The sequence below is a fragment of the Nesoenas mayeri genome, assembly GCF_963082525.1.
Source record: "Nesoenas mayeri genome assembly, chromosome: 26".
Classification (NCBI taxonomy): domain Eukaryota; kingdom Metazoa; phylum Chordata; class Aves; order Columbiformes; family Columbidae; genus Nesoenas; species Nesoenas mayeri.
In genome coordinates, this window is record NC_137552.1 from 825,749 (window position 1) to 969,540 (window position 143,792).

The following is a 143,792-nucleotide window of genomic DNA, read 5'->3' on the forward strand; positions in this document are numbered from 1 at the left end:
TTTTCTCCACACCTTATCATCCTCTCACTGAACCCATTCATCTCATACTTGGTCATGAAAGAAGTAAGAGAGAAAGTGCCAAAGGTCTTGCTAAGCTCCAGGTACAGATATCCCTGCCCTTTCCGTGTTCACAGTGCCTGCTACCTCATGAGAAAGCAATGGGTTTGGCCCATTGTCTTCAGCTCAAAGCAGCTTCATGGAGAGGGCAAATCAGCCCTGTCTGAGCTCTCCCAGCAGAGCTCCCTGGCATTGATCTCACTGAGGTCACTGAAGGGAAGGCAGAAAGCCCTCAACTGAGCTGCAGCTGACAGACAGTCAGGAGTGGAGGCTTCAGTAAAGTGCTTGCTGGGAACAGTCCTTGTTAGAAAGAGGGACAACAGCTGGGTTTTGGGGACGTTTTCTTGAATTTCATGTTCCTTCCTTCCCATGGGCAGTTCATAGAATCACAGAATCACAGAAAGTCAGGGATTGAAAGGGACCTCCAAAGCTCATCCAGTGCAATCCCCCTGCTGGAGCAGGAACACTTAGATGAGGTTACACAGGAATGTGTCCAGGCAGGTTGTGAATGTCTCCAGAGTAGGAGGCTCCACAACTCCCCCTGGATAGCCTCTTCCAGTGTTCTGTTACCCTCACTGGGAAGAAGTCTCTTCTCAAATTTAAGTGGAACCTCTTGTGTTCCAGTTTGAATCCATTACCCCTTGTCCTACTGTTGGCTGTCATCGAGAAGAGCCTGGCTCCATCATCCTGATACTCATCCTTTATATATTTGTAAACATATATAAGGTCACCCTTCAGTCTCCTCCAAGCAAAAGAGCCCCAGCTCCCTCAGACTTTCCTCATAAGGGAGGTGCTCCACCTCCTTACTTAATCATCTTTGTGGCTGTGCGCTGGACTCTCTCCAGCAGTTCCCTGTCCTTCTTGAACTGGGGGGCCCAGAACTGGACACAATATTCCAGGTGTGGTGTCACCAGGGCAGAGTAGAGGGGAAGGACAACCTCTCTCGACCTACTAACCACCCCCCTTCTAATCCACCCCAGGATGCTAATGGCCTTCTGGGCCACAAGGGCACAGTGCTGGCTCATGGTCATCCTGCTGTCCATCAGGACCCCCAGGTTCCTTTCCCCTACGCTGCTCTCTAATAGGTCATTCCCCAACTTACACTGGAACCTGGGGTTGTTCCTACCTGGATGCAAGACTCTAAACTTGCCCTTGTTATATTTCATTAAATTTTTCCCTGCCCACCTCTCCAGCCTGTCCAGGTCTCTGGATGGCAGCACAGCTTCCAGTGTCAGCCACTCCTCCTAGCTTGATGTCATCAGCAAACTTGCTGACAGTCACTCTATTCCCTCGTCCAAATCATTGAGGAATATATTGAATAATACAGGCCCCAGTACTGACCCTTGAGGCACTGCACTGGATACAGGCCTCCAACTGGACTCTATCCCTCAGCCTTCCTGATTGCCCACAAAGCAAACCCCTCCTTTTGAACTTTCTAATACTGGGGAGAGCAGCTTTTTCCTGGCCTGGAGATGCAGGGAGGGGAGAATGCCAGCCATGCTGAGACACATCCAATGTTGTTACACTGAATGAAACTAAGGATTCAAACTGGACTGAAATCGTCCTTGTTGTGAGCTGAAATGAACAGCAGGGAAGCAAGAGCTTTGGAAGGGCAGGAGAAGGAGGGCTCAGGAGACAGGGGCTGCATTTCTCTTCCCTGGGCAGATCTCTGGCAGACTGGTGCCAACATCACTCAGCTGCACGTCGGCTCCTTCAGGTCCTGGGAACCTGCTGCTCTGTGGTGCTCATGGACAGAGCAGTAGAGAGTGTCTCTGCAATGAACTGCACATTTTGTTGTGATCATTAACAGACAAGGACATACATACTTAGACTCATGCACACGAGTGTGTAATTATACACAAACTAGTAATCTCATGTCCATCTGCACAAACATGGCTGCTTCCAAGCTCACACAGGAAAAGAACACGTATAGCAGCACCATGAACCATCATGTTAAGAGAAGTTCATGGACTCTGCTGATGATTCCTGAGGACTGGGCAGTGTTAGGCAGGATGGTGTCAAATTCAAGCAACACAACACTCACAAAAACCATCAGGGTGAGCTGAGAAGTTAAGGAAAGATGAGGACTTGTCACATCCTCATGCATGAGAGCCCATGGGCATGCAGTCAATTATGGTTGCAGCTTCTTCCTGAGACTGGTATATCAAAGAACAGAGAGTGACCCAGATTGACATCATTTGCCTTCTCTTAGACTCATCCAACACCTGAACTGAGTCTTCTGTCTGCACTGCTGCATTCCTGTCTGAGAAATCCAGGGGCCTTTAATCCCAGAGATTAGTCAAAGCCTTCATTGGAGGATGAGCATGGCACAAACCTGGAAATGAAAAGGCAGCAGTGTTGGAAGCTAAAGCATAGCCCATGTGTTTGCATTCAAGATGAGCTTGTCCAAAAATTGTTACCTCTGCCAAGGGTGCCTCTGATCCTACGGCAATGAAGGGCAGGTATAAAAGGCAGCCCAAGTCCCTGCTCTCTCATCCACTTCTCTTGCCTCCTTCTTTCTGGGAACCAGGTAAGTCTGAAGTTCCTTCTGACTCTCTTCCAACTTGACATCTGTTATTGATGGACATCTCTGCTCATATGGGCTATGTCCTTTCCTCAGCTTTGCATCTCCTTATCATGGGAGATGGAAGGGGTGAGAAGTTCTGCTTAGAGAGAGGATGGGAGGCTGCAGAGGGGGGGTTTGGTTTTTCACTGAGAGAGCCACCCTGTGCTGTGAGGCTCCTTGTAGGGCAGTGAAGGTTGTGCGCCTCCTGGCATATCTTCAAGCTTCCCACTCAGTAATGGCTTTGGCTGCTTTTTGAGAGGGTAACCAGGCTTCTTCTTATCTGTTTTTATGCCCTGCCTTCTCCCTGCCCTCTCTCACAGGTTCTCCTTCACTCTCAAGACATGTCCTGCTACGACCAGTGCCTGCCCTGCCAGCCCTGCGGCCCAACCCCACTGGCCAACAGCTGCAATGAGCCCTGTGTCAGGCAGTGCCAGGACTCCAGAGTTGTCATTGAGCCCTCACCTGTTGTGGTGACCCTGCCTGGCCCCATCCTCAGCTCCTTCCCACAGAACACTGTTGTGGGCTCCTCCACCTCTGCTGCTGTTGGCAGAATCCTCAGCTGTGATGGAGTGCCCATCAACTCTGGCTGCTGTGACCTGTCTGGCATTTCCGGCCGCTACTTTGGCAGAAGGTACCTGCGCTGATAAAGACTCTGGGAAAGGCCCAGGGAGACACCTTGAGGAACTTAAAACATGATGCTGGGCAAAGGATAAAGATGTTGGATGTGTTTTCAATAGAGCTGAATGGCTTTGTGTTTCTTTCCTTTATTTCTTTGTTTGCTTTGTTCCCCTTGGCCACAATGTTCCCCCAGGTCCAGCCTGGTGGGGATGAGCTGTCTTCTCTCCCTCTATGGGAAAGGCAGATGAACATCATGCACAAACTTCTTCATGACCAAGGACAGCAGACTTTTGGATTCCTCTTTGGATTCCTGCACTGCTGTCCTCCACTTGCAGTGACTTTGTTTCCCTCTTTTGACTCATTAAAGTTCTACTGCATTCAAGCCTGGTCTCCATGTGGTCCTTCCCTCTGTGGAAAATCCCCAAGCTACTGAAGGAGAAGGGTGTTACTCTGGGGTTGAAGGGAGTGAGGGCACAAGAGGATCCTTCTCCATTGACAGAGGAATGGGAGGTTGCAACACTCTCCAGTGGCTCCTCTTTTGGGCACCATCCCTTAGAGCTGAGGAAGTCTTTTCTGACTGCTCTGCTACCAGTGACCATCAGGCCTTGCCTTGCTGTGTCTCTGCCCACATATGCCCAGAAAGGCAGGAGACCTGAGGGGTCAATAGCCCCCTTATATCTTGAGAAAGGATGTTCCTCTTGCCATGGAAAGAGGTGCACTTGAGTGACAGGGTGTGGATGTGTGGCTCTGGAAGATGATTTGCTTTGCAGAATGGGAAGAGCAGTAAAGCTGCTGGAAAGGAAAGCAGAGGCTGGAAATTGCAGATAAGGATGTGGGAGCTGATGGCATCCAGCACAGAAATGTGGACAATGAAATGGTGCATTTCTGAGGGAGATCAAATTGCTCTGACACGGAGTATGAAGGAGAACATGAAGATGAGCAGACACGAGGATAGTGGGGTCACATGGTGATACAGGGAATTGACAATTAAATAATTAACACTTAAAGAACTAACACTTGACACTTAAAGAACTAACCCTACCCCATATCACTAAAGAGCCAACAGAGAGCTAACCCCTTAACCCACATAGCCTTGCTTAGCTTTGTGTAACTTATTGTATGAGAAACAGGACTTCACTGATGCCTTGCAAAGATAATAATCCTTGGGTGCATCCTTGGGGAATCCTTGGGTGAACTAGATAACAAACTTGGGCACAGGACAGGAGATACACCAGTTTTAACCAACTCAGCAGTCTGAGTCTCAACCAACTCATCGCACTGGACCAAAGGTCCCGTGTACAGAGAAGAGTACTCAGGTTCACGATCACTGCGCAGCTGCAACCAGGAGGAGCTGGAGGTGTAGACTATGGAAATAGTCTCCCAGAAATCATTGCAATAAGAACCGCCTTCTCGGAGACAGTTTATTAATATGTATAGGCGTTCCTAAAAACTTTCATGAATATGTAACACTTTACTGTATTTAATCAAGCTCACAGCTACTGTAATACACACACATCTTGGGTGAAGCTATTCCCTGTGTGTGTCTGACATCGTAAATACATACCGTCCTTACAATCTCAAGGGCTGTAAGGTCATTTCCGTGCCTCAATCACAAGAGAGCTGCAGGTAGGCTCAGAGCTCTTGGTCATTTCATTACTCCCTCCAGAGGTTTTGTGCTCAGGATCTGGCTGCCATTCTGGTTGGAGAGGGTGCTTTTACATTTAAATCTCAGCCTCTTTGTTTGGTGGAAATGTCGCTTGGCAGCCACTACAGTCTCATATATATATATATATATTTTTTTTTTTTTTTTCTTTTTCTACTGTACAGGTGGAAAGATGGAAATCTGTACACTCATGTCCTTCATGCAAAGGGAATTAAGGTTCATGAAGTATATCTCAGAATGACTGAAAGCCAAAAGCTTCACAAAGGCATTTCACTTGCATGTCTGAAATCTTTCCTCCCTAGTTGTGCTCTTAATATCTATCTTTAAAAGCAGAATAGTTGCACTTCCTAACCTTACTGCACTAAATCTTGCAACAACTGCAAGGTACTTCAGGTCCACATTGATGCTACCATTTCTAATTTTCCTTGAAGAAGAGGGAGGAATGACATTATTCCTGACAGACGAGCAAGCCCTTCTGCAAAGCACTGCTAGAGGGCTGCCACTGGCTCTTAGCATGACTCCCAGCTTGGCTGTACAACTGGGGAGACATTGGATTGGTAGGAAAGGGACACAGGATCCATGTAGATTTTACACTTCAAACTGTCGGCATTGTTGCCTGAAGCTGTTTTATTTAATGGTGATTTAAATTACACTGTGGCTCTGCTTTTCAGAATTTAGGCACTGACCTGTCTTACCCTGTACTTTTAATATCATTGTTGTGACCTGTTTCTATGGCCCATATTTCTTCACCTACATGGGAGCTGCCTTGAACCAGGCAGAGCAGTGGCTGTTCTTTACATTGTTCTTAGTCCCCCGGCCAACCCCTTGATGTAGACCCCCAAAAACAAGGATGTGAAAGCTGCTCAGAGCAGGTCCAGGAGCTGGTATTTGTCCTCATGATATAAACAACTGGCAGGGTGCCATCACCCTCAGCCAAAGATCCCCGTACATCAAGGAGTTAATGATCCATGTGACAGATTACTGAGGAGGCTTTCTCCTCTGCTGTGCTGTGCTATATGCAGAGTTTGCCCTTCAGGGCAATGTTGCACTGCACAGATCCCTTGGCCAGAGGCAAAATTGATCCAGTCGATTGTAACTGATGAGCCTGGAGGCAGCTCCTGCTTGGTGCCTGTGGTTACACTCTCTGGGTGTCCTTGCCTGTGTCTCAAATGCAGTAAGAAGTTCTCATGTGAACACTTTTCCTTTTTCATAGCAGAAATTATGAATAGAGATATTTTATTTTATAAAAATCTTCTAAAATCTTGATGGACCAAAAATCACACTTCCATGAGCAGGATCCATGTGTTGTGGTGTGCCCCGATTAGAGCTGTCTGTTTGACAGCACATATTATAGCTTAGGACTCCTGGCATCTGAAGGATATAGGATCATCTCTACTGCCTTCTCTTTCTTCATAGTTGTGCTGATTTGACTGAAAATAAGTTAATTTTCTCCATGCAGTTTTTCTTTTTCATAGTTAGTTAGTGACCTTAGTTAGTGACCTTTCTTTTTCATAGTTAGTACAGTCATAATTTGGACTTAGTTTGAGAACAAGAGATTACTCCCCAGAACAGAGTTAATGTTTTTAATTGCTCTGGTCTGAGAGCCAAGGACATTGTGAGTGCTCTGCCCACAGGTGTGAGGCATCAAGGAAGGCGGGCATAGATGGGGCAGAGCTTGACTGACATCCAAACTCATCAATAAGAGTATTCCATCCCATTAACGTCATACTTCACATTTAAGGAGAGTCAGGTTCTACCTGTCTCTGAGATGCTCTTGGTCTCTCTCTTGGGTATTTGCTTTCTTGCATTCTTCTTTGCTCTTTTATCAGCGCTAGGGGAGTTTAGTTTGGCACATTTAGTTTGGCCTTCTGCCATTTTGCAGAGGCCTCTGGGATTTTCTGCCTTTTTCCTCTTTTATCTCTTCAGGATCTGCTGTTTGTGATCAGGTGCTGCTTCCTGGGATTGGCTGCTTGGTGTGGACAGAGTTTGTGGGGAATTGCCCAGAATATGTTTTATTTCTATTTGATATGTATATTAATAGTAGTCTGTTAATATATTTTTATTTATATTTTTATTAAACTGTGTTCATCTCAATCCAAGTTTCTCCCTTCCCTTTTGATTTGCTCCCCTGTTTGGAGTGGGGTTGAGGAAGAGTGCAAATGAGCTGCTATTGTGATTGTATTGCTAGCTCAGGTTAAACCACAGCAAGAGTCTTAGTTGAAAAAATGGCCTTTTAAACAATAATTAGCAGAGTCTGTGTGCCTTTCTTATAGAAATCAAAAAAAGCAGTAGCTCCTGGTGCAAAACACTTGGTGTAGTCAGCAGGTCCCAGTGGGAAATGCCTTTGCAGAGAAAGGATAGTGAAGAAGAGAGAGACCAAATGCAGCTGGTCCCACACACACAGACATATGGTGGCTGTCATAGGACACTTGGCCAGGTGGTTTTCCTGGTGAATTGAAAGTGAGGAGGAATTAGCTGAATGTCCCAGCCCACTTGAAGAATTAACTTATTTCAGGAAAGACAGGGTAGAATAAAGAAAAAGTAAGGAAAACTCATGCTATGTTTGGCTGTTACTATTATGTTTATAGTAAACATGGGGATGTTTGGAGCTGAAGCAGCAGCCCTGTGTGAGATGCAGACTCAGCATCTCAAAGGGATCTGGACACAAAATGGTGAGGTGGAGCCATGGGGCAGGGGGTGCACAGAGTGGCATCGTCCCTTTCCTGCAAACAAGTCCAGGGAAGGGTTGTCCCCTCTTCAGCATGGGGAGAGGGACAGATACAGGCACAAGCATGGGTGGAAATAAACATGATCCTTATTTTCTGCTTATAACCCTGTGGGCCCAGCACAATAAGCAACAGTTTATGGCTCTGCTGGATACCAGGGCAGAAATCTGCCCCATTACCCCAAGAATAAAATGATGAATGTCTACGAAGTCAGGGTGAAAAAATTGTCCCAGAAAGTCTTTCTAACCTTGCAGCCAGGAAGGTACCAGCTGCTTACAGCTTGGGATGGGCTCCAAGAACACCCTGATATGTCACAGGCCATGATCCATTGGCAGGAAAGACTTAATATCCAGTTGGGGAAAATATTCCTTTCATATCTGCTCAGCTTGCAGTAGGGAGGATTCTGCCGCCCATATTGTGCAGGCCCCTCCCTCCAGGACTGTACCCTCAGGGTAGGACATGCTGACACTTCCTCAACCAGTGAAGGATTGTTATAAGCTGAGGTTGTCCAGCAGACACATTTGCCTTTCAAGAAATCTGCTTGGCCTATAAAGAAAGTAGCTGGGTCCTGGCATCAGACCACAGGTTATTGGGTTTGGGGGTTGCCTGTCCTTGTGGGGCTGTGGTTGCATCCCACAGTGTCACCCTGCCAGAGCAGCCAGAGGCCACTATTATGTATTTGCTGCACTGCCTCAGGGCTGTGGGCATAGCCTCTGCCTTCCCAGGGAAGTATGACCCAGCAATAGGAAGAGTGCAGCCTGTCCCCAAGGTGTGACCTGTCCTGTCACACTGGCAACAACCTGCAGACTGCACCTGCCCAGCAGGATGTTGAGGAGACATTGGGAAAACATTGTGGACACTGCAAAATGGCAGAGCTGGGAAATGAGTCTGTGAAAAACACAACAGTCCAGCACTGCAGAATGGGAGTGCTCTATTTCTATGAAGGCAAAGCTATGTCCCCAGTCAGTGCAGGAGAAACCAGCCTCAATAGGACTGACAGACAGGACAAACCCTCACCTGGAGCTGTTAAGCATGGCCTGGGTTCAGAAAGCCCCAGAATACAAACATCCTAGCCCTGAGCAGCCACACTGTCCCTAGTTCACAGACCTGGATGAGCCAGATATGTAAAGGCAGGGAGGTGTTGGAAGGCTGCAGACTTTCATCCAGTTTAGCAAGATGGGTGAGGAGAGCAGTCAGCTAATGGCTGTATTCAGGGTAGAGGAGACACCTCACTTGAAGCTGTCCAGGAAAATAATTCCTTTGTTTTATCTCATGCGGAACCATTATGTGGAGCCTTACATGACTGCTTCCCTTTGCTGCATGCCACACAGAACCAAGCATGAAGTGCTGGACATTCCTGCCCTCCAGCCACACACACCAAAGCTCCTCCTTGTCTTCTGCAGCACACAAGAAACAGAACAGTTCAGTGATCTCTGCACCATCATTCTCTTATAGGGCATGGGACAAGGGAGACAGGACATATCTGGTACTTCCAGCCATCACACAACCATTATTCTATGCTTACTCTCTTTGCTCTGTTTGTGGTGGGTTGACCTTGACTGGCTGCCATATGCCCACCAAGCTGCTCTCTCACTCCCTCTCTGTCAGGAGGATGGGGGGAGAAAATTATGATGAAAAGCTCACGGGTCAAGATAAGTACAAGAAGATTACTTATCAATTACTGGCATGGATAATACAGGCTTAACATGAGGAAATAAATTAGATTTATTGTCAAGAATAAACCAAAAATATAACCACTTCCTTCAGCCTCTCCCTTCTTCCCAGGCTCAACTTCACTCCTAAATCTTCTACTTCCTCCCTTCCAATAGTGCAGGGGAATGGGGAGTGGGAGTTGGAGTCAGTTCATAATGCTTCATCTCTGTCCTGGTTTTGTTAAAAACAAGTTTCTCTTTCAGTGAATTTTGCCTGTCAGCTAAAGCCTTCATATTAACTGCATTTTCCTGGAGAACCAGACACATGTTTTGGTAAACCTAGCAATGGAATGCAAACTTATTGATAAGCATGGATGGACATCTCGCGAGAGGGGCAATGAGAAACAAGTGACCAAGAAACTGACCAACTGTGTATAACATTCCATTCACGTGAATACTTCATATAAAATGGGAGATCACGAGAATCTCGCTCTCTTGTTCTTATGGCCGACATTAGGTGAGGACCTTGCTAGTCGTCCCTGCAAACTGAGGCCTAGGGAGAGACTGAATCCAGCTCTGGTTGGCTGTAGAGTCTAATCCAGGACTTTGGGTGCTGGCTCTGCAGTTGCTGAGACTTACAAGATTGGTTTTGTATATTTTGTATTATTTTCTCTATTCTTATTAGTAGCATTAGTAAAACATCTTTAATTTTTTCCAACTCTCTTCTCTCTGTTCTTCTTTTCCTCCCAATCGCCTGTCCTTAGTGGAAAGGGGGGAGAGGGAGGGGTAAAAGGGGGAAGTGGGGGGGAAGAGGGGGTTAACAATACACCTGCCAGGGTTTTATTGTCACCCCGCAATCTTAACACTTGACAATCTCTATTGCTCCTTCCTCCTCATGCTTTTCCCGTGCACCAGAGTGGGTGCCACCTGCAGGAGGCAGTCCTTTCCACACTCATCCAATGTAGATCCTTCCAGTGGGCTGCTGTTCTTCATGAGCTGCTCCCCCATGGATCCTTTAAACAGGCTGCAGTCCTTCAGAAACAGGTTGTTCCAGTGTGGTCCCCAGGGAGGACACAGGTCCTGCTAGAAAACCTGCTGCTGTCTGGGCTCCTGTCCAGGGACCAGAGTTTCTGTCAGGAGCCTGCTCCAGGTCTGGTTCTCCACGAGCTGCAACTTCCTTCCAAGTATCTCCACAGGTTGCAGCATGAGGTTCTCCATGGGCTGTAGTGTGGATACCCACTCTATTGTGGTCATCCATGGATTGCAAGGGGTCAGACTGTGTCACCATTGTCTTCTCCATGGCTGCATGGGAGTCTCTGCTCTAGTGCCTGGACCACTTTCTGTTCCTCCTTCTTCACAGACCTGGGTGTCTGCATTGTTGTTTCACGTTTTCTCACTCTTCTCTCCTGGCTGCTGCACACTGAGTTTTACCCCTTTCTTACATGTGTTATCAAAAGCACTACCAGTGTCATTGATCTGGCCAGCAGAGGAGCTGGCTGTTACTGGTTCTGTCTGACATTGGGAGCAGTTTCTGGCATCTTCTCACAGAAGACGTCCCTGTAGCCCCTTCACTACCAAAGCATTGCCAGGTTAACCAAATACATCTTTATTACTCTTGTATTATTATGTGCAGAAACTGTTTTGCATACAGGAGCCTGGGCTGCAAGATAAACTCAGCCAGCTCAAGGTTAACAGAAGAGGCTGCAGGCAGCTCCCTCGTGCTGCAGGCAATTGTGCCGCATGCACCTACATGCAAAACACAAGAAGAAAAAAGGGCAGCACATCTATTACAATGTGGGAAAAAAGGAAAAGAATGTGTGTACGTTCATAGGACAATCAAACCATTTCTTTAGCTGCTCTGTAAATTAATGTGATTCCCACATTTCTCTGCTTTTTGAAGAGAGGGTATTTACCTTGAAGTGAGTGTAGAGACAGGTTCACTACTACCGCCCTTCTGATGTCCCAGCCTCAGTGTCTGTAGCCTCAGGGGAGTCTGGCTTGTCCCAGACACACACCTTTCTACTGCCGCATGAGGCTATGTCCTGGTTTTGTTAAAACAAGTTTCTCTTTCAGTGAATTTTGCCTGTCAGCTAAAGCCTTCATATTAACTGCATTTTCCTGGAGAACCAGACACATGTTTTGGTAAGCCTAGCAATGGAATGCAAACTTATTGATAAGCATGGATGGACATCTCGCGAGAGGGGCAATGAGAAACAAGTGACCAAGAAACTGACCAACTGTGTATAACATTCCATTCATGTGAATACTTCATATAAAATGAGAGATCACGAGAATCTCGTCCCTTTTTCTTCCCTTTTCCCTATGGCCGACATTAGGAGAGGACCTTGCTAGTCGTCTCTGCGAACTGAGGCCTAGGGAGAGACTGAATCCAGCTCTGATTGGCTGTATAGTCTAATCCAGGACTTTGGGTGCTGGCCCTGCAGTTGCTGAGAATTTCAAGATTGGTTTTGTATATTTTGTATTATTTTCTCTATTCTTATTAGTAGCATTAGTAAAACATCTTTAATTTTTTCCAACTCTCTTCTCTCTGTCCTTCTTTTCCTCCCAATCGCCTCTCCTTAGTGGAAAGGGGGGAAAGGGAGGGGCAAAAAAAGGGGGAAGTGGGGGGGAGAGGGGGTTAACAATACACCTGCCAGGGTTTTATTGTCACCCCGCAATCTTAACCCTCGACAGGCTGTCACTGTGGCATCGCTCCCTGTGCAAGGACAGGGGCTGGTTCCAGACCCTTGAGGAGATCAACAAGGTCAGGCAGGAACCTCTAATACTGCAGAATTTTATCTTCTTTGTAATATGGAAATTCTTTGTGGGGCTGCAGCAGTGGGGATGTTCTCTAGTTTTTGTATTATCCATCACACACCTACTTGGGACATGAAGAAGCTCAATGTCTAGAGAGGCCATGACAGCTTTGACTCTGCTCTGGTTTGTCTCTGTCTTACAGTGAGAAAGCAGCTGACTGAACCACTGCCAAACCCTGGAGCTCAGTAAATCTGATGGGGCTGGCCAGTGACTGATTCGTTGCCTTAACTGTAGGCTCTGAAGTACTTGCCTAGATTCATCTAGAGGGGCTGAGAGGTGGTGTTATAAGTCTTAGTTCTCTGTGGTGTGTGTGCATGATGGTGCTCAGGTATGTGCTCCTCTGGCTATGGTCATGTGTGCATTCACATATACATGTATGTGCCTGTGGTAATACACACGCAAACATGGATGTGCACAATTGTTCTGTGTGTGTGTGTGTTTGGGTGTGTCCATGAGAGTATATATGTTTTAGCACACACATGTACCTTCATGCAGGAGAACATGACTGTGTGGCATGACTGTGTGTGACTGGTCCGCATATGGGTAATTGTGTGGACATAGGTGTCTGTAGATGTTTCCTTTTGTGTGTGTACATCTGTGTACAGGAACATGTGTGCAGGAACATATAAATGTGTAAGAAAGTGTGTTTGAATATCTGTGCCTACTTGGTGTGGGAGGTGCCTGTGCATGTATGGACATGGGCTCCTTTGGAAACGCATGTGCATACAAGTCTGTATAAGTACAGATGTATGAGTTGCTCTTTGGATGTGTCTAAGCTCATGTGTGTGGTTGTGCCCCTGTGTGTGAATTTGTGTGTGCACAGAAAGGGAAATTCCAATTGGAACTGCTCAGTAGTGGTAATTCATGACCAAGGAATGCCAGAAATCGGAAGATCCTTGTAAGGGAGTGCAGTTTCCCTTGGAGAGGAGATCAGGGACAGCTGCAACATTGTCTTGCAGCAATCCTGGAATGTGAATGTTCAGTGGCCACCTATGGGGAGCAGAGCTGGTGCTGGGGGATAGACACAATGCCAGGCAGAGCTGCCTCATCCCAGCACTCACAGGGTTGGTGCTGGTGCCAGTGTACATAAGGAACTGGCTTGTGATGTATCTTTGCAGACAGCTTGTAGAACTGCTTATGATGGTAGGTCACTGTCTAATACATTGATAATTTGGTGGGTCTTTTTTTCATACCTAAGCAAAAGCACGTGTTTAATTTGCCTCAGAGTGTACTATAACAATTGTCCAACAGCACACATATTTGTGTGTGTGCATGCTGTGAGTGTGCACAACTCTACGTGCATGTGTGTGCACCCATCAGGGTATGTCAAATGTCTTGCTAAAGTCAAGGTACACCGCAGGCAGTGCCTCTCCCTTTTCCCACAGTGCCAGTCACCTGCTCACAGAAAGCAATGAGGATGGTGAGGCATGATTTGCCCTTAGCAAACCCATGGGAGCTGCTCTCAACTTCCTTCTGGCCTTTCGTGAGTTTAGAAAAGGTTTCTGGAGGTATTTGCTTCATTTTCCTTCCAGGACTGAGTAGAGACTGTCCAGTCAGCTCCTTGAACACACTTGGGTGCATTCCAAGTGACCCCATGAACATGTGTATGTCCAAATAGTAGTAAGAGTTTCTGAGTTATTTCTTCTTCTGCTGTGGGTGCCGCTTCCTTTCCATAGGATCTGCAGGAACTTTCAGGGGTGTTGTAGGCCTGAGGTGAAGCCAGATGAGTAAAACCTGAGGAGAAATAGGCATTGAGTCTTTCAGTCTTTTCCCTATAATTTCTCAGGAGGTTTCCATCTATTCAACCTTCCAAGCAACTCCATCCCATGGCTAAAGCCTATATCCACGTCCAAGGTACTCAAGAACAGACGGACAGCAGATAGAAAGCTTTAATGTGGGTGAATGGGCTCAACCTGGGCATGTTACTCTCATTAATGACACCTCCTCCTCACACCAATTGCAGATCAGTCTCCCCTCAACCACATTGACACAGGACTTGCAGAAGATGACTGTCAAGTCCAACACCTGTGTGCTGGCCCTGGGCAGTGTAAACAACCTTTCTTTCGGTGTGAGTCTTCTCAGCTAACTTTAGATGACTAGACATCAAGACTTGTGTGTGTGTCGCCTAAGTCAGCTGTCTATTCTATCTTGAGTGTCAACAGAAGAGAAATTGGTGATTATAAGGGATGGATTGCCTGATCTATATGAGACAGGATGAACTTAGTCTTGACAGTACCTCTTTCTTTCCACTGATGATCAATGGATCAAAGATGAGTGACTTGCTTGGAGACACCTGTTCTGGAGGCAGAGGAGATCAATGTGCCCCCACTCATGTCTTGTCTGACTTTGCACTTAGATCTTTACTTAGATCTTCACTCCAAGAAAGACTGAAGACTTTGACCTGAACTGCAGTTAGAAGCTTGGAAATGAGGCAGGTGCCTCCCTTACCTTAATCTCTCTGTGTTCATGTGTCCATATTTGCCTTCAGTTACGTTCCACCCTGGAGGTTTCTAAGATCATATTAATAAACAGAACCAATTACTTGACATTACCAGTCTCTTGGGACGTGACTTTTTCAGACACCGCCTGGGTGTCAGCAAGTGGCCACACTTCAGAGAATTGTGTTGCTGTTCTTTAATTGGCCTGTGTGAAGAGAGAACATTATGCACCTTTGAGAAGCCCATGAGATGCCTCAGAGATCAAGCTCCCTAGGGGACACAGAGGGAAAACAAAACCCTCCCTCCTCGATGTGGCCAGTTGGAGCTTCAGTGTGTTAATGAGGTGGGTGTGGGAATGTTCTTATGCTAATGCTAACGACACTGGTGACTCTGATGTATGCTCTCCCTATATGGAGCTAAACTGCAGAGACTGTATCCAGTCTGTGTGTTCACAAGGTCCCCCTTTGTGGGAGTACAGTGGTGGTTGTGAGGGGGGAAGAAAATTGGGAGCAGAGGCTGTCAATACGTACCGGGTGGATGGAGAGGAAACAACGTCAGGTAGTTGCATACAGCTTGATGTTAGTCAGCAAGGTGAGAGCTGTTCATCCACACTTCTTCTGACATCACTGCATCCAGAACTCCTCTGATAAATCAACATCTTTCCAGTATTCTTCCTCAGCCAAGGGGACCACGTCTTCATCTGGAGGATGGTGCATGAAGGACGTCATTTGGGTCATTTCCATTGGCTGAGCTGATGAATGAACCTGCCCAAGACACATAGTATAGACCTTCCATGCTTTTCATGTTTAGGAAGAGCCACATTACAAGGAATTTTTCTACTCTTTAGCCACATGTGATTTCTGGTATATAAATTTGTAAGGAGGAAGAAAGGAGAGAAAGGGATCCTTCAGATGATATTTCAGCTCCATCTGTCTTAGAGACCCAGTTGAGGATGAGAAAACTGAACAAAAATCATTCCCTGTCTACAGGGATGGCATAGATGAAACCCCTTTGTTCACCTGGTTTCTCAACAGAGCAGTCTTGAGGGGGTTTTGCCTTCAATCACTGAGAAAGGGATATTTGTTCCCAAGCTGAGATGTGCAACTTACCCATCCAAGCTGCTTGCGAGACTCCTGCCTTAGTCCTCAAAGACAACCTGGCACATGAGGCAAAATAAACCATGCCTCTCTCTCTTTCAGATTTGTCAGCAGAAATCCTTCCCCTGACTTCAAGATGGCAAAATTACAGAGAGATGGGTCTTACCTCTAGTAGCTGTGCTGAGAAGCAGGTGTCAGTGGGGGTAATGCAGGTATTTGCAAAAGCTTTCTCTGCTGAGGCTGGGAAGAAAGTAAATATACAAGATCATGAGTCCTTGAGTAATGACTGTCATACTAACCTGCTGCCCTGTGCCAGTGACATCTCAGCAGGAAACTGTGGGAAAATAACAGAAGATTGGTGAGAAGGCTTGTAAGCACACACAGGTGACTTGCAGCTGGGGTGCAGAAAAACACAGATATCATACTAATGGTTGTTTAACGTTGTGTGTTGGATAAGTAGAAGCTCTGTGTTTTGATAACATTGTCCTGTAATAGACTTAGAGACATCATATCGAACATGGTTGAGATTCCTACCCTGCTGTGGGCAAGATCAAAGCACAGTGGTAAACCACACCTGTGTGAATCCCTGATAAACAGGCAAAACCAGCAGGTTCATGGATCCTCCAGCAAAGACTGAGTTCCAAGGTGTCTGTCTCCCTGGTTGTTTGCCTCTCCCTGGATGCTGCTTTGGGGAAACAGTGACTGGTGTGGTAATGAAAATGAAATTTCTCTCTGCCTTTCATATGTGGTTTTGTTGGTTGTTCCTGCATCCTGCCTGTGCTGACTCACACAGGAACCCTTGTGATCAGCTGAAGAGTTGAGAAAATTTCTTCCAGTTTCACATTGTCTTGACAGTTTTCAGTTCCCTCAGTGTCATGCGCTGAGATTGCATCTCAGTATTTCCTGCCTTGAAGAGTGCAGGTATGTTATTCCCTTCCTCTGCAACAGACTTTCATTTAACTGGAGACCCCTAGCCCGCCCTCCACGGTTTCCTAAGTGAGATTTTCATTTAATGGAAGCAACTGCATTAACCACGTTTTGAAGGAGATTCTTGTGCTTGATCTCATATAATTTTATATGTCTACTTGATGGTGTAGGTCTAACTTTCAGGGACAGATCTAATTGTCCAAATCTTTTTCTAAAGCAAGTGATTTCCCTGACAAATTAAATTAAGACAGATGCTGTTTCCCTATGCTATGCACCAAACACTTTGTCAGGGATTATGGTTTTGTTTCACTACTAGTAGATTCTGAAGGACCAGCACAGGCATGCAAATGCTCACAGAAATGTTCCTGTCTTTGTGGATAAATATCAACACTTGTGGACACACTGCAAATGGGACAAGTGTGGAAGAATTCATCCTTCTTACCTTCCCAGGCACTTGGCATTTCTGGGTGTCACTAAGTATTTGCACCGATGTACTCCCCGGCAGTAATAGGCAATGGATCCATCATAGCCCTCGTGTGGATGAACAGCAACCTCCATACCCCAATGTACCTTTTCCTCTGTAATTTCTGGAGATCTGGTACACTACAGTTGTCATTCCCAAAGTCATAGAAGTCATGCTTGGGACTAGCCAGACCTATTCCTTCAGTATCTGCATCCTCAAGTTGTTCTTTCTTCTCTCCCTATTTTTTCCTGTTTGCATGGTCTGTGACAGCTACTTAGCCATATGCTACCCCTTGAGATATAGCTCCCTCATGAACAGTGTCCTCTGCTTGGCTGGTGGTCAGCTCCTGGCTGGGAAGTTTTCTGGCCATGTCTCTGCTGGCCTTTTTGATACCCAGGCTGACATTGTGTGGGTCAGATGTCACCAAACATTTCTTCTGTGATATAGATTCTTGTATCCAGATTATGAATGTACTTTTTTTATTTTTAATTAAAAATATACAAATCACTATGCTTCACCAGGCTAGCTGGTAGCAAGTGTCTCTTTATGGTCACTGGCAGGACATTAGCACTTCCAAAGGGCACTTTGATTTTCATTTCAGAACAGCTGAATTGTGTTTTCAAAGCTCTTCTTTCTGCACAGTGAAGATGGAGTCCATGTCACCACTTCATAAGGAGGAGGCATCAACATGGCAGATACACCTTTATCAGCAGTGTGGGACTGATATCACCTGAGTGTAGAGCTCTACAAGTGAGAAGATTGAGTCTGGACTGAATGTCTGCTCCTCCCTTCTGGAAGCAGTGGTGCTTCTGGAGGTGATTCTTCTGTGTCCATCAGTCCTGGGCACTTGGCTCTTAGTCCTGCAGCCAGGCCCAGAAACCAGTGCCCAAGGACAGATTGATACCCACCCTTGTCAGCTGTGCTCTCTTTCTCAGTGACATTTGGGAAAATTCCTGGGACAGCCCAGTGAGGCTGAAGAAAGAGCCTGAGCCTGGATCTGTCCTGCTTGTCCTTCCTTGCTTTTGGGACCTGAGACACAGTGGAGTGCAGGACACTGAGGGCTGTCATCAATGCTGTCTAGGGCCCTCTGAGATAAATAGAGGCACATGAAGCCTTCAACAGGTCTGATAGAGCAGACCCATATCACTTGGGAGAGGTGGGACACACTGTATCAGCAGTAGGACAACAACCAACTATCCTAGTGTTTCTCAGGTGAAGGAGATGGTGCTTCATGAACAACAGATTACAGTTTACTACATGGGATCCCATTTGAAAGTCACCACTCTCTGGATGAGCTTCCACGTGCAGTGCTAGGATGGGATTGTCTGAGCATAGGTTTCCAGAACCAGTCCTGTTGCCTGTGGGAGGAAATAGGACTACAGAGATGTGGTTACCAGCTGTGGGACAGAGAAACCAGCATGGACTCAGGGACAGAGGGGTTCCTTCCAGCCAAGCACTTGTGATTTTCCTTAAAAAGATACATGAAAAAGAGTGGGACCACTCCCCAGCAGTGGATGAGTGTGAGGAGGGTTTCAGCAGAGAATCTTGTATAGCATCTGGCTGAAGGGTCACCACATGATATGCCATTGTACTGTCCTTTTATGGCATTTCAGCTCTTCTTATTTCTTGTTAAATTTCTTGGTTTGTCCTCCAAGGTTTATGACCATCGCTACAGAGATTGGTAGCATTGTATCCAGTACATCTAGGACAGAAGCTCTCGCATGCAACATTGCTCCATTTCTTTGCATCTTTCCACCTTTCAGGCTTTGTATCTATTAGCAGCACATTCAGGAATGCTCAGTACCTGAAAATTTAATGTGACTTCTTATGGCTTCTCTTCTGTCCATTACTCCTGGCAGCTCACAGATTATTTGTCACACTCACCTGCAGCCTCTACTCTCCCTACAGAAACACTCTCAGATGCCCCAGGGAGTTGGGACTCACATCTCACTGCCACCATCAGCAACACAAACTCTTGTTTCATTCTACCCAGGTTGAAAGCTGCATCTCACCAAAGTCTGCCAGTTCCACCAGGGCTGCCAGGAAAATCAGGACCATGTCATGTACTTTCTTCATGGGATGCCCAGGGACCTGCCAGCATGAGGGACCAGATTGTTGCAACTTGAGCTCTTCTGCCTCTGCCAGATCAAAGAGGCTCCCAAACCCCAGTCCAGAGGGGGGAACAAAACTCTCTCCCTGCTGCTTCAGGCAGCTTCTTTGGGTCTGTCCCCCTATCTCTACCACAAGAAGACTCCCCAGAGTGATAACAGACTCATGGATGAGGTACCATCTATCAGAGGGACAGGCATCCCTGGTGAACTTCTCCTGACATCAACCACCTAGGTAGTTGCACAGGCCTGCACCCAGCTCTGCAGGAGATGCAGAAGGCACCTCTGCACCCACCCATGCCCACCCTGTCTCTAGGACTATCTGGATGGAGGAAGGACCAGACACACACTGAAACGCCTAGACCCAGGTCTCACACACTCTCTCCCTTCTCCTCTGGACACAGAAGAAGCAGCTAAAGAGAAACATATCTGTAAAGAGCATCTGCTGCAGAAACCAGACACACAGGGACAGACACAATTCCACACCCTGGCAGGGGGAGGACAGGGAAACACACAAACAGTCCTTCTGTGATCCTTCACCTCTCCACCTTACTCACAACCTTGAGCTCCTGGTCCCACCCTGGGTCCCTGAACCACAATACTCAGATGAGAAAAAGGGCTGCTTGATTTTAATGTGCTCCTATGTCTGGTGCCTGGAGCAGGGCTCCTCTGCCACTTCTCATCCAGGGCTCTTTGCTCACACAGTTGGCAGGGACTGCAGAAAACTGGTTGTTAGCACAAAAGCTCCCATTCACAACCCTGCTCCCACAAGGCCTTCAGGGTCCTGTTGTTCAGTCAAGGCCATGGCAGAAGGATGGTAAGCTGCCCTATGCTCTCCAATGACTTGCAAAGTGCCAGGGGCCCCCCTGTAATACAATAGCTGCCACAACAGTCCTCAGCTGAGGCAGGGGGCAGGGCTGAACCTTCCCTCTCTGCCTCTGAAGCCTGTGGACATGGACTTTCAGAGCTGTGTCAGTTTCTACAGCCACACGGGCTTCCCTGGGGACTGGCTGGGCCCAGAACCCCAGGCTCAGAGGCCTCTTCCCAGCTCTTCCTCACCTCAGACCTTCAGCCCCATAGGGCAACTTAGCAGGTCTTTTTGTGGCTCACTCCTGAGGTCTCAACTTGGGTCTCAGATGTGTCTTTCAACAAGTGCCCAGCTCAAGCTTCTCTCCTATCTCCTGGGTTTCACTTCAACACCAAAGGCTCTCAATCTGAGGTTGAGGGGAATCCTGTGCAACAAGCTTTATATCTCAAACACCAATGTGGGATACACTTGCAGGTGTCTGTGACAATCAGTATCTCCTTCTCATGTTGGTGCCGAGGTAGAATTACTAGCTCTACAGCAGGGGTGTCAAACTCATTTTTACCAGGGGCCACATCCACCCTCTCCTTGTCTTCAAAGGGCCTAATGTAATTTTAGGAGTATATAAACAGGATGATTTTCCAACACCCAAAGGAGCACCTCTAAAGTGGGCTGTTGAGCTGGAGGATTCAATTTGTAACTGTGTATCTGAGCCTATTTACAAAGTTACCAGCAAGAAAGCAGTTCTGGGTGTGGTGTCAAAGCAAAGGCTTGCTTGAGCACTGAATCAGTTGAGTTCTGGAAGCGGTTCTCAGGCCCCACCCGTTGAGCAGCAGCAATGGGCAGTTGGTGCCGCAGGAGCGAGGGCTGTGCGACTGCCCGTGGGCAGTAGGATCTCTGCTGCTCGCCTCCCTCTGCAGAGCAGAAAGTCGCTGCTCTTCGCCGGGAGCCAGCGGCTGCAATCGCTTCTTCCCGGGCACCGCCAGACACTGGCACCGCTCCGCTCGCGATTCCTCCCCTCTGTCGCGGGGTATTTCTGTCTGCGACCCGCTGAGACTGAGGATGGTGCCGATGTCGATGCCGGTGCTGGTGCCGCTCGGGAGGGGGAACCTCCCCGGGGCCAGACAGGGCCGGACGAATCCAGGCCAACCCAGAGAGCGGAGCGGCAGCGCCCTCTGGCGGACTCATCAGGGACTGTCCCCCTGCCCCCGCCACAGCCGCCCGGCCCCGCCCGCGGCGGTTCGTGTCAGGCCGCAGCCCCGGCTCCTCTCCCCGTGTCTCTCACGGCGCAGTAATACACCGCCGCGTCCCCGCGCTGGGGCCGTTCGAGCCACAGGGCGCTGGACCGGCGGTCTGCCGCCACCGACAGCCAACCCGGCGGGTCCTGCACTGTTTTTGTGCCTCGGACACCAGTTGCAACCAGCTCGGGTCGTTGGTCCCTGATCTGACGATACCAATGCGTAAAGTCTGCATCAATTTTAGGGTGCGAGCAGTTGATGCTGATGCCGATGCCCTCGGTGGTCTCTGCTGAGGGCTTCTGCTGTACCTGGGCTCTGCCCAAAGTTACTGCCAAGAAGAAAAAGAACAAATCAAGTTCTCAAAACCTGATTTCTGACCAGCTCTGCCTGCTGTTTCCCAGGACAAATCCCACAGAAGCAGTCAGGAAGAAATAAAGATGGTGAGGAGAAGAGTTTCCAGGCGATGTCAAGATGTGCACTAATGGGAGGGCCCATTCATACTTGGAAAGACAAATGCATGAATGATAGGTGGAAGGGTGAAAACACTGAAGAAAAACGTGAGGGGGGAAAAAAAAAAAGAAAGAAAAAGAAAGAAAGAAAGAAAGAAAGAAAGAAAGAAAGAAAGAAAGAAAGAGAGAAAGAAAGAAAGAGAGAAAGAAAGAAAGAAAGAAAGAAAGAAAGAAAGAAAGAAAGAAAGAAAGAAAGAAAAAAGGAAGGAAGGAAGGAAAGAGAAAAGGTAAGTTACGACTACGTAAGTTATAAGGAAAGACATGGAGAAAAGGAAGGACACATAGATGGTTTTACAAAGAATTTAGTGAAGAGTTTTATGAGAGAACGTGGGATGGAGCAGATGGAGGGATGGATGGGAGGATGTTTCAGGACCAGAGATCCATGAGGAAGCCAGAGGGGATGACAGCATCGAGGGAACTGCGGGGGACACCCCAGGCTTAGCCCCGTCCCCCACTCAGCCCCGCCAGTCCCGCGCACCCAGGAGCACCGCGGCCAGTCCCGCCAGCCCTGCGTCCCGGCACCGCCGCATCCTGCGCCTCAATGACCCCGCCAGCCCCAGCTCTCTGCGCTAGCCGTGCCTCCGCTCCCCTCTCCCCTCTCCCTCGCCAGCTCCGCCCCGGGACTGAGTCGTGCGTCGGCGCCGCTAGGGGTCTCACCAGCTCTCACAGGGCTCCGGGACTCTGTACGGCCACAAGTTTGTCCCCTGGGAAATGGACTCTTCCTCTGCTCCAACAAGGACTCCCCAACAGGAATAAGCCCGCACAGCGCCAGCTGCAGCCTTCGGCAGCTGCAGAACTCTGACCCAGGAGACAGACCAGCTTCCCAGAGCTGTCTCCAAGCTCAGGGCCTGGAAACAGCAGCCACTGGCTTCCTGCTGTTGACAGTGAGGAGGTTGAGAGCCTCCTTTCAGCTGCCTCTGTGTAGTCCCAACGCAATGCCTGAAAGCTGTGTTGTGGCAGAGGGGATGTGAGTATTATTGTGTCCATGGGTGGGAAAGAGTCATAGAGGGTGGGGTGGAGGGAATTACAGAGTCAGAATGTAGGTTAGAAGGGACCTCCAGAGGTCATCTAGAGGTCATCCCCTCTGCTCAGAACATATCCCATTAGGTCATGTTGCTCAAAGTCACATTCAGTCTGCTCTTGAATACCTCTCAGGATGGAAAATGCACAACCTTCTGGGCATTTTTGTTCTGTCTTCTGGGAACTTCATCTTCTTCTATTGCACTGGAAGAGTGTTCATAGAAACCAAGAATGTGTCCTGTGACACTTCCAAGGTGAACAGACCTAGTACTCTCAGTCTCTCTTTGCATGACATGCTCATCAGCCCCCTAATTTACATGGTGGCCTTTCTTGAACTCAGTCCAATGTGTCCACACCCTCTTGGACCAGGGAGCCCCAGCCTGGAGGCAGTACTCCAGATGTGATGTCAGATGTGCCAGAAGGGCAGAATCATTTTCCTGGACCTGCTCTCAACAATTTGAGTAACACAGCTCAGGATGCAATTGGTCCTGTTTGCTACAAGGGCACACTGCTGGTTCATCTTCAGCTGGGTCTCTCTTAAAACCTCACATCATGTTCTGTGAATTTGTGTCGCAGGCAGCCAGCCCCAGTCTGTATGACTGCATCGATTCTTTCTCCCTCATATGCAAAACCTTGCCTTTGCTCTTTTTGGCATTCATGAAGTTCCAGTTAGCCAGTGCCTCTAGCCTGTTCTGGTCCTTTGAACAGGTGTCATGTCTGATAGTTACAACCCATTTTCCTTGCTGGGTGTTTTCCACAGACTTGCTGGGAGTTCCTCACTTCCCACAACTCATGGCATTCATTAAATATTAAACAGCATTGGTCTTACTACTGATCCCTACTATTAGACACCACTAATGTGTTTCAGCCAGTCGGGCTTTGCACCAAGATCACATCTCTCGGAGCCTCGTAGTCGAGCCAAGTTTCCACTCAACATGTCATCCACTTACTAAACCTATTAATCTCACATTTAGTCATGAAGGAAGTACAAGACGGGCTATCAAATGTCTTGCTAAGTTCTAGGTGCATACATGTCCTGTCCTTCCCTTCTCCACAGTGTTTGGAACCTCATGAAAAAGCAGTAACATTGGCTGCCCTCAGATACGCTAGAGCCTTAGCTCAGAAGCAGATTCATGGAGAAGGGAATCAGCCCTGGCTGAGCTCTTCCAGCAGAGCGCCCTGGCATTGATCTCACTGAGGTCACTAAAGGGAATGGAGAAAACCTTCAATTGCACTGCCTGCAAGTGAGATCTGTACTCCAGCTGACAGACATTCAGGAGGGGAGGCTTAGAAAATGTAGCCACTGAGCAGAAACCTTATTAGAAAGAGGGACAGTGGCTGACTTATGAGGATTCATTCCCAAATCCAATGTTGTGGTTTGTGTTCCATCTCAGACACATTCAAAAGTGCATTGGAAGCAGGTCCACTCAGGCATGGCGAGCACATGGTTGGTTCTCCTTGCCCATAGAGCAAACCCCAAGGAAACCATCCTTGTCGTAGCCTGAAATAGGTAGTAGAAGAGCGAGAACTTTGGAGTGGCAGGAAAAGCAGGGCTCAGGAGACAGGGGCTGCATTTCACGGCCTCTCCCCTGGACAGATCTCCACGAGGCTGGTACCATCAGCACTCGGCTGCACTCAGCCTCCTTCTGACCCTGGGAACCTGCTGCTCTGTGGTCACTGAGATAGCAGTAAAGAGTGTCTCTGCCATGAGCAGCACATTCCCTCGTGATGTGTAAAACACAAGAACACACACACACACACACAGACTCATGTACACCAGTTTGCAATTATAGACGAATTTGTGCTTCCACACACATCTGCACAAACCTGGCTGCTTACAAGTACACACAGGAAAAGAACACCCATAGCAACATCATGAACCATGGCCTGGGAGAAGTTCATGAACTCTGCTGAGGACCCTTGGGGACTAGGCAGTGTTGGGCAGGATGGCATCAAAACCAAACAGTACAGCACACACACCTGGGAAGGAAAACCAAGGGAATGTAAGGGGGAGCTGAGGAGGGCAGGAAAGACAAAAACATGGCACATTGTCATGCTTGGGAATTCATGGACACCCAGTTGAGAGCAATCAGAGCTTCTTCCTGACAATGGCATTTCAAAGACCTCCAAGAGAGTGTCCCAGGCTGACTTCATATGCCTGCTCTAGACCCATCCAGCACTTGAGTTGAGTCTTCTGCCTGCACTGCTGCATTCCTGCCTTAGAAATCCTGGGGCCTTTCATCCCAGGGATCAGAAGAAGCTTTCATTGGGGAATGGGAATGGCACAAACCTGGAAATGAAAAGGCAGCAGTGTTGGAAAGTAAAGCACAGCCCATATCATTAGCTGTAGTGATTTGCACTCAAGATGAGCTTGTCCAAAAATTGTTACCTCTGCTAAGGGTGCCTCTGTTCCTGCGGCAGGGAAGGGCAGGTATAAAAGGCAGCTCAAGTCCCTGCTCTCTCATCCACTTCTCTTGCCTCTTTCTGCTTGGGAACCAGGTGAGTCTTCTCCTTTTCCAACTTGACATGTCTTGTTGATGGACACCTCTGCTCATATGGCTATGTTCTGTCCTGGGGTTTAAATCTTCTTCTCATGACAGAAGGGAATGTGGGGAACATCTGCTTAGAGACAGGCTGCGACATGATAGAGGGGGTTTTTGGTTTACACACTAGCAGAGGGACTATTTGTGCCAGGTTGCTCTTTGTGGGGTGATAAAGATGATATGGCTCCTGGGACTTCTTCCAGCTCCCAACTCCCTTGTTGCCTTGGCTGCTTTGTGACAGGGTAACCAGGCTGCTCCTCACCTACCTTCATGCTCTGCTTCCTCTCTGATTCTCTCCCAGGTCCTCCTCCACTCTCAAGACATGTCCTGTTATGACCAGTGTCTGCCCTGCCGGCCCTGCGGCCCAACCCCACTGGCCAACAGCTGCAATGAGCCCTGTGTCAGGCAGTGCCAGGACTCCAGAGTTGTCATCGAACCTCCTGCTGTGGTGGTGACCCTGCCCGGCCCCATCCTCAGCTCTTTCCCACAGAACACCGTTGTGGGCTCCTCCACCTCTGCTGCTGTTGGCAGAATCCTCAGCTGTGATGGAGTGCCCATCAACTCTGGCTGCTGTGACCTGTCTGGCATTTCTGGCCGTTACTTTGGCAGAAGGTACCTGCGCTGATGAAGATACTGAGAAAGGCTCAGGGAGACACCTCGAGGAACTCAAAACATGATGTTAGGTAAAGGATCAAGATGCTGGATATGTTTTCAAGTATAGTTGAATGGCTTTGCCTATCTTTCCTTTTTCTTTGATTGCTTTGGTTCTTCTTGGCAACGAGGTTCCCCCAGGGCCATTCTGCTGGGGACCACCTGTCTCTTTTGGACAGACAGATGAACATTTTACATTAACTTCTTCACAACCATGGATGGCAGACTTTGGGATTCCTCTTTGGATTCCTGCACTGCTGTCCTCCACTTGCAGTGACTTTGTTTCCCTCTTTTGACTCATTAAAGTTCTGCTGCATTCAAGCTTGGCCTCATGTGGTCCTTCCCTCTGTGGATACTCCCCAATTTACCAAAGGAGAATGGTGTTACTCTAGGGTTGAAGGGAGTGAGGGCACAAGAGGATCCTTCTCCATTGACGGAGGAATGGGAGGTTGGGACACTCAACAGTGACTCCTCTTTTGGGCACCATGCTTTGACAACAGCTCTGAGGGTGGACCGAGTGAGCTTGTGTGGAGTAACAGGAAGGTAGAGCATTTATCAGTATGACGTTTGGGTAGTCAGCTAAGAAGAACAGAGTGAATGGTCTTGCAGCGGAGGAGAAGATGAGGTATAATCACTCTTGGGTAATGGTGAAGGTGTTTAGGGTGCAGGTTTTGCTACACTTTGGATGGGCAGATGGTTTCTTTAATAAATAGTTTTACTCTGTCTGCTACTGGTTGTAGTAGCCCAAAGGGTTCTGCAATGTGTGGACCTTTTTGGATTTGCCCATAGATTAAGATCTTCCATTTCACTACTGTATAAGAAGGCTACAGAGATTAGGATTGGTATAGTGTATGATTGGGATATGGTAAGCTAAATTAGGGCAGGAGATTGAGTCATAGACAAGTGAGGAAAGTGAAGGAGAGGACTTGAACCTCTGAGTAAAGGGCTTAAACATGCTTGTAGTATTGGCCTTGCATTTCCAGTCCTTTTGTGAACCCTTAATAACGGCTGCACCATTATGATGTCCTGATCCAAAACTGATGTTGCAAACCCCCTCATCAATAAGGGCTCTTGGAGAGGATTGCATTGTTCTTCCTGGGGAAGCTTAGTCCATTGATCAATTATATTTGGTTTAGTTGCTATTAGAGCACTGAGGCATTGCTCTTGGTTAAGAGGTGTGGTCTTATGTTTGGAGGGTCTGTTTTTCTTCCAGGTCATCCCAACCAAAAAATGCAGGCCGGTGTATTGGTGGGCAGTGAGCCTGGTAGGTTTAACTTCATTGTACAGTGGCCACTGATTTTTAAGTTCTACAGTGTCTTCTCATCCTCTGTGTTTATTCCTGCTTTTGCACAGGAAGACCAATTTCACCGATTATCTCTAAGAGACAATTGAGAGCAATTCATACAAGTCTTGATTTATGGGACAATTGATTGCATAACCCTCACACGGTTAGGATACCATGGCCATTAAACATGATGTCACTGAGCAGGCATCACTTTCAATACTTGGTTTAGCTGAAGGCTATGTTTTTGGTAAACAGTTGAGCCTTGGGCTTACCTAGTCTCTTTCAGGGATTTTAATATTTCTAGCAGGTACTCTAGCAGGTTTAATATCTAATCTTGTTAGAGCTGAAAATTGGCTGGAGTCCACCGTCTTCTCCCAGAGGCCTCCTGACAGCTCTCACTCAAATCAGATCTCCAGCCTCTTAGGGCAACTTAGTCAATCTCTTTCTGACTCACTCTCTGTAATCTGGCATCCCTTTGGGCTGTGGTCAGCGTGACCAGTCCAAATTTTACTCTCTCTCCTTGGCCTCAACTCCAAAGCTTACGACTCCTGTCAAACAAGCTCATGGTCTCAACACTGAGCCACTGTGGAGAGTGCTTGTAGTGCCTGTGATCTCGACATTCCCTTCTGCTGTCGGTGTGGAGCTTGAACTCCTGAACTCCATGTGTGAGGCAGATCCCAGTAAGAATGAGACACTGGCTCCACAGTGTTGATTAAAATGATATTAATTGAAGATAAGAAGGTAAAAGGGAATGGCACAGGTGATGTTATGCACATTTTGATGCTGGGAACCCTGAGTTATGGAGCATGAGGTCAATCTTGAGCTGGGGTTTAGGGCACAGTGCAAATCCTGCCCATGCTGAGACTTGCTGGCATTGCTATATTTTGCATTGCTGTATTTTATGTTTTTATGAGATATTCCTGGAAATAACAGTTGTCCTCACTCCTGATTTCTACTCTTGAGCAGAAGGACATTTATATGCACAGTGCTCACTCCCAGATCAACACAAGGATGTGTTTGCAGCAACTTTGCCAAGTTTGCCAAGTGATCTACACAGCTCAGCACAAAATGGGTCTGTGCCTGCTCAGGTCAGATTAACTTAACGGTAATGAACAGTTTGTTAACTCTGCCATGACTGGTGCACTGGATCACTCTGGAGATCATCTGGAAAGAGGGTGGGAGTAGAGGTCATCATCTGCAGTACCCCACCCCTTCACATGCCCTTTCCGCTCTGGGGTGCATGGCTACCTATCCCCACCCCTCTCAGTGCAGCACTCCAATGGGTGCCCCATGTGCTCCACGGGGGTAGGGGAAGACCCACTGGTCCCTCATCCTGTTCCCTGATGATCGCTCCCCCTTTACCCTAGACTGGGAGTATGTTGTCCTTGTCATCTCTGGGTTTGTGGCACCCAGCAACCCCACTAGAGCCAGGTTCCTCTCTCACACTGTGGGTTATCCCAGCAGAAAAGGACACAGCCAGAACTCCTGGGCAGATCCACAGCAAATTCATGTCCTGTTTGGGGGGATTTGAGGGAGAGGTGTTGTCCCCAGGCAGCTGAGGAAATAAAGGGGAGAAGAGACAAAACCAGAAGAGATTTCTTTTCCTAAAATAACAGAGTCCCCAGAGAGCTGAGGCTCCCAGGGAAAGATGTGAAGCCTCAGTGGGGAAAGAAACCTCTGACCTCCCAAATGGCCCAGCAGTGTTTGTGCAGAAGAGCAGGCTGTGAGGACAACATGCACATCCCAGACCCCCACCTTTCAAGGTTTGTTCTGACACCAGCAGAGGAAAGGCCAAGCTCCCCAGCTGGTCTCATGTCACGCATGATCTGGCCTCAAGCATGACAGTCATCTCAGCACATCACTGAACACCACGGGGAAATACAGCGTCCTGCAGGTGGAGGAAGTTGAGGTGTCTGACAGTGTCTTGTACCTCCGTGCTGTGCAAGACGCCCTGGTGCAGGGAGCTTCCTTGGCTGTGCAAGAACCATGGGGAGGGAGGGGATGTGTCTGTGCAAGGCTGAGCTTGTGGGAAGGGGCCCTGAGCTGTGTCCTGGCTGTGCTGCTTCCCCTGTGCCCCCAGGGATCTGCAGAACAGGATCCTCTTTCTGGAAGGGACCAGTGTTAGTGGCTCTGAAGGTGGCTGACCCTGACTGTAGGGCAGAGCCTGCTGGGAACCAGGATGCCAGGGGCTTAGTCTCAGACCCCCAGACTCAGTAAATTCCTGCAAGCTCATGACCAATTTGATACATCAAGCACCAACCAGGCCCACCCAGACTCCGCAAGGGCATTTTGACAGAGATCTTTGGACTTGTTTGCTCTCTTTAATAAGAATGCAGGTGGATTAGAGTCAATTAATCAGATTATTTCCAGATGTTCAGCCACTCCAAGTGCAAAGCCTTTGCTGAGGGGAAAAGCAAACCACACAGAATTGCCCCAATTGCCAAAGCTCTCCATGTTCATAACCATTAAGCAAAGAGAACAACATACAAATGAAGCCTTACAGCCCCCTGGGCTCCTTAAAATCTCCTCAGAGGAGTTAGAGGGATCTATGATCATCCACAGCTCCTGCACAGGGAATGGTGTCATAGTGATGACCTCCCACAGCAGCGGGGGACTCCACGTCTGGGAGAAGCCAGACTTGCAGCAGGCAAGCAGTAGGGGAATATTTACGTTACCCCTTGAGGCAAATCAATCACATTTGTGCTTAAAGCATAAAAATTAGAAAAAAAAAATGCAAAAAGAACAATGTATTGGGCAGAGTCCTACTACCAAAAGTGGTTCTACAAGGGGTATGCAAAAATGCATCACAACAGGTTCCTTATTTATATTTCTATTATCACCAATCCTATGAGCTGTTGCATGGGGCACTTAGCCCACCCATGTGCCCATCCCTCAATCCATTTCTCCTGCTCAGAGGTGTGTCCTCAGCACTCCCATTCTAGGATGGCTACAAGACTATGCTTTGGGTGTTTCTTATCTCCTCAACCAGGGAAGCTGTACTTCTGTACAGGAGTCTTTCTGCATCTGACATCCCTCCTTCCAGCCGGTTTAACCCTTTCTGAAGTTGGGCCTTCTTGCCCTCCATGGTAGATCATTCCTTTGTCACAGATTACCACTTCTGAGCAGTTACAATTTGAATTCCCATTTAACTGCAAACGCTGAAGCTGGGCATGAGAAACATCCAGACATTGATTTATGCAAACAGGGTCTTAAATGTTCCAACAGCACATGGCATTAAGGTGCAGTCTTATTATCAGTGATAAAAACACGCACAAAATGTTCTGCTCTCTGGTAAAGCGCACGCTGCACATACGTGAGCCATTACATTTACATATTACTGATTTTTCATCTTGACCTCTAGTAATAATCACAGACACATCTGTCCTCCCTGACAGCAACAGGATTTCTCTTGTCTCAAGGCAGAGACGCAGTAAAACTGGTTCCACTATGTTATTTCCCTCTAGAACTTCAGTTATGGCAGAGGGTGTACTTTTTTCTTCTGCTATCTATTGGCATGACAATAAACCAAAACAAACACCGACAAAGAAAAGCTCCACCCAGGCAGCATGGAACATCCATGGGCCCTCTGTTCTCTCTGGGGACACAGCCCCAGCCTCAACCTTGTTATCAGCAAGTGGCTCATCTACCCCACTGGTAGCAACAAAGAATGCATGACAATCACCTCCCTGGTGCTCTTTGTGATCTTCTTCATGGAGACATGGGGGTCTGGAACGAGCACCCCCAGTTCCTATGTGAGAAACAATTCCACAGCAGAGGATTGTGTGTCTGCTACCAGCACGGCTTCCTGCAGATTGTAAATGCTGAGGTCTGCACATAGACATGAGGTTGAACTAATGAAGTTGCTCCCAAGTTTATTTGCAGGTAAATGCATTCCCTTCAAAAGCCAAACATAAACCCTAAGTAGCAGCTGAGAGGAAAAGGAGATTTTGAATTAGCGTATCAGAACTTTGGTTCACGTGTCTCTCTTGAAAAAGTTACCTCCCTTCTCTACAGCTTTTCTTCCCTTCCCTCCTGGGTTTTGCTTGTGAGGATTTTGAAGATCTGTAGGGTCAGAGAGTGAGTCTGGTGTCTGCTGCCAAGCTAACACTTGAGCAAGGCCTTGAGCTGAGTTGTTTTAGCAAGCCAAACACTTTCTTGCAGTTGAGTAGTTCCCTACCCACAGGGGAGTGACTCGTTCCAACTCCTCTGTGGACAAAACCAGTAATTTGGAAAGATTCTGGCCACCCTCGGGACAGGCAGCAGCCTCAGCCTCTCTTCCTGCTGTGCCTTTCTCCTGCTTCTCTCTCTCCTCTGCACAGGAATTTGTGCTGACCTTCAAGGTGATCTTCTGTCCAGCTACCTCCCAGCAGAGCTCCATGCAGACTAGGAGGAAGATCTGTCCTCAGGAGGAGGCCACAGGCCTCCCACTGGTCTGCTACAGTCCACAGGCTGCTTACTCAAGGACACCAGTGCTCAGGCTCCCCAACCACAGGACATGCTCCGGAGGGCATTTCTAGGAAGGGGCAAAGCATGGCAGGTCACTTGGTCTGCAGCAGCCTTCCTCACTTTCCGGGAACAGTGCCTTGAAAGGGCCCACAGCACTGTGTCCCACACTCCACGTACTCTGCAAACAGTCAAGAATCCCCTTTTGGCTCCACTCTTATCACCCTAGACCAATACCTTGCTCACTGAACACCTGAGTGTCAACAGAGGGAAGGATAACACAGAGAAAGAGGCTGGTATGGCACACTAACACCTGCATGTTGATACATATGGAAGCTCATGTACAAACACAGACATCTCCATGTGCATCTGCACACATGTGCCCACACATGTCCACGAACATTGACACCACACACACTTACTTACCTGCAAAAAAGTGCACTAATTTAGGCAAGTCCTTGAAAGCCCGGTGCTAAGAAGCTGAATCAGGCACCAGCCATTCCTGGTGGATTTAATGACAGCAGAGGGCTTTAGGACTTTTGTGACTTGGACAGAAGTTTGATTGTGTTCTCATTACAGGGAAGAGAGAAAGTGCATTGGGGTACAAGCTGCAGTGGTTTTTTTGGGCATTTAGCCTGATCTCATGCCAAGTGTGTGCATGAGAGACAAAGGCAAAGCTTGAGAACATCCATATTGCTGCAGATCCAGGGGTTCTGCACCTAATAAGGCAAAGTAATACGAACGTCTAACAAGATCCAGCCCATCCCTGGTGATCACCGTAGGGTGTTTATGGAGGTCTGGGACCAGTTCCAACTTCAAAGCAGGGAGGGGTTCTGCCCTGACATGCTCACACGGCAGCAAAAGGTCTGGGTTGAGCCAGGTGCCCTGAAGCTGCAAATGCTGAGGCTGGGACAGCAAAGCAGCAGTTGGCCAGAGGAAAATGCCTTAAGATAAATACCATGTCATCAAAAGACAACTAAATATTAAATAGTGGGTGGCATCAAGAGGGGATTTCCACTGCCTGAGCCAAGCCCTTATGTCTCTCAGTTAATATGATTCATCAGAGCTCATGGAGTTCCACTGCTGGAGATGTCCATCTCCTCAATTGCTTTTAACACTGGGGCAGTCTCCACAACCACAGGAGTGGTGGGAAGAGGGTGTGCCCAGCACTGTACAGGCAGCAGGAGGACGAACCTTGTGGCCTGAGAGCCCCTCAGCAGGGCTGGCATGTGCCCAGGGCCTGAAAGCCTCTGATTCAGATCTCCTCCTATTGTGAGCTGCCTCCCTTGGAAGGCATCCAGCTCCTTGCTATGCTTTGCAAGTGTAACATCAGGAAGCGAGGCGCCAGTCAGATGGGTATGTTAGAATTCTTCTCAGAAGGAGCATGCAGAATTGCTAAATCAGCTGCTGGCACTGTTAGCCAGCAGGCAGCCATAATAAGTGTGTATCGTGTGTAAAAAGCAAGCCAGTGTCAGGATTTTGTGTCTTCAGCTGCCCCTCTCTGCAGTTAGAGAACAATGCCTAAAAGTTCTGCTGAGGCAAAGGCATTGTGAGGACAAATGTGCCCATGGGTATGCAGGGGTCAAGGAGAGCAGGGGTAAAGTGTGAATTGCATAGTTAGAATGTAAGTGGAAAGGGACCTCCAGAGGCCATATGGATTAACTCCTTGCTTGGAGCATATCCCATTAGACCAGGTTGTGCAAGATCACATTCAGTCCAGCCTTGAACAGCTCCCAGGATAAATAATTGCACAAGCTCCCTGGGAAACCTGCTCCAGTTGTTATTTCTTTTAGTCTTTTGCTTAGTCAGATTTATTCATGTCTCAGTTGCTGGTGTCTACTCGTCTTTCTGAGCACTTCCAGAATCTTTGCCCATCTTCTCTCCCTCCTCTGATTAAGTAGTTGTAGAAAGCAAGAAGGTCTTCCTGAGACATCTCAAAGATAAGCAGGCCCAGTTCTCTCAGCTTCTCCTCACTTGTCAGGTTTGACAACGTACCCCTTGATGGCTCTTGTTGGACTCTCCAGTATGTTGGTATCATTCTTTGACCAGGGAGCCCCAGCCTGGCAGCTGTACTCCAGATATGATCTCAAATAGACAGAGGGACAGGCACATTTTCCTGTACCTGCTGGTGGTCACAGCACAGATCTGGTTGGTCTTTGCTGCAAGGTCACTCTGCTGTCTTGTGTTCAGCTAAGTGTCTCCTAAAAACACAAATCACCTTCTGTGAACTGGCTTCCCAGCAGCAAATCCCCAACCTGTGTCACTGCATGGTCTGTTTTCTACCCCAGATACAAAACCTTGCCCTTGCTCTTTTTGGTCATCATGAGGTACTGGTCAGCCTGTTTCTTCAAGTTAACAACTCCTTGAGCCTGGTAGTCCAGCCAATTTTCCACCCACCTTATCAGCCTCCTAATTAAGCCATTCATCATCAGCCAGTATAGAGGAGGGTGTCAAAGGTCCTTTCAGACTGCAGGTACACACCTCCCCTGCTCTTCCCTTCTCCACAGCGTCTCTTACCTTATGAGAAAGCAATAAGGTTGGCTCTTGGTTACACTAGATCTTCAGCTCAGAAGCAGTTCCGCAGAGAGGGGAATCGGCCCTGGCTCTCCCAGCAGAGCTCCCCTGGCACTGGTTTCACTGTGGTCATTAAAGGGAAGGAGGGAAGCTCTCAACTGCACTGTCTCCAAGTTGGACCTCAGCTCAGGCAGACAAATATTCAGGAGGGGAGATGGGCTCAGAAATTTTATTCACTATTCAGAGCCCTTCTTGGAAAGAAGGTCTCTTCTTGACATCCTTGTAAGACAACATCAGGCTTTGGAGGATGCGACCTCAAATCCAATGTCCCTTCCAGAAGCAGTTGCTGGGCACTCAGACTGAGATTCCAGTGTGGGACATGATGGTGCTGGGGGCTGAATATCAAAGCAGCCATCGGTTCTTTGGCTATCCCTGTGGAAGTCACAGAGTCTTTCCTTCCACTCACAGCATAGCAACATCAGACTCCATGTTCTTTTCATTCAGTACCTGTTTATTCCTATCTCAGCCCCTGCCTGACACAGCACTTGATCCATGGGCTGCAAAAGTACATTTGGCATTCATCTGTGCACAGGAGGTGCCTGTGTCCCATCCCAGACACCATGTACACTGCATTGGATGCAGATCAGCTCAAGGATGGCCTGCATGAGGTCCACAGGATTCCTCAGACTTTCTCCTTGCAAACGCCATCCCTTTGAACTCTCTAGCAGCTGTGTCATGGCCTGGAGAGGCAGGCAGATGGGGACTGCATGCCATGCTAAGGCACTTCCAATACTGTTACATTTAATTGACTAAAGGATCTGAACTTTAGTGAAACCATCCTTGTTGTGACCTGAAATCAGCAGCAAAGGACTAAGACCTTTAGAGGAGCAGGAAAAGGAGGGCTCAGGAGGCAGAGGCAGAACTTCTGAAAGGATCTCTAGCAGGCTCATATACACAAGGCAAGAACACATGTAGGAGCATGACCAACCATGGACTCTGCAGAGGACACTTCGGGACAACCACAGCAGGTGATTATTCTGGGGAAGGACAAGGCCCCAGGCAAGTCCATGGCACTATTTTGTGTACTGACAGACTGCACAGAGAGGAGACAAATCAAAATAGGTCAATTGTTTTTCCTGAGGGTAGGGTTAAGCAAGATGTGGTCAAAAACAGCAGCACAATGCATACACCTGGGGAGGCAACAACAAGTGACAATTGGGGTGAGCTGAGGAAGGAAGGAAAGAGAAGGACATGGCACATCCCCATGCATAGGATTCTTTGGGAATCCAGCTGAGGATGTCCTGGAGCTTCTTCCTGAAGGCGACATTTCAGCCCCAACTGAGTGTCCCAGGCTGACACCACTTTCCAGTTCTGGGCCCATTCAACACTAGAGCTGAGTCGTCTGCCTGCACTGCTTCATTCCTGCCCTAGAAATTCTGGGGCCTTTAATCCCAGGGATCAGAAGAAGTTTTTATTGAGGAGCAGACATGGCACAAACCTGGAAATGAAAAGGCAGCAGTGCTGGAAACAAAACCACAGCCCATATAATTAGCTGTGATGGTTTGAATTCAAGATGAGCTTGTCAGAAAATTGTTACCTCTGCTAAGGTGCCTCTGGTCCTGCAGTAAGGAAGGGCAGATATAAAAGCCAGCCAAATTCTCTGCTTTTCCTCCTGAAGCCCCTTCTCCTCCTCCTCTTCCAAAGTGAGTCCTCTCCACAATTCATCTTTCAGATGATGTCACCTCTGTCCTCTGCTTGTGCTGACCATGGAAGAGGAATGAGGGATGAGGGCTCTGAAAACCCAGCTATGCAAACAAAAATGTCACAAAATGTCTTTCCTCTGTACATCCCTGAACCAAACCACCAATTTTCAGCCAACTCTCCACAGTTTACAGATGGTGTTCCTATAGAAAGTTGTGCTCTCTAGGGTCTCACAGACTGCAGAGCTCGAAATTCTTGCTCAGGCATACAGGGCCTAACAGACCAGGCAAGGTTCCATGCACATTCCTCCTACTTGAGACCTGGGGCAGAGCCATTGACTCTCTCTATCTATTTGGCCACAGGACACATTCTCACCATGCCCAGGGCCCCACCTCCTCCCACACAAGACCTGCACCACTACTACTGGGGTGAATTGCCAGTACCTGGGCAATCCAGCTCCTCACCCTGCCTGGGCCTCCCAGAGTCCTCCACTCTCTCCCTGCCCCACAGGCAGCCCCATGGCACAAGCACCAATCCTGCCCTGGGGACATAGTAGAACCTGCAGACACCAGCCCAACCACAGAGTACACGCTGGGACATCCCCCACCAGCACTCAGCTACCCAGCACCTCTAGCACCCCTGAGCCAGGCCAGGCTACAGCTCTGCTTGTGGAACACTTGTCCCAGCACAGGTGTGGTGGGTTGAAAGAAACCACTTGACTACAGAAATGGTAGTCCTCATGCCATAAAAAGTCTCCAGCATTTTGGGAACAAGGGTGGTGATGCAGATCTCTGGGAAGGAAAGTCTGCCAAGGAAGAACTACACCAGCATCCTCAGAGGCTGCTCCCCGCAGTCATAAGCATGAGGCCATTCCCACCATGGTTAGGAGACCCATGGACAAGACAAAGACAAGCAGAGCCATGTGCTACTTGGCGAGGTCACCCTGTTTAAATATGTTTGTGCTTCACTCAGGGCAATGTACTGCTCTGTTTGAAACAGCTTTGTCATGTCCGGAAGGAATCAACTACCTAGGCTAGAGAGAGGAACCAGAGGTGTGCTGGGGTAAATCCCTTGTATCTGTTGGTGCCAGAGGAATAAAAGCAACCATGGCTGCAAGGCAAGGTAACCACTTGAGCGCAGATCACAGTCTGGCCTTGCCAGGGCTGTGGAGCAGGTGGTAGACCACAGTAAAGAGAACATGGCAGAGCTCTGACAATAATTTCTGGTTTGTTGGAATGGACCCTTGCCATGTAAGGGCTGACTCCCATTGCAACTCTGGTAACTCCTGAGGGCATTGGTTTCATAAGTGCATAATTTGTAATTGTATAATTGGAATGACCACAGAACCTTTTAGTGTCAATAAAAATGTTGTGTTGAGATCCTTGTATGTGTCCTTGGGAAGGGAAAAAACACCGGGTGGGAAATGCTGGTGTATTTTCACAAGGCAGATAAGCTCTGATGAGACACCCATTAGGCTGAGCAACCCTCTGGAGTATTTGGGATCAATTTGCTTGTGACACCATGAACTGCCTGTGCTGTGTCTTCATGTGAAGGACCTACAGCTGTCACATTGTCTTCCTAAAAGGCAGAAAGAGCTCAGCATCCTTGGTGAGAGAAGAATGGAGGGAACAGGAGGACCAGGCTGCCACGGACTGGATGGGAATCGATGACCTCTGTGAGGCATTTCTGAGACAATGCTGCAGGTCTTTACGGACAGGACAGAGAATGCCATATTTCCCAGAACACTCTGAGCCGTTTCTGGGGAGGCAAGAGAGCCTTGTGGTAAACACCCTATTTCCCTCTCTGCCTTGCACAGACCATCTCAGTCTCCACATGTAGCGCTGCCCAAGTGCACCTCTTTGCTGCTTTCAGGAGCACCGACCCGCAGCAGCCGTCGATGAGAAGAGGTGCAGAGCCCAGACAGCAACTGTAAGGAGGACCCCGAGATGCCAGTGCCGGTGTTGATACTGCCGGTCGGGCGGGGCCGGTGGGGCGAAGAGGCCACGGCTGTCTGAGCGGTAGCGCCCCCTGGCGGGAATACCAGGACTGTCTCCCCGCCCGCGGCGGTTCGTACCCGGCTCCGGCCCCGGCTCCTCTCCCCGTGTCTCCCGCGACGCAGTAATACACCGCCGCGTCCCCGCGTCGGGACCGGGCGAGCCACAGGGCGCTGGACCAGCGGTCTGCCGCCACTGACAGCCAACCTGTCGGGTTCAGCACTGGTTTATTACCAGTGAAGCCTGTTAAACGTGATGTGGAGCCTGGTCTGAAAGCTGACGGTTCCACTGAATATTCACAGTCCCCTGAACGTCCAGGTGTGAGCAGTTGATGCTGATGCCAATGTCCTTGGTGATGTCTGCTGACAGCTCCTGCCGCACCTGGGCTCTGCCTGCAGTCACTACCGAGGAGAAAAAGAACAAAAAGTTCCTCAGTCCTGGTTTCTGCCCAGGCCTTCCTGCTGTTTCCTAGAACGAATCCTGCAGAAGGAGAGAGGAAATCTTGAACAAGTAATGGTGGGGAGGGAGGAAAGCAAAGAAGAAAGGAAGAAAGAAAGGGGAAAAAAGAAAGAAAAGAGAGAAAGAGAAGAAAGAGAAAGAGAGAAAGAAACAAACAAAGAAGACATAAAGAAGAAAGAGAGAAAGAGAGAAAGAAAAAAGAGAGAAAGGGAGAAAGGAAGGAAGGAAGAAAGAAAGAAAGAAAGAAGACAGAAAGAGAGAAAGAAAAAAGAGAGAAAGGGAGAAAGGAAGAAAGAAACAAAGAAAGAGAGAAAGAAAGAAGAAAGAGAGAAAGAAAAAAGAGAGAAAGGAAGAAAGAAAGAAACAAAGGAAGAAAGAAAAGAAGGAAGAGAGAAAGGAAGTAAGAAAGGAAGAAAGAAAGAAGGAAAGAAGACAAACAGAGGATGGAATGTCTCCATGAATTATATGGAAAGACACAGGCGAAAAGAAAGGGAGTTTGATGAATAACAGAGATAAGAGTTTTCTGATGGAATATGGAATGGGAAAAGAAGGATGGGAGGACGCTTGGAGGACAGAGATCCATGAGGAAGCCAGAGGGGAAGACAGCATCAGGGGACCTCTGAGAACACCCCAGGCTCAGCCTCGTTCCCCACGCACCCAGGAGCACCTCAGCCAGTCCTGCCAGCCCTGCACCCCAGCACCGCCACATCCCGCTGCTCCGCCGCCCGTGCCTCACTGCCCTCTGCCAGCCCCGGCTCTCCTCTCCTCTCCTCTCCTCTCCTCTCCTCTCCTCTCCTCTCCTCTCCTCTCCTCTCCTCTCCTCTCCTCTCCTCTCCTCTCCCCACAAGCTCCATCCCGGGGCTGAGTCCTGCGCCGGCACCACTTGGGGTCTCACCAGGGTCACAGGACTCTGGGGCTCTGCATGGCCACAACTTTGGCTTCTGGGAAATGGACTCTGCCTGTCCTCCAGCAAGATGAAGCTCACACAGTGCCAACTGCAAGGCCCTGACCCAGGAGATGGACCAGCTTCTGAGAGCTGTCTCTGAGCTCAGGGGCTGGAAACAGCAGCCACTGATTTCCTGTGCTTTGCAGTGAGGAGCCTGAAAGCCTCCCTTCAGCTGCCTCTGCGTAGCCCCAGCACAATGACTGAAAGTTGTGTTGTGGCAGAGGGGATATGAGTATTATTGTGTCTATGGATGTGAAGGGGTCAGGGTGGGAAGGGAAGGGGGTAAATCACCAGGTCAGAATGCAGGTGAGAAGGGACCTCCGAAGGTCATCTGGATCACCCCTCTTCTCAAAACACACCCCATTAGATCATGTTGCTCACAGTCACATTCAATCCATTATTTAGTACCTCTCACGATGGAATTGTACAAACTCTTGGGTACTTTCATTGATTAGATCCATCTTCTTCTGTTTGTCTGAAAAAAAGTAGGTGCAGAAAGAAGGAATTTTTCCTCTGACACCTCTATTGTTCAAGATGGGCAGGACCAGTTCTCTTAGTCTCTCCTTGCATGTCATGCTCATCAGCCCCCTAATTTACACAGTGGTCTGTGTTGAACTCCGTTCAGTTTGGTGATATCATTCTTGGACCAGGGACCACTCCCCAGATGCAGTACTCCAGATGTGATCTTAGATGTGCCAAAGGGGCAGGATCATTTTCCTGGACCTGCTCACAAGAATTTGAGTAACACAGTTCAGGATGAAGTTGGTCCTGTTTGCTGCAAGGACACACTGCTGTTTCATCTTCAGCTGAGTCTCTCTTAAAACCCCACATTATGTTCCATGGATCTGCTTCTCAGGTAGCCAGTCCCAGCCTGTATGAAAAAACTATCTGTTTTTTTCCTCATATGCAAAGCTTTGTCCTTGCTCTTTTTGGCATTCATGTTGCTCCAGTAAGCCAGTTTCTCCAGCCTGTCCAGGTTTTTTTAGACAGCAGGTGTATTTGTCAGTTAGTCTGTTCCCCACTTCCCATGACTCATGGCACTCATGAAAACATCAAACAGTATTGCTCCTACGACTGACCCCAACCACTTGACCTCACTAATACGTTTGGGGCAGCCAGGCCGCTGTGATCACAACTGTCTGAGCCTGGTAGTCCAAGCAATTTTTTACCCAACTTATCATCCTTCCACTGAACCCATTCATCTCATATTTGGTCATGAAGGAAGAACAGGAGAGGACGCTAAAGGTCTTGCTAGGCTCTAGGTACACAAATCCCCCACCCTTCCCATTGTCCACAGTGCCTGTTACTTTGTGAGAAAGCAATGGGTTTGTCCCTCAGATGCACTCAAGCCTCAGCTCAAAGCAGCTTCATGGAGAGGGGAATCAGCCCTGGCTGAGCTCTTCCAGCAGAGCTCCCTGGCATTGATCTCAATGAGGTCACTAAAGGGAAGGAGGAAAGCCCTCAACTGCACTGCCTGCAAGTTGGATCTGAGCTCCAAATGAGAGTCATTCAGGAGCGGAGGCTTAAAAAAACTACCCATCAAGCACAAACCTTTTCAGAAAGAAGGACAGCAGCTGGCTTTTGGGGATTCATTCCCTAATCCAGTGTCATGGGCTGTGTTCCATTCCAGACACATTCAAGAGTGCATTGGAAGCAGATCCACTCAGGGATGGTCAGCACAAGGTAGACAGGATTCTTCAGCCTTCCTCCTTGCCCACAGAGCAAACTCCATCCTTTTGAACTCTACCACTGGGGAGAGCAGCTGCTTCCTGTCCTGGAAGATGCAGGGAGGGGAGACTGCCAGCCATGCTGAGATACTCCCAACGTTTTTACACTGAATTAAACCAAGGATACAAACTACAGTGAAACCATCCCTGTTTAGCCTGAAATCAGCAGCAGAAGATTGAGAGCTTTGAAAAGACAGGAAAATGATGGCTCGGGCTACAGGGGCTGCATTTCAGGGCCTCTCCCCTGGACGGATCTCCAGCAGGCTTGTACCATCACCACTCAGCTGCACTCAGCCTCTTTCTGACTCTGGGAACCTGCTGCTCTGTGCTGCTCATGGACAGAGCAGTGGACTGTCCTGTTCATGAGCAGCACATTCCCTCATGGTGTATAACACACAAGGACACACACATACACGCAGGCTCATGCACACTAGCAAGGAGTTATACACAAATTTATGCTCCCACATGCATCAGCACAAACCTGGCTGCTTACAAGTATACAAGAGAAAAGAACACCCATAGCAACACCATAAACCATGTTCCTGGAGAAGTTAATGGACTCTGCTGAGGACCCATATGGTCTGAGCAGTGTTGGGTAGGATGGGGTCAGAAACCAAGCAGCACAACACTCACACCTTGGAAGGAAAAAAAAAAAGGACCATAAGGGTGAGCTGAGGAGGGCAGGAAAGAGAAGAACTTGACACCTTCTGATATGCAGGAGCCCTGGGCATCCAAATGAGGATGGTTAGAACTTCTTCTTGACAACAACATTTCAAAGAGCCCCAAGAGAGTGTCCCAGGCTGACTTCTTGTGCCTGTTGTAGACACATTCAGTACTTGAGTGAAGTCTTCTGCTGTACTGCTGACTTCCTGCCCTAGAAATCCTGGGGCCTTTCATCCCACAGATCAGAAGAAGCTTTCATTGGAGAATGGGCATGACACAAACCTGGAAATGAAAAGGCAGCAGTGTTGGAAAGTAAAGCACAGCCCATATCATTAGCTGTGATGGTTTGCATTCAAGATGAGCTTGTACAAAAATTATTACCTCTGCCAAGGGTGCCTCTGGTCCTATGGCGGAGAAGGGCAGGTATAAAAGGCAGCTCAAGTCCCTGCTCTCTCATCCACTTCTCTTGCCTCTTTCTGCTTGGGAACCAGGTGAGTCTGAACCCCCTTCTCCTCCTTATTAAACTTGTCATCTCTTATCAATGGACATCTCTGCTCATATTTGATGTGTCCTGTCCTGGGGTTTGCATGTTCTTGTCATGGAAGAGGGAGGCAAGGAGAAGGTCTGCTGCTTAGAGGGATGCTGGGACATGGCAGAGGGGGATTTTGGTTTACACACTAGGAGAGAGTCTCCCAGTTCCAGGCCGCTCCTTGTAGGATGATGAAGACCACAGCTTCTGGCTCCCCACTCAGTAGTGGCCTTGGTTCCTTTTTGCAGGGTAACCAGGCTGCTCCTCACCCTCTCTTGTGCTCTGCTTCTCTCCAAGTTTCATCTCCACTCTCAAGACATGTCCTGCTACAACCAGTGCCTGCCCTGCCGGCCCTGTGGCCCAATCCCACTGGCCAACAGCTGCAATGAGCCCTGTTGCAGGCAGTGCCAGGACTCCAGAGTTGTCATCGAGCCTCCTGCTGTGGTGGTGACCCTGCCTGGCCCCATCCTCAGCTCTTTCCCACAGAACACCATTGTGGGCTCTTCCATCTCCGCTGCTATTGGCAGAATCCTCAGCTGTGATGGAGTGCCCATCAACTCTGGCTGCTGTGACCTGTCTGGCATTTCCGGCCGCTACTTTGGCAGAAGGTACCTGCGCTGACGAAGATTCTGGGAAAGGCCCAGGGAGACATCTTGAGGAACTCAAAACATGGTGCTGGGCAAAGGATGAAGATTTTGGATGTGTTTTCAAGTATAGCTGAATGGCTTTGCCTATCTTTCCTTTTTCTTTGATTGCTTCAGTTCCCCTTGGCAATGAGCTTCCTTCAGGGCCAGTCTGGTGGGGAGCATCTGTCTCCTCTCCCTCTATGAGGCAGGCAGATGAACATTATGTATGAACTTCTTCACAACCATGGATGGCAGACTTTTGGATTCCTCTGGGGATTCCTGCACTGCTGTCCTCCACTTGCAGTGACTTTGTTTCCCTCTTTTGACTCATTAAAGTTCTGCTGCATTCAAGCTTGGCCTTGTGTGGTCCTTCCCTCTCTAAACACTCCCCAGATGACCAAAGGAGAAGGGTTTTGCTCTGAGGTGGAAGGGGGTGAGGGCAGAATCATAGAATCATAGTATCATAAAATAGTTTGGGTTGGAAGGGATATTCAAAGTTCTTCTTGTCCAACCCCTCTAGAATGAGCAGGCATATCTTCAACTGCATCAGGTTGCTCGGAGCCTTGTCCAGTCTGGCCTCGAATGTTTCCAGGGATGGGGCATTGACTACCTCCCTGGGCAACCTGTTCTAGTATTTTACCACCCACATTGTAAAAAATTTCTTCCTTATGTCTAGTCTGAATCTCCCCTCTTTTAGTTTAAAGCCATTCTGTTGTATCATGCCCTTCTAAAAAGTCTGTGTCCATCTTTCTTTTTGGTCCCTTTTAGGTACCGAGAGGCTGTAATAAGGTCTCCCCAGATCCTTCCCTTTTCCAGGCTGAGCAACCCCAACTCCCTCAGCCTGTCCTCACAGGAGAGGTGTTCCATCCCTCATGATCATCTTAGTGGGCCTCTCTGCACACTCTCCCACAGGTCCATGTCTTTCCTGTACTGAGGGCTCTGGAGCTGGACGCAGTGCTGCAGGGAGTATCTCATGAGAGTAGAATAGAGTAGAGGGGCAGAATCATCTCCCTTGACCTGCTAGTCACACTTGTTTTGATGCAGCCTACGATACAATTTGCCTTCCAGGTTGCAAGCACACATTACTGGCTCGTGTCCTGTCTTTCCTCTACTAGTACCAAGTCCTTCTTGGCAGGGCTGATCTCATTCCCTTCATCCTCCAGCCTGTATTGATAACAGGTGTTTCCCCAACCCAGGTGCAGGACCTTGCACTTGACCTTGTTGAATATGAGTATTTCCCACATCTCCTGTGTGCCTGCAGATGGCTACACAAGACAGCACTGCGTTTCTCACAGTGTTCACATATCACAGCTGCAGGCAGGAGACAAACACGCAGCCTGACAACCACTTTTGAGAATTGCATTGCTGTTCTTTAATTGGTCTCTGTAAAGAGAGAGCTTTATTTGTCTGCAACTGTTCTGTGAGATTCCTCGGAGATTAAACTCCCTGTGGTATGCAGAGGGAAAACAGAAAAACTCCCCAGTGTGGCCAGCTGGAACTTCAGTGTGGTAATGAGGTGAGAGTGATGATGTTTTTGTCCTAATGATGCTGGTGACACTCTGATGTGTGCTCTCCCCATAATCAGATAAACTGCAGAGACTTTACACTGTGTCACAGTGTTACACACAAGGCCCCACTTTATGGAAGCACAGTGGTAGCTGTGAGGGGAAAGAAAATGGGGAGCACAGGCTGTCAATACCTGCTAGGTGGATGGAGATGAAACAACATCAGGCAGTTGTGTACAGCTTGAAGTGAGTCAGCAAGGTGAGAGCTGTTCATCCACACCTCTCCTGACATCACTGCATCCACAGCTCCTCCAACAAATCAACCTCCTTCCAATGTTCTCCTTTGGCCAAGGAGACTAAGTCTTCATCTGGAGGATGGTGCATGAAGAGATGTTTGGATCTTTTGCATTGGCTCAGCTGGTGAGTGAAGCCTGCCCAAGATACATAGCACAGACCTCCAATGCCTTGCATGTTTAAGGAGAGACACATTAAGAAAGATTTCTCTGCTCTTTAGCCACATGCAATTTGTGGTATGTAAATTCCTAAGGAGTAAGAAAGGAGAGAAAGAGATCCTTCAGGTGGTGGTCCAGCTCCATCTGAGACACCCACCTGAGGATGAGATCTGTTCTCCCTAGAGAACAGATCAAGAACTCTCCTTTGTCTTCAAGGAGAGCATAGATTATACCTTGCATTTCAGCTGGCTCAGCCGAGCTACCCTGAATGGGATTCAACTCACAGGATTTTGCCTTCAGTTGCTAATTCAGTTACTGCCCAAGTTGAGATGTCTAACTTATTCATCTGAGCCTCTCGCTAGACTCCTGCCTTAGTCCTCAGAGACAACTTGGCACTTCTTTATATTGGCTTTTGGCAATGTATATAAAATAAGATGAGTCATCTCTCCTTCCTGCCTATTGTCTGTCCACTGACAAAGAAAGAGGGTAAGCTGAGATAGGAATATTTAATTGAAGGTCTTTCCACTTGGTTATCAGAAGTCCTTCCCTTGATGCTGAGATGGCAAAATTACAGAGAGATGAGTCTTCTCCCCAGTAGCTGTGCTGAGAAGCAAGTGTCAGTGGAGGTAATGGAGGTATTTGCAAAAGCTTCCTCCACTGAGGCTTGGAAGAAAGCAAATATACAAGATCATGAGTCCTTGAGACATACTGACATACTGGCAGTCTGTGTCAGTGCCATCTCAGTCAGAAGCCATTGTGATAAACTGACTAGCAGAGGTGAGAGAATATCTTCCAGAGCCACATTATCACAGCAGCTTTCTGTTCTCTCAGTCTCATTTGCTGAAATCACAACTCAGTGCTGCCTGCCATGAAGAGTGCAGGTATGTAATTCCTTTTCCTCACTGCAACAGCCTTTCACATAGCTGGAAACCCTCAGCCTGCTGTCCACAGTTTTCTAAATGAGATTTTTGTCTCACAGAAGTGAATGCAATCCCCATGTTCTAAAGGAGTTGTCTGTACTTTATTTGATAAATTATTCTCCATGTTCACTTGATGGTTGAGGCCTGACTTTCAGGGTCAGATCTAACTGTCCAAACCTGTTCCTGCAGCACATGATTTCCCTGATTATTTAACTTAGGGTAGATGCCTCATAACCTTTTATGAGAATGTAACAAGGTGGATGGATGATGGCAGAGCAGTGGATGTGGTCTACCTGGACTTCAGTAAAGCCTTTGATACAGTCTCCCACAGCATCCTCACAGCTAAGTTGAAGAGGTGTGGTCTAGACAATAGAGTAGTGAGGTGGGTTGCAAACTGGCTTAAGGAGAGAAGCCAGAGAGTGATAGTCAATGGTGCGGAGTCTAGTTGGAGGCCAGTATCTAGTGGAGTGCCTCAGGGGTCAGTACTGGGGTCAATATTATTCAATATATTCATTAACGATTTAGACGAGGGAATAGAGTGTACTATCAGCAAGTTTGCTGATGACACTAAGCTGGGAGGAGTGGCTGACGTGCCAGAAGGCTGTGCTGCCATCCAGAGACCTGGACAGGCTGGAGAGTTGGGCAGGGAATAACCTGATGAAATTTAACAAGGGCAAGTGTAGAGTCCTGCATCTGGGCAGGAACAACCCCAGGTTCCAGTATAGGTTGGGAAATTACATATTAGAGAGCAGTGTAGGAGAAAGGGACCTGGGGGTCCTAGTGGACAACAGGATGACCATGAGCCAGCACTGTTCCCTTGTGGCCAGGAAGCCAATGGCATCCTGGGGTGTATTACAAGGGGGTGGTTAGTAGATCGAGAGAGGTTCTCCTTCCCCTCTAGACCACCCTGGTGAAACCTCATCTGGAATATTGTGTCCAGTTCTGGCCCCTCAGTTCCAGCAGGACAGGGAACTGCTGGAGAGGGTCCAGCGTAGAGCCACAAAGATGATTAAGGGAGTGGAGCACCTCCCTTATGAAGAAAGGCTGAGGGAGCTGGGACTCTTTAGTTTCAAGAAGAGGAGACTGAGGGGTGTTCTTATTAATTCTTATAAATATATAAAGAGTGAGCGCCACAAGGATGGAGCCAGGCTCTTCTCGGTGGCAAACAATGATAGGACAAGGGGTAATGGGATCAAGCTGGAACACAAGAGGTTCCACTTAAATTTGAGAAAAAACTTCTTCTCAGTGAGGGTGACAGACACTGGAACAGGCTGCCCAGGGCGGTTGTGGAGTCTCCTTCTCTGGAGACATTCAAAACCCGCCTGGACATGTTCCTGTGTGACCTCACCTAGATGTTCCTGCTCCAGCAGGGGGATTGGACTAGATGATCTTTTGAGGTCCCTTCCAATCCCAAACATACTGTGATATTGTGATACTGTGTGATACTGTTTTCCCATGCTATGCATCAATGACTTTGTCGGGGATTATGGTTTTGTTTCACTACTAGTAACATTTGAAGAACCAGCACAGGCATGCAAATGCTCACAGAAACTTTCCTGTCTTTGCAGAAGGTCGTTGATACTTGGAAGGACATGGCAAATGGGACAAGTGTGGAAGAATTCATCCTTCTTGGCTTCCCAGGCACTTGGCATTTCCGAGTGTCACTAGCGGTGGTATTTGCACTGATGTACTCCCTGGCAGTAATAGGCAATGCATCCATCATAGCCCTCGTGTGGATGAGCAGCAACCTCCATACCCCAATGTATTTTTTCCTCTGTAATCTCTCCTTTCTGGAGATCTGGTACACTACTGGTGCTGTTCCCAAAGCCATAGGAGTCATGCTGGGGACTAGCCAGACCATCTCCTTCAATTCTTGCATCCTCCAGTTGTTCTTTCTTCTCTCCCTAGGCTCCACTGAGTGTTTTCTTCTGTCTGTCATGGCCTATGATCGGTTCATAGCCATATGCTACCCCCTGAGATACAGCTCCCTCATGAACAGTGTCCTCTCTGCTCAGCTGGTGCTCAGCTCCTGGCTGGGAGGTTTTCTGACCATCTCTCTGCTGGCCTTTCTGACATCAAGACTGACGTTCTGTGGGCCAGATATCATCAATCATTTCCTCTGTGATATAGATTCCTGCCTTGCCCTCTCCTGCAGTGACACGTGGTCTGTAGAGCTAGCAACCTTCCTTGTCTCCATTATTGTTGTACTGGCCTCCTGTGTGGTAACCTTGGTCTCCTACATGTATATCATCTCTTCTATCCTGAGAATCCAGTCAGTCCATAGCAGAAAAAAGGCCTTTTCTACTTGCTCTGCCCATCTCAGTGTCGTCACGATCTGGTATGGCTCTACCATCTTCCTGTATGTCAAGCCATCAGCCCAGAACTCCCTGGATCTGAACAAACTCGTAAATACCTTTAATACAATTGTAACTCCTTTGTTGAACCCTTTCATTTACACACTCAGGAACAAAGAAGTGAAGAAAGCTCTGGAGTGGGCTTTCCAGAAAAAGTGAAGTGGCTTTTCAAAGGGTCTCAGTGGGAGCAAACAGATTCACCCCCTCTCTCCTATAACTTCTATCCTGCAGAAGTTCCTCATCAAAACATAGGTACTCCTGGACATCACAAGCAGTGAGAAGGCACCATTTCCCCAGTGAGCTCATCTCACTCACCTTACAGCCACCTTAGGCTGGGCTGAGCCTAGATCCTAATGCTTCCACCTCCCTCTGTTCACTCCTGGGTAAACCCAGAATACCTCACTGTGCTCTGGAGATCAGCACTTGGAAGGGGTCACAAACCCCAACTGGCAACAATTCTCCAATGGAACACTGCAGGGGTGGTCCTCCCACAGGTTTTTATTCTAGTTTTTTGGATGCTTCATTTTATCAGGGACTCATATGAGTCCCCTAAAAAGTCTCACTACCTGGCTTACTGCTTTAGGAAATGGACATGTATTTCTCTGTTTAATCTGACATTTTCTGGATGCATCTGAGCCCCATTCTTGTGGCTTTTTCACAGAATCATGCTCTGGTTCAAGAGAAAATTTGGCAATGTCTGGTATGCCTACCTACAGCCATCATTCCTTGCAGAAGACAGTCCTTCCCCCTGTCCAATATCTGAATGTATTTTTTAAGTTTTAATTAAAAATATGTAAATCACTATGCTTCATGCTAGATGTGTCAGGGTATTTCCACATCTAAAACCCCACATCACTTTTCAACAGTTCATCATTTCACCTGTTTTGGACTTTGTTGTGGAAACACTTTAATGTGATTGGCAAAGTCCTCAAACTGCAGAGCTGTGGAAGGCTGGCTGGCAGCAAGTTTCTCTTTACACTCACTGGCAGGACATTAGCACTTCCAAAGGACACTTGCTTTTCCCCTCCTGATTTTCATTTCAGAACAGACAAATTGTGTTCTCAAAGCTCTTCTTTCTGCACACTGACAGTGAAGGGAGTCCATGTCACCACTTCATAAGGAGGCATCAACACAGCAGATACATCTTTATGAGGAGTGTGGGACTGATTTCACCTCAGTGTAGAGCTCTTCAGGTGAAAAGATTGAGTCTGGACTGAATGTCTGCTCCTCCCTTCTGGAAGCAGTGGTGCTTCTAGGGGCAATTCTCCTGTGTCCACCAGTCCTAGGCACTTGGCTCTTAGTCCTGCAGCCAGGCCCAGGAACCAGTGCCCAAGGACAGACTGATACCCACCCTTGTCAGCTGTGCCCTCTTTCTCAGTGGCATTTGGGAAAATCCCTGGGACAGCCCAGTGAGGCTGAAGAAAGAGCCTGAGCCTGGATCTGTCCTCAGGTAGCTATCACTGCTGTTCAGTATTGCTTAGGGATTATGTTGATTTTGATGGAGAATTGTGTCTGTGGAGTGCTGAATCCCTCTGCAGCCTGGAGAGCAACCAAAATCAGGGTCTGATGTCCAAGGGACCCTAGACACAGCAGACTACAGGAAACTGGGGACTACTGTCAATTCCCCATCAACCCTGTCTATGGTGCTCTGAGATAAATAAGAGTGCGCAAAACCTCCAATAGGGCTTGTAGAGCAAACCCACATCAACTGGGAAAGGCAGGCCACCATGGAACAGCAGTAGGATAACAACCAAGTACCTTCAGCTTTCTCAGGTGAAGTGCATGATTCACTGTCTGGTATTCAGCTGGAAAGTCAGCACCCTCCAGCTGAGCTTTGACATGCAGTGCTGCGATGGGATTGCTGGAGGACAGCATCACAGAATCTTAGAATCATAAAATAATTTACATTGGAAAAGACCTTTAAGATTATCAAGTCCAACCATTATCCTTGCACTGCCAAGTCCATCACTAAACAATGTCCCTATGCAGCATACCTATATGTGACTCAGCCACTTCCTGGGCAGCTTGTTCCAATGCTTGATAACCCTTTCTGTGAATAAATTTTTGCTAATATCCAATCTAAACCTCCCCTGGCACATCTTGAGGACATTTCTGCTGTTGTTTACTACTTAGGAGAAGAGACCAACACCCATCTTGCTATAACGTCCTTTCAGGTGTTTGTGGAGAATGAAAAGATCTCCTTTGAGCTTCCTTTTCTCCAGGCTAAACAGCCCCAAGTCCCTCAGCCGCTCCCCATCACACTTGTGCTCCAGCCCCTTCACCAGCTTTGTTGCCCTTCTCTGAACTCACTCCATCACCTTAAGTTCTTTCTTGTCATGAGGGGCCCAAAACTGGCCCCAGGATTTGAGGTGTGGCCTCAGCAGTATCCAGTCTGGGAGATGGTCACTGTCCTTGTCCTGCTTGCCACACTATTCCTGATACAAGCCAGGATGCTGTTGGCCTTCTTGGCCACCTGGGCACACACACTGGCTCATATTTAGCTGCTGCTGATCAACACCTCCAGGTCCTTTTCCATCAAGCAGCTTCCCAGCCACTTTTCCCTGAGCCTGTAGTGTTCATGTGTTTGTTGTGACCCAAGTGCAGGATGCAGCACTTGGCTTTGTTAAACCTCATACAACTAGCCTCAGCCCAATGATCCAGCCAGTCCAGATCTCTCTGTATGGCCATCCTACCCTTCAACACTCCCTCCCAATTTGGTGTAATCTGCAAACTAACTAAGGGTGCAGTCAATCCTCTCATCCACATCATTGATAAAGAGATTAAACAGAACTGACCCCAATACCGAGCCCTGGGGAACATTGCTTGTCACTGGCCACCAACTGGATTTGACTCTGTTCTCGAGAACTCTTTGGGCCTGGCCATCCAACCAGCTATTTACCCAGCAAAGAGTAGAATCAGAGAATCATACAATCATAGAATGTCCTGAGTTGGAAGGGACCCACAAGGATCATCGAGTCCAACTCCTGTCCCTGCATATGACAACTCCACAGTTCACATCATGTGTCTGAGGGTCTCCAGTCTCTTCTTGGAATACTGTCAGGCTTGGGGCCATGACACCTTCCTGTGGAGCTTGTTCCAGTGCTTCACCACCCTTTGGTCAAGGCATGAGCAGCCTGTTTCTGCAGAAGAATGCTTTGGGAAACAGTGTTAAAGGCTTTACTGAAGTCCAGGTAGACAGCATGCACAGCCTTTCCCTCATCCACTAAGTGGATTACCTTGTCATAGAAGGAGATCAGGTTGGTCAAGCAGGACCTGCCTTTCGTAAACCCATGCTGACTGAGCCTGATCACTTCTTTTTCTTGTACATGCCATATGATGGTACTAGGAAGATCTGATCCATAATCTTCCCTGTCACTGAAGTTGGACTTAGAGGCCTGTAATTACCCCACACCTTCTTCCAACCCCTCTTGAAGATGGGCTTTACATTTGCCAACTGGGATCTCCCCAGTTAGCCAAGACTGCTGATAAATGACAGAAAGTGGCTTGGTGGCACTTCTGCCAGTTCCTTCAGTACTCTTGGGTGGATCCCATCTGGCCCCATAGACTTATACATGTCTAAGTGGTGTAACAGGTTGCTAACCATTTCCCCTTGGATTACTGGGGCTTCATTCTGCTCCCTGTCTTCCATCTGGGTCCCCAGAACCATCCCTGTTTCCTATGGGAGGAAAAAAGGTCACTGTGTTGTGGTTACCAGCTGTTGGATGGAAAATTATCATGGACTCAGGGACACTGGGGTTCCTCCCAGCCAAGCATTGGTGATTTCTCTGAGAAGGAGGAGAGATGTGAAAAAGAGTGGTACTACTCTTCAGCGCTGCATGAATGCAGGGAAGGGTTTGAAGAGAGAATCTAATCCAGCATCTGGCTGATAGGCCTTTTTTACTTGCTGATGCCCAAATGCAGGGCAAGGAAGGGCTATTCAGTCCTTGGGATACTATGGGCACATGGCAAAAACATAAGACCCGTTGTGCCTCCTTCCATAAGCTTCATTCTCCAGCCATGACCATCAGTGGAGGCACAAGGAAAGGGAATAAGAAGACAAACTGATAAGACACCTTCCTATATTCCAGTGAGTCGTTTCAAACAAAGGGCATTTACAAGTCAGGTTTGGCTCGTTTATGGTGTAGCCTCCAATGGATCTGCCACAAGTCAGGTTTCTTGGACTCTTTTCATCATCAAAGACCCTGGGTCTAGACACAGCTGTCAAGTCACACTGGTGTGTGCTTCACAGCAGCAGAGGCTGGGGAGGCAGAGACTCAGCCTCACCACAGCCCCCAGGTGCCAGCTCTAGGCAGGCTGAGCTCAGAGCTACAAGCAAGCAGTGGCAGGGAAGGAATGAACCTTAGAGCACACACCACATTTCTGTGCTGTGCTATAAATTGTGAGCAACAGTGTGGGCCCAGTGCACAGAAATAGGCAGCGCTGTCTTGGAGCTTGGCATCCCACACATGCAGAATCACCTGGGAGGTCTCCACAGACATTGCAGAGGAGAATTTCCCTGAATCTTTGTGAGCTCTGTACTTGCTCACCCACAGCAGCATCTGAGGGGACTGGATCTGGCGCTGCTGGTACCAGTAGATGTAGGGATTGGAATCGCCAGTGGAGAAATTGCAGTGCAGAGCTGTGCTGTGTCCCACCTGGATGGTCATTTCTACTGGGAACTGGAGCACAGAGTCCTTTTGGGCATGACCTGTAAAGCCAGAAAGGGATCTCAGCTTTGCTTGCCTGTGTACCCATCAGTTTATTGCTTCATTAGCTTGCTCACGGTCCCCACATTCCATCTCACTTTCTCTAAACTCTGAAATGCTGAGCTCTTTGGCCCTGTACATTTATTTCTTCAGTTTCTTGCCACATCTTACACCCACAGGTCATCCTACTTTTCAGCCATAGTGACTGATCTTCTAGTCCACTGATTCTCTCCATATCTGCCTCTGAGCTGTGTTAGCTGATGGTTCTCTTTCAGCAGCAGATGACATGAGCTTTTCCTCTCCCACCTCTGACCATATCTTCTTGCTATAACTGTGTCTCCATATAACACAACACAGTCTCTGCCCATGCCCTGCTGTGTATGGCATTTCAGCTCTTCTTGAACTGAGTTTGCCTTCTCTGTTTTTCCCCCAAGGTTTATGACCATCCCTGCAGAGACTGGTAGCATTTTATTCAATACATTAGGATAGAAGCTCCTATAAGCTGCATCAATCCATTCTCTAGTGGGGGAATATAAAGGAAGATTGGCAAGAAGAACTGTAAATACACTCAAGCAACTGTGGCTGTGGTGTAGAAAACCATATATAATAAATCACAGTAAATGTTATTTAGCCTTGTGTGCTTGACAAGTAAAACCTCTATGTTTACATAACATAGGCCTGTGAAAGACCTAGAAGTAACTTGTCTAACATGTTTGAGATAGCTCTTGAGAGGATCACAACACAGCAAAAAAACTATGTCAGCATGAATCCTTGAAATACAGGTGGAAACAGAACATTTGTTGATCTTCCAGCAGAGACTGAGCTCTGCAGTGCCTGCGTTCCCACTTGTGTACCTCTACTCAGGTACATTTTTGGGGATCCCCTGGTTAGTGAGGTAAGGAAAATAAATTCACTCTTTGCATTTCATCCATAGTTTGTGATTGTTCCTGCAACCTGACCGTGTCAGCTCACACACAATAGCATCTTTCCCTCTTTCAGACTTCATATATTTTAATAGCACAGCCATGAATGCTCAGTACCTCAAAATTTAAAGTGAGTTATTGTTCCTCCTTTGATGCTTATTACACCACGACATCTCCTACATTATTTGGCACACCCATCTGCAGCCCCTGCTCTCCCTACAGAAACACTCCCAGATGCCCCAGGGAGTTGGGACTCATGTCCTTCTCCCTTCGAGCACCAGCAGCACAAACTCTTGATTCATTCTACCCATCCCAAAAGTCACATCTCACCAAAGTCTGCCAGTTCCACCAGGGCTGCCAGGAAAATCAGGATCATGTCATGTACTTTCTTCATGGGATGCCCAGGGACCTGCCAGCATGAGGACCAGATCTTGCAACTTGAGCTCTTCTGCCTCTGCCAGATCAAAGAGGCCTCCAAACCACAGCCCAGAGGGTGGAGCAAAATTCTCTCCCTGCTGCTTCAGTCAACATCTTTGGGTCTTTTCCCCTGTTTCTACCACAAGAAGACTCCTCAGAGAGATAACAGACTCATGGATGAAGTACCATCTATCAGAGGGACAGGCATCCCTGGTGAACTTCTCCTGACATCAGCCACCTAGATAATTGCACAGGCCTGCACCCAGCTCTTCAGGAGATGGAGAAGGCACCCATGCACCCACCCATGCGCACCCTGTCCCTGGGACTATCTGGATGGAGGGAGGATCAGACACACACTGAAATGCCTGGACTCAGGTCTCACACACTCTCTCCATACTCCTCTGGCCATAGGAGGAGAAACCTTATTCTGGCAGGGGGAGGACACGGCAACACACTCTCTGTTGTACAGGCATTACTTCCATGTCTCTTCACCTCCCCACATTACTCACAACCTTCAGGCACTTGTCCCACTCTGACCCCCAAAACCCGAATACCCAGGCAAGCAAAAGGGCTACTTGATTTTAATGTATTCTGATGTCTGATGCCTGGAGTAGGGCTCCATTGCCTCTTGTCACCCAGGGCCCTTTGCTCACACAGTTGGCAGGGACCACAGAAAACTGGTTATTAGCACAACAGCTCCCATTCCCAACTCTGCTCCCACAAGGCCTTCAGGGTCCTGTTGGTCAGTCGAGGCCATGGTAGGCAGAGCAGCAGCGCCCCTAGGTGGTCCCGGCTGGAACTGTCCCCTGCCCCCACTCCCCTCTGCCACACACCCAGCGCTGCCTGCAACGGTGTGTGCTCCCCTCCCGCTGTGTCCTGGGGTGCAGTAAAACACCATCACTTCCCCATGTCAAGGCCAGTTTCACCACTGACAGCGATTCCAGTGAGTCCAGCAGCACTTTGAAACCTTTTAGATCGCTCACGAGAAACATGGGATGCCAGGCAGGGAGCAGAGGGTACCAGTGGGTGAACTTAGTGTATTGTGATTGCGTTGTGAGCAGTTGATGCTGATGCCTGAGCCCTCCATGGTCTCTTCCAACAGCTCCTGCTGCACCTGGGCTCTGCTAGCATCTACTGCCAAGAAAGCAGAAGGAAAGATCAAAAAATCACCCAAGATAGAAGCAAAATTAACCCATGATAAGTTGTTATTGCAGCCTATAGCCAATAGCAAAAAGACACATGTTCTGATAAAGAGCATATAAGAAAATGTCTGCTGTAATAAAGTTAGACTGCTGTTTGCATGTAAAAAGAACTTTGTGTGGTTTGTCTGTTTCAACAGCGACACGTAGGGACAGGGACAGAGATTGATTCGGGTGTGGTTTTGAGGAGCAAGAAGCAATGACTGAGAAGGAATTTGAAATAGATGCATGGAGAGCTGGCATGAATGTCAGATGCATGGACAGCTGGATGGATGAAGACATGTAGACAGGAGAGTTATGAGTATTATAGTGTAGGAGAGAAGGCTTAATTCAGAATAAGAATAAATGCTGAATGTAGAAGGGGATGCATGGATGAATGGAATCATTGTAAGGTGCAGGAAAGCAAACTTGTGCTTATAGATATGAAGAAGGCAGAGGAAAAGATCAGGGAGGGCTCTCAGAGAGTAGAAAGAGATGGTAGATGCATGGAGAGATGAGTCAAAAGAGAGAGCAATGATTAGATGAATGGAGGGATGATGAAGAGAGAGAGGAAAACTGGCAGGGAGAGTGAGTGTCATAGTGAAGTACGCTTGGCTAAATTCAGGACAATAAGTGCTGAATGAACAAGGGAAAGAGTTGGTATATCTGAAAGACATCCATGAATGCAAGCAAACTCATACCAATAGACTTAATGGAGACAAGAATACTGAGCAGGACTCAGAGCTGAGAAAGATTGAAGTGAGGTGGAAGAGAGGCAGGAGAAATGCCTTGCAGAATGAGCACAGCCCTGGCCACCCAACAGCTCATGCCTACCCTGAACACCCAGTAGCACTGAAGCCAGACTCAGCAGCCCTGCTCATCCCACCCTCTGCTGACCACACCTCACTGACCATTGCCAGCCAGGGCTGTCTGCTCTGGCACCAGCATGTCCTCTCTTCTGCCATTGCCCATTGTCACCAGCACTGCCCTGGGGCTGTGCCACATGCTAGCATAGCTATTCTCTGTCTTCTCTGAACAAGTAGTTGTAGAAAGCAAGAAGTTCTACCCTGAGACATCTCCAAGATGAGCAGTCCCAGTTCTCTCAGCCTCTCCTTGCATGTCATGTTTGCCAGCACCCTAATCAACTTGGTGGTCTTTGTTGGACTCACTTTAGTATGCCAATGTCCCTCCTGGACTGGGGACCCCAACCTGGAAGCAGCACCTGGAAGCATGTGGTCTGAAATGGGACAGAGGGGCAGGGATGCTTTCCTGGGCCTGCTGGTACCACATGACTAACTCATCTCAGGATACATTTGGACTTTTCTGCAAGGACATACTGTAGTCTCATGTTCAGCTATGTGTCTTCTAAAACCCCACATTATTTTATGTGGATCTACTTCCTACACAGAAAGTACCCAGCCTGCAGGACTGCATGGACTGGTTCTTTCCTCAGACTCAAAACTTTCCCTTGCTATTTTTGGCCTTCATGGCATTTCTGACAGCCCATTCCTTCATGGTCATAACTCTTCGTGCCTGGTAGTCTAGCCAATTTTCCACCTACCTTATCATCCTCTAACTGCATTCATCCATCTCCAGTTTTGTCATAAAGGAAGTATGGAAGAAGGTGTCAAGGGTGTTGCTAAACTCTAGGTACACATATGCCCTGCATTTCCTTGTCTACAGTGTCTGTTAATTCCTTAGAAAGCAATGAGGTTGGTCTTTGCCTGCACTAAAGCCTCAGCTCAGAAACAGCAGCTCCATGTAGAGGGGAATCTTCCCTGGCTGAGCTCTTCCAGAGGAGCTCCCTGGCAGTGTTCACATCAAGGTCACCGAAGGGAAGGGAGAAACCATTGTGCTCACTCCAAGTGGGACCTGAGCCAAGGCAAACAAATATTCAGACAGGAAGATGGACTCAGTGCACTGACTTTGGCAGGAAGAGGGTCTGTTCTGGACATTCCTGTGTGATAGCAGCAGGGATTGCATGGTTTGGCCTCAAATCCAATGTCGTTTTCTTCCTAGGGGCAGTTGCTGCCATCCCACCTGACCTGAAACACTTCCAGGGAGGGGATATCTGCAACTTCTCTGGGCAACCTGTTCATGTCTCATGACTCTCAAAGTAAATAATTTCTTCCTAATATCTAGTCTAAATCTGCCCTCTTTTGATTTAGAACCATTACCCATCCTATCACTACAGTCCCTGATAGAGAATCCCTCCCTGTCTTTCCTGTAGGCTCCCTTAAAGTAGTGAAAGTCCACTGTAAGGTCTTATGGAGCCTTCCCTTCTTTAGGCTAAACAACTCCAGTTCTCTCAGCTTGTCCTCATAGGGGAGGTACTCCAGCCTCCTAATCATCTTTGTGGTCCTCCTCTGGACCTGCTTGAGCAGGTCCATGTCTTTCTTATGCTGGGGACTCCAGCAGAGAGAGGGGGACAGAAGAGTAGAGGGGGAGAATCACCTCTCTTTGTCTGCTGGGCACACTTCTTTTGATGCTGCCCAGGATATGATTTGCCTTCTGGGCTGAAAGCACACGTTGCCACAACATTTTCAGTTTTTCATCCACCAATATGCCCAAGACCTTCTCCATAGGGCTCCTCTCAATCACTTATCACACAGATTGTATTTGTGTTTGGGATTGCATCAGCCCAGATGCAGGACCTTGCATTTAGTCTTGTGAACCTCCATAAGGTTCACAAGAGGCCACCCCTCTAGCCTGTCAAGGTTGTAGGAACACAAACAACTTTAGACTATGCCATGGACAACTGTGGCAGGGATAGGGCATTCTGGGGAAGGACAAGCCTAAGCAAACCCATGGCCTTAGTTGTGTACTCACAGATTGCACAGGGAGGACAAGTCAAAAAAGGCCAATAATTATTCTTGAAGGCAGTGTTAGGTAGGATGGGGGCAAAACCAGCAGCATGATGCACATACATCAGAGGCAACAAGAAATTACCATTGGGAGGGAAAGAGAAGTGTAGGGTACATTCTCATGCACAAGTGTCCTTGGGCATCCAGGCAAATTCTTCCTGACAACGACACTGGAGTGACCCAGGCTGACATAATTTGCCTGCTCTGGAACCATCTAGAACTTGAGATGAGTCTTCTGGCAACATTGCTGCATTCCTGCCCTAGAAATCCTGGAGCCTTTCATCCCACAGATCAGAAGAAGCCTTCATTGGAGAATGGGCATGGCACAAATCTGGAAATGAAAAGGTAGCAGTGATGGAAACTGAAACAGCACCCTTATCATTAGCTGTGATGGTTTGCATTCAAGATGAGCTTGTCAGAAAATTATTACTTCTGACAAGGGTGTCTGTGGTCCTGAGTCAATGAAGGGCAGATATAAAAGGCAGCCCAAGTCCCTACTCCCTCATCCACTTCTCTTGCCTCTTTCTGCCTGGAACTGGGTGAGTCTGAAGCCTCTTCTCCTTCTCTTCCAAACTGAGATCTCTACTTGATGGGCATCTCATCTGCTGTTGGCTTTGTCATATGCTGAGGCTTGAAGTGCCTTTCATGACAGAGAGGAGTGGGAAGAAAGTCTGCTTAGAGAGAGGCTGGGATGTGGCTGGGTGAGGTTTTGGTTTTGGAGCTTCCTTGGGACAGGCTGCTCTTTGTAGGGCCCTGGCCAGGCAAGACAGTGAAGATCATGTCACTTCTGGCTCACCCTCCAGCTTTCCACTCAGTGGTACCCTTGTTTCCTTTGTGAACCTGGGTTACCAGAGTAACCAGGCTACTTCTAACCCAGACCTGTGCTGTTTCCTTTCTGCCCTCTCTCTCAGGTGAACTATCAGCCCCACAACATGTCCTGCTACAACCCGTGCCTGCCCTGCCAGCCCTGTGGCCCGACTCCGCTGGCCAACAGCTGCAATGAGCCCTGTGTCAGGCAGTGCCAGGACTCCAGAGTTGTCATTGAACCCTCTCCTGTGGTGGTGACACTACCTGGCCCCATCCTCAGCTCCTTCCCTCAGAACACCGTTGTGGGCTCCTCCACCTCTGCTGCTGTTGGCAGAATCCTCAGCTGCGATGGAGTGCCCATCAACTCTGGGTGCTGTGACCTCTCTGGCATTACCAGTCGCTATTATGGCAGAAGGTACCTCCGCTGATGAAGATTCTGAGAAAGCCCTTGGGAGACACCTTGAGGACTCAGAACACGGTGATGAGTAGATGATCGATCTTGTGGATGTTGTTTTCAGGATAGATGAATACATTTGTTTTCCCATTTTCTTTGTATGCTTTGATTCCCCTGGGTTGCAATATGTCCCCAAGGCCAGCCTGGTGGGGACTATATGGTTTGTCCCTCTCTGTGGGACAGGCAGACAAACGTCATACAGGAATGTCTTCACAGCCAAGAAGTGCAGACTCTGTTCTGTCCCCAGTGCTCCCTGGGCACTGCTGACCTCCATTTGCAATGACTTTCCCTCTTTTGAGTCATTAAAGTTGTGCTGCATTCAAACCTGGCCTCCATGTGGTCCTTCCCTTTATGGACACTCCCCAAGCTGCCAAAGTAGAAGGGTGTTAGTCTGGGCTGCCAGCTTTTTCTCTACCCACAAATGCCCAGAAAGGTAGAAGACCCTGAAGGTTCAGGAGCCCCATGAGCTCTTGAGGAAGGGATGTTCCTCTTGCTATGACTGGAGATGCACTAGGGTGGTGAGGGTGTGTGAGCAGCTCTGGAAGGTGATTTGTTTTGCAGAATTACAGGAGTCATAATGCAGGTAACAGCCCTTGAGATGTCCTGTAGCTGCTATTCCATCTTCCTCTCCTCTTCATCATGCAATCTAGAGGCCATGGGCAGGAGTAGCAGGGATATGCTACTACAAGGAGTAGCTGTTGAATGCATCGAGGCATCAAGGCAGTCAGTACAGAAATGGGAACAGCGAAACAGTGCATTTCTGAGGGACATTTAATTGCTCTGACGCAGAGCATGCAGAAGAATGTGAAGATCAGCAAGTATGAGGGTACTGGGTGCACATCCCAAGAGAGCTGGAGACAGGCTCCTGGTTCATTGGTCCCTCCAGAGAATTTGTGCTCAGGAATTGGCTGCCATTCTAGGGAGAAAGATTTTTTTTACATGGAAATCTCACCACTCCTGATTTGTGAAAATGCCTTTTGGCACCCACTACAGCCCCATGTTTTATTTCCTGCATGAAGATCCAGATGTCTTGACAAAAGTGTACAAGTGGAGGAACAGAAATCCCCACACCCGTGTCCTATACCAAGAGGGAATTGTGACTCATGAATCATATCTCAGAACCACTGCTGTTCTATATGTGCTGTCATAACTAATGCTTATTTAAACTGCCTGTGGTAGGTTGACCTTGACTGGCTGCCAGGTATTCATCAAGCCATTTTATCACCCCCCTTTCATCAACAAGATACGGGGAGAAAATATGATGAAAAGCTTGTGAGTGAAGGTAAGGACATAGAGATTCATAACACATTCATAATGCTTCATCTCTGCTACTTTTTCCTCCTTATGCTCTTCCTCTGCTTTAGCATTGAGTCCCAACCACAGGATGCAATCCTTCACAAACTTCTCCAGTGTGTGTCCTTCCAATTGACTTCATTTGTTCAAGACTGTTGGCATGTATTACAGTCCTTCAGGAACAGACTGCTCCAGCGGAGGTCCCTGAGGGGTCAAAGGTCCCACCAGGAGCCTGCTCCAGTGAGCACTCTCTATGGATTATGGCTTCCTTCAGGACATGTCTGCCTGCTCCATCATGGGGTCCTCCACGTGCTGCAGTGTGGAAGGCTAATCCACCCTGTCTGCAGGGAGACAAATTGCATCATCATGGTCTTCAACACAGGCTGCAGGGAATCTCTGTTCTGGCAACTGGAGGACCTCATTCTCCTCCATCTTAATTGATCCTGAGTATCTACATAGTTTTTTCTCTCACATTTTCTCACTCCTCTCACAGCTGCTGTACAGCACTTTTTACCCCTTCTTAAATACATTTTCCCAGGGATGCCACCAGCTTCACTGATTAGCTCAGCTTTGGCAGCAATGAGTCAATCTTGGAGCCAGCTGGAAGTGGTTCTGTCTGATATGGGTGCAGCTTCTGGTGTCTTCTCCCACAAGCCATCCCTGCAGGCTCCCCATGATGAAAACCTTGGCACATAAACACAATACGCTGTCTTTATTCCTATGATACGATGTGCAGAAACTGTTTTGTATATAAGAACTTTGGCTGCATGATAAACTCAGCAGGTTAGAGGGAACAGAGAAGGCTGCAGGCAGCTCCCACTTCCTACAGGCAATTACACCACCTGCACCTGCATGCAAAACACAAGAGAAAAAAGGACTCACACAATAACCAAAGCCAGAGAAACAACATCAATAAAGAATACAGGAACATGCTCAGGGCAGCCAAACCATTTTTTTAGCAGTTCTGTAAATTAATTTTGCTCCTGCATTTCTCTGCTACTTGAAGAGAAAGTGTTTAACCTTAATTTGGTCTAGAGACAAGTTCACTACTACAAATCACTTCTGGTGTCCCAGACTCAATGTCTGTAGCTCAAGGGAAGTTTGGCTTGTCCCAGGCACACAACCCTCTGATGCCACACAGTTGTATCACTGCTGCTCCTTTTGCAAGAGTGAGGGCTGGTCTCAGACCCTTGAGAAGATCAGTAGGACAGGTGGAGAACTTCTAAGGGTGTAAGATCTTTTTTTTTTTTTGTTGCTTCTAAAATGGGCACTTGCTGGGTGGGGAGGGGGGCGGGGGTGGGGCTAAGGCAATAAGGATGTTCTGTAGCTTTTACATTATCTTTCACACACAGACTTGGGACTCGGGTAGATTCTATGTCTACAAAGGCCATGACAGCTTGGACTCTGCTGTGATTTCTCTCTGTCAGTGGGTAAACATTTGACCAAACCACTGTCAAATCCTTGAGGTCACTAAGCTGATGGGGCTGGCTGGTAACTGATTTCTTGCCTTAACTCTAGGGTCTGCAAGTCTTGCTAGAATCATCCCAAAGGCTAAGAGCTGGTGTCTGATGCCCTGGTTCTCAGTGTTCTGTATGTTCATGATCACATGAATGTTCATTTGGTTGTACTAATGTGTGCGTTCACATTTACATGTGTGTACCTGGGGTAATGCACATGCAAGCATGACTGTCTACAATAGTGTGTGTGTGTTCGGGTACACCTATATGTGTTTTAGCACGTGTATGTACCTTCATACAGGTGAATATGCACATATGTGACATTGATCTGCACATATATAAGTGTCTGGGCACAGGTGTGTAAATGTGTGTTTTTAGGTATTATCATTTGTGTACAGAAGTGTACATATATGTGTGTAAGCATGTATGTTTGAGCATCTGTGCATACACATTGGCATGATGGGTGGCTATGCATGTGTCTGCACATGGACTCCTTTTGAAGCATGTATACATACATCTGTGTGTTCACATGTATAAGTTGATCTTTGGGTGCATGCAAACTCATGTGTGTGTTTGTGCCCATGTGTGTGGGACGGTGTGTATGCATGCCTGTGACTGTGCATACCTCTGTGTGTGTATAGGTGTGCCTGTGTGTGTGCCCACGAGGGGGTGCACGTATGCATCTTTTTGCATGAGTCTATGTAGGTGGGTGTGCACTTCACTCACTTCAGATATCATGAATGATCTCATTATGACATCAAGGGGCAAACTGGGAATTTATTGAAACAGTGATCTGTCACAGGCATCCTACCAGCTTTCCTGGACTCTTTTGTCCTTCAGGGCTGCCTTACCAAGGCTCTGCCAAACAGCCTCCTAAACAGACCAAAGTCCGTCTTTTGCAAGTCCGAGGTAGTAGTTCTGCTGACTGTTCTCCTTACTTCTCCAAGAATAGAAAACTCGATCATTTCGTGATTTGTATGCCCAAGATGACCTCTGATCATCCGATTACCCATGAGTCCTCCTCTGTTTGCAAACAACAGGTCCACAGGGCGTCTTCCCTAGTTAGCTCACTGATGAACTGTGTCAGGAAGTTATCTTCCACACACTCCAGCAGCCTCCTAGACTGTTTCTTCTCTACTGTGTTGTATTTCCAGCAGATGTCTGGTAAGTTGAAGCCCCCCACAAGAAGAAGGACTAGCAATCATGAGAATTGTCCCAGATGCCTGCAGAACGTTTCATCTGCCTCTTCATCCTGGTGTGAAACAGTCCTTGTTGGGGCCTGGAATCAGCAGCAGCAGCAGAGCATGAGCTTTACAGGAACAGTTAAGGGAGAACTGAAGATACAGAAATGGTATTTTAATGCCTGTGCTGAGGACAATTCTCTGCTAAGTTGGTTCTGTTGTTGTTCAGCTGCAACCAAGCTGCTTCTGATTCTGGCTGCTCTGTGTACCTCATTGACAGAACAGTGGACAGTGCTGCTGCCACAAGCAGAAGAATTCCTCATGAAGAGGGCTACACACACACATTCTTGTGCACATCAGTTCATAATCATGGACAAATGTTTGCACGCACATGCATCCACACAGACTCAGCTGCACACAAGTGCACACAAGACAAAAACACATGTAGAAACACAACCAGCTATAGACTCTGCTGAGGACATCTGGGGATAACCACAACAGGGACAGAGCATTCTGGGGAAGGACAAGGCCCTAGATATGGGGCCCACATGCCTCTCCTTAGTGAAGAAAAGGAGGAGGTAAAACAGGACAGTCGAATATTCCCGGGATCATTGCTGGACAGGATAACTTAAAACTCAGGAGCCAAGAAACTTCTAGCCAACAGGGCCACAAAGATCCCCAGACCGACATAATTTGCCTCTACTGAACACCTCCAGCATGGGAGCCGAGTCGTCTGCCCATATTTATGTGTTTTGTTCTGGAAATGCTAGGGTCCCTCATCCTGTAATGCAAAAGATGCCTTCACTGGGGAATGTGCTTGGCATTAAGCAGGAAATGAAAAGACAGCAGTTGAGGAAGCCAAAACACAGCCCATAGCATTAGCTGGGATGTTTTGCATTCAAGATGAGTTTGTCACTAAATTGTCTCCTCCACAAGGCATGCCTCTGTCAGCCTGGGGCAGTAAAGGTTCATGATAAAAGCCAGCCCAGCTCCTCACTCTCCCATCCACTTCTCTTGCCTCCTTCTCCTTGGGAGTCAGATGAGTCTGAAGCCTCTTCTCTTTCTCTGCTTTCTCTAAAAGGAAGTCTCACTTCAATGGACTTCTCAGCTGATACCAGCTTTCTTTTATGTTGGATCTTGGGGCTGCTTGTCACAAGAGAGGGAAGTGGGGAGAAGGTTGAGCATAGATTGAGTCTGTAAATGTACTGAGGTGGCTTCTGGGCTATAAGTGAGGCAGTAGCTCTTTTGGGTGGCTTTTTTGAGACTAAGGCAGGATGAGTCCCAAAAGCTCTCGTACATCTCTGCACAGACTCCACCTTCTGGCCCTGTATGTTCTTTGGCTCCCTCACAGTGTGGTGACAGGCTGCTTCTCACGCATTGCCATGTTTTGCTTCTTCCCTGTCCTGTCTCCCAGGTGAACTATCAGCCCCACAACATGTCCTGCTACAACCCGTGCCTGCCCTGCCAGCCCTGTGGTCCGACCCCGCTGGCCAACAGCTGCAATGAGCCCTGTGTCAGGCAGTGCCAGAACTCTAATGTTGTCATTGAGCCCTCCCCTGTGGTGGTGACCCTGCTTGGTCCCATCCTCAGCTCCTTCCCACAGAACACTGTTGTGGGCTCTTCCACCTCTGCTGCTGTTGGCAGCATCCTCAGCTGTGAGGGAGTGCCCATCAACTCTGGGGGCTTTGACCTCTCCTGCATTACCAGCCGCTACTGTGGCAGCAGATGCCGACCCTGCTAATGGTGCTGGCAACAGCCTCAGACAAGGACTCCAAGAACTCATACTATGGTGCTGGACAGAGGATCAAACTTTCTGCTGTTGTTTTAAGAGCAGCTGACCATCTCTGTTTTGCCCTTCAAGGGTGGGCTGAAAGGTGCCAACCTGGGCTTTTTGAAAATACAGCCAATGTGTACCTCTCTTCCTCTCACTCTTCTTCTCTCTTTGTTTTATGCTTCCCTGAAATCCTGCTGTGAGGACCCCAGAAATCTGCCTGGAGTGACCTGCTAGCCTGTCTCCTTTTGTGGAGCAGGTTAACACATGTCCTGTGGGAACTCTGCCAGAAGAAATGGGGAACAGATTCTTGGTAGTTCCTGTGCCTTCCATCGTCGTGGGCCTCCACTTGTAGTGTGACCTTATTTCCCTCTTTAGACTCATTAAAAAATTCATGTAACCCTGCCTGTGCCTCTTTGTTTTCTTCCCATCTGCATACTGCCTGCCAAGGGAGAAAGCCGTTGCTCTGGAGGGAAAATAGATGGGGGCACAAGGTAACCCTTTATCACCCCCAGAGTCATTGGACTGCTCAGATATAACCCCCTTGGCCCTGGAGCATGTCATGTGAACAGGAATGCTGATAACTGCTGTTTTCCAGAGAGGAATTGTGGATGTGTGGTGGCCCCAAGTGGGTCAACCACCCCACAAGCTCTTGGGGAAGAGCACTCTTCTTGCTTTGGGTGGAGCTGTGCTGGGGAAGGTGGCTCAGTAGAAGAAATTGCCAAAGAATCCCTGGAATTGGGAATGGGTAAGTAGGCCTGGGGATGGCCCACAGTCTCAAGTCTGCCTGCCCTCCCATCCATCAATCAATCAGGGGCTATGGTCAGCACAGCTGGACATGGGCAGAAGGGAAAACCTCCCCATGCAGTCATATGACCCTTCAGCACAGCATCTGGCATGGCCCAGCTGTTGACTACACATGAAGGGCTGAGGTGTTCACAAGTCAGTATTGGTATCAGTTACCAATAGGTTATGTGTAGATGGGGTTCTTAGGGACAAAGTTTAGAGGTGGACTTGTCAGCATTAGGTTGATGGGTAGACTTGATGGTCTTAACGGTCTTTTCCAACCAAAATTATTCTATGATTCTATAATTCTACAGCAGGCCATATATTAGAGTGCCCTGTCCCTGTGAACCCAACAACCCTTGGGTGAAGGCAGCCTCAGACCAGTGCCTGGTCCCCAAATATACAACATTGCTCTGTGCTGCCCTGTCTTCTCCAAGTATGGAGTAGCTTTTCTCAGGCCCAGGAGCTCTACAGCTCCACAAATGTGAGAGACCAGGTACCCCCATGTGGAGATATGACAGTGACAATCAAATCTGATTCTGTGCTCAGCAGGATCTGTGAGCTGCCCCTGAATGGCACAGGGCATGCACCAGCCCGAACACAGGGGACACATTGGGGTGTCCTCCCCCAGGCACCAAGCTCCTCCAGTATTCCCAGATCCTTGAGACTGAAGTGGCCCTTGTGCTCCATGAGGCATCACTGCTCCACCCACACAGGCCAAGGCCTTCCCACTTATTTAGAACCTGGGCCCTGTGGTGCAGTGGATTTTCCCTCACACAGACCCCACACATCACCAGAACCACAGGACCAGGATGGAGGATAGGGTCATTTCTCTGTGCTGGGGACTGGTTACCTGGAAAGCTTTGTAGAAAATTACCTGGGTCATCCTGGTAGACAACAAATTTATCATGAAGCAGAAATGTGCCCTTTGTTCAAAGAAGGCCAATGGTGACCCAGGCTACATTAAAAGGAGTTTTACTAGCAGGTAGAAGCAGGTCGTCCTTTCCCTCAGCATTAGTGAGGTGACACTTGGAGTACTGGTTCCAGTTCTGGGCTCCTTAGTACAAGGGAGATATGAAAGCAGTGTGAAGAGTCCAATGAAGAGTCACAAAAAAATTAAGGGGCTGGACCTTCTCACTTATGAGGTAAGGCTGAGAGAACTGGAACTGGTTACCCTAGAGAGGAGAGGCTTACTGTGGAGTCCAGCTCGGGACTTCCAGGTACCTACCCTGCAGCTACCGGAGCAACGCTGCTGCAGGCAACGCTACACTGCCCTGTGAAATTCAATATTGGTTTTGTATATTTTGTATTGTTTTCTGTATTTATTAGTAGCATTAGTAAGACATTTTTAACTTTTTCCAACTTGCAAGCCTCTCTCCTTTTTCCCCCTATTACCTTTCCTTATTGTGGAGGGTGCGGGATTAACAGAGAGAATCTGTCACAGTTTATTGTCACCCTGCAGTAAACGGTGACAAACCTGTAAACCCTCCACCTGCAAAACAGTTCCCTGCACAACCCAGCAGCTGCACAGATTTTCAGGGCTACGGCAACTCACAGATTGATGTAGAAATCAGCTTGGCCAGACTCCTGTAAGTCTTCTGGGAGTCTATCACTGCAGAGCTGGCTGTGGCTTTTCTTTCTATGCACCCAAGCTGGACAGGAAGGGGACATAACACTCTCTCATCCTATGCTACATAACAGTGGAAAAACTAATGCAGAAAGAGTAAGACTTCTGACTCTCTAAAGTGAGGAGTAAAAAAAAAGGATAGACCAGCTTCTGTGACACATGCTCCTGTGGAACATCTTGGGAATCTCTACTTCCTTGATGCCTGTGTCTCCTCTCTCATCAGCCTCAAACCCTTGACTGATTGGCCTCTCCTGGCTCCTGCATGGTGTCTAGCCCCAGGCTCCTGTCAGCACACCCTAAGGCTGCAACTCTCACAAACATCATGGTCAACACCACCAAATCCTGCTGATACCAACTGTCCCACTCAGCTTCTCTGGTATTGTGGACTTTTCTCACTCTGTCCAAAAGGAGATATCTCAGGAGTCAATAAATGAAGTTTCCTGCCATATCATCCCTTTCAATTTTATAAATCAGTTTCTTAAAAGCTCACTGAAAAACAAAACAAAACAAAACAAAACCAAACAATAAAGCAAACCAAAACCAAACCAGCCTTTCCACTTTATAATAACCCTTCCATTCTCAGTTTATTCAAAACAAATTTGATCTGCATTTATATTCTCCTTTAAGAAAAAAATAAACCAAAGTACTTTTACTTTTTTCTGTACAATAATTTGGGTTGGACAGGACCTCTGGAGAACACCTATTCCAAGTCCCTACTCAGAGCAGGTCTCATTAGATCAGGCTGGTCAGGGCTGTGCCCAAGCCCTGAAAATTTCCAAGACCAGAGCATCTCTAGAAAACCTTTTATAGTGTTCGAGAGTTTTCAAGGTAAAACAAACAAACAAAATGCAAAAAACAACAAGAATGACAAAAGAAGTTTATAATATCTAAATAGAGTTTCTCAGGTTCCAAATTGTGTCCATTGCCTTTTGTTCTTCCACTGTGCTCTTTGAGAAGAGTCTGGATCCATATTTTCCACATCCTCAGGGTACAGCCACAGACATCCAGGTGTTCCTTGAGCCTTCTTTTCCTAAGGTACCGTTCCTTCAGGCTCGCTTAGTGCCTCATGTCCTCAAGGCCCCTGACATGTCAATATCTTTTCTACATACCGAGGAGCCACACGCTGACCACAGGACCCCAGGCATGGTCTTGTGAGTGACAAACAGAGAAGGATCACTTCCTTGGGTCTGGTGGCTACACTGAAGCTAAGACATCTCAGAGTGCAGTACGTCTGCTGTACCATAAGGGCACACTGGTTACTCACCTTCAGCCACTGGCCAACAGCCATCCCCTGCCTTCCCAGGTTCCTACAGCACAGTTCAAGCTACGTGAAGAAATTGAAAGATGCCTATGTCCAGAGGAAATGTTTGCTCGTGACTCAGGTTTTTGGAGGGAGATCCCATGGTGAGCAGTCTCCTCCTTTCTTTGAGGACTGGGACAAAGGCAACAAGCAGCCAGCAATTTTCTCTCCTGACCTGAGGTAAGGTCTCAGCAAGGTGAGCCATTCATGGCATAAAGCTGTGCTAGAAGTCATACTGATGAGCACATGAAGGACTCTTCCCTGCAGCTACAGAGTGCATCCAACTCTCCAACCCCAACTGTGGTCAAAGAAGCAAAGAAATGGTGAGCATGTTAAGTAAGCAGGTTATTTCATGCTATCTGCCTGCACTTCTCCATGACTGCTCAAAGTCCAGAGCAGTGACATTGGATATAGTAGAGGATAAGGAAGAAGAAAGAAGTTATTGGACTAATGATTATAAATTATAAAAATCTAATTAAAAATCTGATTAAAAATCTAGAGGCAAGAATGGGTGATGGGACAGCCTGACCCATGCAGTGATGAATCCTGAGTTCTCAAGAGTCATGAGTAGGATGTCCACAGCCCTACTATCATATTCTTTAAGAGAATCTACCATATCTTTAAGAGAAAGTGTGGTCCAAATGGCAATGAAGTCTGACAACCACATAAAACTAATTTTATCGAGGCACTAAGAAAGATAAGCAACAACATGTCTATATGGTGACTCACTGATCACAAATAGCAAACACATAAGCAATGCAATGGATCTGGCAGGCTGTCAGAGACACTGAATGTACTGGTCGTCTGACAGCAACAGCAAATCATGCAAATATCTTTTGAATGTAAGAGTCCCACAACCCCTTGCCTCCATCAATAGTAGTGTGACTTGAGTCATACCTTACATGGATAAAGTGGGCAACATCCCGCCTACCCTGCCAATGCTGGTTAAGTGCAGGATGTCAGAAGGCACACTGTCAGAAAAATAGAATGGAATAGAAATTTTCATTTGGAAGGGACCTATAATGATCATCTAGTCCCACTGCCTGACCACTTCAGGGCTCAAGAAAAGTTAAAGCATGTTATTAATGGTGTCATCCAAATGACTCTTAAACACTAATAGGTGTGAGGCATCAAACACCTCTCTAGGAAGCCTGTTTCAGTGTTTGACACTCTTTCAGAAAGAAATGCTTTATAATGTCAAGACTGAACCTATCCTGATACACCTTTGAACTGTTCCTATGTGTCCTACCCAGAGTGAAGAGATCATCACCTCCCGCTTTACTTCTCCTCCTCAGGAATTTGTAGAGAGCAATTAAATCACCACTCAGCCTCCTTTTCTTCAAACTAGACAAACCAAAGTCCTCAGCTGGTCCTCATAGGACATTCCTTCCAGCCCTTTCATCAGCTTTGTTGTCATCGTCTGGACACATTGAAATGTCTTAAAATCCTTCTTAAATTGCAAGGCCCAGAACTGCACACAGTATTCAAGGTGAGGCTACACAAAAAGTGGAATAATCACCTCTCTTGACTGGCTTGTTGTAGTGTGTTGATACAGCCCAAGGTGGGGTTTGCCATCTTGGACACTGGGGCTTACTGCTGCCTCCTACTGAGCTGCTGCCAACCAGCAATGCCAGATTCCTTTCTGAAGGGCTGCTCTTCAGCTACTCCTCTCCCAATCTATATTGTGTCTGGTACTAATCTGTCAGAGGTGCAGAATCCAGCATTTAGTCTTTTCAAATTCCATGTCATTAATGATTGTCAAATGATCCAATGTTATCTTGGAGCATGGCATCCTTCATACAGAGAAGCACCAGGGAGTCCTCTGCAGACAGTGCAGAGGAGAATTTCCCTGAATCCACCTGCAGTAGCACTATAAGGCAGGGGTGTCAAACTCATTTTCACTGTGCCCACATCAACCTCGTGGTTGCCTTCAAAGGTCCAAATGTAATTTTAGAATTCAGCATGCAGGCCTTGTGTTTGCCCTTTGGTTATGTGCATTATACTCCTTTATCATCAATACTGTCTCATAAGACAAAAGACATACTGTTTTTTCTCCTTGAAACACAAACATGTATTTGCCTTCCCATCTATCATTACATCGCCTTCCTTCTGCATCAATGTTTCTCTTACTGGACATTTTGGGATTCAGATTGTTCCACCAGAGATGGTATGGTGTGCCACCTAAGTAAAAGACCAAGATGTCCTTTAGGACCAGGTTAAATAATAGTCAGGACCTCTCACACAGGCTCACCTTTCCTTCAACCCTCCTTCCCCATAAACAGCAGCCATGCTTTCTCCATCGCTTCTCCCCCTCTGTCTGTTCCAATAACATTCTCTTTATTCTCCCATTGGCAGTTCCTTGGACAGCAACATTATCCTTAATGCCATTCCCCTGCATGAACATTTTCCTCATTCTTCATGGTAGAATAAGGACAATGTTCCTTTGGGGGTGGACATGCATACTGATATTCTCCTTTTATCACCCCCCATGAGGAGCATTCACCTTATTTCACACCTCCCCAGTAGAGACATTTACTTTATTTCACCATTACAAATTCTAGCAGGCACTTTCCTTCTTACCCCATTTGCTCAAGGCATCCCCTCTTAAAGGGGTATTCCCACCTCGGCAGTCACATTTCATTTGATGAATTAGCCAGATGCATGAACTTTAGCAAGTGGCCATGACTGTGGGACTATGCCTCACTACCGCTTGTGTGCCAGAGCTGTCCTGTTATTAAATGACATATTGTTAAATGACATCAGCATGTCATTATGCAAGCACGGCCATGACTGCTGGACCACAGGGATGGCCTTATCCATGGAAAACAATGTAGAATTATGTAGTGGGACCCTGGCTTCTGGTTACAAAATATCTTTTTACAGGTACTTTTAAAAATAACATATAGTTGATAAAGCTCATGTATCTGGCTAATTTATTAAAAAATTAAATGAGAGTTGAGAGTATGCCTTTAAGCACCTCCATCCTCCCCATAATTCTTGTCTGTCTTGTTTTTCAGTGCCCCAAGGCAGTTACTAGTGTCCCACTTCAGTCTCACCTGTTACTCTTCTTACACAGGCTCACCACTCTCCTGTAGCTACAACTGCAGCTCCTGCTCTTCTCCTGCTCCTGCAGCACAACACGTGTCACACACGTTGCACATGGGATGGCAGGAGCCTGGGGTTAAGGAGCTTGGCACTGCCACTGAGTAGAAACAAAGTGCCAGGCTGGATAAAACAAGGTGGAGGGCCGAATTCGGCCCGCAAGTCGTGTGTTTCACATCTGTGTCATAAGAGCTTTGGTATCTAGGGGACTGACAGCATATTAGAAGATGTAGGAATAAGACCTTCTGGTAGAGAAATCACATTTCAGCATTATGCTGTGTTCCATTTGAATGGGTGTTTCTGGTGGGAATTGCAGCACAGACACCTTCTGTGCTTGATCTGTGCAGTCAAAACCTCATTTTTATGCTGTAGGATTGTGTATCCAGTTATGTGTCACTTTATCAGCTCACTCATTCAGCTTTGTCCATCTCACTTTCTATAATCTAAAAAATGCTGATCCATGTATCTGTACAATCTTATACCGCAGGATCATGTAAATCCTGATACTCAAATCTGACAGCGCATACTGCTTTCCACAGTCTCTCACAAGGGTTTGAATCAACAAAGTTTTTTCTATATTACCTAATGACCTGTAGTAACAGAAGGAGGAACCTGTAGTTCAGAAGGAGGAGATCTAATCTTTGTTACTTCTCATTCTGCTTGAGCTTCTTAACAAATATTTATTGCGTAATTCATGCCGCACAACCTACCCATGTCTAGTACTTGAACATTTCATCTCTTCTAGCATTGAACTATCATTCTTTCTGTGGCTTCAAGGACTTTATCCATTCCTATGGATGTAGACCTCACTTTTTCAGAATGATAGAATCGTATAATGGTTTGGGTTGGAAAGGAACTTTAAAGATCACATTATCCAACCCCTCTCCCACAAGCAGTAATGTCTTTCATTGGATGAGTCATTCAAAGCCTCATCCAACCTGACTTTATTTTAAAAATAATTCTAGAAGAGAAGGACTATATTGTCTCTCTTTCTTTCTTCCTTTAAACATCTATGTAAGCACAATACATCAAGAGGAACTTGCAGATATTAACAAATCAAACCAAACCAAACCAAACCAAGCCAAACCAAACCAAACCAAGCAGCATCAACAACAAAAAAGCAAACAAAAGTGTAGAGCCTTAGTGCTGTATTTCTTAAATGGGAACAATATCAGGTCAAAGCAGACGAAGCAAGTGTGCAAGACTGGGAGCAGCTGAGGCCCTTCCTGTCAACAAGATGATAAAAAAAAAGATTACCCCAGCTGACATCACCTGCCTCCACTGGACCCCTCTGGGCTATCTTTTCTAGCAGAACTGACGCATCCATGCCCCGGAAATCCTGGGACCTCTCATCCCAGCACTCAAAAGAAGCATCTGTGAGGGAATGGGCATGACATAATCAAGGAAATACACAGGCAGCATAGAGGGAAACAGCAGCACATGCCATGTCATTACATGGGATGTTTCCATTCATTAGGAGGAAAATTGTGGTTTAAACAGTGACTGCCTAGGGCCTGAGGCCCTGTGAATATAATATAAAAGCCAGATCAACTTGTCGCTCTCTCAAACACTTCAGTCACCTCCTTCTGCTTGGGAACCAGGTGAGTTGGAGGTCCCTTTTCTACTTCCCCTCCTCCTATAGGTCAGGGTCCAGTCATCAATAACAGTTGAGCTGATACCAGCTCCTTGGTCTTATGTTAGTCCTCTGAAATTGTGATTGTGGGACAGGACTGAAGAGAGACAGACTGTTACAGAGAGATTCTGAGGCTGGGCTGAGGTCTCTGTTTGACATAGCCCAGGCAAAAGGATCCCTGAGTTTGACTTCTATCCAAGGGATCCTGTTGAGCTTTTGTTCCCCACAGCACAGCTGGCACCTCCCTACCCAGCAGGTGCCTTGCTTGGCTTCCTTTTGGCTAGATTTCAGGTGGTTCCTAAGGTGTCCCTGTGCTTTCCTTCCTCCCTGAAATCTCTCCCAGGTGAACTAGCAGCTCCACACCATGTCCTGCTGCAACCCGTGCCTGCCCTGCCAGCCCTGCAGTCCAACCCCGCTGGCCAACAGCTGCAATGAGCCCTGTGTCAGGCAGTGCCAGAGCTCCAATGTCATCATTGAGCCCTCTTCTGTGGTGGTGATTCTTCCTGGCCCCATCCTCGGCTCCTTCCCACAGAACACTGTTGTGGGCTCCTCCACCTCTGCTGCTGTTGGCAACATCCTCAGCTGTGAGGGAGTGCCCATCAACTCTGGGGGCTTTGACCTCTCCTGCATTACCAGCCGCTACTGTGGCAGCAGATGCCGACCCTGCTAAAGATGCTGGCAACGTCCTTGGGCAAGAACCTCTCAAGACCTTGGAACATGGTTCTTGAAAGCAGATAGAGCTTCACAGCATTGCATTCAGAGCTTTGAACTCTTGTTTCCTTCTTCGACTCGTGTCTCTCTCTCTTGCTTTTGCCTATTCTGTCTCCCAAGGGCAGTGTGGCAGGGACCTGTTTTTGTCCCTCCCTCTGCAGGGCAGGCAGACTGACACTCTGTAGGAGTTTCACTGCAATCTTATGGCTGTCCATGATGCTCCCTCTGAGCCACCTCCTTTTCTTCTTGAGTCTCATTAAACTTGTGTTGCATCTGAGTCTGGGCCTCTGAGTCCTCATTTGTTCTGAGGCAACTCTTCCAGTCTGCTCAGGGAAAACATGGAGGAAGGGGAGGGTTGGACTCCCTGCAATGGATTGTTTTATGGCCTTTCCTTTGGAACTGAAGAACACTTTCATGGCTAAAGCTACAGGCAATGGCCTTAAGTGAGTAAAGGGTTCCAAAGTGTGGCAGGTGTGGGGCTGGGAAACAGCAAGTCCTGGGGACAATCCACACTCTTATCTATCTCATTCCTTCCCCTTCATTACCTGTCAACACACATGGGCACAGACAGCAAGACAGAGGAACCTCATGTAGTCCTTCAGCATCTGGCAGGGCCCAGTTGCTCTCCAGATATGGGTCTGCATCTTGATCATAGAATACCAGGATAAAAGGGACCACAAGGATGACCTGGACCAACCTTTCTTTTCTAAAGTGCAGGCTAGCCAAGATGGTCCAGCACCCTGTTTAACTGCATGTTGTACGTGTCCAATGTTTCAGAACCCACCACTTCCTTGGAGAGATTAATCCAACATGTCCTTGTTCTCATCATGAATAATTTTGTTCTGGTGTTCAATCAGATACCTCCCAGGAGTGGTTTGTACCTATTGCCCCTCGTCTTTTCCATGTGACTTCTGGCAAAAAAGGAGTCTCCATTTTCTGTCTAGGCTCCCATGAAATACTGGAGCATACTGCTGAGGTCTCACCTATGCTTCTCCAAGCTGAACAACCCCAGTTCTCTCAGCCTTTCCTTATGCTGCAGATTCTTATTCCATTGATCATCTTTGTGAACCTTCTTTGGAACATTTCTAGTCTGTCCACATGTTTTTCTGTATAGCAGTGACCAAAATTGAACACAATATTTGAGATTTGGCCTGACAAGCTCTGAGTAGAGTGTGATAATGACTTATTTGTTTCCACTGGTGATGCCCTTGCTAATATAACCGGCATCTTGTTGGCCTTCTCTGCTGCAGCAGGACATTGTTCACTCCTATCGAGCTGCCTGTCCACCAGGACCCCCAGATTCCTTTCCACAGAGCTGCTCCCCAGCCAGCTAGGTCCCAGCCTGTGCTGGGATGATGTTTTCCCTTGGGCAGCACCTTACACTTGGCTGAGATGATTCCCCAGTTAGGATTGGTATGAGTCCACCTCAAGCCACATAATAGAGACCCCTCTTGCTGTGAACCCTATGGTCGTAATGGCCACCGCAAGCCCCAGGACAGCACTGAGTGTTCAAAGGTGCATTTTCTGACCATTATCCTGTCATGATTACACAGAGGGTGAGTAGGTAAGTGGCGTGCATGACAGAGTCTTCCCAGCAGTACAGTCCCTGGTCGTTGGAGAGCTGTCCTGTAAGAGACCCTGCAGACTCCTGGGAACCCCATGGGCACACCAAAGTGCAGGCCTGTGCCCTCATGGTAGGACACCTGTCCCCCCACCGAGCTCTGCAGTAAACAATACCAGTCTTGGCAGTTCTACTGAGAGAAAAAGTACTGGTCCTTAACCCAGGAAGACAAGCATGGTGCCATCGACCCTCTCTGCCCTGGGGCCCAGATGCTCCCGTATTGAGCATCTCCATGTACAGCAAAGCTGTCACCTACAAGAATTAGGCAATCAAGACAGTCTTCTAGGTACATGCATCTGCTAATCTAGATGGAAGTCTCTTATAGACCTGCTGACACAGCTTTGGGGGTTCTCATTTCTCTTCATTGTGACTATTCTTCTAGAGCAGAAGAACAAAAGTTCCTGTTCCTCTTTGCTATTCCCTGCCTGCTTCACTGTCTTTTACAGTGAAGAAGTCTTGGAAATTAAGAGAACAACAGCCATACACTATCCTATTTTCTCTGCAAGAAAAAAGGGAATCTCAATTGCAATAAACTCTTTTGGAATGAGGATTTTCTTTGTGATGACAGTGGTGCAGTAGAGTGGATGGCATATTGTGACATCACAATTGAAGGGTATTACTGGGAGGGACAGGGAATCATAGAATATTGAATATTGAAGTGACCTTGAATGATCACCTGGTCCAATCTTTCATGGGAAAGAGAGACAAGATGAGATTGGCTACCACCCTGTCCAATCACATCGTGGAAATTTGCAGCGATGGAAACCCTACCACATCCCTGGGAGGTCATTCCAGTGAAGGACTGGTCTTAATGTATAAAAGGTATTTCTTCTGTCAAACTGAAACCTCTCCCATTGACGCTTGGACTCATTGTCGCTTGTCTTCTCCACGTGGCTACTTTGAATGAGAGACTGCCATGCTCTTTTTCGATATTATTTAAGTACTACAATATGTTGAGGAGGTCTGCCCAAGCCTTCTATTCATCCAGCAGAACAAGACCTATCTCCTTCAGGCTTTCCTCAGAGAACAGGTTCTCCCACCCTTTGGTCTAATTAGATGCATAGACGAGAGTGGTGGTGGCTGTCAGATCAGGATCAGGGAAGGCTGAGTCAGGGGACTTGGATCCCAGCAGTGGCTTTTTTGATGCAGAAGGGCCAGCCAGCAGAAGTGGCAATGGTGTGAAGATGACCAGAATCCCAATGCCATTGCTACCAAGGCTTGCAGGAAAGAGGTTTTACATATGGTGACGTTACAATTCCAGGACATAAGTGAGAGGATCATGAACTCAAATGGATCATGAACTTAAATGACCACAGTGCCTCTCAGGTTTAATGTAGACCATGGTTGGTGATTACATCCGGTGTGACTGGAAAGAGCAGAAAATGCTGGATAAGAAATGCCTATGTCTTTGCTCAAGGGAGCAAAGCAAGGGTGAGACACCCACTAAGTTGACTGTCCCTCATGACCAGCTCCACTCAATTTATTTATGAAAACATGGAACTGATTTAATGTGTTGCAAAATGACAAAATCCACTGCAAGTAGTCCCACCCTCCCCTTCATCCACCTTTTTCCCTGACAAGAATGGAAGAGTTGCCAAAGAGCAAAACAGGACTCAGAGGCCCAGGCTTGGATGCAGCACAACTTTAATGAGTCTCAAGAAGGAAAGGAGGTGGTTCAGAGGGAGCACCACAGACAGCCCCAAGGACGTGGTGAAACTCCTGAAGGGTGAGAGAGAAACAGATCACTGCTAGGCTGGCCTTGGAGACAGAATTGGCAAAGGAAAAAGACAGAGACACAAGTGGAAGAAGGAAACAATGGTTCAAAGGTCTGAATGCAATGCCATGAAGCTCTATTTCCTTGCAAGGACCATGTTCAAAGGTCTTAGCAGGTTCTTGCCCAAGGACGTTGCCAGCAGCTTTAGCAGGGGCGACATCTGTTGCCACAGTAGCGGCTGGTAATGCAGGAGAGGTCAAAGCCCCCAGAGTTGATGGGCACTCCCTCACAGCTGAGGATGCTGCCAACAGCAGCAGAGGTGGAGGAGCCCACAACGGTGTTCTGAGGGAAGGAGCTGAGGATGGGGCCAGGCAGGGTCACCACAACAGGGGAGGGCTCAATGACAACGGTGGAGCTCTGGCACTGCCTGCAACAGGGCTCATTGCAGCTGTTGGCCAGCGGGGTTGGGCCACAGGGCTGGCAGGGCACGCATGGGTTGCAGCAGGACATGTCTCTGGGACAGAGGTTCACCTGAGAGAGAGGGCAGGAGGAAATAAAGCATGAGGGGTTGCTCTTGAGAAGCAGCACTGCACCAAAACACCGTGGAGCCAAGGCACCTCCTGGCCCAGCATACGCTGCCCACATCAAATCCGAGAAGCCTCCTCCACTAAGTCCCAAACCCTCGCTGTGGAAGACCTTCTGTCCACTTCCCTCTCCCACAGGAAAAAGCTCCCATCAGGACAGACCCTTTCAGATGACACACACATTGAAAAAAGACACTGCATCCAGAAGCAGGAGAAGAAGAGACCTCAGACTCACCTGATTCCCAAGGAGAAAGAGGCAAAAGAAGTGGATGAGAGAGCAGAGAGTTGGGCTGCCTTTTGTAGGAGTCCTGCACTGCCTCAGGCCCAGGCACCCTTTGTGGAAGTAATAATTTTCTGACAAGCTGGTGGTGAATGCAAAACACACCAGCTAATGGTATGGGCTGTCTCCTGGTTTCCTGCACTGCTGCCTTTCCATTTCCTGGTATCTCCACATATTTTCCTACGTGAAGGCTTTCTCTTTATCTGCCGGGATTAGAGGCCTGACGATTTCTGGGTTGGACACATGTTGACATGTATTTCTTTTTAGTTCATGTCCCTTCTGTCACGGACGCTTCTTTAGAAGGCTTGATGAGAAATCCCAGGATTTCTGGGGCAAGAATGAATCATTGTGTTCAGAAGACAGGGACTCAGAGCAGGAGGGTCAAGTGGACGCCAGTTGGTGTCAGCCTGGGAAACTCTGGTGGGTTCTTTTGTATGATCTTAATGACAGCAAGGGCCCCAGCTGCTCCCAGCACTGCAATCCTTGACTTGTCCCCAAGCACTCCTGTGACTGTGTGCACTGCCCTCTGTCGTTCTTCCTTGCCTCTCTCCACCAGTCTCTGGCTCTCATATTCCTAGGAGGGTGGGCTGCGCTTCATGTTTTCATCCCTCTTTCGCTCTAAGCTGCCCTCAGGAGGAAACTGCAACCTATTTGGTCTCCTCCTGTCTCTGGGCAGTCCATGGATCCCTGAGACTCCCCAAGCAATACTGCCCGTGCATCTGTTCTGCTTAGAGTGCCCCATCCCTGCTCTGGAGGGGAGGTCCCTGGCAGCTCCTCAGTCCCGTCCATTTCTATGTGCTCATCTGTAAGAATGTGCCTGTTAGCGTGCCTGTGTACCAGTCTGTTTGATTCCCTACATGCTCATCCATGTGCTTGTCTGCCTGGCCGTGCACACACCTGTGTGCATCTGGTGAGACTGTGTTTCTATTTCCCTGTATAATTCTTTGTGCGTCTCCGGCCTCGTGCATATTTGCCTGTGTCTGTGCATCTCTGAGATTCCTTTTGCACACGTGAGCACATTGGATACGTGTTTAGTGCATGTGTGTGTGTACATAGTTGTGCCTGACCATTCCGAGTCCCACGTTGACACCCCTCTGTGTCAGTACCAGGCACTAACACAGTCTCAGCCCCTCATGTGAGAGGTCAGGGACAGTGCCACAGCCCTCTGGTCTCAGTGAGGAGAAAGCCCAACCCTGGACAACTCATTTTATCTTGGCTCCAGGCAGCTTCAAAGGGCTGAGCTGTTTCCCAAGTTCTTTGCATCTGACGCTTGTAAATGCTTTGGTGTTACAGGATTCACCTGGCGTTGTGAATGAAGCTTGCCCATGGCCAGAAGCTATTGGGAAAAGATTGAGAGCCTGGGGAGGCTGAGAGGAGGGAGATGGTGAACATGAGGCATGTAGCCAACGGCACCAGTAAAGAGCACCAACGCTGGACAGAGCCAAGCATCCCAAGTGCCAGCAATACTAGATAAGTCCAGCAGTGCTTTAAGGTTTCTTTCCAAGCCTCTAATGAGACACTGACTCCAAACTGCTCTTACAAACTATTTGGCTGTGGCTGAGATGCAGGAGATGTAGCTTCGGGGTCCTACAGCCTGGAGAAGGAGAGTGGGATTCAACCACCAGCTAACATCACCACACGGAGGAAAGCAGCCTGTCTCCAGAGAAGGAGACTCCACAACCTCTCTAGGCAGCCTGTTCCTGTGCTCTGTCACCCTAGAAGAAGTTATTCCTCATGTTCAGGTGGAAGCTCCTGTGCTTCAGCCTGTGCCCGTTGCTCATCATCCTATCACTTGCCAGCCCTGAATGGATTCTGGTACCATCATTTTGACATCCACTCTTAAGATACTTATAAACATTGATAAGATCACCTCTCAGCCTTCTCTTCTCCAGGCTAAACTGACACAGCTGTCTCAGTCTCTCCTCTTAAGAAAGATGCTCTAGGCTCTGATTGTCATCCTAGCCTGCCACTGGACTCCATCCGGTAATTCCTTGTCCCGCTTAAACCGGAGGCCCAGAACTGGGTGCTTTTCCTTAAATGCAGGCATTCTGGCCCACACCACAGTGCCTTTCCTCCTTCCCAAATGATGGAGAGAAAGACCCTTCTCAGGGTTCTCAAAGTGTTCTGGGAGATGGCGCATTCCCTGCATAGGACACCCCTCAGCAGTAGACAGAAGAGGGCACCTCTGGACTAGATGTGCACTGCTCCACACCTGCCTCCCAACAGGCCACTGTGGGGAAAGTCCTCTTCCCTTGTGGGATTTGGGGTCCACTGAGACACCCCAGTGAGTTAGGAACTCTGCAGTGAGTGACCAGTGGTGGAAAGCTGCATGGGGGCTCTGCTTGCCTTGAAGAACCCTTCCCATCCCACTTGTACATCCACTGCTCCAAATAAAAGCATTGTCACTGTGGAGGTGTTCAAACACTGGAAGAGGTAGTTCAAAGAGATTGTGGAGTCTTAGCTGTGGAGATAGTCCAGTCCTGTCTTGATAGAGTTCTTAGGCAATGTGCTCTAGCTGACCCTACTGCAGCAGAGGCATTGGGCGAGGTGATCTGCAGAGGTGCCCTCCAACCTCAACAATTCCAAGATTCTGTGAAATGTAGAGTTCAAGGTGCAGCAGCAATACCAGGAAATTTAGGTTTCTCTCTGGGTCAACACACAGGGGCCCTGAATTCAATTGTCCCCTATCACTGCAGTGTTCTTCTGTCCAAATACGCACCAGGCCCATGCTGAAGTCCAGCAAAGCTCCTGCGCCCACCCCTTCAGGAGACACCGCTGCAGCCCAGCCCTGTCCAAAATGTCTCTCCAGAGCTACTCTCACTTCTTAGCCAAGCACTCTTGTTGAGGCACTCAGATCGGGAATTCAAAGGCAACATAAAGAGAAACAGCAGCACGTGTGATGTCATTACCTGCAAAATTACCATTCTTTAGGAGCATGCAGGAAAATTGTAGTTTATGCACTGTGTGCCTTTTAGCCCGAGGCCATGTGAAAACAAAAGAAAAACTAGTTCAACTGGTCACTCCCTCAAAAAGTTCATTCAACTCCTTCACATTAGGAACCAAGTGAATGAGAACTCCCTTGTCTCCTTGCCTTCCTCTTATAGGAAGGGGTCCAGCCTTCAAGGACAACTCCATTGATACCTTTCCTTGGTCCCATGTCAGTGCTCTGAAATCGTGATTATGGGAGAGAGCAGAGGAGAACTGGTTTGTCATGAAGAGGGGTTGAGGCTGGGCTGAGGTGGCTTTGTGGCTACAGGCCATGCAAGAGGATCCCTGGCTTCAGGAATATAAACCCTTGCTCCCGCTGCACAGCATCTACCTCCCCTCCCATCAGTTGCCCAGGGTCTTTTTTGGCAATTTCAGCCCTTCCCTTGCTATGTCTCTGCTCAGAAACATTCCCCTTGGCCTTTGAGAATGCCTTAAGCATGGTGGTCCCAACTTGTGCTGTGTCCATGGGAAGATCCCAGTGCAGCAGGAGACCCTGGGATGACAGTAGCATCATAAGCACTCGAGGCCATTCCTCTTGGTCTGGGTGGAGGTGGTCTTGGGCAGGAGGCTCAGACACAGAAGATGGCTACGGGAATGTAAGGAGAGGATTGCAGGAGAAATTGTGTTGGCCAGAGAGACTCAACTTAGGCTTCCCAGCATCTCCAGAAACAGGGGGCATGGCATGCAAAGGGGTGGTATGTCCCAGGTACACGAGCACAAATATCAATTGACATTATCACTGTAATGGATATGTAATGGTATGCCTGGTATGGTATGGTATGGTAATGGATAGTATCAGACACTCCCAGCAGAGGCCCACCTGCATCCAACAATGAACAACCATCAGACAGGTGGAGGAAACAAGAGAAAAGGATATGGCATGTTGTCCCAAATGTCAGCCTTTGGTCAGCGGATGGGAAACGTTACAGCGTTGCCCTTTTCCGGACAATTTTGCCACACAGTAGCCCACAGTAATGACCCAGCTAAAAATCACCTACCTGCACCGGATGCCACCAGCACTTGGCCTGAGTCTTCTGCCCGTTCTGACGTATGTCTGCCCTGGAAATCCTCAGGCCTTTCATCCTGGCACTTACAGAAAAGCCTTCATAGGGGAAAGCACGTGGCAGAAAACAGGAAATGAAAAGACGGCAGTGCATGAAATCAGGACACAGCCCATGCCATTACCCGATGTGTTTTACATTCATCATGAGCTTGTCAGAAAATTATTGCTTCCACAAAGGGTGCCGGAGCCTGAGGCAGTGCAGGACTCCTATAAATGGCAGCCCAAGTCCCTGCTCTCTCATCCACTTCTCTTGCTTCTTTCTCCTGGGGAATCAGGTGAGTGTGAAGCCCCTTGTCCTCCTGCTTCAGAATCTGGTGTCTTTTTTCAATGTGTGTCTCAGCTGATAGGAACTGTCCTTGCCCTGGGGTGAGAGTTGCTTCTCATGGGAGAGGGAAGGGGAGAGAAGGTCTTCTGCTGAGAGAGGCAGGGACTTAGTGGGGGTGGCTGCTGGGATTTGAGGTGGGCAGCGTATGCTGGTCCAGGAGGTGCCTTGTGTCCTCTGTGGTTGGGTGCAGTGCTGCTTTTCATGTGCACGTCATGCTCTGTTTCATCCTGTCCTCTCAGGTGAGCCTCTATCCCAGAGACATGTCCTGCTGCAACCCATGCGTGCCCTGCCAGCCCTGTGGCCCAACCCCACTGGCCAACAGCTGCAATGAGCCCTGTTGCAGGCAGTGCCAGAGCTCCAATGTGGTCATCCAGCCCTCTGCAGTGATTGTGACCCTGCCTGGCCCCATCCTCAGCTCCTTCCCTCAGAACACCGTTGTGGGCTCCTCCACCTCTGCTGCTGTTGGCAACATTCTCAGCTGTGAGGGAGTGCCCATCAACTCTGGGGGCTTTGACCTCTCCTGCATTACCAGCCGCTACTGTGGCAGCAGATGCCGACCCTGCTAAAGGTGCTGGCAATGTCCTTGGGCAAGTACCTCTCAAGGCCTTGGAACATGGTCCTTGAAAGGAGGTAGAGCTTCATGGCATTGCATTCAGAGCTTTGAACTCTTGTTTCCTTCTTCAACTCGTGTCTCTCTCTCTGGCTTTTGCCGATTCTGTCACTCAAGGGCAGTGTGGCAGGGACCTGTTTTTGTCCCTCCCTCAGCAGGGCAGGCAGACTGACACTCTGCAGGAGTTTCACTGCAATCTTATGGCTGTCCATGGTGCTCCCTCTGAGCCACCTCCTGTTCTTCTTGAGTCTCATTAAACTTGTGTTGCATCTGAGTCTGGGTCTCTGAGTCCTCCTTTGTTCTGAGGCAACTCTTCCAGTCTGCTCAGGGAAAACGTGGAGGAAGGGGAGGGTTGGACTCCCTGCAGTGGATTGTTTTATGGCCTTTCCTTTGGAGCTGAAGAACACGTTCATGGCTAATGCTACAGGCAATGGCCTTAAGTGAGTAAAGGGTTCCAAAATGTGGCAGATGTGGGGCTGGGAAACAGCAAGTCCTGGGGACAATCCACACTCTCATCTCCCTCAATCCTTCCCCTCTGTTACCTGATCTAGTGTGCACGGTCAACACACATGGGCACAGACAGCGAGACAGAGGAACTTCATGCCGTCCTTCAGCATCTGGCAGGGCCCAGTTGCTCTCCACACACTGGGTGCATCCAGATCATACAATAGCATAGAATAATTTTGCTCAGGGGTTCAATCAGATACCTTCCAGGAATAGCTTGCACCTATGGCCCCTCATCCTTTCCATGTGATTGCTTGTAACAAGGGAGTCTCCATCTTCTTTCCAGGCACTTTTATAGTCCTGGAGCATAGTGCTGAGCTCTCCCCTATGCTTCTCCAAGCTGAACAACCCCAGTTCTCTCAGCCTTTCCTTATGCTGCAGATTCTTAGTCCGTTGATCATCTTTGTGAGCCTTCTCTGGAATATTTCCAGTCCATGCACATATTTGTTGTACAGTAGTGACCACAATTGAACACAAATTTAAGATTTGGCCTGACAAGCTCTGAGGAGAGTGTGATAATGACGTATTTTGTCTCCACTAGTCATGCCCTTGCTAATGCAACCAGGCATCCTGTTGGCCTTCTTTGCTGCAGCAGGACGTTGTTCACTCCCATTGAGCTGCTTGTCCAGTAGGACCACCAGGTTCATTTCCACAGAGCTGCTCCTCAGCCAGCTAGGTCTCAGCCTGTGCTGGGATTATGCTTTCCCTTGGGCAGCACCTTACACTTGGCTAAGATAATTCCCGAGTTGGGATTTGTATCAGCCACGCTCAGGCCACATATTGGAGTCTCCGCTTGCTGTCAATCTAATGACCGTAAGATCCACCCAGCACTGCAATCATTAACTTGTCCCCAAGCACTCTTGTGACTGTGTGCACTGCCCTCTGTTGTTCTTCCTTGGCTCTCTCCACCAGTATCTGGTTCTCATATTCCTAGGAGGGTGGGCTGCGCTTCATGTTTTCATCTCTCTTTCACTCTAAGCTGCCCTCAGGAGGAAACTGCAACCTATTTGGTCTCCTCCTGTCTCTGGGCAGTCCATGGATCCCTGAGACTCCCCAAGCAATGCTGCCCGTGCATCTGTTCTGCTTAGAGTGCCCCATCCCTGCTCTGGAGGGGAGGTCCCTGGCAGCTCCTCAGTCCCGTCCATTTCTATGTGCTCATCTGTAAGAATGTGCCTGTTAGCGTGTCTGTGTACCAGTCTGTTTGATTCCCTACATGCACATCCACGTGCTTGTCTGCCTGGCCGTGCACACACCTGTGTGCCTCTGGTGAGACTGTGTTTCTATTTTCCTGTACAATTCTTTGCACGTCTCTGGCCTCGTGCATATTTGCTTGTGTCTGTACATCTCTGAGATTTCTGTTGCACACGTGAGCACGTTGGATACGTGTTTAGTGCATGTGTGTGTGTACATAGTTGTGCCTGACCATTCCGAGTCCCACGTTGACACCCCTCTGTGTCAGTACCAGGCACTATCACAGTCTCAGCCCCTCATGTGAGAGGTCAGGGACAGTGCCACAGCCCTCTGGTCTCAGTGAGGAGAAAGCCCAACCCTGGACAACTCATTTTATCTTGGCTCCAGGCAGCTTCAAAGAGCTGAGCTGTTTCACAAGGTCTTTGCATCTGACGCTTGTAAATGCTTTGGTGTTACAGGATTCACCGGGCTCTGTGAATGAGGCTTGTCCACGGCCAGGAGTTATTGGGAAAAGATTGAGAGCCTGGGGAGGCTGAGAGGAGGAAGATGGTGAACATGAGGCGTGTAGCCAATGGCACCACAACCCCGGGACAGCACTGAGTGTTCAAAGGCGCATTTTCTGGCCGTTAATCTGTCATGATTGCACAGGGGGTGACTGGGCAGATGGCTTCCATGTCAGGGTCTTCCCAGCAGTGTAGTCCCTGGTTATTGGAGATCTGTCCTGCAAGATACCCTGCACACCCCTGGGAACCCCATGGCCACCCCAAAGTGCAGGCCTGTGCCCTCATGATAGGTCACCTCTCCCCCCACCAAGCTCTGCAGTAAACAACACCAGTGTTGGTGGTTATACTGGGAGGAAACGTACTGGTCCTCAACCCAGGAAGACAAGCCCCCCGCATGCTGCCACGGGCCTACTCTGCCCTGGGGCCCAGGCAATGGACGCCAGCATGGAGCGTCTCCATGCACATGGAAGCTGTTGCCTACAAGACCTATCAAATCAAGACAGTCCTCTGGATACATGCATCTGCCACTCGAGATGGAAGTCTCAGATGGACCTGCTGACTCATAGTTTGGGGATTCTCAATTCTCTTGACTGTAACTATTCTTCTAGAGAAGAAGATCGAAGGTTCTTGTTTCTCTTTGCTATTCCCTGCCTGCAGAGTATGTCTTTTAGAGTGAAGAAGTCTTGGAAATGAAGAGGACAACAGCCATGCACTATCCTATTTTTTCTTAAAAAAAAAAAAAAAAAAAAAAAAAAAAAAGTGTAACTCAAATGCAATAAACTCTTTTGGAATGAGGATTTTCTTGTGATGACAGTGGTGCAGTAGAGTGGATGGCATATTGTGACATCACGACTGAAGGCTATTACTGGGAGGGACAGGGAATCATAGAATATTGAATAGTGGAAGTGACCTTGAATTATCACCTGGTCCAATCTTTCATGGGAAAGAGAGACAAGATGAGATTGGCTACCACCCTGTCCAATCACATCGTGGAAATTTGCAGTGATGGGAACCCTACCACATCCCTGGGAGGTCATTCCAGTGAAGGACTGGTCCTACTGTAAAAAAGGTATTTCTTCTGTCAAACTGAAACCTCTCCCAGTGACGCTTGGACTCATTGTCGCTTTTCTTCTCCATGTGGCTCCTTTGAATGAGAGAGCTGCCATGCTCTTTTTCGATATTATTTAAGTACTACAATATGTTGAGGAGGTCTGCCCAAGCCTTCTATTCATCCAGCAGAAAAAGACCTATCTCCTTCAGGCTTTCCTCAGAGAACAGGTTCTCCCTCCCTTTGGTCCAATTAGATGCATACACGAGAGTGGTGGTGGCTGTCAGATCAGGATCAGGGAAGGCTGAGTCAGGGGACTTGGAACTCAGCAGTGGCTTTCTTGATGCAGAAGGGCCACTCAGCAGAAGTGACAATGGTGTGAAGATGACCAGAATCCCAATGCCATTGCTACCAAGGCTAACAGGAAAGAGGTTTTGCATATGGTGACGTTACAATTCCAGGACATAAGTGGGAGGATCATGAGCTCAGTGATAGCCAGGAAGACTGGAATACATCAGAATCACTGTGCCCAGAAGGAGGCAACGTAGATGATTTTCCTCAAAGCAAGGAAAGTGTCCGTCATTTTTGACACAACGGTGGTAGTTTTTCCAGTCTCCACCAAGGAAATACAAGGAGACAGAAGAATGGAGGTCATTCTCTTCCAGGATTCAAAGATACATGGAGAAGAGAATGGCACATGGGGCCATGTGCCCACCCTGGGAGGCATTAAAGGCCCAGGGCAATGAGATCAATTACAGGTGTCTTCTTCTCCATTGCCATCGTCCCGTACATGACCAGAAGGAATCAGTTGTCCAGACAAAAGGGAAGGAGGAAAGCCGTGGTGGATTAAATCTACTATTTTAGTTACTTTCAGAAGGACAAACCACCTTTGTTTCTGACTGAGAGAAACCACTTACCCCAGATAAGGGTCTGACCATGCCAGGGCTCAGGTGTGAAAGTGGACCAGAGCAGAAAGGACCTGGCAGAGTTTTGACCAACATTCCTGCTCTGCTGGAACTCACCATTGCCATGAAATGGCTGATTCCCGTTGCATGTAATTGCATGTGTGACAGTTCCTGGGTGCATTGGTTTCTTAATTACCTCATTCTTAATTGTTTAATTTAAATGACCAAAGTGCCCTCTAGGTCTAATGTGGACCATGGCTGGAGATTATATCAGGTGTGACTGGGAAGAGCAGAGAATGTTGGTTAAGAAATGCCTATGTCTTTGCTCAAGGGAGCAAAGCAAGGGTGAGACACCCACTAAGTTGACTGTCCCTCACGACCAACTCCACTCAATTTATTTATGAAAACATGAAATTAATGCATTGCAAAATGACCAAATCCACTGCAAGGAGTCCCACCCTCCCCTTCATCCACCTTTTTCCCTGACAAGAATGGAAGAGTTGCCAAAGAGCAAAACAGGACTCAGAGGCCCAGGCTTGGATGCAGCACAACTTTAATGAGTCTCAAGAAGGAAAGGAGGTGGCTCAGAGGGAGCACCACAGACAGCCCCAAGGATGTGGTGAAACTCCTGAAGGGTGAGAGAGAAACAGATCACTGCTAGGCTGGCCTTTGAAACAGAATCGGCAAAGGAAAAAGGCAGAGACACAAGTGGAAGAAGGAAACAATGGTTCAAAGGTCTGAATGCAATGCCATGAAGCTCTATTTCCTTGCAAGGACCATGTTCAAAGGTCTTAGCAGGTTCTTGCCCAAGGAAGTTGCCAGCAGCTTTAGCAGGGGCGACACCTGTTGCCACAGTAGCGGCTGGTAATGCAGGAGAGGTCAAAGCCCCCAGAGTTGATGGGCACTCCCTCACAGCTGAGGATGCTGCCAACAGCAGCAGAGGTGGAGGAGCCCACAACGGTGTTCTGAGGGAAGGAGCTGAGGATGGGGCCGGGCAGGGTCACCACCACGGGGGAGGGCTCAATGACAACGGTGGAGCTCTGGCACTGCCTGACACAGGGCTCATTGCAGCTGTTGGCCAGTGGGGTTGGGCCACAGGGCTGGCAGGGCACGCATGGGTTGCAGCAGGACATGTCTCTGGGACAGAGGTTCACCTGAGAGAGAGGGCAGGAGGAAATAAAGCATGAGGGGTTGCTCTTGAGAAGCAGCACTGCACCAAAACACCGTGGAGCCAAGGCACCTCCTGGCCCAGCATACGCTGCCCACAATACATCCGAGAAGTCTCCTCCACTAAGTCCCAAACCCTCGCTGTGGAAGACCTTTTGTCCACTTCCCTCTCCCACAGGAAAAAGCTCCCATCAGGACAGACCCTTTCAGATGACACACACATTGAAGAAAGACACTGCATCCAGAAGCAGGAGAAGAAGAGACCTCAGACTCACCTGATTCCCAAGGAGAAAGAGGCAAAAGAAGTGGATGAGAGAGCAGAGAGTTGGGCTGCCTTTTATAGGAGTCCTGCAATGCCTCAGGCCCAGGCTCCCTTTGTGGAAGTAATAATTTTCTGACAAGCTGGTGGTGAATGCAAAACACACCAGCTAATGGTATGGGCTGTGTCCTGGTTTCCTGCACTGCTGCCTTTCCATTTCCTGGTATCTCCACATATTTTCCTACGTGAAGGCTTCCTCTTTAACTGCCGGGATTAGAGGCCTGACGATTTCTGGGTTGGACACATGTTGGAACGTATTTCTTTTTAGTTCATGTCCCTTCTGTCACGGACGCTTCTTTAGAAGGCTTGATGAGAAATCCCAGGATTTCTGGGGCAAGAATGAATCATTGTGTTCAGAAGACAGGGACTCAGAACAGGAGGGTCAAGTGGAGGCAGGTGGTGTCAGCCTGGGAAACTCTGGTGGGTTCTTTTGTATGATCTTAACGACAGCAAGGGCCCCAGCTGCTCCCAGCACTGCAATCCTTGACTTGTCCCCAAGCACTCCTGTGACTGTGTGCACTGCCCTCTGCCGTTCTTCCTTGCCTCTCTCCACCAGTCTCTGGCTCTCATATTCCGAGGAGGGTGGGCTGCACTTCATGTTTTCATCTCCCTTTCGCTCTAAGCTGCCCTCAGGAGGAAGCTGCAACCTATTTGGCCTCCTCCTGTCTCTGGGCAGTCCGTGGGTCCCTGAGACTCCCCAAGCAATGCTGCTCGTGCATCTGTTCTGCTTAGAGTGCCCCATCCCTGCTCTGGAGGGGAGGTCCCTGGCAGCTCCTCAGTCCCGTCCATTTCTATGTGCTCATCTGTAAGAATGTGCCTGTTAGCGTGCCTGTGTACCAGTCTGTTTGATTCCCTACATGCTCATCCATGTGCTTGTCTGCCTGGCCGTGCACACACCTGTGTGCATCTGGTGAGACTGTGTTTCTATTTTCCTGTACAATTCTTTGCACGTCTCTGGTCTCGTGCATATTTGCTTGTGTCTGTACATCTCTGAGATTCCTGATGCACACGTGAGCTGACACAGTCTCAATCCCTCATGTGAGAGGTCAGGGACAGTGCCACAGCCCTCTGGTCTCAGTGAGGAGAAAGCCCAACCCTGGACAACTCATTTTATCTTGGCTCCAGGCAGCTTCAAAGGGCTGAGCTGTTTCCCAGGGTCTTTGCATCTGATGCTTGTAAATGCTTTGGTGTTACAGGATTCACCTGGCTCTGTGAATGAGGCTTGTCCATAGCCAGGAGTTACTGGAAAAAGATTGAGAGCCTGGGGAGGCTGAGAGGACGTGATGATGAACATGAGCTGTGTAGCCAACGGCACCAGTAAAGAGTACCAACGCTGGACAGAGCCAAGCATCCCAAGTGCTCTCAGGGTTCTCAAAGTGTTCTGGGAGATGGCGCATTCCCTGCATAGGACACCCCTCAGCAGTAGACAGAAGAGGGCACCTCTGGACTAGATGTGCACTGCTCCACACCTGCCTCCCAACAGGCCACTGTGGGGAAAGTCCTCTTCCCTTGTGGGATTTGGGGTCCACTGAGACACCCCAGTGAGTTGGGAACTCTGCAGTGAGTGACCAGTGGTGGAAAGCTGCATGGGGGCTCTGCTTGCCTTGAAGAACCCTTCCCATCCCGCTTGTACATCCACTGCTCCAAATAAAAGCATTGTCACTGTGGAGGTGTTCAAACACTGGAAGAGGTAGTTCAAAGAGATTGTGGAGTCTTAGCTGTGGAGATAGTCCAGTCCTGTCTTGATAGAGTTCTTAGGAAATGTGCTCCAGCGGACCCTACTGCAGCAGAGGCATTGGGCGAGGTGATCTGCAGAGGTGCCTTCCAACCTCAACAATTCCAAGATTCTGTGAAATGCAGAGCTCAAGGTGCAGCAGCAATACCAGGAAATTCAGGTTTCTCTCCGGGTCAAAACACAGGGACCGTGAATTTAATGGTCCCCTATCACTGCAGTGTTCTTCTGTCCAAATACGCACCAGGCCCATGCTGAAGTCCAGCAAAGCTCCTGCGCCCACCCCTTCAGGAGTAACCGTTGCAGTCCAGCCCTGTCCAAAATGTCTCTCCAGAGCTACTCTCGCTTCTTAGACAAGTACCCTTGTTGGGGCACTCAGAGCGGGAATTCAAAGGCAACATAAAGAGAAACAGCAGCACGTGTGATGTCATTACCTGCAAAATTACCATTCTTTAGGAGCATGCAGGAAAATTGTAGCTTATGCACTGTGTGCCTTTTAGCCCGAGGCCATGTGAAGACAACAGAAAAACTAGTTCAACTGGTCACTCCCTCAAAAAGTTCATTCAACTCCTTCACATTAGGAACCAAGTGAATGAGAACTCTCTTGTCTCCTTGCCCTCCTCTTATAGGAAGGGGTCCAGCCTTCAAGGACAACTCCACTGATACTTTTCCCTTGGTCCCATGTTAGTGCTCTGAGATCGTGATTATGGGAGAGGGCAGAGGAGAACTGGATTGTCATGAAGAGGGGTTGAGGCTGGGCTGAGGTGGCTTTGTGGCTACAGGCCATGCAGGAGGATCCCTGGCCTCAGGAAAATAAACCCTTGCTCCCCGCTGCACAGCATCTACCTCCCCTCCCATCAGTTGCCCAGGGTCTTTTTTGGCAATTTCAGCCCTTCCCTTGCTATGTCTCTGCTCAGAAACATTCCCCTTGGCCTTTGAGAATGCCTTAAGCATGGTGGTCCCAACTTGTGCTGTGTCCATGGGAAGACCCCAGTGCTGCAGGAGACCCTGGGATGACAGCAGCATCATAAACACTCGAGGCCATTCCTCTTGGTCTGGGTGGAGGTGGTCTTGGGCAGGAGGCTCAGACACAGAAGATGGCTACGGGGATGTAAGGAGAGGATTGCAGGAGAAATTGCTTTGGCCAGAGAGACTCATCTTAGACTTCCCAGCATCTCCAGAACCAGGGGGCATGGCATGCAAAGGGATTGTATGTCCCGGGCACACGAGCACAAATATCAATTGACATTACCGCTGATCAAGCCCACAGCAGAGCAAGAGCAAGAGCAGGAGAAACAGGCTGGTTGTGATGGCACAGATAGAAAGTAAAAATAAAGCATGGAAATAACAGACACTCCTGGTCCCTTTTAACTGCCATAACTGTTGCAAATCCAAGAAGACCTTGGTTGGCTTCCAGGCACCCACCCACCTGGCTACTGTCTCCTTCATCTACGGGACAGGTGGAAAACATAAGGTGAAAACCGTCATGGGTCCTGGTAAAGACAGGGGTATTACTCACCAATGATCATTAGGGGCAAAATAGGCCTGACTTGGAGAAGAATAATTTAAATTGCTAACAATAAGAAATGCAGCGGGATGGTAAAAGCCATCCAAAATAGCCTTAAGAATTTCCCCACATTCCTTAACTCTTTTTTAAAAGATTCAACTTCAATCCTTCATTGCAGGCTTATCTATTTGATTCACTCTTAAACAATATAGTGGGATGCAGAATATGGGGTTGTGGTCAATACACAACAGACCCTTTCTGATCCAACACAGACTTCGACTGACCTACCTGTGAAAACCATCAGAGTGTTTGTGGCTTTCCCTACTACACAGGTCCCTGCATTCTCAGACACAGCTGATGGGCCCTCCGACTCAGTTCTTTTATGGGGACGTGGAAGCCCTGGTGCTTGAAAAGCAAAGGAGTTTGACTGAAAAGTCTTGGACTCTCCCTAATGCACCCAGAGATTTGGTCCTCCATCTCACAGCAGAGCTACACCTGGACCCCGGTCTAATACACATCTGATGAGAGCTGACAGCTACTGCCTCACTCAGCCACGACGCTGACCAGCTGCTCTCTGAGAACCTCTCTGCCAGGACAAAAGCACCACCACTCAGCTGCAAATCGGCTACTTTTGGCAAGAGCAACCTCCTGCTCTACTCTGCTCTTGAACTCACCAGGGGGGAGTCCCCTGCTACAACATGCACGTGTCTTTATGATGAGGGTCACAGAGGTACAGAGAGACACAAGTGTGCATGTGCAGGTCTGTGTTGAACCATGTAACAATCTGTATGCTCACAGAAAGCCAGAAAACCATCAGCAAATGGGTACTTTGTTGAGGACATGCTGGGGACCACTGTGCTAGAAAAGGATTCAAGTTCCAAAGGGAAAACCAGGCCCCAAACAATCTCCTGGCATTTCCTGAGGACCTGCAGAGAGTGTGAGGAGAGGGCATGAGGCAAAAGAGCCCAGCAAACTCATCCTGAGAGCACTGTTAGTGTCGTGATAGTATTAGACGCTCCCAGCAGAAGCCCACCTGCACCCAGCAATGAACAACCATCAGAGAGGTGGAGGAAACAAGAGAAAAGGATATGGCATGTTGTCCCAAATGTCAGCCTTTGGTCAGCGGATGGGAAACGTTACAGCGTTGCCCTTTTCCGGACAATTTTGCCACAAAGAAGCCCACAGTAATGACCCAGCTGAAAATCACCTACCTGAACCGGATGCCACCAGCACTTGGCCTGAGTCTTCTGCCCGCGCTGACATATGTCTACACTGGAAATCCTCAGGCCTTTCATCCTGGCATTAACTGAAAAAGGCTTCATAAGGGAAAGCACATGGCAGAAAACAGGAAATGAAAAGGCGGCAGTGCACGAATTCAGGACACAGCCCATGCCATTACCCGATGTGTTTTACATTCATCATGAGCTTGTCAGAAAATTGTTGCTCCCACAAAGGGTGCCGGAGCCTGAGGCAGTGCAGGACTCCTATAAATGGCAGCCCAAATCCCTGCTCTCTCATCCACTTCTCTTGCTTCTTTCTCCTGGGGAATCAGGTGAGTGTGAAGCCCCTTGTCCTCCTGCTTCAGGATCCGGTGTCTTTTTTCAATGTGTGTCTCAGCTGATAGGGACTGTCCTTGCCCTGGGGTGAGAGTTGCTTCTCATGGGAGAGGGAAGGGGAGAGAAGGTCTTCTGCTGAGAGAGGCAGGGACTTAGTGGGGGTGGCTGCTGGGATTTGAGGTGGGCAGCGTATGCTGGTCCAGGAGGTGCCTTGTGTCCTCTGTGGTTGGGTGCAGTGCTGCTTTTCATGTGCACGTCATGCTCTGTTTCATCCTGTCCTCTCAGGTGAGCCTCTATCCCAGAGACATGTCCTGCTGCAACCCATGCGTGCCCTGCCAGCCCTGTGGCCCGACCCCGCTGGCCAACAGCTGCAATGAGCCCTGTGTCAGGCAGTGCCAGAGCTCCAATGTGGTCATCCAGCCCTCCGCCGTGGTGGTGACCCTGCCTGGCCCCATCCTCAGCTCCTTCCCTCAGAACACCGTTGTGGGCTCCTCCACCTCTGCTGCTGTTGGCAGCATCCTCAGCTGTGAGGGAGTGCCCATCAACTCTGGGGGCTTTGACCTCTCCTGCATTACCAGCCGCTACTGTGGCAGCAGATGCAGACCCTGCTAAAGATGCTGGCAATGTCCTTGGGCAAGTACCTCTCAAGGCCTTGGAACATGGTCCCTGAAAGGAGGTAGAGCTTCATGGCATTGCATTCAGAGCTTTGATCTCTTGTTTCCTTCTTCGACTCATGTCTCTCTCTCTTGCTTTTTCCGATTCTGTCTCCCAAGCGCAGTGTGGCAGGGACCTGTTTTTGTCCCTCCCTCTGCAGGGCAGGCAGACTGACACTCTGTAGGAGTTTCACTGCAATCTTATGGCTGTCCATGGTGCTCCCTCTGAGCCACCTCCTTTTCTTCTTGAGTCTCATTAAACTTGTGCTGCATCTGAGTCTGGGCCTCTGAGTCCTCCTTTGTTCTGAGGCAACTCTTCTAGTCTGCTCAGGGAAAACGTGGAGGAAGGGGAGGGTTGGACTCCCTGCAGTGGATTGTTTTATGGCCTTTCCTTTGGAGCTGAAGAACACGTTCATGGCTAATGCTACAGGCAATGGCCTTAAGTGAGTAAAGGGTTCCAAAGTGTGGCAGGTGTGAGGCTGGGAAACAGCAAGTCCTGGGGACAATCCACACTCTCATCTCCCTCATTCCTTCCCCTCTGTTACCTGATCTAGTGTGCACGGTCAACACACATGGGCACAGACAGCAAGACAGAGGAACCTCATGCAGTCCTTCAGCATCTGGCAGGGCCCAGTTGCTCTCCACACACTGGGTGCATCCAGATCATACAATAGCATAGAATAATTTTGCTCAGGGGTTCAATCAGATACGTCCCAGGAGTAGCTTGCACCTATGGCCCCTCATCTTTTCCATGTGATTGCTTGTAACAAGGGAGTCTCCATCTTCTTTCCAGGCACTCTTATAATCCTGGAGCATAGTGCTGAGCTCTCCCCTATGCTTCTCCAAGCTGAACAACCCCAGTTCTCTCAGCCTTTCCTTATGCTGCAGATTCTTAGTCCATTGATCATCTTTGTGAGCCTTCTCTGGAATATTTCCAGTCCATCCACATATTTGTTGTACTGCAGTGACCAAAATTGAACACAAATTTAAGATTTGGCCTGACAAGCTCTGAGGAGAGTGTGATAATGACTTCTTTTGTCTCCACTGGTCATGCCCTTGCTAATGCAATCGGGCATCCTGTTGGCCTTCTTTGCTGCAGCAGGACGTTGTTCACTTCTATTGAGCTGCTTGTCCAGCAGGACCACCAGGTCCCTTTCCACAGAGGTGCTCCCCAGCCAGCTAGGTCCCAGCCTGTGCTGGGATGATGTTTTCCCGTGGGTAGCACCTTACACTTGGCTGAGATAATTCCTAAGTTGGGATTTGTATCAGCCACACTCAGGCCACATATTGGAGTCTCCACTTGCTGTCAATCTAATGAGCGTAAGGTCCACCACAACCCCGGGACAGCACTGAGTGTTCAAAGGCGCATTTTCTGGCCATTATTCTGTCATGATTGCACAGAGGGTGTCTGGTCAGATGGCTTGAATGACAGTGTCTTCCCAGCAGTGCAGTCCCTGGTCATTGGAGAGCTGTCCTGCAAGAGACCCTCCGCACCCCTGGAAACCCCAAGGGCACACCAAAGTGCAGGGCTGTGCCCTCATGACAGGACACCTCTTCCCTCACCAAGCCCTGCAGTAAACAGCACCAGTGTTGGTGGTTATACTGGGAGGAAACGTACTGTTCCTCAACCCAGGAAGACAAGCCCCCGCATGCTGCCACGGACCTGATCCGCCCTGGGGCCCAGGCAATGGACCCCAGCATGGAGCGCCTCCATGCACAAGAGAGCTGTCACCTAGAATACTTAGGTAATCAAGACAGTCCTGTGGATACATGCATCTGCAGCTCTAGATGGAATTCTCATATGGACCTGCTGACTCACACTTTGGGTGTTCTCATTTCTCTTGATCATGACTGTGCTTCTAGAGAAGAAGATCGAAGGTTTGTGTCCCTCTTTGCTATTTCCTCCCTGCAGAGTATGTCTTCTACAGTGAATAAGTCTTGGAAATGAAGAGGACAACAGTCATGCACTATCCCACTATCCTATTTTCTCTGAGAAAAAAAAAAAAAAAAAAAAAAAAAAAATGTATCTCAATTGCAATAAACTCTTTTTGAATGGGGATTTTCTTATGATGACAGTGGTGCAGTAGAGGAGATGGCATATTGTGACATCACAATTAAAGGGTATTACTGGGAGGGACAGGGAATCATAGAATATTGAATAGTGGAAGTGACCTAGTGACCTTGAATGGTCGCCTGGTCCAAACTTTCATGGGAGACAAGATGAGACCGGCTACCACCCTATCCAATCACATTGTGGAAACTTGCAGTGATGGGAACCGTACCACATCCCTGGGAGGTCATTCCAGTGAAGGATTGGTCTTAATGTACAAAAGGTATTTCTTATGTCAAACTGAAACCTCTCCCAGTGACGCTTAGTCTCGTTGCTTGTCTACTGCATGTGGCTCCTTTGAATGAGAGAGCTGCCATGCTATTTGTTGATATTATTTATGTACTAGAATATGTTGAGGAGGTCTGCCCAAGCCTTCTGTTCATCCAGCAGAAAAAGACCTATTTCCTTCAGCCTTTCCTCAGAGAACAGGTTCTCCCTCCCTTTGGTCCAATTAGATGCATACACGAGAGTGGTGGTGGCTGTCAGATCAGGATCAGGGAAGGCTGAGTCAGGGGACTTGGAACTCAGCAGTGGCTTTCTTGATGCAGAAGGGCCACTCAGCAGAAGTGACAATGGTGTGAAGATGACCAGAATCCCAATGCCATTGCTACCAAGGCTTGCAGGAAAGAGGTTTTGCATATGGTGACGTTACAATTCCAGGCCATAAGTGGGAGGATCATGAGCTCAGTGATAGCCAGGAAGACTAGAATACATCAGAATCACTGTGCCCAGAAGCAGACAACGTAGATGATTTTCCTCAAAGCAAGGAAAGTGTCCATCATCTTTGACACAACAGTGGTAGTTTTTCCAGTCTCCACCAAGGAAATACAAGGAGACAGAAGAATGGAGGTCATTCTCTTCCAGGATTCAAAGATACATGGAGAAGAGAATGGCACATGGGGCCATGTGCCCACCCTGGGAGGCATTAAAGGCCCAGGGCAATGAGATCAATTATAGGTGTCTTCTTCTCCATTGTCATGGTCCTGTATATGACCAGAAGGAATCAGTTGTCCAGACAAAAGGGAAGGAGGAAAGCCGTGGTGGATTAAATCTACTATTTTAGTTACTTTCAGAAGGACAAACCACCTTTGTTTCTGACTGAGAGAAACCACTTACCCCAGATAAGGGTCTGATCATGCCAGGGCTCAGGTGTGGAAATGGACCAGAGCAGAAAGGACGTGGCAGAGTTTTGACCAACATTCCTACTCTGCTGGAACTCATCATTGCCATGAAATGGCTGATTCCCGTTGCATGTAATTGCATGTGTGACAGTTCCTGGGTGCATTGGTTTCTTAATTATCTCATTCTTAATTGTTTACTTTAAATGACCGAAGTGCCCTCTAGGTCTAATGTGGACCATGGCTGGAGATTATATCAGGTGTGACTGGGAAGAGCAGAGAATGTTGGTTAAGAAATGCCTATGTCTTTGCTCAAGGGAGCAAAGCAAGGGTGAGACACCCACTAAGTTGACTGTCCCTCACGACCAACTCCACTCAATTTATTTATGAAAACATGAAATTAATGCATTGCAAAATGACCAAATCCACTGCAAGGAGTCCCACCCTCCCCTTCATCCACCTTTTTCCCTGACAAGAATGGAAGAGTTGCCGAAGAGCAAAACAGGACTCAGAGGCCCAGGCTTGGATGCAGCACAACTTTAATGAGTCACAAGAAGGAAAGGAGGTGGCTCAGAGGGAGCACCACAGACAGCCCCAAGGATGTGGTGAAACTCCTGAAGGGCGAGAGAGAAACAGGTCACTGCTAGGCTGGCCTTGGAGACAGAATCGGCAAAGGAAAAAGGCAGAGACACAAGAGGAAGAAGGAAACAATGGTTCAAAATTCTGAACGCAATGCCATGAAGCTCTATTTCCCTTCAAGGACCATGTTCCAAGGTCTCAGCAGGCTCTTGCCCAAGGACGTTGCCAGCAGCTTTAGCAGGGGCGACATCTGTTGCCACAGTAGCGGCTGGTAATGCAGGAGAGGTCAAAGCCCCCAGAGTTGATGGGCACTCCCTCACAGCTGAGGATGCTGCCAACAGCAGCAGAGGTGGAGGAGCCCACAACGGTGTTCTGAGGGAAGGAGCTGAGGATGGGGCCAGGCAGGGTCACCACCACGGGGGAGGGCTCAATGACAACGGTGGAGCTCTGGCACTGCCTGCAACAGGGCTCATTGCAGCTGTTGGCCAGTGGGGTTGGGCCACAGGGCTGGCAGGGCACGCATGGGTTGCAGCAGGACATTTCTCTGAGACAGAGGTTCACCTGAGAGAGAGGGCAGGAGGAAATAAAGCATGAGGGGATACTCTTGAGAAGCAGCACTGCACCAAAACACCTTGGAGCCAAGGCACCCCCTGGCCCAGCATACACTGCCCACATCAAATCCTAGAAGCCTCCTCCACTAAGTCCCAAACTCTCTCTGTCCCAAACTCCCTTCTGTCCACTTCCCTCTCCCACAGGAAAAAGCTCCCATCAGGACAGACCCTTTCAGATGACACACACATTGAAAAAAGACACTGCATCCAGAAGCAGGAGAAGAAGAGACCTCAGACTCACCTGATTCCCAAGGAGAAGGAGGCGAAAGAAGTGGATGTGAGAGCAGAGAGTTGGGCTGCCTTTTATAGGAGTCCTGCAATGCCTCAGGCCCAGGCTCCCTTTGTGGAAGTAATAATTTTCTGACAAGCTGGTGGTGAATGCAAAACACACCAGCTAATGGTATGGGCTGTGTCCTGGTGTCCTGCACTGCTGCCTTTCCATTTCCTGGTATCTCCACATATTTTCCTACGTGAAGGCTTCCTCTTTAACTGCCGGGATTAGAGGCCTGACGATTTCTGGGTTGGACACATGTTGACATGTATTTCTTTTTAGTTCATGTCCCTTCTGTCATGGGCGCTTCTTTAGAAGGCTTGATGAGAAATCCCAGGATTTCTGGGGCAAGAATGAATCATTGTGTTCAGAAGTAGAGGCAGGTGGTGCCACCCTGAGAATCTCTGGTGGGTTCTTTTGTGTGAACTTAATGACAGCAAGGCCCCCAGCTGCTCCCAGCACTGCAATCCTTGACTTGTCCCCAAGCACTCCTGTGACTGTGTGCACTGCCCTCTGTCGTTCTTCCTTGCCTCTCTCCACCAGTCTCTGGCTCTCATATTCCTAGGAGGGTGGGCTGCACTTCATGTTTTCATCTCCTTTTCGCTCTAAGCTGCCCTCAGGAGGAAATTGCAACCTATTTGGCCTCCTCCTGTCTCTGGGCAGTCCGTGGGTCCCTGAGACTCCCCAGGTGATGCTGCCCGTGCATCTGTTCTGCTTAGAGTGCCCCATCCCTGCTCTGGAGGGGAGGTCCCTGGCAGCTCCTCAGTCCCGTCCATTTCTATGTGCTCATCTGTAAGAATGTGCCTGTTAGCGTGCCTGTGTACCAGTCTGTTTGGTTCCCTACATGCTCATCCATGTGCTTGTCTGCCTGGCCGTGCACACACCTGTGTGCCTCTGGTGAGACTGTGTTTCTATTTTCCTGTATAATTCTTTGCACGTCTCTGGCCTTGTGCATATTTGCTTGTGTCTGTACATCTCTGAGATTCCTGTTTAACACGTGAGCACGTTGGATACGTGTTTAGTGCATGTGTGTGTGTACATAGTTGTGCCTGACCATTCCGAGTCCCACATTGACACCCCTCTGTGTCAGTACCAGGCACTGACACAGTCTCAGCCCCTCATGTGAGAGGTCAGAGACAGTGCCACAGCCCTCTGGTCTCAGTGAGGGGAAAGCCCAACCCTGGACAACTCATTTTATCTTGGCTCCAGGCAGCTTCAAAGGGCTGAGCTGTTTCCCAGGGTCTTTACATCTGACTCTTGTAAATGCTTTGGTGTTACAGGATTCACCTGGCGTTGTGAATGAGGCTTGCCCATGACCAGGAGTTATTGGAAAAAGATTGAGAGCCTGGGGAGGATGAGAGGAGGAAGATGGTGAACATGAGGCATGTAGCCAACGGCACCAGTAAAGAGCACCAACGCTGGACAGAGCCAAGCATCCCAAGTGCCAGCAATACTAGATAAGTCCAGCAGTGCTGTAAGGTCTCTTTCCAAGCCTCTAACGAGACACTGACTCCAAACTGTTTTTACAAACTATTTGGCTGTGGCTGAGATGCAGGAGATGTAGCTTCTGTAGCTTCGGGGTCCTACGGCCTGGAGAAGGAGAGTGGGATTCAAACACCAGCTAACATCACCACACGGAGGAAAGCAGCCTGTCTCCAGAGAAGGAGACTCCACAACCTCTCTAGGCAGCCTGTTCCTGTGCTCTGTCACCCTAGAAGAAGTTATTCCTCATGTTCAGATGGAAGCTCCTGTGCTTCAGCCTGTGCCCGTTGCTCATCATCCTATCACTGGCCAGCCCTGAAAGGATTCTGGTACCATCATTTTGACATCCACTCTTAAGATACTTGTAAACATTAAGATCACCTCTCAGCCTTCTCTTCTCCAGGCTAAACTGACACAGCTGTCTCAGTCTCTCCTCTTAAGAAAGATGCTCTAGGCTCTGATTGTCTTCCTAGCCTGCCACTGGACTCCATCCAGTAATTCCTTTTCCTGCTTAAACCAGAGGCCCAGAACTAGGTGCTTTTCCTTAAATGCAGGCATTCTGGCCCACACCACAGTGCCTTTCCTCCTTCCCAAATGATGGAGAGAAAGACCCTTTTCAGGGAGGTCAAAGTGTTCTGGGAGATGGCGCGAGCCCTGCATAGGACACCCCTCAGCAGTAGACAGAAGAGGGCACCTCTGGACTAGCTGGGCCGAGGGTCTTGACTGTGTGCTGCTCCACACCTGCCTCCAACCAGGCCACTGTGGGGAAAGTCCTCTTCCCTTGTGGGATTTGGGGTCCACTGAGACACCCCAGTGAGTTAGGAACTCTGCAGTGAGTGACCAGTGGTGGAAAGCTGCATGGGGGCTCTGCCTGCCTTGAAGAACCCTTCCCAACTCACTTGTGCATCCACTGCTCCAAATAAAAGCTTTGTCACTGTGGAGGTGTTCAAACACTGGAAGAGGTAGTTCAAAGAGTTTGTGGAGTCTTAGCTGGGGAGATAGTCCAGTCCTGTCTTGATAGAGCTCTTAGGCAATGTGCTCTAGCTGACCCTACTGCAGCAGAGGCATTGGGCGAGGTGATCTGCAGAGGTGCCTTCCAATCTCAACAATTCCAAGATTCTGTGAAATGCAGAGCTCAAGGTGCAGCAGCAATACCAGGAAATTCAGGTTTCTCTCCGGGTCAAAACACAGGGACCGTGAATTCAATTGTCCTCTATCACTGCAGTGTTCTTCAGTCCAAATCCACACCAAGCCCATGCTGAAGTCCAGCAAAGCTCCTGCGCCCACCCCTTCAGGAGACACCGTTGCAGCCCAGCCCTGTCCAAAATGTCTCTCCAGAGCTACTCTCACTTCTTAGACAAGCACCCTCGTTGGGGCACTCAGAGCGGGAATTCAAAGGCAACATAAAGAGAAACAGCAGCACGTGTGATGTCATTACCTGCAAAATTACCATTCTTTAGGAGCATGCAGGAAAATTGTAGCTTATGCACTGTGTGCCTTTTAGCCCGAGGCCATGTGAAAACAAAAGAAAAACTAGTTCAACTGGTCACTCCCTCAAAAAGTTCATTCAACTCCTTCACATTAGGAACCAAGTGAATGAGAACTCCCTTGTCTCCTTGCCCTCCTCTTATAGGAAGGGGTCCAGCCTTCAAGGACAACTCCACTGATACCTTTCCCTTGGTCCCATGTTAGTGCTCTGAGATCGTGATTATGGGAGAGGGCAGAGGAGAACTGGATTGTCATGAAGAGGGGTTGAGGCTGGGCTGAGGTGGCTTTGTGGCTACAGGCCATGCAGGAGGATCCCTGGCCTCAGGAAAATAAACCCTTGCTCCCCGCTGCACAGCATCTACCTCCCCTCCCATCAGTTGCCCAGGGTCTTTTTTTGGCAATTTCAGCCCTTCCCTTGCTATGTCTCTGCGCAGAAACATTCCCCTTGGCCTTTGAGAATGCCTTAAGCGTGGTGATCCCAACTTGTGCTGTGTCCATGGGAAGACCCCAGTGCTGCAGGAGACTCTGGGATGACAGCAGCATCATAAGCACTCGAGGCCATTCCTCTTGGTCTGGGTGGAGGTGGTCTTGGGCAGGAGGCTCAGACACAGAAGATGGCTACGGGGATGTAAGGAGAGGATTGCAGGAGAAATTGCTTTGGCCAGAGAGACTCATCTTAGGCTTCCCAGCATCTCCAGAACCAGGGGGCATGGCATGCAAAGGGATCGTATGTCCCAGGTACACGAGCACAAATATCAATTGACATTACCGCTGATCAAGCCCACAGCAGAGGAAGAGCGAGAGCAGGAGAAACAGGCTGGTTGTGATGGCACAGATGGAAAGCAGAAGTAAAGCATGGAAATGACAGACACTCTTGGTCCCTTTTAACTGCCATAAATAACTGTTGTAAATCCAAGAAGACCTATGATGCTTTCCAGGCACCCATCCACCTGGCTACTGTCTCCTTCATCTACGGGACAGGTGGAAAACATAAGGTGAAAACCGTCATGGGTCCTGGTAAAGACAGGGGTATTACTCACCAATGATCATTAGGGGTAAAATAGGCCTGACTTGGAGAAGAATAATTTAAATTGCTAACAATAAGAAATGCAGCGGGATGGTAAAAGCCATCCAAAATAGCCTTAAGAATTTCCCCGCATTCCTTAACTCTTTTTAACAGACTCAACTTCCCTCCTTCATTGCAGGCTTCTCTAGTTGATCCACTCTTAAACAATACAGTGGGATGCAGACTATGGGGTTGTGGTCAATACACAACAGTTCCTTTCTGATCCAACACAGACTTCGACTGACCTACCTGTGAAAACCATCAGAGTGTTTGTGGCTTTCCCTACTACACAGGTCCCTGCATTCTCAGACACAGCTGATGGGCCCTCCGACTCAGTTCTTTTATGGGGACGTGGAAGCCCTGGTGCTTGAAAAGCAAAGGAGTTTGACTGAAAAGTCTTGGACTCTCCCTAATGCACCCAGAGATTTGGTCCTCCATCTCACAGCAGAGCTACACCTGGACCCCGGTCTAATACACATCTGATGAGAGCTGACAGCTACTGCCTCACTCAGCCACGAGGCTAACCAGCTGCTCTCTGAGAACCTCTCTGCCAGGACAAAAGCACCACCACTCAGCTGCAAATGGGCTCCCTTTGGCAAGGGCAACCTGCTGCTCTACGCTGGGAAGAATCCCCTGCTACAACATGCACGTGTCTTCATGATGAGGGTCACAGAGGTACAGAGGGGTACAAGTGTGCTCGTGCAGGTCTGCATCGAAGCATGCAACAATCTGTGTGCTCACAGAAAGCCAGAAAACCATCAGCAAATGGGTACTTTGTTGAGGACATGCTGGGGACCACTGTGCTAGAAAAGGATTCAAGTTCCAAAGGGAAAACCAGGCCCCAAACAATCTCCTGGCATTTCCTGACGACCTGCAGAGAGTGCAAGGAGAGGGCATGAGGCAGAGGAGCCCAGCAAACTCATCCTGAGAGCACTGTTAGTGTCGTGATAGTATCAGACACCCCCAGCAGAAGCCCACCTGCACCCAGCAATGAACGACCATCAGAGAGGTGGAGGAAACAAGAGAAAAGGATATGACATGTTGTCCCAAATGTCAGCCTTTGGTCGGCGGATGGGAAACATTAAAGCGTTGCCCTTTTCCGGATAACTTTGCCACACAGGAGCCCACAGTAATGACCCAGCTAAAAATCACCTACCTGAACCGGATGCCACCAGCACCTGGCGGGAGTCTTCTGCCCGCTCTGACGTCTGTCTGGCCTGGATATCCTCAGGCCTTTCATCCTGGCACTTACAGAAAAAGGCTTCATAAGGGAAAGCACATGGCAGAAAACAGGAAATGAAAAGGCGGCAGTGCACGAATTCAGGACACAGCCCATGCCATTACCCGATGTGTTTTACATTCATCATGAGCTTGTCAGAAAATTGTTGCTTCCACAAGAGTGCCGGAGCCTGAGGCAATGCAGGATTCCTATAAATGGCAGCCCAAGTCCCTGCTCTCTCATCCACTTCTCTCGCTTCTTTCTCCTTGGGAATCAGGTGAGTGTGAAGCCCCTTGTCCTCCTGCTTCAGGATCCGGTGTCTTTTTTCAATGTGTGTCTCAGCTGATAGGGACTGTCCTTGCCCTGGGGTGAGAGTTGCTTCTCATGGGAGAGGGAAGGGGAGAGAAGGTCTTCTGCTGAGAGAGGCAGGGACTTAGTGGGGGTGGCTGCTGGGATTTGAGGTGGGCAGCGTATGCTGGTCCAGGAGGTGCCTTGTGTCCTCTGTGGTTGGGTGCAGTGCTGCTTTTCATGTGCACGTCATGCTCTGTTTCATCCTGTCCTCTCAGGTGAGCCTCTATCCCAGAGACATGTCCTGCTGCAACCCATGCGTGCCCTGCCAGCCCTGTGGCCCGACCCCGCTGGCCAACAGCTGCAATGAGCCCTGTGTCAGGCAGTGCCAGAGCTCCAATGTGGTCATCCAGCCCTCCGCCGTGGTGGTGACCCTGCCTGGCCCCATCCTCAGCTCCTTCCCTCAGAACACCGTTGTGGGCTCCTCCACCTCTGCTGCTGTTGGCAGCATCCTCAGCTGTGAGGGAGTGCCCATCAACTCTGGGGGCTTTGACCTCTCCTGCATTACCAGCCGCTACTGTGGCAGCAGATGCAGACCCTGCTAAAGATGCTGGCAATGTCCTTGGGCAAGTACCTCTCAAGGCCTTGGAACATGGTCCCTGAAAGGAGGTAGAGCTTCATGGCATTGCATTCAGAGCTTTGATCTCTTGTTTCCTTCTTCGACTCATGTCTCTCTCTCTTGCTTTTGCCGATTCTGTCACTCAAGGGCAGTGTGGCAGGGACCTGTTTTAGTCCCTCCCTCAGCAGGGCAGGCAGACTGACACTCTGCAGGAGTTTCACTGCAATCTTATGGCTGTCCATGGTGCTCCCTCTGAGCCACCTCCTGTTCTTCTTGAGTCTCATTAAACTTGTGCTGCATCTGAGTCTGGACCTCTGAGTCCTCCTTTGTTCTGAGGCAACTCTTCTAGCCTGCTCAGGGAAAACGTGGAGGAAGGGGAGGGTTGGACTCCCTGCAGTGGATTGTTTTATGGCCTTTCCTTTGGAGCTGAAGAACACATTCATGGCTAAAGCTACAGGCAATGGCCTTAAGTGAGTAAAGGGTTCCAAAGTGTGGCAGGTGTGAGGCTGGGAAACAGCAAGTCCTGGGGACAATCCACACTCTCATCTCCCTCAATCCTTCCCCTCTGTTACCTGATCTAGTGTGCACGGTCAACACACATGGGCACAGACAGCGAGACAGAGGAACCTCATGCAGTCCTTCAGCATCTGGCAGGGCCCAGTTGCTCTGCAGAAACTGGTCTGCATCCAGATCATACAATAGCATAGAATAATTTTGCTCAGGGGTTCAATCAGATACCTCCCAGGAGCAGCTTGCACCTATGGCCCCTCATCTTTTCCATGTGATTGCTTGTAACAAGGGAGTCTCCATCTTCTTTCCAGGCACTCTTATAGTCCTGGAGCATAGTGCTGAGCTCTCCCCTATGCTTCTCCAAGCTGAACAACCCCAGTTCTCTCAGCCTTTCCTTATGCTGCAGATTCTTAGTCCGTTGATCATCTTTGTGAGCCTTCTCTGGAATATTTCCAGTCCTTGCACATATTTGTTGTACAGCAGTGACCACAATTGAACACAAATTTAAGATTTGGCCTGACAAGCTCTGAGGAGAGTGTGATAATGACTTCTTTTGTCTCCACTGGTCATGCTCTTGCTAACGTAACTGGGCATCCTGTTGGCCTTCTTTGCTGCAGCAGGACGTTGTTCACTCCTATTGAGCTGCTTGTCCAGCAGGACCACGAGGTCCATTTCCACAGAGCTGCTCCCCAGCCAGCTAGGTCCCAGCCTGTGCTGGGATGATGTTTTCCCGTGGATAGCACCTTACACTTGGCTGAGATAATTCCTAAGTTGGGATTTGTATCAGTCACACTCAGGCCACAAAATGGAGTCCCCACTTGCTGTGAATCTAATGAGCGTAAGGTCCACCACAACCCCGGGACAGCACTGAGTGTTCAAAGGCGCATTTTCTGGCCATTAATCTGTCGTGATTGCACAGAGGGTGACTGGGCAGATGGCTTGCATGTCAGGGTCTTCCCAGCAGTGCAGTCCCTGGTCGTTGGAGAGCTGTCCTGCAAGATACCCTGCACACCCCTGGGAACCCCATGGGCATATGAAAGTGCAGGCCTATGCCCTCATGATAGGTCACCTCTCCCCCCACCAAGCCCTGCAGTAAACAGTACCAGTGTTGGTGGTTATACTGGGAGGAAACGTACTGGTCCTCAACCCAGGAAGACAAGCCCCCGCATGCTGCCACGGGCCTACTCTGCCCTGGGGCCCAGGCAATGGACCCCAGCATGGAGCGTCTCCATGCACATGGGAGCTGTTGCCTAGAAGACCTAGGCAATCAAGACAGTCCTCTGGACACATGCATCTGCCACTCTAGATGGAAGTCTCAGATGGACCTGCTGACTCACACTTTGGGGGTTCTCATTTCTCTTGATTGTGAATGTGCTTCTAGAGAAGAAGATCGAAGATTCGTGTCCCTCTTTGCTATTCCCTGCCTGCAGAGTATGCCTTTTACAGTGAATAAGTCTTGGAAATGAAGAGGACAATAGCAACGCTTTATCCTATTTTCTCTGAAAAAAAAAAAAAAAAAAAAGTTTATTTCAATTGCAATAAACTCTTTTCGAATGAGGATTTTCTTGTGATGACAGTGGTGCAGTGACCTTGAATAATCATCTGGTCCAATCTTTCATGGGAAAGAGAGACAAGATGAGACTGACTACCACCCTGTCCAGTCACATCATGGAAACTTGCAGTGATGGGAACCCTACCACATCCCTGGGAGGTCATTCCAGTGAAGGATTGGTCTTACTGTAGAAAAGGTATTTCTTCTGTCAAACTGAAACATCTCCCAGTAACGCTTAGACTCATTGGCACTTGTCTTCTCCACGTGGCTCCTTTGAATGAGAGAGCTGCCATGCTCTTTTTCGATATTATTTAAGTACTACAATATGTTGAGGAGGTCTGCCCAAGCCTTCTGTTCATCCAGTAGAAAAAGACCTATCTCCGTCAGCCTTTCCTCAGAGAACAGGTTCTCCTACCCTTTGGTCCAATTAGATGTATATACGAGAGTGGTGGTGGCTGTCAGATCAGGATCAGGGAAGGCTGAGTCAGGGGACTTGGATCCCAGCAGTGGCTTTCTTGATGCAGAAGGGCCACTCAGCAGAAGTGGCAATGGTGTGAAGATGACCAGAATCCCAATGCCATTGCTACCAAGGCTTGCAGGAAAGAGGTTTTGCATATGGTGACGTTACAATTCCAGGCCATAAGTGAGAGGATCATGAACTCAGTGATAGCCAGGAAGACTGGAATACATCAGAATCACTGTGCCCAGAAGTAGGCAACATAGATGACTTTCCTCAAAGCAAGGAAAGTGTCCATCATTTTTGACACAACGGTGGTAGTTTTTCCAGTCTCCACCAAGGAAATACAAGGAGACAGAAGAATGGAGGTCATTCTCTTCCAGGATTCAAAGATACATGGAGAAGAGAATGGCACATGGGGCCATGTGCCCACCCTGGGAGGCATTAAAGGCCCAGGGCAATGAGATCAATTACAGGTGTCTTCTTCTCCATTGCCATCGTCCCGTACATGACCAGAAGGAATCAGTTGTCCAGACAAGAGGGAAGGAGCAAAACCGTGGTGGGTTAAATCTACTATTTTAGTTACTTTCAGAAGGACAAACCACCTTTGTTTCTGACTGAGAGAAACCACTTACCCCAGATAAGGGTCTGACCATGTCAGGGCTCAGGTGTGGAAATGGACCAGAGCAGAAAGGACCTGGCAGAGTTTTGACCAACATTCCTGCTCTGCTGGAACTCACCACTGCCATGAAATGGCTGATTCCCGTTGCATGTAATTGCATGTGTGACAGTTCCTGGGTGCATTGGTTTCTTAATTACCTCATTCTTAATTGTTTACTTTAAATGACCAAAGTGCCCTTTAGGTCTAATGTGGACCATGGCTGGAGATTATATCAGGTGTGACTGGGAAGAGTAGAGAATGTTGGTTAAGAAATGCCTATGTCTTTGCTCAAGGGAGCAAAGCAAGGGTGAGACACCCACTAAGTTGACTGTCCCTCACGACCAACTCCACTCAATTTATTTATGAAAACATGAAATTAATGCATTGCAAAATGACCAAATCCACTGCAAGGAGTCCCACCCTCCTCTTCATCCACCTTTTTCCCTGACAAGAATGGAAGAGTTGCCGAAGAGCAAAACAGGACTCGGAGGCCCAGGCTTGGATGCAGCACAACTTTAATGAGTCACAAGAAGGAAAGGAGGTGGCTCAGAGGGAGCACCACAGACAGCCCCAAGGACGTGGTGAAACTCCTGAAGGGCGAGAGAGAAACAGGTCACTGCTAGGCTGGCCTTGGAGACAGAATTCGCAAAGGAAAAAGACAGAGACACAAGTGGAAGAAGCAAACAATGGTTCAAAGGTCTGAATGCAATGCCATGAAGCTCTATTTCCTTTCAAGGACGATGTTCCAAGTTCTTAGCAGATTCTTGCCCAAGGACGTTGCAAGCAGCTTTAGCAGGGGCGACACCTGCTGCCACAATAGCGGCTGGTAATGCAGGAGAGGTCAAAGCCCCCAGAGTTGATGGGCACTCCCTCACAGCTGAGGATGCTGCCAACAGCAGCAGAGGTGGAGGAGCCCACAACGGTGTTCTGAGGGAAGGAGCTGAGGATGGGGCCGGGCAGGGTCACCACCACGGGGGAGGGCTCAATGACAACGGTGGAGCTCTGGCACTGCCTGCAACAGGGCTCATTGCAGCTGTTGGCCAGCGGGGTTGGGCCACAGGGCTGGCAGGGCACGCATGGGTTGCAGCAGGACATTTCTCTGAGACAGAGGTTCACCTGAGAGAGAGGGCAGGAGGAAATAAAGCATGAGGGGTTGCTCTTGAGAAGCAGCACTGCACCAAAACACCGTGGAGCCAAGGCACCTCCTGGCCCACCATATGCTGCCCACAACAAATCCGAGAAGCCTCCTCCACTATGTCCCAAACTCCTGCTGTGGAAGACCTTCTGTCCACTTCCCTCTCCCACAGGAAAGAGTTCCCATCAGGACAGACCCTTTCAGATGATACACACATTGAAAAAAGACACCCGATCCAGAAGGAGGAGAAGAAGAGACCTCAGACTCACCTGATTCCCAAGGAGAAGGAGGCAAAAGAAGTGGATGAGAGAGCAGAGAGTTGGGCTGCCTTTTATAGGAGTCCTGCAATGCCTCAGGCCCAGGCTCCCTTTGTGGAAGTAATAATTTTCTGACAAGCTGGTGGTGAATGCAAAACACACCAGCTAATGGTATGGGCTGTGTCCTGGTTTCCTGCACTGCTGCCTTTCCATTTCCTGGTATCTGCCACATATTTTCCTACGTGAAGGCTTCCTCTTTAACTGCCGGGATTAGAGGCCTGATGATTTCTGGGTTGGACACATGTTGGCATGTATTTCTTTTTAGTTCATGTCCCTTCTGTCACGGACGCTTCTTTAGAAGGCTTGATGAGAAATCCAGGATTTCTGGGGCAAGAATGAATCATTGTGTTCAGAAGACAGGGACTCAGAGCAGGAGGGTCAAGTGGACGCCAGTTGGTGTCAGCCTGGGAAACTCTGGTGGGTTCATTTTTTATGATCTTAATGACAGCAAGGGCCCCAGCTGCTCCCAGCACTGCAATCCTTGACTTGTCCCCAAGCACTCCTGTGACTGTGTGCACTGCCCTCTGTCGTTCTTCCTTGCCTCTCTCCACCAGTCTCTGGCTCTCATATTCCTAGGAGGGTGGGCTGCGCTTCATGTTTTCATCTCTTTTTCGCTCTAAGCTGCCCTCAGGAGGAAACTGCAACCTATTTGGCCTCCTCCTGTCTCTGGGCAGTCCGTGGATTCCTGAGACTCCCCAGGTGATGCTGCCCGTGCATCTGTTCTGCTTAGAGTGCCTCATCCCTGCTCTGGAGGGGAGGTCCCTGGCAGCTCCTCAGTCCCGTCCATTTCTATGTGCTCATCTGTAAGAATGTGCCTGTTAGCGTGCCTGTGTACCAGTCTGTTTGATTCCCTACATGCTCATCCATGTGCTTGTCTGCCTGGCCGTGCACACACCTGTGAGCCCCTGGTGAGACTGTGTTTCTATTTTCCTGTATAATTCTTTGCACGTCTCTGGCCTTGTGCATATTTGCTTGTGTCTGTACATCTCTGAGATTCCTGTTTAACACGTGAGCACGTTGGATACGTGTTTAGTGCATGTGTGTGTGTACATAGTTGTGCTTGACCATTCCGAGTCCCACATTGACACCCCTCTGTGTCAGTACCAGGCACTGACACAGTCTCAGCCCCTCATGTGAGAGGTCAGGGACAGTGCCACAGCCCTCTGGTCTCAGTGAGGGGAAAGCCCAACCCTGGACAACTCATTTTATCTTGGCTCCAGGCAGCTTCAAAGGGCTGAGCTGTTTCCCAGGGTCTTTACATCTGACTCTTGTAAATGCTTTGGTGTTACAGGATTCACCTGGCGTTGTGAATGAGGCTTGCCCATGACCAGGAGTTATTGGAAAAAGATTGAGAGCCTGGGGAGGATGAGAGGAGGAAGATGGTGAACATGAGGCATGTAGCCAACGGCACCAGTAAAGAGCACCAACGCTGGACAGAGCCAAGCATCCCAAGTGCCAGCAATACTAGATAAGTCCAGCAGTGCTGTAAGGTCTCTTTCCAAGCCTCTAACGAGACATTGACTCCAAACTGTTCTTACAAACTATTTGGCTGTGGCTGAGATGCAGGAGATGTAGCTTCTGTAGCTTCGGGGTCCTACGGCCTGGAGAAGGAGAGTGGGATTCAAACACCAGCTAACATCACCACACGGAGGAAAGCAGCCTGTCTCCAGAGAAGGAGACTCCACAACCTCTCTAGGCAGCCTGTTCCTGTGCTCTGTCACCCTAGAAGAAGTTATTCCTCATGTTCAGATGGAAGCTCCTGTGCTTCAGCCTGTGCCCGTTGCTCATCATCCTATCACTGGCCAGCCCTGAAAGGATTCTGGTACCATCATTTTGACATCCACTCTTAAGATACTTGTAAACATTAAGATCACCTCTCAGCCTTCTCTTCTCCAGGCTAAACTGACACAGCTGTCTCAGTCTCTCCTCTTAAGAAAGATGCTCTAGGCTCTGATTGTCTTCCTAGCCTGCCGCTGGACTCCATCCAGTAATTCCTTTTCCTGCTTAAACCAGAGGCCTAGAACTAGGTGCTTTTCCTTAAATGCAGGCATTCTGGCCCACACCACAGTGCCTTTCCTCCTTCCCAAATGATGGAGAGAAAGACCCTTTTCAGGGAGGTCAAAGTGTTCTGGGAGATGGCGCGAGCCCTGCATAGGACACCCCACAGCAGTAGACAGAAGAGGGCACCTCTGGACTAGCTGGGCCGAGGGCCTTGACTGTGCATTGCTCCACACCTGCCTCCCACCAGGCCACTGTGGGGAAAGTCCTCTTCCCTTGTGGGATTTGGGGTCCACTGAGACACCCCAGTGAGTTAGGAACTCTGCAGTGAGTGACCAGTGGTGGAAAGCTGCATGGGGGCTCTGCTTGCCTTGAAGAACCCTTCCCATCCCACTTGTGCATCCACTGCTCCAAATAAAAGCTTTGTCACTGTGGAGGTGCTCACACACTAGAAGAGGTAGTTCAAAGAGATTGTGGAGTCTTAGCTGTGGAGATAGTCCAGTCCTGTCTTGATAGAGTTCTTAGGAAATGTGCTCTAGCTGACCCTACTGCAGCAGAGGCATTGGGCAAAGTCATCTGCAGAGATGCCTTCCAACCTCAACAATTCCAAGATTCTGTGAAATGCAGAGCTCAAGGTGCAGCAGCAATACCAGGAAATTCAGGTTTCTCTCCGGGTCAAAACACAGGGACCGTGAATTTAATGGTCCCCTATCACTGCAGTGTTCTTCTATCCAAATACGCACCAGGCCCATGATGAAGTCCAGCAAAGCTCCTGCGCCCACCCCTTCAGGAGACACCGCTGCAGCCCAGCCCTGTCCAAAATGTCTCTCCAGAGCTACTCTCACTTCTTAGACAAGTACCCTTGTTGGGGCACTCAGGGTGGGAATTCAAAGGCAACATAAAGAGAAACAGCAGCACGTGTGATGTCATTACCTGCAAAATTACCATTCTTTAGGAGCATGCAGGAAAATTGTAGCTTATGCACTGTGTGCCTTTTAGCCCGAGGCCATGTGAAGACAAAAGAAAAACTAGTTCAACTGGTCACTCCCTCAAAAAGTTCATTCAACTCCTTCACATTAGGAACCAAGTGAATGAGAACTCCCTTGTCTCCTCGCCCTCCTCTTATAGGAAGGGGTCCAGCCTTCAAGGACAACTCCATTGATACCTTTCCCTTGGTCCCATGTTAGTGCTCTGAGATCGTGATTATGGGAGAGGGCAGAGGAGAACTGGATTGTCATGAAGAGGGGTTGAGGCTGGGCTGAGGTGGCTTTGTGGCTACAGGCCATGCAGGAGGATCCTTGGCCTCAGGAAAATTAACCCTTGCTCCCCACTGCACAGCATCTACCTCCCCTCCCATCAGTTGCCCAGGGTCTTTTTTGGCAATTTCAGCCCTTCCCTTGCTATGTCTCTGCTCAGAAACATTCCCCTTGGCCTTTGAGAATGCCTTAAGCATGGTGGTCCCAACTTGTGCTGTGTCCATGGGAAGACCCCAGTGCTGCAGGAGACCCTGGGATGACAGCAGCATCATAAGCACTCGAGGCCATTCCTCTTGGTCTGGGTGGAGGTGGTCTTGGGCAGGAGGCTCAGACACAGAAGATGGCTACGGAGATGTAAGGAGAGGATTGCAGGAGAAATTGCTTTGGCCAGAGAGACTCATCTTAGGCTTCCCAGCATCTCCAGAACCAGGGGGCATGGCATGCAAAGGGATCGTATGTCCCAGGTACACGAGCACAAATATCAATTGACATTACCGCTGATCAAGCCCACAGCAGAGGAAGAGCGAGAGCAGGAGAAACAGGCTGGTGGTGATGGCACAGATGGAAAGCAGAAGTAAAGCACGGAAATGACAGACACTCCTGGTCCCTTTTAACTGCCATAACTGTTGTAAATCCAAGAAGACCTATGCTGCTTTCCAGGCACCCATCCACCTGGCTACTGTCTCCTTCATCTACGGGACAGGTGGAAAACATAAGGTGAAAACCGTCATGGGTCCTGGTAAAGACAGGGGTATTACTCACCAATGATCATTAGGGGCAAAATAGGCCTGACTTGGAGAAGAATAATTTAAATTGCTAACAATAAGAAATGCAGCGGGATGGTAAAAGCCATCCAAAATAGCCTTAAGAATTTCCCCACTCTTTTTAACAGATTCCACTTCAACCCTTCATTGCAGGCTTCTCTATTTGATTCACTCTTAAACAATATAGTGGGATGCAGAATATGGGGTTGTGGTCAATACACAACAGATCCTTTCTGATCCAACACAGACTGTGACTGACCTACCTGTGAAAACCATCAGAGTGTTTGTGGCTTTCCCTACTACACACGTCCCTGCATTCTCAGGCACAGCTGATGGGCCCTCCGACTCAGTTCTTTTATGGGGACGTGGAAGCCCTGGTGCTTGAAAAGCAAAGGAGTTTGACTGAAAAGTCTTGGACTCTCCCTAATGCACCCAGAGATTTGGTCCTCCATCTCACAGCAGAGCTACACCTGGACCTCGGTCTAATACACATCTGATGAGAGCTGACAGCTACTGCCTCACTCAGCCACGACGCTGACTAGCTGCTCTCTGAGAACCTCTCTGCCAGGACAAAAGCACCACCACTCAGCTGCAAATCAGCTCCTTTTGGCAAGGGCAACCTCCTGCTCTACTCTGCTCTTGAACTCACCAGGGAAGAGTCCCCTGCTACAACATGCACGTGTCTTCATGATGAGGGTCACGGAGGTACAGAGGGACACAAGTGTGCTCCTGCAGGTCTGCATTGACCCATGCAACAATCTGTGTGCTCACAGAAAGCCAGAAAACCATCAGCAAATGGGTACTTTGTTGAGGACATGCTGGGGACCACTGTGCTAGAAAAGGATTCAAGTTCCAAAGGGAAAACCAGGCCCCAAACAATCTCCTGACATTTCCTGAGGACCTGCAGAGAGTGTGAGGAGAGGGCATGAGGCAAAGGAGCCCAGCAAACTCATCCTGAGAGCACTGTTAGTGTCGTGATAGTATCAGACACTCCCAGCAGAAGCCCACCTGCACCCAGCAATGAACAACCATCAGAGAGGTGGAGGAAACAAGAGAAAAGGATATGGCATGTTGTCCCAAATGTCAGCCTTTGGTCAGCGGATGGGAAACGTTACAGCATTGCCCTTTTCCGGACAACTTGCCACAAAGGAGCCCACAGTAATGACCCAGCTAAAAATCACCTACCTGAACCGGATGCCACCAGCACCTGGCCTGAGTCTTCTGCCCGCTCTGACGTCTGTCTGCCCTGGAAATCCTCAGGCCTTTCATCCTGGCACTTACAGAAAAAGGCTTCATAAGGGAAAGCACATGGCAGAAAACAGGAAATGAAAAGGCGGCAATGCACGAATTCAGGACACAGCCCATGCCATTACCCGATGTGTTTTACATTCATCATGAGCTTGTCAGAAAATTGTTGCTCCCACAAGAGTGCCAGAGCCTGAGGCAGTGCAGGACTCCTATAAATGGCAGCCCAAGTCCCTGCTCTCTCATCCACTTCTCTCGCTTCTTTCTCCTCGGGAATCAGGTGAGTGTGAAGCCCCTTGTCCTCCTGCTTCAGGATCCGGTGTCTTTTTTCAATGTGTGTCTCCGCTGATAGGGACTGTCCTTGCCCTGGGGTGAGAGTTGCTTCTCATGGGAGAGGGAAGGGGAGAGAAGGTCTTCTGCTGAGAGAGGTAGGGACTTAGTGGGGGTGGCTGCTGGGATTTGAGGTGGGCAGCGTATGCTGGTCCAGGAGGTGCCTTGTGTCCTCTGTGGTTGGGTGCAGTGCTGCTTTTCATGTGCACGTCATGCTCTGCTTCATCCCGTCCTCTCAGGTGAGCCTCTATCCCAGAGACATGTCCTGCTGCAACCCATGCGTGCCCTGCCAGCCCTGTGGCCCGACCCCGCTGGCCAACAGCTGCAATGAGCCCTGTTGCAGGCAATGCCAGAGCTCCAATGTGGTCATCCAGCCCTCCGCCGTGGTGGTGACCCTGCCTGGCCCCATCCTCAGCTCCTTCCCTCAGAACACCGTTGTGGGCTCCTCCACCTCTGCTGCTGTTGGCAGCATCCTCAGCTGTGAGGGAGTGCCCATCAACTCTGGGGGCTTTGACCTCTCCTGCATTACCAGCCGCTACTGTGGCAGCAGATGCAGACCCTGCTAAAGATGCTGGCAATGTCCTTGGGCAAGTACCTCTCAAGGCCTTGGAACATGGTCCTTGAAAGGAGGTAGAGCTTCATGGCATTGCATTCAGAGCTTTGATCTCTTGTTTCCTTCTTCGACTCACGTCTCTCTCTCTTGCTTTTGCCGATTCTGTCACTCAAGGGCAGTGTGGCAGGGACCTGTTTTTGTCCCTCCCTCAGCAGGGCAGGCAGACTGACACTCTGCAGGAGTTTCACTGCAATCTTATGGCTGTCCATGGTGCTCCCTCTGAGCCACCTCCTGTTCTTCTTGAGTCTCATTAAACTTGTGCTGCATCTGAGTCTGGACCTCTGAGTCCTCCTTTGTTCTGAGGCAACTCTTCTAGCCTGCTCAGGGAAAACGTGGAGGAAGGGGAGGGTTGGACTCCCTGCAGTGGATTGTTTTATGGCCTTTCCTTTGGAGCTGAAGAACACATTCATGGCTAAAGCTACAGGCAATGGCCTTAAGTGAGTAAAGGGTTCCAAAGTGTGGCAGGTGTGAGGCTGGGAAACAGCAAGTCCTGGGGACAATCCACACTCTCATCTCCCTCAATCCTTCCCCTCTGTTACCTGATCTAGTGTGCACGGTCAACACACATGGGCACAGACAGCGAGACAGAGGAACCTCATGCAGTCCTTCAGCATCTGGCAGGGCCCAGTTGCTCTGCAGAAACTGGTCTGCATCCAGATCATACAATAGCATAGAATAATTTTGCTCAGGGGTTCAATCAGATACCTCCCAGGAGCAGCTTGCACCTATAGCCCCTCATCTTTTCCATGTGATTGCTTGTAACAAGGGAGTCTCCATCTTCTTTCCAGGCACTCTTATAATCCTGGAGCATAGTGCTGAGCTCTCCCCTATGCTTCTCCAAGCTGAACAACCCCAGTTCTCTCAGCCTTTCCTTATGCTGCAGATTCTTAGTCCGTTGATCATCTTTGTGAGCCTTCTCTGGAATATTTCCAGTCCTTGCACATATTTGTTGTACAGCAGTGACCACAATTGAACACAAATTTAAGATTTGGCCTGACAAGCTCTGAGGAGAGTGTGATAATGACTTCTTTTGTCTCCACTGGTCATGCTCTTGCTAACGTAACTGGGCATCCTGTTGGCCTTCTTTGCTGCAGCAGGACGTTGTTCACTCCTATTGAGCTGCTTGTCCAGCAGGACCACGAGGTCCATTTCCACAGAGCTGCTCCCCAGCCAGCTAGGTCCCAGCCTGTGCTGGGATGCTGTTTTCCCGTGGGTAGCACCTTACACTTGGCTGAGATAATTCCCGAGTTGGGATTTGTATCAGCCACACTCAGGCCACAAAATGGAGTCCCCACTTGCTGTGAATCTAATGAGCGTAAGGTCCACCACAACCCCGGGACAGCACTGAGTGTTCAAAGGCGCATTTTCTGGCCATTAATCTGTCGTGATTGCACAGAGGGTGACTGGGCAGATGGCTTGCATGTCAGGGTCTTCCCAGCAGTGCAGTCCCTGGTCGTTGGAGAGCTGTCCTGCAAGATACCCTGCACACCCCTGGGAACCCCATGGGCATATGAAAGTGCAGGCCTATGCCCTCATGATAGGTCACCTCTCCCCCCACCAAGCCCTGCAGTAAACAGTACCAGTGTTGGTGGTTATACTGGGAGGAAACGTACTGGTCCTCAACCCAGGAAGACAAGCCCCCGCATGCTGCCACGGGCCTACTCTGCCCTGGGGCCCAGGCAATGGACCCCAGCATGGAGCGTCTCCATGCACATGGGAGCTGTTGCCTAGAAGACCTAGGCAATCAAGACAGTCCTCTGGACACATGCATCTGCCACTCTAGATGGAAGTCTCAGATGGACCTGCTGACTCACACTTTGGGGGTTCTCATTTCTCTTGATTGTGAATGTGCTTCTAGAGAAGAAGATCGAAGGTTCTTGTCCCTCTTTGCTATTCCCTGCCTGCAGAGTATGTCTTTTACAGTGAATAAGTCTTGGAAATGAAGAGGACAATAGCAACGCTTTATCCTATTTTCTCTGAAAAAAAAAAAAAAAAAAAAGTTTATTTCAATTGCAATAAACTCATTTCGAATGAGGATTTTCTTGTGATGACAGTGGTGCAGTGACCTTGAATAATCATCTGGTCCAATCTTTCATGGGAAAGAGAGACAAGATGAGACTGACTACCACCCTGTCCAGTCACATCATGGAAACTTGCAGTGATGGGAACCCTACCACATCCCTGGGAGGTCATTCCAGTGAAGGATTGGTCTTGCTGTAGAAAAGGTATTTCTTATGTCAAACTGAAACATCTCCCAGTAGCGCTTAGACTCATTGGCACTTGTCTTCTCCACGTGGCTCCTTTGAATGAGAGAGCTGCCATGCTCTTTTTCGATATTATTTAAGTACTACAATATGTTGAGGAGGTCTGCCCAAGCCTTCTGTTCATCCAGTAGAAAAAGACCTATCTCCGTCAGCCTTTCCTCAGAGAACAGGTTCTCCTACCCTTTGGTCCAATTAGATGTATATACGAGAGTGGTGGTGGCTGTCAGATCAGGATCAGGGAAGGCTGAGTCAGGGGACTTGGATCCCAGCAGTGGCTTTCTTGATGCAGAAGGGCCACTCAGCAGAAGTGGCAATGGTGTGAAGATGACCAGAATCCCAATGCCATTGCTACCAAGGCTTGCAGGAAAGAGGTTTTGCATATGGTGACGTTACAATTCCAGGCCATAAGTGAGAGGATCATGAACTCAGTGATAGCCAGGAAGACTGGAATACATCAGAATCACTGTGCCCAGAAGTAGGCAACATAGATGACTTTCCTCAAAGCAAGGAAAGTGTCCGTCATTTTTGACACAACGGTGGTAGTTTTTCCAGTCTCCACCAAGGAAATACAAGGAGACAGAAGAATGGAGGTCATTCTCTTCCAAGATTCAAAGATACATGGAGAAGAGAATGGCACATGGGGCCATGTGCCCACCCTGGGAGGCATTAAAGGCCCAGGGCAATGAGATCAATTACAGGTGTCTTCTTCTCCATTGCCATCGTCCCGTACATGACCAGAAGGAATCAGTTGTCCAGACAAGAGGGAAGGAGCAAAACCGTGGTGGGTTAAATCTACTATTTTAGTTACTTTCAGAAGGACAAACCACCTTTGTTTCTGACTGAGAGAAACCACTTACCCCAGATAAGGGTCTGACCATGCCAGGGCTCAGGTGTGGAAATGGACCAGAGCAGAAAGGACCTGGCAGAGTTTTGACCAACATTCCTGCTCTGCTGGAACTCACCACTGCCATGAAATGGCTGATTCCCATTGCATGTAATTGCATGTGTGACAGTTCCTGGGTGCATTGGTTTCTTAATTACCTCATTCTTAATCGTTTACTTTAAATGACCGAAGTGCCCTTTAGGTCTAATGTGGACCATGGCTGGAGATTATATCAGGTGTGACTGGGAAGAGTAGAGAATGTTGGTTAAGAAATGCCTATGTCTTTGCTCAAGGGAGCAAAGCAAGGGTGAGACACCCACTAAGTTGACTGTCCCTCACGACCAACTCCACTCAATTTATTTATGAAAACATGAAATTAATGCATTGCAAAATGACCAAATCCACTGCAAGGAGTCCCACCCTCCCCTTCATCCACCTTTTTCCCTGACAAGAATGGAAGAGTTGCCGAAGAGCAAAACAGGACTCGGAGGCCCAGGCTTGGATGCAGCACAACTTTAATGAGTCACAAGAAGGAAAGGAGGTGGCTCAGAGGGAGCACCACAGACAGCCCCAAGGACGTGGTGAAACTCCTGAAGGGCGAGAGAGAAACAGGTCACTGCTACGCTGGCCTTGGAAACAGAACCGGCAAAGGAAAAAGGCAGAGACACAAGTGGAAGAAGGAAACAATGATTCAAAGGTCTGAATGCAATGCCATGAAGCTCTATTTCATTCAAGGACCATGATCCAAGGTCTTAGCAGGTTCTTGCCCAAGGACGTTGCCAGCAGCTTTAGCAGGGGCGACATCTGTTGCCACAGTAGCGGCTGGTAATGCAGGAGAGGTCAAAGCCCCCAGAGTTGATGGGCACTCCCTCACAGCTGAGGATGCTGCCAACAGCAGCAGAGGTGGAGGAGCCCACAACGGTGTTCTGAGGGAAGGAGCTGAGGATGGGGCCAGGCAGGGTCACCACCACGGGGGAGGGCTCAATGACAACGGTGGAGCTCTGGCACTGCCTGCAACAGGGCTCATTGCAGCTGTTGGCCAGCGGGGTTGGGCCACAGGGCTGGCAGGGCACGCATGGGTTGCAGCAGGACATGTCTCTGAGACAGAGGTTCACCTGAGAGAGAGGGCAGGAGGAAATAAAGCATGAGAGGATGCTCTTGAGAAGCAGCACTGCACCAAAACACCGTGGAGCCAAGGCACCAGCGTATGCTGCCCACATCAAATCTGAGAAGCCTCCTCCACTAAGTCCCAAACTCTCTCTGTGGAATACCTTCTGTCCACTTCCCTCTCCCACAGGAAAAAGCTCCCATCAGGACAGACCCTTTCAGATGACACACACATTGAAGAAAGACACTGCATCCAGAAGCAGGAGAAGAAGAGATCTCAGACTCACCTGATTCCCAAGGAGAAGGAGGCAAAAGAAGTGGATGAGAGAGCAGAGAGTTGGGCTGCCTTTTATAGGAGTCCTGCAATGCCTCAGGCCCAGGCTCCCTTTGTGGAAGTAATAATTTTCTGACAAGCTGGTGGTGAATGCAAAACACACCAGCTAATGGTATGGGCTGTCTCCTGGTTTCCTACACTGCTGCCTTTCCATTTCCTGGTGTCTGCCACATATTTTCCTACGTGAAGGCTTCCTCTTTAACTGCCGGGATTAGAGGCCTGACGATTTCTGGGTTGGACACATGTTGACATGTATTTCTTTTTAGTTCATGTCCCTTCTGTCACGGACGCTTCTTTAGAAGGCTTGATGAGAAATCCCAGGATTTCTGGGGCAAGAATGAATCATTGTGTTCAGAAGACAGGGACTCAGAGCAGAAGGGTCAAGTGGAGGCAGGTGGTGCCACCCTGAGAAACTCTGGTGGGTTCTTTTGTATGAACTTAATGACAGCAAGGCCCCCAGCTGCTCCCAGCACTGCAATCCTTGACTTGTCCCCAAGCACTCCTGTGACTGTGTGCACTGCCCTCTGTCGTTCTTCCTTGGCTCTCTCCACCAGTCTCTGGCTCTCATATTCCTAGGAGGGTGGGCTGCACTTCGTGTTTTCATCTCCCTTTCGCTCTAAGCTGCCCTCAAGAGGAATGTGCCTGTTAGCGTGCCTGTGTACCAGTCTGTTTGATTCCCTAGATGCTCATCCATGTGCTTGTCTGCCTGGTCGTGCACACACCTGTGTGCCTCTGCTGAGACTGTGTTTCTATTTCCCTGTATAATTCTTTGCACGTCTCTGGCCTCGTGCATATTTGCTTGTGTCTGTACATCTCTGAGATTCCTGTTGCACACGTGAGCACGTTGGATACGTGTTTAGTGCCTGTGTGTGTGTACATAGTTGTGCCTGACCATTCTGAGCCCCACGTTTACACCCCTCTGTGTCAGTACCAGGCACTGACATAGTATCAGCCCCTCATGTGAGAGGTCAGGGACAGTGCCACAGCCCTCTGGTCTCAGTGAGGAGAAAGCCCAACCCTGGACAACTCATTTTATCTTGGCTCCAGGCAGCTTCAAAGGGCTGAGCTGTTTCCCTGGGTCTTTGCATCTGACGCTTGTAAATGCTTTGGTGTTACAGGATTCACCTGGCTCTGTGAATGACGCTTGTCCATAGCCAGGAGTTATTGGAAAAAGATTGAGAGCCTGGGGAGACTGAGAGGAGGAAGATGGTGAACATGAGGCGTGTAGCCAACGGCACCAGTAAAGAGCACCAACGCTGGACAGAGCCAAGCATCCCAAGTGCCAGCAATACTAGATAAGTCCAGCAGTGCTGTAAGGTCTCTTTCCAAGCCTCTAATGAGACACTGACTCCAAACTGTTCTTACAAACTATTTGGCTGTGGCTGAGATGCAGGAGATGTAGCTTCTGTAGCTTCGGGGTCCTACGGCCTGGAGAAGGAGAGTGGGATTCAAACACCAGCTAACATCACCACACGAAGGAAAGCAGCCTGTCTCCAGAGAAGGAGACTCCACAGCCTCTCTGGGCAGCCTGTTCCTGTGCTCTGTCACCCTAGAAGAAGTTATTCCTCATGTTCAGATGGAAGCTCCTGCGCTTCAGCCTGTGCCCATTACTCATCATCCTATCACTGGCCAGCCCTGAAAGGATTCTGGTACCATCATTTTGACATCCACTCTTAAGATACTTGTAAACATTGATAAGATCACCTCTCAGCCTTCTCTTCTGCAGGCTGAACTGACACAGCTGTCTCAGTCTCTTCTCTTAAGAAAGATGCTCTAGGCTCTGATTGTCTTCCTAGCCTGCCGCTGGACTCCATCCAGTAATTCCTTTTCCTGCTTAAACCAGAGGCCCAGAACTAGGTGCTTTTCCTTAAATGCAGGCATTCTGGCCCACACCACAGTGCCTTTCCTCCTCCCCAAATGATGGAGAGAAAGACCCGTTTCAGGGAGGTCAAAGTGTTCTGGGAGATGGTGCTAGCCCTGCATAGGACACCCCTCAGCAGTAGACAGAAGAGGGCACCTCTGGACTAGCTGGGCCGAGGGCCTTGACTGTGCACTGCCCCACACCTGCCTCCCACCAGGCCACTGTGGGGAAAGTCCTCTTCCCTTGTGGGATTTGGGGTCCACTGAGACACCCCAGTGACTTAGGAACTCTGCAGTGAGTGACCAGTGGTGGAAAGCTGCATGGGGGCTCTGCTTGCCTTGAAGAACCCTTCCCAACTCACTTGTGCATCCACTGCTCCAAATAAAAGCTTTGTCACTGTGGAGGTGTTCAAATACTGGAAGAGGTAGTTCAAAGAGTTTGTGGAGCCTTAGCTGGAGAGATAGTCCAGTCCTGTCTTGATAGAGCTCTTAGGCAATGTGCTCTATCTGACCCTACTGCAGCAGAGGCATTGGGCGAGGTGATCGGCAGAGGTGCCTTCCAACCTCAACAATTCCAAGATTCTATGAAATGCAGAGCTCAAGGTGCAGCAGCAATACCAGGAAATTCCAGTTTCTCTCCGGGTCAAAACACAGGGACCGTGAATTTAATGGTCCCCTATCACTGCAGTGTTCTTCTGTCCAAATACGCACCAGGCCCATGATGAAGTCCAGCAAAGCTCCTGCGCCCACCCCTTCAGGAGACACCGCTGCAGCCCAGCCCTGTCCAAAATGTCTCTCCAGAGCTACTCTCGCTTCTTAGACAAGCACCCTTGTTGGGGCACTCAGAGCGGGAATTCAAAGGCAACATAAAGAGAAACAGCAGCACGTGTGATGTCATTACCTGCAAAATTACCATTCTTTAGGAGCATGCAGGAAAATTGTAGCTTATGCACTGTGTGCCTTTTAGCCCGAGGCCATGTGAAGACAACAGAAAAACTAGTTCAACTGGTCACTCCCTCAAAAAGTTCATTCAACTCCTTCACATTAGGAACCAAGTGAATGAGAACTCCCTTGTCTCCTTGCCCTCCTCTTATAGGAAGGGGTCCAGCCTTCAAGGACAACTCCATTGATACCTTTCCCTTGGTCCCATGTTAGTGCTCTGAGATCGTGATTATGGGAGAGGGCAGAGGAGAACTGGATTGTCATGAAGAGGGGTTGAGGCAGGGCTGAGGTGGCTTTGTGGCTACAGGCCGTGCAGGAGGATCCCTGGCCTCAGGAAAATAAACCCTTGCTCCCCGCTACACAGCATCTACCTCCCCTCCCATCAGTTGCCCAGGGTCTTTTTTTGGCAATTTCAGCCCTTCCCTTGCTATGTCTATGCTCAGAAACATTCCCCTTGGCCTTTGAGAATGCCTTAAGCATGGTGGTCCCAACTTGTGCTGTGTCCATGGGAAGACCCCAGTGCTGCAAGAGACCCTGGGATGACAGCAGCATCATAAGCACTCGAGGCCATTCCTCTTGGTCTGGGTGGAGGTGGTCTTGGGCAGGAGGCTAAGACACAGAAGATGGCTACGGGGATGTAAGGAGAGGATTGCAGGAGAAATTGCTTTGGCCAGAGAGACTCATCTTAGGCTTCCCAGCATCTCCAGAACCAGGGGGCATGGCATGCAAAGGGATCGTATGTCCTGGGTACACGAGCACAAATATCAATTGACATTACCGCTGATCAAACCCACAGCAGAGGAAGAGCGAGAGCAGGAGAAACAGGCTGGTTGTGATGGCACAGATAGAAAGCAGAAGTAAAGCACGGAAATGACAGACACTCTTGGTCCCTTTTAACTGCCATAACTGTTGTAAATCCAAGAAGACCTTGGCTGGCTTCCAGGCACCCACCCACCTGGCTACTGTCTCCTTCATCTACGGGACAGGTGGAAAACATAAGGTGAAAACCGTCATGGGTCCTGGTAAAGACAGGGGTATTACTCACCAATGATCATTAGGGGCAAAATAGGCCTGACTTGGAGAAGAATAATTTAAATTGCTAACAATAAGAAATGCAGCGGGATGGTAAAAGCCATCCAAAATAGCCTTAAGAATTTCCCCACTCTTTTTAACAGATTCCACTTCAACCCTTCATTGCAGGCTTCTCTATTTGATTCACTCTTAAACAATATAGTGGGATGCAGAATATGGGGTTGTGGTCAATACACAACAGATCCTTTCTGATCCAACACAGACTTCGACTGACCTACCTGTGAAAACCATCAGAGTGTTTGTGGCTTTCCCTACTACACAGGTCCCTGCATTCTCAGACACAGCTGATGGGCCCTCCGACTCAGTTCTTTTATGGGGACGTGGAAGCCCTGGTGCTTGAAAAGCAAAGGAGTTTGACTGAAAAGTCTTGGACTCTCCCTAATGCACCCAGAGATTTGGTCCTCCATCTCACAGCAGAGCTACACCTGGACCCCGGTCTAATACACATCTGATGAGAGCTGACAGCTACTGCCTCACTCAGCCACGACGCTGACTAGCTGCTCTCTGAGAACCTCTCTGCCAGGACAAAAGCACCACCACTCAGCTGCAAATCAGCTCCTTTTGGCAAGGGCAACCTCCTGCTCTACGCTGCTCTTGAACTCACCAGGGAAGAGTCCCCTGCTACAACATGCACGTGTCTTCATGATGAGGGTCACGGAGGTACAGAGGGACACAAGTGTGCATGTGCATGTGCATCGAAGCATGCAACAATCTGTGTGATCACAGAAAGCCAGAAAACCATCAGCAAATGGGTACTTTGTTGAGGACGTGCTGGAGACCACAGTGCTAGAAAAGGATTCAAGTTCCAAAGGGAAAACCAGGCCCCAAACAATCTCCTGGCATTTCCTGACGACCTGCAGAGAGTGCAAGGAGAGGGCATGAGGCAGAGGAGCCCAGCAAACTCATCCTGAGAGCACTGTTAGTGTCGTGATAGTATCAGACACCCCCAGCAGAAGCCCACCTGCACCCAGCAATGAACAACCATCAGAGAGGTGGAGGAAACAAGAGAAAAGGATATGGCATGTTGTCCCAAATGTCAGCCTTTGGTCAGCGGATGGCAAACATTACAGCGTTGCCCTTTTCCGGACAACTTTGCCACAAAGGAGCCCACAGTAATGACCCAGCTAAAAATCACCTACCTGCACCAGATGCCACCAGCACTTGGCCTGAGTCTTCTGCCCGTGCTGACATCTGTCTGGCCTGGAAATCCTCAGGCCTTTCATCCTGGCACTTACAGAAAAAGGCTTCATAAGGGAAAGCACATGGCAGAAAACAGGAAATGAAAAGGCGGCAGTGCACGAAATCAGGACACAGCCCATGCCATTACCCGATGTGTTTTACATGCATCATGGGCTTGTCAGAAAATTATTGCTTCCACAAGAGTGCCGGAGCCTGAGGCAGTGCAGGACTCCTATAAATGGCAGCCCAAGTCCCTGCTCTCTCATCCACTTCTCTCACTTCTTTCTCCTTGGGAATCAGGTGAGTGTGAAGCCCCTTGTCCTCCTGCTTCAGGATCCAGTGTCTTTTTTCAATGTGTGTCTCCGCTGATAGGGACTGTCCTTTCCCTGCGGTGGAAGCTGCATCTCATGGGAGAGGGAAGGGGAGAGAAGGTCTTCTGCTGAGAGAGGCAGGGACTCAGTGGGGGTGGCTGCTGGGATTTGAGGTGGGCAGCGTATGCTGGTCCAGGAGGTGCCTTGTGTCCTCTGTGGCTGAGTGCAGTGCTGCTTTTCATGTGCACGTCATGCTCTGTTTCATCCTGTCCTCTCAGGTGAGCCTCTATCCCAGAGACATGTCCTGCTGCAACCCATGCGTGCCCTGCCAGCCCTGTGGTCCGACCCCGCTGGCCAACAGCTGCAATGAGCCCTGTGTCAGGCAGTGCCAGAGCTCCAATGTGGTCATCCAGCCCTCCGCCGTGGTGGTGACCCTGCCTGGCCCCATCCTCAGCTCCTTCCCACAGAACACCGTTGTGGGCTCCTCCACCTCTGCTGCTGTTGGCAGCATCCTCAGCTGTGAGGGAGTGCCCATCAACTCTGGGGGCTTTGACCTCTCCTGCATTACCAGCCGCTACTGTGGCAGCAGATGCAGACCCTGCTAAAGATGCTGGCAATGTCCTTGGGCAAGTACCTCTCAAGGCCTTGGAACATGGTCCTTGAAAGGAGGTGGAGCTTCATGGCATTGCATTCAGAGCTTTGAACTCTTGTTTCCTTCTTCGACTCATGTCTCTCTCTCTTGCTTTTGCCGATTCTGTCTCTCAAGGGCAGTGTGGCAGGGACCTGGTTTTGTCCCTACCTCTGCAGGGCAGTCAGACTGACACTCTGCAGGAGTTTCACTGCAATCTTATGATTGTCCATGGTGCTCCCTCTGAGCCACCTCCTTTTCTTCTTGAGTCTCATTAAACCTGTGTTGCATCTGAGTCTGGACCTCTGAGTCCTCCTTTGTTCTGAGGCAACTCTTCCAGTCTGCTCAGGGAAAACGTGGAGGAAGGGGAGGGTTGGACTCCCTGCAGTGGATTGTTTTATGGCCTTTCCTTTGGAGCTGAAGAACACATTCATGGCTAAAGCTACAGGCAATGGCCTTAAGTGAGTAAAGGGTTCCAAAGTGTGGCAGGTGTGGGGCTGGGAAACAGCAAGTCCTGGGGACAATCCACACTCTCATCTCCCTCAATCCTTCCCCTCTGTTACCTGATCTAGTGTGCACGGTCAACACACATGGGCACAGACAGCGAGACAGAGGAACCTCATGCAGTCCTTCAGCATCTGGCAGGGCCCAGTTGCTCTGCAGAAACTGGTCTGCATCCAGATCATACAATAGCATAGAATAATTTTGCTCAGGGGTTCAATCAGATACCTCCCAGGAGCAGCTTGCACCTATGGCCCCTCATCTTTTCCATGTGATTGCTTGTAACAAGGGAGTCTCCATCTTCTTTCCAGGCACTCTTATAATCCTGGAGCATAGTGCTGAGCTCTCCCCTATGCTTCTCCAAGCTGAACAACCCCAGTTCTCTCAGCCTTTCCTTATGCTGCAGATTCTTAGTCCGTTGATCATCTTTGTGAGCCTTCTCTGGAATATTTCCAGTCCTTGCACATATTTGTTGTACAGCAGTGACCACAATTGAACACAAATTTAAGATTTGGCCTGACAAGCTCTGAGGAGAGTGTGATAATGACTTCTTTTGTCTCCACTGGTCATGCTCTTGCTAACGTAACTGGGCATCCTGTTGGCCTTCTTTGCTGCAGCAGGACGTTGTTCACTCCTATTGAGCTGCTTGTCCAGCAGGACCACGAGGTCCATTTCCACAGAGCTGCTCCCCAGCCAGCTAGGTCCCAGCCTGTGCTGGGATGCTGTTTTCCCGTGGGTAGCACCTTACACTTGGCTGAGATAATTCCCGAGTTGGGATTTGTATCAGCCACACTCAGGCCACAAAATGGAGACCCCACTTGCTGTGAATCTAATGAGCGTAAGGTCCACCACAACCCCGGGACAGCACTGAGTGTTCAAAGGCGCATTTTCTGGCCATTAATCTGTCGTGATTGCACAGAGGGTGACTGGGCAGATGGCTTGCATGTCAGGGTCTTCCCAGCAGTGCAGTCCCTGGTCGTTGGAGAGCTGTCCTGCAAGATACCCTGCACACCCCTGGGAACCCCATGGGCATATGAAAGTGCAGGCCTATGCCCTCATGATAGGTCACCTCTCCCCCCACCAAGCCCTGCAGTAAACAGTACCAGTGTTGGTGGTTATACTGGGAGGAAACGTACTGGTCCTCAACCCAGGAAGACAAGCCCCCGCATGCTGCCACGGGCCTACTCTGCCCTGGGGCCCAGGCAATGGACCCCAGCATGGAGCGTCTCCATGCACATGGGAGCTGTTGCCTAGAAGACCTAGGCAATCAAGACAGTCCTCTGGACACATGCATCTGCCACTCTAGATGGAAGTCTCAGATGGACCTGCTGACTCACACTTTGGGGGTTCTCATTTCTCTTGATTGTGAATGTGCTTCTAGAGAAGAAGATCGAAGGTTCTTGTCCCTCTTTGCTATTCCCTGCCTGCAGAGTATGTCTTTTACAGTGAATAAGTCTTGGAAATGAAGAGGACAATAGCAACGCTTTATCCTATTTTCTCTGAAAAAAAAAAAAAAAAAAAAGTTTATTTCAATTGCAATAAACTCATTTCGAATGAGGATTTTCTTGTGATAACAGTGGTGCAGTGACCTTGAATAATCATCTGGTCCAATCTTTCATGGGAAAGAGAGACAAGATGAGACTGACTACCACCCTGTCCAGTCACATCATGGAAACTTGCAGTGATGGGAACCCTACCACATCCCTGGGAGGTCATTCCAGTGAAGGATTGGTCTTGCTGTAGAAAAGGTATTTCTTATGTCAAACTGAAACATCTCCCAGTAGCGCTTAGACTCATTGGCACTTGTCTTCTCCACGTGGCTCCTTTGAATGAGAGAGCTGCCATGCTCTTTTTCGATATTATTTAAGTACTACAATATGTTGAGGAGGTCTGCCCAAGCCTTCTGTTCATCCAGTAGAAAAAGACCTATCTCCGTCAGCCTTTCCTCAGAGAACAGGTTCTCCTACCCTTTGGTCCAATTAGATGTATATACGAGAGTGGTGGTGGCTGTCAGATCAGGATCAGGGAAGGCTGAGTCAGGGGACTTGGATCCCAGCAGTGGCTTTCTTGATGCAGAAGGGCCACTCAGCAGAAGTGGCAATGGTGTGAAGATGACCAGAATCCCAATGCCATTGCTACCAAGGCTTGCAGGAAAGAGGTTTTGCATATGGTGACGTTACAATTCCAGGCCATAAGTGAGAGGATCATGAACTCAGTGATAGCCAGGAAGACTGGAATACATCAGAATCACTGTGCCCAGAAGTAGGCAACATAGATGACTTTCCTCAAAGCAAGGAAAGTGTCCATCATTTTTGACACAACGGTGGTAGTTTTTCCAGTCTCCACCAAGGAAATACAAGGAGACAGAAGAATGGAGGTCATTCTCTTCCAGGATTCAAAGATACATGGAGAAGAGAATGGCACATGGGGCCATGTGCCCACCCTGGGAGGCATTAAAGGCCCAGGGCAATGAGATCAATTACAGGTGTCTTCTTCTCCATTGCCATCGTCCCGTACATGACCAGAAGGAATCAGTTGTCCAGACAAGAGGGAAGGAGCAAAACCACGGTGGGTTAAATCTACTATTTTAGTTACTTTCAGAAGGACAAACCACCTTTGTTTCTGACTGAGAGAAACCACTTACCCCAGATAAGGGTCTGACCATGTCAGGGCTCAGGTGTGGAAATGGACCAGAGCAGAAAGGACCTGGCAGGGTTTTGACCAACATTCCTGCTCTGCTGGAACTCACCATTGCCATGAAATGGCTGATTCCCGTTGCATGTAATTGCATGTGTGACAGGTCCTGGGTGCATTGGTTTCTTAATTACCTCATTCTTAATTGTTTACTTTAAATGACCAAAGTGCCCTTTAGGTCTAATGTGGACCATGGCTGGAGATTTTATCAGGTGTGACTGGGAAGAGCAGAGAATGTTGGGTAAGAAATGCCTATGTCTTTGCTCAAGGGAGCAAAGCAAGGGTGAGACACCCACTAAGTTGACTGTCCCTCACGACCAACTCCACTCAATTTATTTATGAAAACATGAAATTAATGCATTGCAAAATGACCAAATCCACTGCAAGGAGTCCCACCCTCCCCTTCATCCACCTTTTTCCCTGACAAGAATGGAAGAGTTGCCAAAGAGCAAAACAGGACTCGGAGGCCCAGGCTTGGATGCAGCACAACTTTAATGAGTCACAAGAAGGAAAGGAGGTGGCTCAGAGGGAGCATCACATACAGCCCCAAGGACGTGGTGAAACTCCTGAAGGGCGAGAGAGAAACAGGTCACTGCTACGCTGGCCTTGGAGACAGAATCGGCAAAGGAAAAAGACAGAGACACAAGAGGAAGAAGGAAACAATGGTTCAAAGGTCTGAATGCAATGCCATGAAGCTCTATTTCCTTTCAAGGACCATGTTCCAAGGTCTCAGCAGATTCTTGCCCAAGGACGTTGCAAGCAGCTTTAGCAGGGGCGACACCTGCTGCCACAGTAGCGGCTGGTAATGCAGGAGAGGTCAAAGCCCCCAGAGTTGATGGGCACTCCCTCACAGCTGAGGATGCTGCCAACAGCAGCAGAGGTGGAGGAGCCCACAACGGTGTTCTGTGGGAAGGAGCTGAGGATGGGGCCGGGCAGGGTCACCACCACGGGGGAGGGCTCAATGACAACGGTGGAGCTCTGGCACTGCCTGCAACAGGGCTCATTGCAGCTGTTGGCCAGTGGGGTTGGGCCACAGGGCTGGCAGGGCACGCATGGGTTGCAGCAGGACATGTCTCTGAGACAGAGGTTCACCTGAGAGAGAGGGCAGGAGGAAATAAAGCATGAGGGGATACTCTTGAGAAGCAGCACTGCACCAAAACACCGTGGAGCCAAGGCACCTCCTGGCCCAGCATATACTGCCCACATCAAATCCGAGAAGCCTCCTCCACTAAGTCCCAAACTCTCTCTGTCCCAAACTCCCTTCTGTCCACTTCCCTCTCCCACAGGAAAAAGCTCCCATCAGGACAGACCCTTTCAGATGACACACACATTGAAGAAAGACACTGCATCCAGAAGCAGGAGAAGAAGAGACCTCAGACTCACCTGATTCCCAAGGAGAAGGAGGCGAAAGAAGTGGATGAGAGAGCAGAGAGTTGGGCTGCCTTTTATAGGAGTCCTGTACTGCCTCAGGCCCAGGCTCCCTTTGTGGAAGTAATAATTTTCTGACAAGCTGCTGGTGAATGCAAAACACACAAGCTAATGGTATGGGCTGTGTCCTGGTTTCCTGCACTGCTGCCTTTCCATTTCCTGGTATCTGCCACATATTTTCCTACGTGAAGGCTTCCTCTTTAACTGCCGGGATTAGAGGCCTGACGATTTCTGGGTTGGACACATGTTGGAACGTATTTCTTTTTAGTTCATGTCCCTTCTGTCACGGACGCTTCTTTAGAAGGCTTGATGAGAAATCCCAGGATTTCTGGGGCAAGAATGAATCATTGTGTTTAGAAGACAGGGACTCAGAGCAGAAGGGTCAAGTGGAGGCAGGTGGTGCCACCCCGAGAAACTCTGGTGGGTTCTTTTGTATGAACTTAATGACAGCAAGGCCCCCAGCTGCTCCCAGCACTGCAATCCTTGACTTGTCCCCAAGCACTCCTGTGACTGTGTGCACTGCCCTCTGTCGTTCTTCCTTGGCTCTCTCCACCAGTCTCTGGCTCTCATATTCCGAGGAGGGTGGGCTGCGCTTCATGTTTTCATCTCCTTTTCGCTCTAAGCTGCCCTCAGGAGGAAACTGCAAACTATTTGGCCTCCTCCTGTCTCTGGGCAGTCCGTGGGTCCCTGAGACTCCCCAAGCAATGCTGCCCGTGCATCTGTTCTGCTTGGAGTGCCCCATCCCTGCTCTGGAGGGGAGGTCCCTGGCAGCTCCTCAGTCCCGTCCATTTCTATGTGCTCATCTGTAAGAATGTGCCTGTTAGCGTGCCTGTGTACCAGTCTGTTTGATTCCCTACATGCTCATCCATGTGCTTGTCTGCCTGGCCGTGCACACACCTGTGTGCCTCTGCTGAGACTGTGTTTCTATTTCCCTGTATAATTCTTTGCACGTCTCTGGCCTCGTGCATATTTGCTTGTGTCTGTACATCTCTGAGATTCCTGTTGCACACGTGAGCACGTTGGATACGTGTTTAGTGCATGTGTGTGTGTACATAGTTGTGCCTGACCATTCCGAGTCCCACGCTGACAACCCTCTGTGTCAGTACCAGGCACTGACACAGTCTCAACCCCTCATGTGAGAGGTCAGGGACAGTGCCACAGCCCTCTGGTCTCAGTGAGGGGAAAGCCCAACCCTGGACAATTCATTTTATCTTGGCTCCAGGCAGCTTCAAAGGGCTGAGCTGTTTCCCTGGGTCTTTGCATCTGACGCTTGTAAATGCTTTGGTGTTACAGGATTCATTTGGCTCTGTGAATGAGGCTTGTCCATAGCCAGGAGTTATTGGAAAAAGATTGAGAGTCTGGTGAGGCTGAGAGAAGGGAGATGGTGAACATGAGGCATGTAGCCAACGGCACCAGTAAAGAGCACCAACGCTGGACAGAGCCAAGCATCCCAAGTGCCAGCAATACTAGATAAGTCCAGCAGTGCTGTAAGGTCTCTTTCCAAGCCTCTAATGAGACTCTGACTCCAAACTGTTTTTACAAACTATTTGGCTGTGACTGAGATGCAAGAGATGTAGCTTCTGTAGCTTCGGGGTCCTACGGCCTGGAGAAGGAGAGTGGGATTCAAACACCAGCTAACATCACCACACGGAGGAAAGCAGCCGGTCTCCAGAGAAGGAGACTCCACAACCTCTCTGGGCAGCCTGTTCCTGTGCTCTGTCAGCCTAGAAGAAGTTATTCCTCATGTTCAGATGGAAGCTCCTGTGCTTCAGCCTGTGCCCGTTGCTCATCATCCTATCACTGGCCAGCCCTGAAAGGATTCTGGTACCATCATTTTGACATCCACTCTTAAGATACTTGTAAACATTGATAAGATCACCTCTCAGCCTTCTCTTCTGCAGGCTGAACTGACACAGCTGTCTCAGTCTCTTCTCTTAAGAAAGATGCTCTAGGCTCTGATTGTCTTCCTAGCCTGCCGCTGGACTCCATCCAGTAATTCCTTTTCCTGCTTAAACCAGAGGCCCAGAACTAGGTGCTTTTCCTTAAATGCAGGCATTCTGGCCCACACCACAGTGCCTTTCCTTCTACCCAAATGATGGAGAGAAAGACCCCCCTCAGGGTTCTCAAAGTGTTCTGGGAGATGGTGCATTCCCTGCATAGGACACCCCTCAGCAGTAGACAGAAGAAGGCACCTCTGGACTAGCTGGGCCGAGGGCCTTGACTGTGCATTGCTCAACACCTGCCTCCCACCAGGCCACTGTGGGGAAAGTCCTCTTCCCTTGTGGGATTTGGGGTCCACTGAGACACCCCAGTGAGTTAGGAACTCTGCAGTGAGTGACCAGTGGTGGAAAGCTGCATGGGGGCTCTGCTTGCCTTGAAGAACCCTTCCCATCCCACTTGTGCATCCACTGCTCCAAATAAAAGCTTTGTCACTGTGGAGGTGCTCACACACTAGAAGAGGTAGTTCAAAGAGATTGTGGAGTCTTAGCTGTGGAGATAGTCCAGTCCTGTCTTGATAGAGTTCTTAGGAAATGTGCTCTAGCTGACCCTACTGCAGCAGAGGCATTGGGCAAAGTCATCTGCAGAGATGCCTTCCAACCTCAACAATTCCAAGATTCTGTGAAATGCAGAGCTCAAGGTGCAGCAGCAATACCAGGAAATTCCAGTTTCTCTCCGGGTCAAAACACAGGGACCGTGAATTTAATGGTCCCCTATCACTGCAGTGTTCTTCTGTCCAAATACGCACCAGGCCCATGATGAAGTCCAGCAAAGCTCCTGCGCCCACCCCTTCAGGAGACACCGCTGCAGCCCAGCCCTGTCCAAAATGTCTCTCCAGAGCTACTCTCACTTCTTAGACAAGCACCCTTGTTGGGGCACTCAGGGTGGGAATTCAAAGGCAACATAAAGAGAAACAGCAGCACGTGTGATGTCATTACCTGCAAAATTACCATTCTTTAGGAGCATGCAGGAAAATTGTAGCTTATGCACTGTGTGCCTTTTAGCCCGAGGCCATGTGAAGACAACAGAAAAACTAGTTCAACTGGTCACTCCCTCAAAAAGTTCATTCAACTCCTTCACATTAGGAACCAAGTGAATGAGAACTCCCTTGTCTCCTCGCCCTCCTCTTATAGGAAGGGGTCCAGCCTTCAAGGACAACTCCATTGATACCTTTCCCTTGGTCCCATGTTAGTGCTCTGAGATCGTGATTATGGGAGAGGGCAGAGGAGAACTGGATTGTCATGAAGAGGGGTTGAGGCTGGGCTGAGGTGGCTTTGTGGCTACAGGCCATGCAGGAGGATCCTTGGCCTCAGGAAAATTAACCCTTGCTCCCCACTGCACAGCATCTACCTCCCCTCCCATCAGCTGCCCAGGGTCTTTTTTGGCAATTTCAGCCCTTCCCTTGCTATGTCTCTGCTCAGAAACATTCCCCTTGGCCTTTGAGAATGCCTTAAGCATGGTGGTCCCAACTTGTACTGTGTCCATGGGAAGACCCCAGTGCTGCAGGAGACCCTGGGATGACAGCAGCATCATAAGCACTCGAGGCCATTCCTCTTGGTCTGGGTGGAGGTGGTCTTGGGCAGGAGGCTCAGACACAGAAGATGGCTACGGGGATGTAAGGAGAGGATTGCAGGAGAAATTGCTTTGGCCAGAGAGACTCATCTTAGGCTTCCCAGCATCTCCAGAACCAGGGGGCATGGCATGCAAAGGGATCGTCTGTCCCGGGTACACGAGCACAAATATCAATTGACATTACCGCTGATCAAGCCCACAGCAGAGGAAGAGCAAGAGCAGGAGAAACAGGCTGGTTGTGATGGCACAGATAGAAAGCAAAAATAAAGCACGGAAATAATAGACACTCCTGGTCCCTTTTAACTGCCATAACTGTTGCAAATCCAAGAAGACCTATGCTGCTTTCCAGGCACCCATCCACCTGGCTACTGTCTCCTTCATCTACGGGACAGGTGGAAAACATAAGGTGAAAACTGTCATGGGTCCTGGTAAAGACAGGGGTATTACTCACCAATGATCATTAGGGGCAAAATAGGCCTGACTTGGAGAAGAATAATTTAAATTGCTAACAATAAGAAATGCAGCGGGATGGTAAAAGCCATCCAAAATAGCCTTAAGAATTTCCCCACTCTTTTTAACAGATTCCACTTCAACCCTTCATTGCAGGCTTCTCTATTTGATTCACTCTTAAACAATATAGTGGGATGCAGAATATGGGGTTGTGGTCAATACACAACAGATCCTTTCTGATCCAACACAGACTGTGACTGACCTACCTGTGAAAACCATCAGAGTGTTTGTGGCTTTCCCTACTACACACGTCCCTGCATTCTCAGGCACAGCTGATGGGCCCTCCGACTCAGTTCTTTTATGGGGACGTGGAAGCCCTGGTGCTTGAAAAGCAAAGGAGTTTGACTGAAAAGTCTTGGACTCTCCCTAATGCACCCAGAGATTTGGTCCTCCATCTCACAGCAGAGCTACACCTGGACCCCGGTCTAATACACATCTGATGAGAGCTGACAGCTACTGCCTCACTCAGCCACGACGCTGACTAGCTGCTCTCTGAGAACCTCTCTGCCAGGACAAAAGCACCACCACTCAGCTGCAAATCAGCTCCTTTTGGCAAGGGCAACCTCCTGCTCTACGCTGCTCTTGAACTCACCAGGGAAGAGTCCCCTGCTACAACATGCACGTGTCTTCATGATGAGGGTCACGGAGGTACAGAGGGACACAAGTGTGCTCCTGCAGGTCTGCATTGACCCATGCAACAATCTGTGTGATCACAGAAAGCCAGAAAACCATCAGCAAATGTGTACTTTGTTGAGGACATGCTGGGGACCACTGTGCTAGAAAAGGATTCAAGTTCCAAAGGGAAAACCAGGCCCCAAACAATCTCCTGACATTTCCTGAGGACCTGCAGAGAGTGTGAGGAGAGGGCATGAGGCAAAGGAGCCCAGCAAAATCATCCTGAGAGCACTGTTAGTGTCGTGATAGTATCAGACACTCTCAGCAGAAGCCCACCTGTACCCAGCAATGAACAACCATCAGAGAGGTGGAGGAAACAAGAGAAAAGGATATGGCATGTTGTCCCAAATGTCAGCCTTTGGTCAGCGGATGGGAAACGTTACAGCATTGCCCTTTTCCGGACAACTTGCCACAAAGGAGCCCACAGTAATGACCCAGCTAAAAATCACCTACCTGAACCGGATGCCACCAGCACCTGGCCTGAGTCTTCTGCCCGCTCTGACGTCTGTCTGCCCTGGAAATCCTCAGGCCTTTCATCCTGGCACTTACAGAAAAAGGCTTCATAAGGGAAAGCACATGGCAGAAAACAGGAAATGAAAAGGCGGCAGTGCACGAAATCAGGACACAGCCCATGCCATTACCCGATGTGTTTTACATTCATCATGAGCTTGTCAGAAAATTGTTGCTTCCACAAGAGTGCCGGAGCCTGAGGCAGTGCAGGATTCCTATAAATGGCAGCCCAAGTCCCTGCTCTCTCATTCACTTCTCTCGCTTCTTTCTCCTTGGGAATCAGGTGAGTGTGAAGCCCCTTGTCCTCCTGCTTCAGGATCCGGTGTCTTTTTTCAATGTGTGTCTCCGCTGATAGGGACTGTCCTTGCCCTGGGGTGAGAGTTGCTTCTCATGGGAGAGGGAAGGGGAGAGAAGGTCTTCTGCTGAGAGAGGTAGGGACTTAGTGGGGGTGGCTGCTGGGATTTGAGGTGGGCAGCGTATGCTGGTCCAGGAGGTGCCTTGTGTCCTCTGTGGTTGGGTGCAGTGCTGCTTTTCATGTGCACGTCATGCTCTGTTTCATCCTGTCCTCTCAGGTGAGCCTCTATCCCAGAGACATGTCCTGCTGCAACCCATGCGTGCCCTGCCAGCCCTGTGGCCCGACCCCGCTGGCCAACAGCTGCAATGAGCCCTGTTGCAGGCAATGCCAGAGCTCCAATGTGGTCATCCAGCCCTCCGCCGTGGTGGTGACCCTGCCTGGCCCCATCCTCAGCTCCTTCCCTCAGAACACCGTTGTGGGCTCCTCCACCTCTGCTGCTGTTGGCAGCATCCTCAGCTGTGAGGGAGTGCCCATCAACTCTGGGGGCTTTGACCTCTCCTGCATTACCAGCCGCTACTGTGGCAGCAGATGCAGACCCTGCTAAAGATGCTGGCAATGTCCTTGGGCAAGTACCTCTCAAGGCCTTGGAACATGGTCCCTGAAAGGAGGTAGAGCTTCATGGCATTGCATTCAGAGCTTTGATCTCTTGTTTCCTTCTTCGACTCATGTCTCTCTCTCTTGCTTTTGCCGATTCTGTCACTCAAGGGCAGTGTGGCAGGGACTTGTTTTAGTCCCTCCCTCAGCAGGGCAGGCAGACTGACACTCTGCAGGAGTTTCACTGCAATCTTATGGCTGTCCATGGTGCTCCCTCTGAGCCACCTCCTGTTCTTCTTGAGTCTCATTAAACTTGTGCTGCATCTGAGTCTGGACCTCTGAGTCCTCCTTTGTTCTGAGGCAACTCTTCTAGCCTGCTCAGGGAAAACGTGGAGGAAGGGGAGGGTTGGACTCCCTGCAGTGGATTGTTTTATGGCCTTTCCTTTGGAGCTGAAGAACACATTCATGGCTAAAGCTACAGGCAATGGCCTTAAGTGAGTAAAGGGTTCCAAAGTGTGGCAGGTGTGAGGCTGGGAAACAGCAAGTCCTGGGGACAATCCACACTCTCATCTCCCTCATTCCTTCCCCTCTGTTACCTGATCTAGTGTGCACGGTCAACACACATGGGCACAGACAGCGAGACAGAGGAACCTCATGCAGTCCTTCAGCATCTGGCAGGGCCCAGTTGCTCTGCAGAAACTGGTCTGCATCCAGATCATACAATAGCATAGAATAATTTTGCTCAGGGGTTCAATCAGATACCTCCCAGGAGCAGCTTGCACCTATGGCCCCTCATCTTTTCCATGTGATTGCTTGTAACAAGGGAGTCTCCATCTTCTTTCCAGGCACTCTTATAATCCTGGAGCATAGTGCTGAGCTCTCCCCTATGCTTCTCCAAGCTGAACAACCCCAGTTCTCTCAGCCTTTCCTTATGCTGCAGATTCTTAGTCCGTTGATCATCTTTGTGAGCCTTCTCTGGAATATTTCCAGTCCTTGCACATATTTGTTGTACAGCAGTGACCACAATTGAACACAAATTTAAGATTTGGCCTGACAAGCTCTGAGGAGAGTGTGATAATGACTTCTTTCGTCTCCACTGGTCATGCTCTTGCTAACGTAACTGGGCATCCTGTTGGCCTTCTTTGCTGCAGCAGGACGTTGTTCACTCCTATTGAGCTGCTTGTCCAGCAGGACCACGAGGTCCATTTCCACAGAGCTGCTCCCCAGCCAGCTAGGTCCCAGCCTGTGCTGGGATGCTGTTTTCCCGTGGGTAGCACCTTACACTTGGCTGAGATAATTCCCGAGTTGGGATTTGTATCAGCCACACTCAGGCCACAAAATGGAGTCCCCACTTGCTGTGAATCTAATGAGTGTAAGGTCCACCACAACCCTGGGACAGCACTGAGTGTTCAAAGGTGCATTTTCTGGCCATTAATCAGTCGTGATTGCACAGAGGGTGACTGGGCAGATGGCTTGCATGTCAGGGTCTTCCCAGCAGTGCAGTCCCTGGTCGTTGGAGAGCTGTCCTGCAAGATACCCTGCACACCCCTGGGAACCCCATGGGCATATGAAAGTGCAGGCCTATGCCCTCATGATAGGTCACCTCTCCCCCCACCAAGCCCTGCAGTAAACAGTACCAGTGTTGGTGGTTATACTGGGAGGAAACGTACTGGTCCTCAACCCAGGAAGACAAGCCCCCGCATGCTGCCACGGGCCTACTCTGCCCTGGGGCCCAGGCAATGGACCCCAGCATGGAGCGTCTCCATGCACATGGGAGCAGTTGCCTAGAAGACCTAGGTAATCAAGACAGTCCTCTGGACACATGCATCTGCCACTCTAGATGGAAGTCTCAGATGGACCTGCTGACTCACACTTTGGGGGTTCTCATTTCTCTTGATTGTGAATGTGCTTCTAGAGAAGAAGATCGAAGGTTCTTGTCCCTCTTTGCTATTCCCTGCCTGCAGAGTATGTCTTTTACAGTAAAGAAGTCTTGGAAATGAAGAGGACAATAGCAACGCTTTATCCTATTTTCTCTGAAAAAAAAAAAAAAAAAAAGTTTATTTCAATTGCAATAAACTCATTTCGAATGAGGATTTTCTTGTGATGACAGTGGTGCAGTGACCTTGAATAATCATCTGGTCCAATCTTTCATGGGAAAGAGAGACAAGATGAGACTGACTACCACCCTGTCCAGTCACATCATGGAAACTTGCAGTGATGGGAACCCTACCACATCCCTGGGAGGTCATTCCAGTGAAGGATTGGTCTTGCTGTAGAAAAGGTATTTCTTATGTCAAACTGAAACATCTCCCAGTAGCGCTTAGACTCATTGGCACTTGTCTTCTCCACATGGCTCCTTTGAATGAGAGAGCTGCCATGCTCTTTTTCGATATTATTTAAGTACTACAATATGTTGAGGAGGTCTGCCCAAGCCTTCTGTTCATCCGGTAGAAAAAGACCTATCTCCGTCAGCCTTTCCTCATAGAACAGGTTCTTCTACCCTTTGGTCCAATTAGATGTATATACGAGAGTGGTGGTGGCTGTCAGATCAGGATCAGGGAAGGCTGAGTCAGGGGACTTGGATCCCAGCAGTGGCTTTCTTGATGCAGAAGGGCCACTCAGCAGAAGTGGCAATGGTGTGAAGATGACCAGAATCCCAATGCCATTGCTACCAAGGCTTGCAGGAAAGAGGTTTTGCATATGGTGACGTTACAATTCCAGGCCATAAGTGAGAGGATCATGAACTCAGTGATAGCCAGGAAGACTGGAATACATCAGAATCACTGTGCCCAGAAGTAGGCAACATAGATGACTTTCCTCAAAGTAAGGAAAGTGTCCATCATTTTTGACACAACGGTGGTAGTTTTTCCAGTCTCCACCAAGGAAATACAAGGAGACAGAAGAATGGAGGTCATTCTCTTCCAAGATTCAAAGATACATGGAGAAGAGAATGGCACATGGGGCCATGTGCCCACCCTGGGAGGCATTAAAGGCCCAGGGCAATGAGATCAATTACAGGTGTCTTCTTCTCCATTGCCATCGTCCCATACATGACCAGAAGGAATCAGTTGTCCAGACAAGAGGGAAGGAGCAAAACCGCGGTGGGTTAAATCTACTATTTTAGTTACTTTCAGAAGGACAAACCACCTTTGTTTCTGACTGAGAGAAACCACTTACCTCAGATAAGGGTCTGACCATGTCAGGGCTCAGGTGTGGAAATGGACCAGAGCAGAAAGGACGTGGCAGAGTTTTGACCAACATTCCTGCTCTGCTGGAACTCATCATTGCCATGAAATGGCTGATTCCCGTTGCATGTAATTGCATGTGTGACAGGTCCTGGGTGCATTGGTTTCTTAATTACCTCATTCTTAATTGTTTACTTTAAATGACCAAAGTGCCCTTTAGGTCTAATGTGGACCATGGCTGGAGATTTTATCAGGTGTGACTGGGAAGAGCAGAGAATGTTGGGTAAGAAATGCCTATGTCTTTGCTCAAGGGAGCAAAGCAAGGGTGAGACACCCACTAAGTTGACTGTCCCTCACGACCAACTCCACTCAATTTATTTATGAAAATATTAAATTAATGCATTGCAAAATGACCAAATCCACTGCAAGGAGTCCCACCCTCCCCTTCATCCACCTTTTTCCCTGACAAGAATGGAAGAGTTGCCAAAGAGCAAAACAGGACTCGGAGGCCCAGGCTTGGATGCAGCACAACTTTAATGAGTCACAAGAAGGAAAGGAGGTGGCTCAGAGGGAGCACCACAGACAGCCCCAAGGACGTGGTGAAACTCCTGAAGGGCGAGAGAGAAACAGGTCACTGCTACGCTGGCCTTGGAAACAGAATCGGCAAAGGAAAAAGGCAGAGACACAAGTGGAAGAAGGAAACAATGATTCAAAGGTCTGAATGCAATGCCATGAAGCTCTATTTCATTCAAGGACCATGATCCAAGGTCTTAGCAGGTTCTTGCCCAAGGACGTTGCCAGCAGCTTTAGCAGGGGCGACATCTGTTGCCACAGTAGCGGCTGGTAATGCAGGAGAGGTCAAAGCCCCCAGAGTTGATGGGCACTCCCTCACAGCTGAGGATGCTGCCAACAGCAGCAGAGGTGGAGGAGCCCACAACGGTGTTCTGAGGGAAGGAGCTGAGGATGGGGCCAGGCAGGGTCACCACCACGGGGGAGGGCTCAATGACAACGGTGGAGCTCTGGCACTGCCTGCAACAGGGCTCATTGCAGCTGTTGGCCAGCGGGGTTGGGCCACAGGGCTGGCAGGGCACGCATGGGTTGCAGCAGGACATGTCTCTGAGACAGAGGTTCACCTGAGAGAGAGGGCAGGAGGAAATAAAGCATGAGAGGATGCTCTTGAGAAGCAGCACTGCACCAAAACACCGTGGAGCCAAGGCACCAGCGTATGCTGCCCACATCAAATCTGAGAAGCCTCCTCCACTAAGTCCCAAACTCTCTCTGTGGAATACCTTCTGTCCACTTCCCTCTCCCACAGGAAAAAGCTCCCATCAGGACAGACCCTTTCAGATGACACACACATTGAAGAAAGACACTGCATCCAGAAGCAGGAGAAGAAGAGACCTCAGACTCACCTGATTCCCAAGGAGAAGGAGGCAAAAGAAGTGGATGAGAGAGCAGAGAGTTGGGCTGCCTTTTATAGGAGTCCTGCAATGCCTCAGGCCCAGGCTCCCTTTGTGGAAGTAATAATTTTCTGACAAGCTGGTGGTGAATGCAAAACACACCAGCTAATGGTATGGGCTGTCTCCTGGTTTCCTACACTGCTGCCTTTCCATTTCCTGGTGTCTGCCACATATTTTCCTACGTGAAGGCTTCCTCTTTAACTGCCGGGATTAGAGGCCTGACGATTTCTGGGTTGGACACATGTTGACATGTATTTCTTTTTAGTTCATGTCCCTTCTGTCACGGACGCTTCTTTAGAAGGCTTGATGAGAAATCCCAGGATTTCCGGGGCAAGAATGAATCATTGTGTTCAGAAGACAGGGACTCAGAGCAGAAGGGTCAAGTGGAGGCAGGTGGTGCCACCCTGAGAAACTCTGGTGGGTTCTTTTGTATGAACTTAATGACAGCAAGGCCCCCAGCTGCTCCCAGCACTGCAATCCTTGACTTGTCCCCAAGCACTCCTGTGACTGTGTGCACTGCCCTCTGTCGTTCTTCCTTGGCTCTCTCCACCAGTCTCTGGCTCTCATATTCCTAGGAGGGTGGGCTGCACTTCGTGTTTTCATCTCCCTTTCGCTCTAAGCTGCCCTCAAGAGGAATGTGCCTGTTAGCGTGCCTGTGTACCAGTCTGTTTGATTCCCTAGATGCTCATCCATGTGCTTGTCTGCCTGGCCGTGCACACACCTGTGTGCCTCTGCTGAGACTGTGTTTCTATTTCCCTGTATAATTCTTTGCACGTCTCTGGCCTCGTGCATATTTGCTTGTGTCTGTACATCTCTGAGATTCCTGTTGCACACGTGAGCACGTTGGATACGTGTTTAGTGCCTGTGTGTGTGTACATAGTTGTGCCTGACCATTCTGAGCCCCACGTTTACACCCCTCTGTGTCAGTACCAGGCACTGACATAGTATCAGCCCCTCATGTGAGAGGTCAGGGACAGTGCCACAGCCCTCTGGTCTCAGTGAGGAGAAAGCCCAACCCTGGACAACTCATTTTATCTTGGCTCCAGGCAGCTTCAAAGGGCTGAGCTGTTTCCCTGGGTCTTTGCATCTGACGCTTGTAAATGCTTTGGTGTTACAGGATTCACCTGGCTCTGTGAATGACGCTTGTCCATAGCCAGGAGTTATTGGAAAAAGATTGAGAGCCTGGGGAGACTGAGAGGAGGAAGATGGTGAACATGAGGCGTGTAGCCAACGGCACCAGTAAAGAGCACCAACGCTGGACAGAGCCAAGCATCCCAAGTGCCAGCAATACTAGATAAGTCCAGCAGTGCTGTAAGGTCTCTTTCCAAGCCTCTAATGAGACACTGACTCCAAACTGTTCTTACAAACTATTTGGCTGTGGCTGAGATGCAGGAGATGTAGCTTCTGTAGCTTCGGGGTCCTACGGCCTGGAGAAGGAGAGTGGGATTCAAACACCAGCTAACATCACCACACGAAGGAAAGCAGCCGGTCTCCAGAGAAGGAGACTCCACAGCCTCTCTGGGCAGCCTGTTCCTGTGCTCTGTCACCCTAGAAGAAGTTATTCCTCATGTTCAGATGGAAGCTC

At 49.0% G+C, this 143,792-nt stretch overlaps 3 protein-coding genes and 1 pseudogene across 4 annotated transcripts; 3 read left to right on the forward strand and 1 right to left on the reverse strand.

Moving 5' to 3' along the window:
• The first annotated feature begins 2,453 nt into the window (after positions 1-2,453).
• Positions 2,454-65,037, forward strand: LOC308050052 (feather keratin Cos1-1/Cos1-3/Cos2-1-like; annotated as a pseudogene). Its single transcript has 2 exons — positions 2,454-2,598; positions 64,723-65,037. The product of its transcript is annotated as a feather keratin Cos1-1/Cos1-3/Cos2-1-like (transcript).
• LOC308050070 (feather keratin Cos2-3-like) lies at positions 2,965-3,267 on the forward strand (the record flags this gene model as incomplete). The annotated part of the gene is made up of 1 exon (XM_080359995.1): positions 2,965-3,267. One exon carries the CDS (start codon positions 2,965-2,967, stop codon positions 3,265-3,267), a length of 303 nt encoding a protein of 100 aa, XP_080216121.1.
• Positions 47,249-48,175, forward strand: OR6F1 (olfactory receptor family 6 subfamily F member 1; the record flags this gene model as incomplete). Its single annotated transcript, XM_080359979.1, has 1 exon — positions 47,249-48,175. Exon 1 carries the CDS (start codon positions 47,255-47,257, stop codon positions 48,173-48,175), a length of 921 nt encoding a protein of 306 aa, XP_080216105.1. The 5' UTR covers positions 47,249-47,254.
• A 23,352-nt stretch (positions 65,038-88,389) lies between the features above and the next one.
• Positions 88,390-88,695, reverse strand: LOC308050060 (feather keratin Cos1-1/Cos1-3/Cos2-1-like; the record flags this gene model as incomplete). Its single annotated transcript, XM_080359986.1, has 1 exon — positions 88,390-88,695. The coding sequence occupies one exon, from the start codon at positions 88,693-88,695 to the stop codon at positions 88,390-88,392; it is 306 nt and encodes a 101-aa protein (XP_080216112.1).
• Between the last annotated feature and the right edge of the window lie 55,097 nt (positions 88,696-143,792).